The sequence below is a fragment of the Heteronotia binoei genome, chromosome 8, assembly GCF_032191835.1.
Source record: "Heteronotia binoei isolate CCM8104 ecotype False Entrance Well chromosome 8, APGP_CSIRO_Hbin_v1, whole genome shotgun sequence".
Lineage (NCBI taxonomy): Eukaryota > Metazoa > Chordata > Lepidosauria > Squamata > Gekkonidae > Heteronotia > Heteronotia binoei.
In genome coordinates this window covers 28,697,404-28,841,582 of record NC_083230.1, presented here as the reverse complement: position 1 = coordinate 28,841,582, position 144,179 = coordinate 28,697,404, and positions in this window count along the sequence as shown.

The following is a 144,179-nucleotide window of genomic DNA, read 5'->3' as shown; positions in this document are numbered from 1 at the left end:
TTCCATCCCTCTTCTTTCTTCCTCTTTCTTCTTCCCAGAAGCCTCTGCCTTAATAGACCATTTAGTTCAGTACATCAAATCCTTTTCACTGCCTTTCACTCACCAACTCAGTCAAGTTCCACTTCAAAACCCATCAAATTACTCCTGGTTCACCAAGCTCCAAACCGTTCCATGCACGGCTTCTGAAAGTCTTCCTCAGCATCCCATCCATCTCCCTCTCTTCAAAGAAGAAGCAGCCACGTTCCTGCTAAGAACTGCCTCTTCCTCCTTTAATTAATCCAAGATGGTGGCTCTCCTTAAATCTCCCGACTCTGTCCCTCTGCACTTTCCACCGTCCTCTCTGTTTCAGCTCCCTCTCACCACTAGCTCACATACAAATCTGTCTCACCTCCCATCTGTAAAAAAAAATATTATCTTGATGAATGAGAGTGATTGGCCTATATGAAGAAGGCTGAGATTTATCTTTTCCTTCTTTAGCAATAGGTACTATAGTAGTGTAGGACAATGAAGGCGGTAATTCTCCCCTAGTCATAATATGATTACAATTTCTGGTGAAATATGGAACTAAGATCTCATGAAATGATTTATAAAACTCTGCCTGGTAACCATCATTTCCATGGGCTGAGTTAGATTTTAAAACTTTTATTAACTCCACTACTTCCTGCTCTGTTGTAGGTTGATTCAAAAAAAGCTCTATCAGCTTCATAAAAATTAGGTATCAGTTCTGATTGTTAAAAGCTGGTCTACAGTTAACCTATCAATGGAGCGATTGGTGTACAAAGATAAATAGAAGGAGGCAAACAAATTGGCTGTATTTTTTGACTTTGTTAAAGTAGCCCCTTCTAAACTCCTCACAGAATTTATTACTCTGGATCTTTGAATATTTTGAGTTTTCCATTTCAATAGTCTTAGGTTCTCATTGGCTCTCTGCCAGTAATGTAATTAAAAGACAACAGCACTGAGGGTTAACCTCCCTCCCCAATAGCATCAGCACCCGTATCTTTAAAAAATAGTAGCCTCTATGACTGTTGCTAGGCAACCACAATGATATTGTCAGTCTTCCATCAAAGACTTCTGTCAGTAAAAGGCAGGAGGAGGGCAGTGTCCTTTACAGGGCTGTTTTGGCCTATGAGAGAGTACACATTATGGCCAGGCCCACCAGCAAACACTGGGCAACTTGCTACCATGTGACTTACAAGCCCCATCCCAACATTATGAAAGCACAATTTCTTCAGCATTTGGCCACACACCAGCAGAGCTAATGTCAATTCAACAATAGCACCCCCTGTCAGAACTGGACGAACTTCAAGCGAGGCCCAGGACTTCGTTACAAAGTATAGGCGTTTATTGAGAACTACAGTACTGAAGGCACAGAATAACACTGATAACGAAGTTAGCATTGGTTACATTTTTATGTGGTTGTGGCAGCAACAATAAAACGATCTTTCACACGGCCAGAGACAACTGTCTGTTTCCCAGGGTATGTTATCAGCAAGGGAGGATGGAGTCTTGCTGAGATGTCCTGACCGGCCGGCTTCAAAGGGCACCTGCAGATGTTGGCCAGAGGCTATCTGCCACCCTTCAGTGATCACAGTTTGTTTGAAATGCATAGCAGTCTGGTTAGAGGCCGAGCTAGGAGCACATTGAGTTAGTATCTGGTTACAATATGGAGTCAGTTAGGCTAACAGCACATAGGAAAGTTACAAGTTCTGACATACCGCCCCCCCTAAGCTCTTCGCCTTGGGCTTGTGTGGGTACAGTAGGTGGAATTTCTTAAGCAGCTGCGGGGCTGATACATCACTGGCCTTGACCCACTCGTCACAGCTCGGGGGAAAGTACTTCCACCGAATCAGGTAGTACAGTACCCCTCGCCTGACCCTGGAGTCTAGGATCTCCTGCACCTCATGGTGGCTCTGGCCCCTCACTCGAGTAGGAGGTGGCTCTGGAGGGCGAGGGTGCCAGGATGTAGCTCCAGGATCTTTGCGAAGAAGGCTGCAATGAAAAACAGGGTGGATCTTACTTAGTAGCTTGGGCAGTTCCAGTTCTACGGTCACCTCGTTGATCACCCGCTTTATTCTAAAGGGGCCCAAATATTTGTAGGCCAATTTCCGGCAGGCTTGGGGTAGCGGGAGGTTCTTAGTCGACAGGAACACCTTTTCCCCTTCCTTAAATTCCCACTGGGGGGAGTGCTTTCGGTCAAAATGCTGTTTGTACTCCTCCTTGGGCTCCTAGGATTCTGCGAGCGGGAGGTAGAGTCTTGATGAAACAGAATTGTGTCAATGCCACACCATCAATTCCAGCATAAAACCAGAAGTGATGTCACTACACTGGGGATAAACTCTATTAGCGTTTTCCCACAGAGCTTACCTCGGAGCGACATCCCTCTTCACCGCGCAGCGTCTGCGCGGATTTCCCACCAACTGCTCCGCATAACCAGGAAGTGCCGGACCTTTTGCGTTGCAGATGTAAACCGCCAAAAACCAGTTTACGTTAGTGACGCAAAAGCCGCGGCTCTTCCTGGTTATGCGGAGCAGTTGGTGGGAAATCCGCGCAGACGCTGCGCGGTGAAGAGGGATGTCGCTCCGAGGTAAGCTCTGTGGGAAAACGCCCTAGGATTCTTCTGAAACGATATGCCTATTTACAAACAATGAAAGTCTGAAAGTCTATTTACAAACAATGGATATCTGAAAATCTATTTACAAACAATGCCACCTCCTTTTCTCCTCCATTGCCTTATTGAGTGTCAGTGGAGAGACAGAGGCTCCAGGCAGGAGGTTGTCCATTGTAACAGGCAACCTGGCAGCCCTAGGCCAAATTGACTTTGCTTGGGAAGGCATTCCAATTATATTGTACTGTGATTGAAAAGATCCTGTCTTTCATGGTTATCCACAATCAAATATGGCATGGTCCCTGGCTGCCCCAACAAACTACATACAACAGTACTTCCATTTGCATCTGGAACCTGATTCTAAAAACTTATACTATATTATAGTTTTGCTTCTATTCGAAATCATCTTTGATGACTAACAAAAAAAAGTCTTCGGCAGTAGACCCTGATAAGCATTTTTGGCTGTCTCTTGAGCAAACAATAGTTGAACTGAAATAACCTTATTGTCCATCTTAAAACAGTTTGTGCTGTTAAGGTTTCTTCTGCAAGTTGAAAGGGTGTATTTACATCGTTATGTCCTTAGAATGTCTTGAGAAAACTACTAATAGGAAGGTTAACAATTCCAATTTTTGTTTTAATGAGATACTGCTGTCTTGAGAAACCAGTTGAGATAAGGAGTGAAATAACCACAAAATAAATGAGAAAAAGCTTGAGCTGTAACAGAGGAAAATTAAGAAATGCATGCTACTTTTCAAAATATGCAGTTGAAAATACACTGAGAAACATTCAAAGAGAAATGTACCTCCCCCCTCCACTTCTATTTTGACAAAATGGTAATAATAATAAAAGTGACAATAGTTCTGAAAGCAGATCATGGTTACATAAATTATATAGTCAGGTGACTATAAGGTTTATGATGCTAACAACAAGAGAAAAATCTCCATGACGATTGGTTATTTGCCTTCCTTTCAATGATGGGAGCCTTCCTCCCCCAATTTAGGGGAGCTGGGGAAGCTATCTTTAAATGCCTTCCCAATTACTTCAGCCTTCCTCAGCGCGCCTGCTGTGGCAGATATGCTGGGGAAGGCATGGGGGAATCTCCTGCTGTTTTTTTTTTTCCTACCAAAAAAAAAAAAAAAGTCCTGGCTGTAGCACTCAGAGATTGTTCAGCCACTCTGTTGTCCTTTTGACTGGTCTCCTGAGATGGGCATGAATCAGGAAAGTGCAGTTCATTTTGGCTCATGGTGTGCCCAGTTTGTGAACCATGAACCATCACAAATTTTGGGGGGCTAAATGAACTGGTTCAGTTTGTAAGGTCCAGGATGCAGTAGAATGTCCCTCCCTGTGTGATAGAAACACCAAATTCACAGAAGATCTCTGGCTGACTCTCCTCTATATGCCTTCCAAATCTGGTGAGGATTGGACTTTGAGAGTCTAAATTACTCCCCACCGCAAGGGAGGTACCACCAGGAAAGTGATTTCTGGGGAAATGGCAGGCACAGTTCAAGAAGTTTAGGAGTGTATAGAATGGAACCTGTGCAAGCTAGAGGCATCAAACTCCCCTTGATCCTCCTCTACATGTTCTCCAAGTTATGTACATATTGGAGTTAGGGGAGTTATGGCCCCCCAAAAGAAGATGCCCTCAGAAAAGTGCTTTTTGGGGGAATGTCAAAGCACAGATTCTAAAGAATATAGAATGGACACCTGCAAGCTACACATACCAAATGCACAGGGAACGTCACCCCGCTGTTTGCTTCTCTACAATCTCTCCAAGTTGGAAGCAGATTATATTTCTGGGGTCTCAGTCTCTGGAAAAGGTAGTTGCAGTTGCAGGAGTCTATGGAATGTCTCAGGAACAAGCCAGTGACATCAAATTCACAGGGAAACTTCATCTAGGCAGACCCATGAGCCAGACAGTTGAAGCAAGGTAAGCATCCCCCCTACACTTACAGCCAGCCTGCCCCCAAGTCTCCAAAGGCAGGTTCTGAATGACAGAAAGGCAGACATCCACAGAGTTCCAATGGAACTCTTCAAAGTAACTCCATGACAGCTTGGCAGGCACTCTAACCTAATGAGCAAGGGAGGCATGGCCACAACTCTCACAGGGCCCTCCAGGGCTGATACACACAGGTCCAAAGCACACCCCTTAACCACTGTGCCTTCTTCTACTCTGCAAAGGAATGAAAACATGTTAACTGCTGGCAGGTGCACCCCCAAGTCTCTGAAGGCAGGTTCTTAACAGCAGAGAGACAGACATCCCCAGAATTCCAACAGGGGGCCCCCAAAGTAACCCCATGACAGCTTGGCGGACATCCTAGCACATGCAAGGGAAGTGTGTCCACAACTCTCATAGCCCCCTTCCCGGACTGAAACACACAGGTCCAGAGCACACCCAGCAACCATGGGTGTCTGAGTTATGCCCCCCCCCCCCCAGAAGATGCTCCAGAAAAATGCTCTTTGGGGGAATGTCAGGCACAGGCTCAAAAGTGTTTGGGGGGAATTGGGGGGGGGATGTCAGCACTAGCTAAACCCCCACTACTCATCATTTTACTTATTTTATCAAATTTATATTTTGCCCTCCCCTGACGGGCCCAGGGCAGATAACAACAACAAATTAAACAACATAAACATTAAATACCAAAATAAATAACAAAATCATTCATACAATTTACAGTCCTAAAACCAAGTTGTGCATTTCTAATTTCTCTGATGTTCTTGTTTCAGGTATAAAAATCAGTGGGGTTGTTGGTGCTATGGAGTAATAGCTAGCTCCCTTCAACCGTTAAAAGCAAGTTAAGAAAAAGAGGCGCCTCAGAGATTAGTTCCTCTGTAATAAATTAAATAAATAATTCCACCCCCACCCCCCCCATCTCCACCCTCCTCAGGTCCTATACTCAAATTCCACATATTTCTCAAGTCGGAGTTGGCAATTCCCATAGTCATCCTATTACTCCCCATCAACCTCACTGTGATCTGATGACATCACCAGGTGTTCTAAATTATCCAAAAGCTTGTGTTTCAGTTCTAATAAAATGAATGTTTTGACGATGATGATTTGTTTATTTATATTCCGCCCATTCCTCACAGGGGCTCAGAGAGGAGTACAACATAAATAATAAAATCACAACAGCATGGCAATAAAAACCAATTACAATGTTCAGTCCAACAGAATGGTTCAGCAGGACCATATAATAAGCTGGTGTAGCAAGGCAGTACAGCAAAACAATGCAGTAGCATAGTACAGTAGGGGAGGCCAACCGATCTAATAGATAGATGCCCGCCGCCTCACCTGAAAACCTGGCGGAACAGCTCTGTTTTACAGGCCCTATAAAAGGCTAACAAACCAGGTAGGGCCCGAATCTCCATAGGGACCAAGAAAGACTTGGCTCTGGTAGAGGGAAGACAGGCATCTCTTGGGCCGGGGACAGTCAGAAGATCTTGGGAGGCCGAACAAAGCGACCTCTGGGCATATACAGGAAGAGAGGGTCCGCAGGTATTTTTGTCACAGTCCTCATAAGGCGTTGGAAGTCAAAACTAACACCTTGAAATGAATCCAGTGCTCTATAGGTAACCAGTGCAGATGGCGGAGCACTGTCCATATGCTCACCCATACAGGTGATGCAGTCAGCAGGCAAGCTGCCACATTCTGCACTCACTGCAGTTTTTGGATCAGTTTCAAGGGCAAGCCAGTGTAGAGCAAGTTACAGTAATCTGGAAGTGACCATTGCATGGGTCACTGTGGCCAGAACTTGGGGGGGAAGATATGGTGCTAGCTGCCTGATCTGCCATAGATGGAAGAAGGCAGACCCAGCAGCTGCCATGACCTGAGCCTCCATAGAAAGTGAGGCATCCAAGATCATTTCCAAACTCTTCACCTGTTGGGTCGGCACTAAAACAGTGCTGTCCAAGGTTGGAAACTAGGTGCACAAACCCACTCACCCTCGATTCAGGCACAGGATCTCTGTCTTAGTTGGATTTAACTTCAGTTGGCTCTGCTGTAACCTGCTATGGCCTCTAACACCTCAGACAGATGTTCAGGGGCAGAAGATGGTCTGCCATCCATCGACAGAGTTGGGTGTCATCAGCATACTGATGACAACTCAATCCAAAACATCGAGCAGTCTTGGCAAGGGGTGCATATAGATGTTAAATAATATGGGTGAGAGAATAGCTCCCTGCGGCACTCCACATATAAGTAGGTGTTGCAGGGAGGTCTGCTCGGTCAGCATCACCCTTTGTCCCCGCCCCTGGAGGAAGGAGGAAAACCATTCCGGTAATGGTGAGGTGGTGGGTCAATAAATCATAGTCGGCCATGTCAAATGCTGCTGACAGGTCAAGGAGAATCAGCAGCGCTGACCTGCCTTGGTCCAGATGTCTTCTTATGTCATCTGTGAGAGCGACTAGTACCATCTCCATCCCATGGCCTGGGCGAAAACCAGATTGGAATGGGCCCAGGGCGGATGTGTCATCCAGGAAAACCTGTAGCTGCTCTGCCACCGCTTTTTTGTCTACCTTTCCTAGGAACGATAAGTTCGAAACTGGGTGGTAGTTAACTAGAATCGTAGGGTCCAGCGAGGGTTTCTTCAAAAGTAGCAGAATTGCTGCCTCCTATAATTTCTCTGAGAATGTCCTGCTTGTTAGGGACAGGTTAACAATATCATCCAGAGAAGCCCTGATATCATCCTGGCAGGCCTTCACAAGCCAGGATCCTGTCTACATCCTCCAATGTGAGTCGACTGAAGCGGTCCAGTATTGGACCATGCGACGGCCAAGGGGCTTCCAGTTCGTGTACTGTATCAACCATGGCTGGGAGGTCCTGGTGGAGACTCAAGATTTTATCTGCGAAATATGTCACAAAGACCCCAGAACCAATATCCTATTTCCTATCTTTTTGATTGCTCAATGGCAAAGTTGTCAAAGACCAAATCACTAAATAATTGAGCTGGGCGCGACTTCTCAGACTCTATGGAGGCCACGTAGAAATTTTTCTTAGCAGACTTCACAGCCTTCTCATAGACTTTCATAAGCATTCCATAAGAGGTTCTGGACTCTTTATCACAAGCACACCACCACACTCGCTCTAACCATCTAAGCTGTTTTTTCAGCCTTAGCAGGTTCAAGGAGTACCAGGACACTGCCTTGGTACGACAGCGAAGAGGATGCTGGGGGGTGATATCATCAATGGCAGTGGGGAGCCGGGAATACTAGACCTCCACAAGCTCATCTAATGACCCACCAGGGGGCATCGGATCCTGCAAGCCCTCCTGAAACTGCTTTGGTTCTATTTGGCTCTGTGGGCAAGCATAAATTCGCTTGCTGCCTAACCAAGGCTGGAGTTGCAGGTCCAGCCGGACTTTCAAGCATAATGGTCTGACCATAGAACAGTATTTGTTGCTACCAGATTCACCAATATCCCTGCCCTAAAGATCAAATCCAGCATGTGCCTGACTCGGTGTATGGGAGCCCATACAATTTGGCTGAGTCCCAATGTCTCCATGGATGACACCAGGTCCTGAGCCTGCAAGGACACTGTGTCATCAACATGGGCACTGAAATCTCCCAGAACTAAAAGTCTGGGGAAGTCCAAAGCCCAGCTGGATGCCACATCCAGCAGGGCAGTTAGGCTCTCTGGTGGTGCGTTAGGCAGTCTGTACACCACTCAGATCGCCACATTCTCCTTGGCTTCCCACATCAGGCCAGTGTACTCTATGCCAGGGATGTTTGAGTCAGGGAGCGCCCTGAAGAAAAAGAGTCTTGGATGAGCACAGGAACTCCCCCCACTCACCCACTTGTCTGAAACTGGTGAAGGAAGGCAAACCCAGGTGGGGTAAGCTGTTTCAAGGTGACAGTTTCGCCCTCCCATACTCTGGTCTCTGTCATACATGCCAGGTCTACTTGCTGCTCCACGATGAAATCCCGCAGCATAGCAGTCTTATTATTAATGGACCTGGCATTATTCAACACCAGTAAAGGAGATGGGTAATCAACATGCCTTGGGATGGGACATAGATTGGAAGGAGTCCGAGAATTTCCATATCTCCGATTCCCTCCTTGTCTTTGTAACCTATGCCCACCGTCATACCTTCCCTGCCCTATTATTACCGGGATACCCAACCGTAACATGGCCTCCCCAATGCAGCGCTATTCAGCCAAAGGAGTAAAATTGAGTAAAGCCAAGGATGGTGATGGGTATTTAAAATTCTGCAATTCACAATTTCTCCTCTAAAGGACACAAGATGTTTTTGTTAAATACCATAGTGATTGGAAAAAAAATGCATAAATGTTAAAATTAACACTGAAAAACATTTGCAGTAACTGAACTTTGTAAACCTTTTGTGGAATAAGCATTAATTTTTAGGAAAATAAAGTTGTAATGTTATTCTTTAAAAAAAAACCCTTGAGTTTACAAATTATATTGCGTGGGAAGTGTAAATAATATGATCATGATTACCTCACAGTGTGGCACTTTTAGAATCTGCTTTATGTTGTCATTAAACAGTCTGTTTTAAAATACATATTAAGAAGTAAACTACAACCATCCAATATAGTAAAACTAAAAATGTTTTTTTCTAGCCTTCCTCATAGCAAAATCATCCAAAACTTCATCAAAATTTGTTTGTCTAAGTTTGTGACTTTCAATGTACAGAATGTTCAGTGTGGTCAACCTCTCTTGAGACATTGTGGCCCTTAATTCATTTTGAATTCTTCTGAGTCTTGAAAAACTCCTCTCTCCCGAGCAGCTAGTGACCATAAAGCTAAGAAATAGCTGCAAGATTGCTTCCACATTAGGAAAGGCCATCTGATTTTTTTCCTTGTATATATTAAAGGTCTGTATGAGACAGAGAGTGCTCTTCTGTAAGCCTATGACTTTGTCTCACGTACAGGTGAAAGTGCAAAAGTTCATCAGTAAATTTCAGGTCAATATCTTCTGGGTATGCTTCCATCAACAGTTCAACACCTTGCTGAATTTCTTGCTTAGATGCTGTCAGATTAGCAAGAATGGAAAACAATTGTGCAGCATCACTGTACACAGTACTACTTCTTTTTAAATTGGCTTCAAGTGCATCTAATATAAGAATAAATGATTTTATCCTAAACTTATCTCTTGAAGAAAGTTCATCTAAGGCATCAGGGGCACCTCTGTCATTTCTTTGCTGTTCCCTTACTCTTTGTCTCTTTGTTTTGTAGTTAACATTTGGCAAGGTGGTTTTTGCTTGTTTCTCAAGCTCATCAAAACCTTCTCTAATTTTCCTTTAAGAATCCAGATGTGAACTGTACGAACTTGCACAAGAACTCAATAACAGGTCAATTTCTGAAGGGCTTTGCTGACCTTGTGAAAATAACCTAGCACACGGGTCCAAAAATGCAGCATAAACAAAAATTCTTCCATTTTCTGCAAAAGATTGTTAGCTTGAAGCCTGGTCTCCCCCTTCCCATTAACGTCAGAGTACAAATGACTGAGGGCATCAGTGATAGCACTGTAACTTTCTAAAACACTTTATGTGGTTTTTGCATGTGTGTCCCACCTAGTGTCTGACAAATGTTTAGGCGCTTTAGACTGAGGTGGAAAAAATGATTTTAGAACTGTCCATCTCTTTGTGGAGGATGAAAAGAAGGTTTAAATTTAATTGATAATGTCAAAACAGTTCACTGCATCAAAGCAGCAATCCACAGCTGAATGGCCCACCAGATTTAAAGAGTGACCTGGGCATGGAATAAATCTTGCAAATTTGTTTTTTTCAATGATTTTTTGCTGCATATCATTGCACGTACCAGCCATGTCGACAGCGTTGTCATAAGACTGCCCACAGCATTTTCTAAAGTCAGTTTCAAGCTCAGTAGTGAATTAGTTGAACACTAAATCAGCCATGCCTTCTCCTGAGTCGTCTTTTAGCTCAAGGAAAGTTAAAAATCTCTCAGTTGGCAAACCATTTTCAGGTGATACATATCTGATAATTAAAGTCAACTGATCAGCATGTGAAATGTCAGGAGTGGAATCTACTGAAAAGCTGAAATATCCAGCCTTTCTCACATCAGCCAGAATTGCATCCTTAACTTTTTTCTTTGCCATGAGTTGAGAAGTGGCTCAGCTGAAGTAGAAGAAGGTGATTTCTAGAGCTAGAACTGAGCTGCTGGTAAGGTGTTGCTGAGCAAGGCGAGCTTGTTTGCCTGGGGATAATTGCTGAACCCACCCTCTGATGTTGCTCTGGCTGTTGAGTCAGAGGTGGGTGGGGGCTTGAACCTTTAATTTGCAAGGCTTCTCCTTGCTAGAGGCGTGAGCCAAAGGGCAAGAGTCAAAGGGCTCTTGGCCTTTGGATCTTAGTCTGGGGGGGGTCTTGCCTGGGGGTTCTGTAGAAAGGTGGGTACTTACTCACAAGTAGTTTCAAGTGGCAGCTGGTAGTGGAATTTAAAGAGAAGTCAAGATACAGAAAGTTTTGAAATGGTTTGCAGCAGTATGGCTCGTGAGGGAGCAGAAGCAGTGACATGTAAAGACTGTGGGATGTTTGTATCTCTACCTGAGAGTAGCACGATTTACACTTGCAGCAAGTATAAGTTAGTGGCCCTGCTGGAGGAGAAGATACAGGGACTGGAGCCACGATTGTCCACACTGCAGTGTATAACTGAAGGTGAAGATTTTCTTGACAAAATGCATGAGGCAATCTTGAAAGGACAAGAGGACGGAGAGGAAGTGGTATCTCAGCAATTAGAAGAGAACCCAACACAGGAGGAGGGTTCCTGGAAAAATGTAACCCAAAGAGAAAGAAAATCAGGAGATGTTCTGAGCCTCTGCTGCTCAGCAATAGGTTCCAGGATCTCCCCACAGTAACTGATTCTGAACCATTGGAACAAGGGCCACTTCCCCAGCTTCCACGAAGCTTGAAGAAAGTTTCTCAGAATCCTGTGGATAAGAAGCCTGGAGCTTCTGCTCCCCAGTATAGGAAGAGGAAGGTGGTGGTGATTGGAGACTCCTTGCTCAGAGGGGTGGAGCCCAAGTGTGCCGACTGAACTTGTAATCCTGAGAGGTCTGCTGTCTGTCGGGTGCATGCATCCAGCATGTGACAGAAAGGATTGGAAGATTTATCAAGCCCATGGATTACTATCCTTTCTTGCTGATCCACATGGGAACGAATGATACTGCCCATCGTAGCCCTGAACGTATTAGAAAAGACTATGTGGCTCTGGGTCAGAAGCTGAAGGAGTTGGGCACACAGGTTGTGTTCTCATCAGTTCTTCCTGTTGAAGGCCATGGCTTAGGATGAGAAAGAAGAATACTTCAAACAAACGACTGGCTACGTTAATGGTGTCGTCAGTAAAGATTCGGATTTCTGGACCATCAAGATGGTGGTCTTCTTTTGGGAGATGGTTTGCACCTTACGGTGGTAGGGAAAAGGGTGTTTGGTAACAGCCTTGCTAACCTAATAAGGAGGGCTTGAAACTAAATTGTATGGGGGAGTGAGACAATAATTCAAAGCCTCTTATAAAGCCAGAAACTGGGGATAAGAACATTAAGGATTTGCAGAGAGTGGTGTATACACTAGGTAATGTGAACTTGCAGGTTTGTATGGAAACTAAACCCTCAGGATGCTTAAAATGTGGATTCTGATGTCTCTACACTAATGCACAGAGTATGGGAAACAAGCAGGAGGAACTGAAAGTCCTAATAAGGGAAGGAGACTATGACATAATAAGCCTTACTGAAACTTGATGGGAAGACACTCACAACTGGAATATTAGGATTCAGGGGTACAACTTATTTAAAAGGGACAGGCAAATGAGAAAAGGCAGAGATGTATCAGTATATGTGAAGGAGGTATATACTTGTGAGGAGATATGTGAATCTGAACATTTTATCCAGAGACTCAGTTGAGAGTCTCTGGGTAAAAATAAAAGGAGTAAGAAAAAAACAGTGATATTATTGTGGGGGTCTGCTATAGACCACCAAGCCAGGCACAGGACTTCGATGAGATACTCCTACAACAGACTGCAAAGTTTTCCATGAGAAGGTATACAGTGATCATGGGAGATTTCAATTACCTGGACATCTGTTGGAAGTTCAACTCTGTTAAAAATGAAAATTCAAATAGATTCCTGACTTGTCTTGCTGACAACTTCCTTTTCCAGAAAGTGAAGAAGGAAACAAGGGAATCTGCTATCTTGGATTTGATTCTCACCAACAAGGAAGAATTGATTGAAGAAGTGGAAATAGTGGCAGAATTGATTGAAGAAGTGGAAATAGTGGCACCCTGGGCAGTAGTGACCACGTGATTTTGGAATTTACAGTCTTAGGGAAGGGAAAAGCAATATGTAGTCAGGCTTATATGCTGGACCTCAGAAAGGCAAACTTCGATAAACTTAGAACTATGCTGGGTAAAATCCCATGGTCAGAAATATTTAGGAAGAAGAGGGTTCAGGAGGGGTGGGAGTTTCTTAAAAGCAAAATACTGAAAGTGCAATCACAGAAGATTCCTATGAGAAAAAAAAATGGAAAAAGCCTAAAGAAGCCGAGTTGGCTCCATAAACAGGTCTCTAAAGACTTGAGAAATAAAAGACTCCTTTAGGAATTGGAAGGAGGGCCTTATAACCAAGGATGAATATAAACAAATCACCAGTGCTTGTAGAGAAAAAGTTAGGAAAGCTAAAGCTCAGTATGAACTTAGGCTGGCCAAAGATGCTAAAAACAACAAAAAAGGGGTATTTTTCTTATGTTCAGAGTAAGAAAAAGAGCAAAGACATGGTAAGCCCATTGCGAGGGCAGGAAAGTGAAATTGTAATGGGTAATAAAGAGAGGGCGGAACTGCTCAATTCCTACTTTTCCTCAGTCTTCTTTTATGAGGGAAACGGTGCTCAACGTGGCAAAACCAGAACATATAAGGAGGATATGAAGTTCCAACCTAGGATCAGCATAGGGGTAGTACATAACGACCTAGTTTCTTTAAAGGATCCCTTCCCACTGCTGCCTTCCCTGATCCCCAAGGCCTCTCTCTGCCTGTGGGCAATCTGCAGCAAGAACCTTCTGGCCTCTCTGAGGGTTGCAGGATGACTCCCCCCCTCCTCCCTCCCAGGCTGGCTGGAGCATTTATATTTTCTGACTCCGCTCCCTGGCTTTTTCACACTTTTTGGCCATAGAGGCATATGATTTGAAGAAATATCTATTGAGTCTCCACATGGCCTTGACCTGTGGATTTAAGTATCTGCAGATGGGGAGCACAAATGGTTAATAGTAAATAGATAAAGAACATTCTGTTTCTTTGGTATAGTGTGGCATGACCCTGGGCCAACATCATTTCTGCCACACTGCAAACACAGAAATTACAACAAGCATCAGTTGTCCCCTTCTCCCCACCCCAAAGAGGTTTTGACACCTATCTTCCAGAGAAATGGTTTTATTATTATTAAGGATGTCTTTTGAGAACACACAGGGAACAACAAATCATATGAAATGGTTTATGGCAGTGTTCCCAGGAGTGATTTAAAGTGACACTTAATCCCATCTAGTTTATCTATATAGTTACCAAATTCAACATAAGGGAAATATATTAAAGTTTTATAATAATACTTTATGACAAAATACAGTTTAACTAGAAATCTCCACCCTCTAGTTCTGCAGCATAGCCCTTTACTTATCATACAGCTCTGCATTTGGAACCAGTGTTAATCAATGTATTTCCTATCATTTTTAAAAAATAGCTGGAGTAATGTCAACGTGATATAACACTTATACAGAAACATTGATTTTACCAATTAGCGCTACTATGGTGGGGTTCTATATATATGACATAGAACAAAGGTGTCAAATGTCCATCCTGCAGGCCAGAATTGGTCCGCCCAAGGCTTTAATCCCCCCCTCCCCTTCCTGTCCTCACCCTTTGAAGCTTCAAGTCTATCTGGACACAGAGACCTTAATGGGAAATCCATTCCATGTTTTCCATGCAGCTTTGTCTGTGCTGCAATGTATTTTAATGGAGTGGAACTCAGTTTTACTTTTCAGCATTTATATGATCAGTTATAAGCTGCTTCTTGTTGGAGTTGTGCGACCTTCCAAATAGATGCTTTCAGCCAGCATGTCTCTGCTGAATGGACCTTAGAATTGCTGCCTAGTGAGCACTCCAACCTGGAAACACACAGCCAAAGGGGGATATGAGCCTGTTAAGGGAGGGCGGGATATAAATCTGATAAAATAAATACATAAAATAAATATTACACTGAAGAGTCATTGGCAATCTAAGTAGACCTGGACAGGAGGAGAAGCTTGCAATGCCCAGCCATTTCATGTTTTCCTGAGCCCAGAGCATTTTATATTTTTGGTTTCTATTTTTATTTTTTTCTGTGATCCTTGTGCTTTTTCTTGATGTTTTATTTTTAAAATTGCATTGCCACATCCTATTATCCCCCACCTTTCCATTTTAAACAAAATATCACAAGAGTTTTAAGCATGTTTGTATTTTAAGTTAAAAATATATATCTTTAATTGTGTTTCTCTGTATCCTTTATAAAATTTATATCTCCACTATCTGGCATTACATTTTGATATGCATGGCCTGGCCCCACAAAGTCCCATTTATGTCAGATTCGACTCTCATAACAAATGAATTTGTCTCTGGCTTAGAGACTCTATAAATAAACAATTTTGTTTTGTATGAATGCTATTAACTGTTATGAGTATTTTATGAGTTTGACCAGTTTAATTATATTGTGGGATTGTTGCTGCTGTTGTTGTTGATTTGAGTCTATTATGGATGCCTTTGGCATACTGCCTGAACTGCTTTGGTGGAAAAGCAAGTTGTCAATATTTTAAATAAATTCATTGTGGAAGCTTCATTTTATGAGTCAATACTAGAGCATGTGTCCAGCTGAATTCTGATAGCAGAAGCTCCTCACACTCCTGTATGGGACCACTTGGAGGCTGCAGAGTATCATAACTAGGCAGGGGTGAAAATAAGCCAATATAAGTCAGTATTAGAGAAAGTGGCTGAAATCTTCTGCTTTGAGTTTCCTTACGGAAATGGTACCACTGGGAAATTTACAGTGCAACCCTAAGCAGAGTTACGCTTTTCTAAGCCTGCTGATATCAATGGATGTAGAACATGTACCTTGCTTCAGGACTGTATTGTTACTTTCACTCCATTCATTAGACCCACATCATGCATTTTGTGATGACAGAGTTTCCCCCTTCCATATCTTTGGTAGGCTAAATTTGAATTCCAACCACTGATTCACAGTTAGGGTTGCCAGCTCTTGGTTGAGAAATACCTATAGATTTTGGGGATAGAGCCTGGAAAGGGTATGGGCAGGGACATAAAGCACCTTCCAAAGCAGCCATTTTCTCTAGAACTGATCACTTTCATCTAGAGATTGGTAGTAATTCTGGGAGATCTCCAGGCCCCACCTGGAGACTGGCAATCCTATCCACAATCCATGCAACTACATTATCTATTGCTTTAGCCAGTGTTCTTTGGGCATAAATTAAACTATGTTCAATTAAATGGGTGACAGCAAAATCAGAAGGATAATAATGCCCAGGTGCACAGAAACAAGCTGCAAAATGATAGTTGTTGAACAGACTGTATCAGTGACAGATGCAAAGGAGGAGATGAAAAAAATAACTGCCCCAGAAGGGAGTGATAATGTAGTAATCAGTTTTCATAGGCAAATGTAATTGCGATGTTTCAGGTTTATTTGTGGTTATAGATTAAAGCTTTTTTTACTGTTGAAAATGATGGTGCTGATTTTGCTTGCTCTGGAGTATAAATCTAGTCTAAGATGTTAAGGATAATTTTATGAAAGTGTATTTTTATTTATTTACCAGATGTTTAAAGTCACCATGCATTTGAAGGGTCTTGTGGTGACAAGGTAAAAGACAACATAAAAACAAATAACAAACAGAAATATTAACATTAAAATATTAAAATATATGACAATCACTGTACCACTATTAAAACAGCCAAAAGGCATGGTTACCCTCCAAAGGCCAACCTAAACAATTTAGCTTTGCATGCCCTGTAGAAACTAAACAAGTCCAGTGGGGCACAAATGTCATCCGAGAGTGCATTCTACATGGTAGGAGCCACAACTGAGAAGGCCCTTCTGCCGGTGACAGCTAACTTAGCTACGCTGGAACCAGGTAGCTGCAAGAGGTCCCTAGATGATGACTGAAGGGAGTGCAGGGGGTTGTAATGGGAGAGGCAGTCCCATAGGTATGAGGATCCCAGATTTCTGAGTGCTTTAAAGGTTAACACCAACACCTTGAACTGGATCCAGGGACTAATTGGTAGCCCATGCAGCTGAAACAGAATTGGAGTATTATTATTAATAATACTATTATTTATAATTATCAGACTTTTATGTTGCCCTCCCCACAGAGCAGGCTCAGAGCACTTTAAACATTTACACTGAAAAAAACATTAAGACTCGCAGATACACAAATAAATTTCAAATATTATAAAACTAGCAGATAATATCTAAACATGCACACCCATGGCATCACAGTGTAAATCTGAACCCCTGGTGCCAGGGGGGAGAGTGAGAAGGCAGCTAAATAGCTAAAAACTATTTTTTAAAACCCATTGCTGTCTTCAACCATATTCAGGGCTGGCCCTAGGGCGCACAGTGCCCTAGGCAGGCCTGCTGCCCGCCGCCTCGGGCAGGAGAGTGGGAAAGCCAGGGCGAGACAAAGAAGGACGGCGGGGAAGCCGGGGCGAGACCGAGAAGGGCAGTGGGAAAGCTCTTAACCATTTGTGCCAGTGTTAATTACTGTCTTTTGATATTTTTTTCAATATATTTCCTGGTTTATAGCCATTGGGACCATGAACATTTTTTTTGTTTTTCTTGTTCCCTGTTACACAGTTGCCTCTTTGGATAGGTTTCCTGGGGTGGCATCTGGTCTGCTGTCCATTAATACAGGGGTGGCCAACGGTAGCTCTCCAGATGTTTTTTGCCTACAACTCCCAACAGCCCCAACCAGCATGGCCAATGGCTGGGGCTGATGGGAGTTGTAGGCAAAAACATCTGGAGAGCTACCATTGGCCACCCTTGCATTAATAGATAGACCTGGGTGTCATCAGCATACTGAAACTCTGCACCAGCTGGGTGTGAGGGTGTGTATAGATCAGTGGTGGTGAACCTATGGCACGGGTGCCAATGGTGGTACTCAGAGCCTTTTCTGTGGGCATGCATGCTCCCTTAACTCCCCCACACACTAGGCTCAGCTTCCCCCCCCCTCGTGGCCCCCCACCTTCCCTCCCTCCCTGGAGCTGCAATGCAGCCACGTTCTGTGGTCCCCCTCCTCCTCAGAGGTGTGCCGAGCCATGCTGCACCGAAGCTGGACCCTACCTGCTTTGATGCAGCGGGCGTGCCTTCTAACTCTTTGAACCTCACACCGGAGAAGGCTTTGCTCTCCCTCACTTCCAGCTTCAAAGAGTTAGAAGGCGCACTGGCCGCATCGAAGCTGGTAGGGTCCAGTTTTGGCACACCACGGCTCGGTACATCTCTGAGGAGTAGGGGCAGCCATGGAGCGTGGCTGCACTGCAGCTCCAGGGAGGGAGGGAAGGTGGGGGGGGGGGGAGCCAAGCCTCATGCCCTCGTGCCCACATAGAGGGCTCTGAGTAACTTGGTTTGGAGAGGGATTTAAAGAGACAAATGCCTTCTCCAAGCTGGCCAATGGGGTGTTGGGGGCTTTGAGAGCCACACAATAGTTGCGAAAGAACCATCTGTAGCTCCCGAGTCACGGTTTGGCCACCCCTGCTCCAAGTGGTAGCTGGAGGTTGCTGGCTTTTACAACTGATCTCCAAGTGATGGGGGTCAGTTTGCTTGGAGAAAATATCTGCTTTGGAGGGTGGACCCTGTGGCATTATACCCTTCTGAGCATGGGTGTAGAACAGGGTTGCCAACCCCCAGGTGATGACTGGAAACCTCCTGGGATTACAACGAATCTCCAGGCAATAAGAGATCAGTTTTCCTGGAGAAGATGGCTGCTTTGGAAGGTGAACTCTGGAGTCATATCTCATTGAAGCTCCTCTTCTACCCTAACCTTCCCCCAAATCTCTCTAGGTATTTCCCAACCCAAACCTGGCAACCCTAACTGGGCCTCCTTCAGAGAGACAACAGGGCACTCCAACCTTTTTGAGCTCATGGGCACCTTTGGAATTCTGACGTGGGGGGGGGGGGCGGGGTGCAACCACAATGCAGCCCCCAAGCACAACACACAGAGGAAAATTCCTTGCAGATGTTCCTGCAGTTTTAGGGAGTGGGTTAGATGGGATCCATTAGGGCAGGGGTGGCCAAACTTGCTTTAACGTAAGAGCCACTTAGAATAAATGTCAGATGTGTGAGAGCCACCAGACACAAATGTCAAATGTCTGAGGGAAGGAAGGAAAATTGGTGGGGAGGGAGAGAGAGAGGTGGAAAGAAAGCAACTTGAACTTTAAATGCATTCTCCAAGCCACTGGCTAGTGAGAAACTGACTTACTGTTATCTTGTTTGCTTTGCATACCTCTTCCCCTTCCCATGCCTTTGTTTGCTTGCACGCACCTGCTAATGGGCTAGGATGCTATGTTTAAAAGCCTCTGGCTTAGTAACGCATTCTATCAAGATTGTGGCCTTGGAAAGTCAGGAAACAAAACCAAACTTCCAACGGTATGCTTGGGGAAGTAAGAAAGTGTGTGTGTGGGGGGGAGCTTGTTATTGCTTGCTGTGCTAACGCTAAACCTATATTATTGCTGGATCTATGTCTGTATAGTAGATCTAACTCAGACCCTGTCTAAGGTTACACTTACCTGAAATCCTTAATAAATGGACTCTATTGAATTTACATGGACTGTTTATTGAGTTCTCAGGGGGGAAACCTGACAGCTAGTTAGATTTAAGATGCATAAGTAACTGACAGATAAGTGTAGCTAAAATGGGATTAAAACATTTGGGTAAGACCTGTGAATAGCAGAAAGTTAGCATACAAATAAAAGAGTTAACAAACGGATATGAGAACTAAGTTTTAGTCCAGTGGCACCTTTAGCACCAACAAAGTTTAATTCTGGGTTTACGGAAGAACTGAGCAACTTTGCCTGCAGACATGCAGACTTCTTCAGCCACATTAAAACAGACTTCCTTAAGCACTGCATATAGAGGGGGTTAAGTTGCCAGGAAGGGCTAATTGCCAACCCCCAGTCAGAGTAAAGAGGCTGACATCATGTGTTGAGTAAAGCTGGGCAACTTTATTAAACATAACTGAAACCACCGGAACGTCAAAGACTGAAGCTAACAGCAGGACAAGCTCCAGGGTCAACCCAAGACACTTCCTTGTCCTGCAATGGTCGAGCCACCCTGCCCTTGGCCTGAGCCATAGTAGCATGGTTAGAGCCTGACCGCTAGGCCAAAACCCCACCCCTGGTGTAGGTCTCACTTGTCCAAAAGGAGCCACCACCAGTGAAGGCTTCATTATGGTCTGCATTCAGAGCATTGTGCCATACAGCCCATATGCCGCTCCCGCAGACCACCTGCACTCAACTGGTGCTGAGCCCTGGGTGCTCACCTGATAAATTCTGTAGCCCATTCCTCTCCCTGCCAAGTGACCAATCAACATAACAAAAACTACCAGTCTTTAAACTCCCTAGCCTCTTTTTAGCAGTACAAGGTAGGTGAAAAATACTCCTACCCAGGCCAATTTTGGTGAGACTGAAAAAATTCCTACCTGGCCGCTAATAAGGCGACCTGTCAAAGCCTGTACTGCTGCAAGGTGGGTGGGCCGAGAGCCCAAGGCAAACTGCGCCACTCAGGGAGGGTGGGGCCGGGGCTAATATAGTCCCAGCGCTCCACCCCTAGGCAGTTCCCCGGATGCCCGGGAAGGATTGTCAGCTTTACAATCCAATACAGTTCTCCAGTTGCCCGGGAAGGACTGTCAGCCTCGTGATCCTTCTGGGTCGGCAAAGGCAGCCCCCGGCCTGTAGCTGCTGTCAGAAGCTTGGCTGGGAAGGGGCCGGATTAAAGGCAAGATGCATAAGTAACTGAACAATAAGTAAAGCTAAGATTGGATTAATGCAATTAGTAAATTCACACTTAGTGCATTCATGCTAACTCTCAGCTCAGCTTCTAGACTGCATCCCACCAGGAAGTGGGACACCTTAAGAAGAAATGAAGCAGCTATAATAGCTCAAGTGTGCTGCGGCTGCAGAGCTAGCAGAGTACTTTTGAGTCAACATAAGTGTGAATCAGCAAAAGCCATAAGTGGATTGAGTAGTGTTGTTGTAAATCTTGGTTTGTGATAAGAGTGCTCAGATCATCACTTTTCCACGAGAATGTAGGAAACCAAGCTGATGAAAAGCATCAGTTCAGAAAGGATATATGTATTGGGCTGTTCTCTAAGTGTGAACTGAATTCTGAAATGCTTTTAGATGCCAGCAAGGCAAAAATATGATTGTGTTCAATAGGGTGAGTTCATGCAGGGCTGAAGGATGTACAGACAGTGTGTGATAGGCAAGTTTCACCATCTGCTAAAGTTTCTAATGTTTGTATGTGAGTGCTTCCCCCCTCCCATTGTCAAATGCATCTAATGAAAAAAAAAAAACTGGTGGATTGTGTGGAGTAATAATGCTAGTGACATGAGGGTGCTATTTTTTTAAAAAAAAATCTGGGAAAGCTGCAATGGATCTTCCCAGCATATTTAAAAAGTGAATTTCAGACATTCAAAGCTCTGATTCAGTTGGGGGGAAAGGAAGGGAAAAGCACTGGTGAAGAGATTTATTTATTTCATTGCATTTTAACGCTCTCTCCTGTGAAAGCTGCATACAACACAGTAGTTCATACAGGAGTAAAAATTTAAAACTAATAAAACCACAATAAAAAGGTAAAGGTGATGTCACATCATGACGTTTTCGTGGCAGACTTTTTGTTATAGGGTGCCATTGCCTTCCCCAGTCATCTACACTCCCCCCCCCCTCAGCAAGCTGGGTACTCATTTTACCGACCTCAGAAGGATGGAAGGCTGAGTCAACCTGGAGCTGGCTACCTGAACCCAGGTAAACTAAAAAGATGGCATTCAGTATTACAGCAGTGCCACTGCTTAATGGGAAAAGTAGGGGTGAGTGGGAGTGCCAGTAGGATGTAACCATCACTATCCTCAATCAAATGCCTGGTGGAGCATTTCCCCCTCTTTCTTCCAAGAAACTTGTTTGGTGTAGTGGTTAAATGTGCGGACTCTCATCTGGGAGAACCGGGTTTGCTTCCCCACTCCTCCACTTGCAGCTGCTGGAATGGCCTTGGGTCAGCCATAGCTCTCACGGAGGTCGTCCTTGAAAGGGCAGCTTCCGGGAGAGCTCTCTCAGCCCCACCCACCTCACAGGGTGTCTGTTGTGGGAGAAGAAGATAAAGGAAATTGTAAACTGCTCTGAGACTCTGATTCAGAGAGATGGGTGGGGTATAAATCTATGGTCTTCTTCTTCTATAGGATTGCAGCGATTTTCAAGACACTGGGAAATCTGTGATCTCAAGCATGTCTAATTGGCCTTCAGTTAGTAAGAGCTGTTATGTCTGTCTTAGCTTGGTCCGGAAATACCCTAGAATCAACATCTGCTTTGCATTGGTAGCAGCTCTGTGTTCAGTGGCAATAATATATTATTACTGATACATTCCTACTGATACATTCCACATTTAAAGAAGATAAATATTCGGGTGCCTTTTTTGACATATTATTTGACTAAGTTGCGCTTGACATTTTCAAAGGTGCATTCCATAGATGTGTTCATATAATCTTTCCTGTGAGTATTTGTGTTCTGTGGCTGAGGACTTAGCCTGTTGAAGAAACTCCTCCATATACTGGAAACACATTTTGATGATAGAAGAGAGAGAATTCTCTCTGCAGTCTTCCAGCTATGAAAATGCATACGTTGTTAATAAATGAAAACAAAAGAAAAATGAGAGGGATCAGGGAATGTGATATTTATGAAATATTAAGCCTGTTCCTATTAGCAGGTCTCAAATGGCTATTCATTTTAATATTTAGCATTCTCTTGCTGAGATAGTTTGACTGTCTTAAGTCATAGTTTGTTTGTTTCTATTACATTTAGAATAATGTCTGCATAGAAATGAGGTAATGCGTTATTGTCATATTTTGACAGTGTATGTGACAAAGGGAAATGCTAAGATTCATTTTCCCTTCATTATTAAACTTTGATTCTCACCTTTTGGGACCTTTATGGAAATATGTTTTCGTTTGCATTTCTACAAACATCAGAAAATGCTTGCTGTGGAATTGTGAGAGCTGGAAAACATGCTATCCAAGTGAAGTTACACTAGTATTATTTGCATTTTAAAAACTACTTGTCCCAAGAATTAATATCAATGCTAGCAGGCAAACTTGGGGAGGGGGTAGGCTTCACTGACATTTCTGTTGGTTTTCCCTGGGCATGTGGATCACCATGGATCATCAGCATAAGGGACTTGAATTTTTTTTGCCATTCAGATTCTCCTCGCAAAGAGAGACTGGGGGCCTGGGTAAAAGTGGATCAGCATGATGGACGCGGCATCTTCTATCAGTCGCATCTGATTCGCCTATCTTTCTGTTTCCACATGTTGATATTGTGAACCTTTTTGGCCATGTTATTTGCTGGTCTTTCCATCATATTTGTTTCTTTCACAGCATTTTACACTGTTTATGTGATATACACCTAAGATCAACTGTAGTAGTGTAGTGGTTGGAATATTGGACTACAACAGGAAAGGCCAGGTTCTAATATTCACCCTGCCACAGAAGCTTGCTGGGTGATTTGGGCCACTCATTCTCTCCCAACCTATCTCTCAGGAATCTGTTGAGATGATGAAACAGAAGCAAGGAACCCTATGTATGCAGCCATGAAGAAAGATGGGTTAAAATCGCAATAGATAGACTCATGCCCGGCACGTGGGAATAGGTGAGGTAGGCAGTCATCTCAGGTGCCACCTATGGGGCACCGTTGGGCACCCCCTCTCTGCTGCTCTTGGCTTCCCAGGCTGCAAAGCTGGGATGGTGTGCGTGTGCTCTCCAATGAAGGAAGCCAAGCTCAGAGGAGAACACCCCCCGGCTGCTCTGGCCTTAAAGAGGAAAACAGTCAGGCGGAGAGGCTTCTCTGAGCTCGGCTCCCCTCATAAGGGAAGCTGATCTCAGAGGAGAATGCCCCCCCACTCAACTGCTCTGACCTTAAAGGCGAGAGCAGCCAGGCTGGGTGGCTCACCCACAGCCCCTGCTCAGCCTTCTCAGTAGGGTTGCCAAGTCCAATTCAAGAAATATCTGGGGACTTTGGGGGTGGAGCCAGGGGACATTAGGGGTGGAGCCAAGATCAAGGCTGTGACAAGCATAATTGAACTCCAAAGGGAGTTCTGGCCATCACATTTAAAGGGACAGCACACCTTTTCAATGCCTTCCTTCCATAGGAAATAATGAAGGATAGGGGTACCGTCTTTTGGGGCTCATAGAATTGGACCCCCTGGTGCAATCGTTTTGAAACTTGGGGGATATTTTGGGGAGAGGCACTAGATGCTGTACTGAAAATTTGGTGCCCCTAACTCAAAAAACAGCCCCCCCAGAGCCCCAAATACCCGCGAATCAATTCTCTATTATTTTCTATGGGAATAAATTGCCATAGGGAATAATAGTGTGTCCAGCAGACATTTCCCTCCCCTCCCCCCGCTTTCTGATGACCCTGAAGCGGGGGGAGGGCCTCCAAACCGGGGGATCCCCTGCCCCCACCTGGGGATTGGCAACCCTACTTCTCGGGTCTGCCCAAGAAGTCTGAACAGAGGTTGCGGGTGAGCCACGCCAGTGCAGCACAGTCTCAGAGGTACTCGAGACTACTGTGCAGGTGCCAGGAACCCACCCAGCCCTCCTGTCCTGCCTTCCCCATGGGGCCATTTCCTGCCTCAGGCACCCGAGGCTCTAGTGCCAGGCCTGGATAGACTCCCCATTTGCATGCAATTGATTTTAGTTTTTTAAAACATCTAGAATTCCAACTTTCTCCTACATAACCAAGACCCAAGATAACTACAATAAAACCAGCAAAAAGGACACAATTAGTTTTTAAAAGGAGAATTAAAACAACCAGCAGGAAAACTTAGATTTTCAAGACATATACACTAGGTGTACGCATTCAGATTTCTAATCCTAAACCAAGCCCCAAATTTCCTATTTAGTTTTGGATCAGAAATTCCACAATAGGAAAGTAAACACAGAATTTCAAGCACTGTTTTAGACTGGAAATATCTCAATGCACACAGCTATCAGCTTGAGGAACCAAAAGCTCTTCCAAGGAGTTCTTTTATGAGCCATCTAAAATGTCAAGAAAATGCTGGTCATCTCATGTACTCTGACTCAAAAAGCCTGTGAATGGGCAGCAGCAGAATGTACCATTGTGGGGGTCAGATTAACCTTTAGGCATTGCTGTGCTCAGGCTTGTAGCTATGGATGGGGGGGGGCACTCTGGGTGCCCTGTCCCCCACTTTCCACTGAGGCACCCTGATTCAGGCCCTGGAGAAGGCCCCCAAAGTGCGCTCCAACTGGCTCCCACGGCCAGACCCAGAGCCAGTTTGGTGTAGTGGTTAAGTGTGTGGACTCTTATCTGGGAGAACCGGGTTTTATTTTTATTTTGCACTGAGAGGTTTTGAGGTGTTTTAGTTTGCAGTGAAATCTCTGTGGTCCCGGTTTGGTTGACAAATCCCCTGGTGGGGGCAGGGGAGCCCCCTGTTTGGAGACCCTCCCCCCACTTCAGGGTCATCAGAAAGTGTGTGTGTGGGGGGGAGGGAAATGCCTGCTGCACAATCCATTATTCCCTATGGAGACTGATTCCCATAGGGTTTAATGGAGAATTGATCTGCAGGTATCTGGGGCTCTGGGAGGGCTGTCCTTTGAGGTGGAGGCACCAAATTTTTAGCACAGCATCCAGTGCCTCTTCTCAAGATTGAACCTGGGGATCCAATTCTATGAGCCCTCGAAGAATGTGCCCCTATCCTTCATTATTTCCAATGGAGGGAAGGCATTTAAAAAGTGTGCATAGGATTGACAAGTCCTATTCAATAAATGTCTGGGGACTTTGGGGGTGGAGCCAGGAGACTTTGGGGGTGGAGCTAGGAGCAAGGTTGTGACAAGCATAACTGAACCCCAAAGGAAGTTCTGGCCATCACATTTAAAGGGACTGCACACCTTTTAAATGCCTTCCCTCCATTGGAAATAATGAAGGATAGGGGCACCTTCTTTGGGGGCTCACAAAATTGGACCTGTTAGTCCAGTCATTTTGAAACTTGGAGGGATAAGTTTTTCACTGAAATATTAACCTTTGAATTTTTGGTTCCATTCAGCTGTGTACTATCTGGTTCTGTCATTATCTTGGTTTATTCCAGATTGAAAGTAAAGATGTAATAACAAGAATCATGAACATTGGTCAGTACTAATGGCTGTTACTCCTGAAAAAACATAGAAAGGCATTACTCCTGAGGAAGTCTACTGATGAAATGGGCCTGTATCCGGGTGCTCATAGACTTTTTTTGCAATATGGAAATGTTAATATTGGACCTCTTTTACAACATGAAGCATGCCTAATTTACAATATGAAACATGACTTTTTTGCAATATGGAAATGTTAACATTGGACCTCTATTAAAACATGAAGTATGCCTAATTTACAATATGAAATATATGAATGGAAATTTATTATGACATGAAGTTTGTAAATTTTAAAATGTTCAGTATTAAAATATATGAGAGTTTTTAAATGGTTACTATATTCTTTGTTCACCATCACAGTAGTTGTTTAACTTTTATTGTCTGTCCCATTTACTGTGATTCCCTTTTTCCTGTTACATTACCACTGTTGGGGAATTTACATGTAATAGATCTATAATAATGCAATTAGGTATAAATTCATATATATATATATATATATATATATAACATATTTGTAACTTTGTTATGAGTGTTCCAGTTGATTATGGGGTTTCAGCCTAGATGAAACTGTTGTTAATTTGTTAGACTCTTAAGTGAATGTTATACCTTTAAGAATGTTACCTGTAACACACAGCTGCATGGAATTATGAGAATTGGCTTTTAACTTTCAGTCTTGTGCATAGGGCAAATGCCAGTAAATTCTAAGAAGTATTGAATTCCCACTTAAGTGTGCTGGGCTAAAATTGCTGCAAAAAGAAGGGCCTGCTCAACATTAAAATTAAAAAAAATAATTAAAAATATATTAATCATTAAGAAAATAAGAGCATATGGCCATCTAAAGAAAAGCTTGCCTATTATATTTAGAGAGGGTTTCAGGCCAGCAAACTCCAGAAGGCTTTTAGCATCTGGTTGAATGTATCAGTTTGAACTGGCTGTGGCTCCTATATGAAAAATGCCCAGCTTACCTGTGCATCTGTTTCTGCTTCCTGGTTCTTCAAGCTCTCCTCTTCCATCTTTTCGGATATAGATTCTAGTGGGGTCTTCTTGTTCTCCGCTTCTATCTCATCACCGTTACCTGTTCTTGATTGCTTGTGGGGCTTAATGCCTAGGGGTACCTCTATGTTAGAAAATTTCTCCATGGTGCTATGGAGCCGTCAGAACGGTGCCCGGTTTTCCCATTTTTAAAGAGAATCCTGTGCTGACCCCCCCCCCCACCTGCACCCATAGGTGCGCTTGAACAACAGCAACTCTCCTTGCTGTTGCAACAACAGCAACTCTCCTTGCAGTAAAGCAAAACTCTATGGCTTTACTGAGTCCCCAGAGAGTTGTATTGACACGCAACCTGATGTTAAAGGGACACGTTACTGGTATAAGGTTAGCTGTGTTCAGTTTAAATCCATCATTTTATCCATTGGGTATGTCTCCTCTCCAAACTATGTCAGCTTAGAACAGTTGCTTCTCCACTATTCTCTAAATAACGTCTGTGTTGCAAAGCACGCTTTCCCCAAACAATATGAAGCAGGCTACACCAAAATCATAGGCTGACCCCTCTTTCCCCCCCATAGAAAACATCTGGCATTCGTTGGATGGGTGGATCAGGAGATCACTAGCCTCCCATCGGGGACAGTTGCCTCAGTCCCCCATAGGAAACAGCCTGTTTTCATTTTGTGTGTATGTGGGAGGGCAGCTGTCACTTTGGTATGCGGCTTGATGATGAAAGGGTACCCTTATCCACTACTTATATAATATGAATGCCATACAATTTGTTGGTATGTAACAGGAATTTGTTAAGTAGAAGTGAGCGTGTCAGCAGAATCTCATCCATCCGAATTGCTTAAAGGGATTTGTGACCTGATAACACCTAAGTCTGGCCCTGCCAGTGATGGAAATTTGACCTCCAGCTTTCTCTAGTTATATATAATGATTTCTCTAGTTATATATAATGTATTTTGTTTCTTGGGTATGTTGGTAGATTGTGGTGTGGTCTCCTTTAAATGGTTGAGTAACAACAGCTGTGTCCGTCCTTTTTAAAAAAAGCCGTGGGCTCTGGCAGCCCAAGCCGCAAATTAAGATACCTAAATGGGCGTTTGAGAAAGAACTTGGCTGGAGTTTTCAGGTTGTTTTACCAACTGTATCTGTATGTTTTTGTTAAGATCTCTTTGGTTTAGGGTGGTTTTTATCGGTCACTTTTGTTGTTTGCAGTTTGACTTACGAGGAAGCTGCAGGAGCAGCGGAACGCAATCAAATCCGGGGTTTGCGTGAAGGTTAGAATTTGTCCTTCAGAAGTCAACAAACAACGGAGGGACTCCTGCGGAACATTATTTTTGAGTCTTTGTACTCATTTTGGAAAACTCTGTGACTGTGTGGGGTCCTCCTTGGAGTATTGTTTTGAGACTGTTGTTTTCTATTTATACTGTATGAATGTATGCCCACTGTTGTGGGCTGTTCATTTCATTATAATAGAACTTTATATACACCAGTTAAGAGTGTTTGTTTGTGCACAATATTTTGTATTTTTGTATTTTTTTATTTCATATATTGTGCTGCCACTGTTCTTTGACCCATTTGAAGCTGGTTTTAGGCCTGGGTTTGGTACCAAGACCACTTTAGTTGCACTGGTGGATGATCTTTTAAAGTTGAACAGAGGATAATATTCCTTGCTGATGCAGTTGGACATCTCAGCAGCCTTTGACACATTTGACACATTTTAACCACTCCATTCTTCTCCACCAGTTTAAGTATGCAGTTGATAACCCTTAGTTATGTTCATAAGTCCATAACCCTTCAGTGATTTCACTCTTTTCTATCTGACCAGATACAAAGATTCTCCACCAAAAGGTATAGACTTAACTGGATGGAATATATCTTTGTGGAGTGCCACAAGGTTATATGTGTGTGTGTGTATTATATAAAATGGCTGCTGAATAAGATTATCTGGAGCTATGGGGTAGGGTATCAATATGCAGCTGACACTCAGCTCTATATTTCATTCCAGATGTAGATGTCTTGGTTCTAAACCAGTGCTTTGAGACTGTGGTTAGGATGCTAAGGCAGAACAAACTGAAACTGAATTCAGATAAGGCAGAGATAATGTCGATTGGGAAGGCTGGTATTCTAGAGGAACTGAATCCACTTGTCCTAAATGAAGTGATGCTGACTTTTGCAGAGCAGATTAAGAGCTTGGTGTTGCTCATGGACTTTTCCTTGCTTTTTGAAAAGCAGGATGGCATAGTGGCCAGAAGCACCTTCTATCATTTGCATCTGAATTGCCAACTTTCTTGTTACCTAGACAGCTGTTCTGGCCACACTGTTCTGTGCGTCAGCAACCTCACAGTCGGATTACTTTGTGGGGCTGTTCTTGAAGAGAACCCAAAAACTACAACTGGTCCAGAGCACAGCAGTCCAACTATTGTTAGAAACTAGCCACCAGAAAAATGTTGCCCATTTTGAAATAGCTACATTAACTGCCAGTCTGTTTTCAAGGTTAATTTCAAGATGCTGGCTATGACCTTTAAAGGCCTTTATGAACATATGAAGCTGCCTTATACTGAATCAGACCCTTGGTCCATCAAAGTCAGTATTGTCTTCTCAGACTGGCAGCGGCTCTCCAGGGTCTCAAGCTGAGGTTTTTCACACCTATTTGCCTGGACCCTTTTTTGGAGATGCCGGGGATTGAACATGGGACCTTCTGCTTCCCAAGCAGATGCTCTACCACTGAGCCACCGTCCCTCCCTTATGAACAATCTCCTTCCATATGTTCCTGTGCACTAACTATGGTTATCAGTCAGTCATCTGTTTACTATCCCACCACACAGTGGGGTCTATCTGACAGCGACCAGAGTCTGGGACTTTTCCATCATGGCTCTGTTGGCAGGATTTTTAAGGGAGGCTGAATTGGCAAGAATCTTTTAAGGAGAGAAAGATTTGGGGTATTTCATCTTACTTTTGGTTTTAACTGAAAATGTTTCCTAAGAACACCATTCTTAGGAAAGTGGAAAGGTGTAACAAGCAGATCTATTGACCAGGTGACAGACCCCAAAATATATGATGACTAGTTACGGATGACAACTTTGCAAGGTCTTCCAAATGGATCTTGACACAAACCACGTCAAACAAATTCGGGGCTGTCAGGTACTCTTGGACATTTATGGTGCAATCCTAATCAGGTCTACTCAGACTCCCCAAGTTTATTAATTCTTGCTTACTCCAAGGAAAATGTTCTTATGATGGCATCTTGTCAGTGCCAGGACTCAGTTTTGGAATATGTGAAGGGAATTCTTGTGAGCATAATTACACCCACAGAAACAGGTGAGTTACTTCTAGAAAATCTCTGGTCAAATGTTATTTAACTGTTAATCAAATATTTCGTGAGGATAATGGGTAAAGAGCCAACTGCTTTAACTTCCTAGTTAACTGTTGAGATATTATTAGGGACATTGACAGTGCTTTGTTTCTGCTTGTAAAAATCTAAATTGCTTTAGATGACATACTCCAGACAACCCTGAAATGTTTGTTATAGCAAAGTGTCAAGATGCAATTTCCATAACAATGCTTCTATTTTGGGAGGTGTGCGTGTGATGTCCCTCTGTGAGACAGACAGGTTCATTTACTGCAGTGTTTGTTCCATCTCCATTATCTGCAGAATGCCAGGCAAACAGTTCACTGTGTGCTTAGTGTATCCCAAAACCAAGCAAAAGGGCTGTCATGTCTGGAGATATTTGACAGCTCACAGAAATCGCTCAGGGAAAACAGTCTTATAGTAAATAAGGACCATTTGTTGTCCTATAATCAGAAACACTTCCTGCTAATGATTTTTATTCTTCTTAGTTTTGCTAGCTTGTATTCAGATGCCTGGAGATGTTCTAAATTGTACCAATTAAATGTATGTGGCACCTGGTGATTCCAATATGTCCCAGAAAACTCAATCCTAGAATGGCTTCTGATTTCCCTAAGTCATTGTTTGGCTTTCATTCAGCTATGAAATGGAATTGTTTGCAAATGATAGCATCTTATGTTCATGGATTTTTTTCTGACATAGAGACAGAAAACCCCCCAATATTAGTTTAGGGTGCAGATGTTCATATGAAGAAAGCCCTAATATAAAATCAGGATGTACAAGGAATTCAGAGCCTACCTTCATACTGAAACTGTTGTGACAAGCAATCTTACAAGTCAATCAGTCATGCCTCGGCCTGGTTGATCTCTTATCCAATGTCACCTCCTCCGACCCATTGCCTCAAGCTGACAAAAATGTGAGAAAGCATGCTGGAATTGCTGGTTGCAAGTCTACAGGGGAACTTCACAGCTGGAGTCAGTAAATCTCAGAAAACCAATGCTAGAAGGCAACATCAGTGGAAGCCTTGGCCTCTATGCCCTGTCTATTGGCTCATCAGGGCAACAGGTTGGTCACTATCTAAAACTGGATGCTGGACTGGATAGACCACTGGCCTGATTGAACAGGACTCTTTGTATGTTCTTATGACTCTTTGGTGCTTTCCTCTGCCACAACTCTCTGGTACTTTCCACTGAGATTTCTCCCTCACCCCCTTCCTTTCTGCTGGTGGTGGCTCCCTCCCTTCTTTCTGCTGCTGATGGTTCCCATGGTGGCTGAAAGGTGGGAGGGAAGTCCCTTCCCAGGAGATCCCCCCTCTTTCTGCTGGCTGCTGTCTTCTGTAGTCCTTTTCAAGTTTAAAGGGACTGCAGAAGACAGCCCAAAACAGCTGAGTGGCTCAGCCGTTTTTCCAGCTTTCTGCAAACCCCATTTAAAGGGACTGCAGTGCCTTTCAATGGGGTTTGCAGGACAAAGAATCAAACAAACCAGTTTGGTTCATTAATGAGCCATCCAACTCGATTTAATTTGGGGTTCAGTTCATGGGTTGCCACAGACTCTGCATTGAACTGCCTTTTCCCAGTCCATGCCCAACTTTAATTCCCGGTTGGGAAATTCCTAGATAATTGGGGGTGGAGCTTGGGGACCCAGGGTTGGGGAGCAGAAAGATCTCAGGCGGGTATACTGCCATGCTTCAAAGTAGCCATCTCCTCCAGGGGAATTGATCCTTGTCATCTGGAAATCAGTTGTAATTCTGGGACATCTCCAGGCCCAACCTGTAGTAGTGCTGTAGGAGTGATCCGTTTTTGAAGTGATGAGTAGGGAATGTTTCTTCAAGGAAGGGTGAACCAGAAATGGTAACAAATGCTGGTGTAACTGTCAGAGGCTTCCTTTGTACTCACTTTCATGTATTCCAACTTCTTGGTGTTTTTAATCTGTTATAACTGCTGTTTGGAAATAGGAAAGAACTGACATAAAACTGGAAGTCAGGAGTGGGCAGGCGAAGTTACTGAAGTTGGAAATAAGCTAGTGAAGTCGGAAACTGACATGCTTACATGGGACTGAATGAACTGGGACTTTGGTTATTATGTTTGATTGTTAGAGTTTACTGTGATAATTATGAAATATATATAATATTGGGATATGAATTCTATTTTTGGACTGTTTCACTTTTAAGAGAGTTTTGGAATTAGGTTTAATAGTAGCAATTTTTTAGTGTATGATACTTAGGTAATTTTCCACAGTTTTTTTTTTGGGGGGGGGGTAGATTGGCAACCCTGTTTGAACCACAATTTTTAAATGTCTGTCTTAAGTCTTAGTAATGTCAAGGTCTCTTGGCTGTATTTAGTGTTTAGCATAGAATGGAGAAAAAAGGACAAGGATTAAAAATTTAAAAAAACAGGCATCACTTACACAGTGTGATATTTTGATTTCTGCTGGGCCATTTCAACCATCCAGAAATCATCAGTCCTAAGATAAAAACAGAACTGCCTCCAGTTTCCCTGTATTTAATTACCAGTGACTCAAAAATAGTTTTCATTTTCACTGTGTCAATCTTCATTGCTCCCTAGGTTTCAAATGACCAATTAGTGACAAAGCACTCAAGGCACTTCAGTTCTCTTGGTTGAGAGTGTAGCCCAGCTTTCAGTTATGAGTGTTAACAGCCTTATAATTAGATTTCTTTCTACATTTAAGCTGTATCCAGTGAACAATCCCAGAGGTCTAAGACTTAAAGCAGTTATTTTACTGTGACTAGGCCTTTTCAATTAACCATGTCTGTGAACTGCTTTCTGTTGCAGATACATGCTTCGTCTAAGTTCACTTAAAGAAAAGGTGCCATATTTCAATTCATCCATTACATTTGTTTTATTGTGACATAGAGCTTTTTCACACAGCCTAAGTATTCCGGTATAGCAGCTGGCCAGTTACTGAACAGTAACGGGTTTCTGCTGGCATTTCAGACAGACCCGATTCAGTAACTGGCTGCTACCGAAATACTCTCACCTTTTCACACACTCCCGTGGCTGTCCCGGTAGTGAGGCGTGCCTGAGTCGTCACAAACAAAGAGCAGCTTCTTCCACTTTTCAACCCCTCCTTCCGGGTTGAAATCGCTATGGGGTGCTGTGTGAAATGTCCAGTATCTAACCCGGGAGCAGTTTTCGCGCCGTTTTTCGCCCGCCGGCGCGCGCGATCTCCGGCTTTTTTTTTTTTTTAACGTCAGTTTAGATTGATATAGCGATATATCGCTATATCGACCTGTCAAAACAGCACCACCATAGGGATGGCTAGGCTCCGTTGCAATCCCTATGGTGGTGCTGTTTTGACAGGTCGATATAGCGATATATCGATCTAAACTGACGTTCCAAAAAAAAAGAAGCTGGAGATCGCGCGCGCCGGCGGGCGAAAAACGGCGCGAAACCGGCTGGCGCTGGTGGAAGCGAGATAAGAGCGGAACAGTGTGAAATGGCTCGCTTCAATCACGCTTCAATCACGGAACCCAACCGGGGAAAAAAACATGTGTATGAAAACTCCCATCGCTGTCTCGGATTACTGCAAGCGGCACAATACCGACTCCCTTCCGGTTTCCACCGGTAAGTGTGAAAAGGCCCATAGTGTCTTAGTAGCACAGAAACATATATATGCTTATTCTGTTCATAGCAAAATGTGCAAACATAAAAAAAGGATTCCCAGACAGCATGAGAGAAAGAAAATGATGGCTTTGCTGGTTGAATGTAGCATCTTCATCTTTCTATCATCTTTGTCTAGCACTTGTAGCAGTGAAGCCTTTGACACTGACTGAATGAGTTAGGATGGAATGTTTATGAGCATTCCAAGTACTCCAGGGACAAAGCTGTCAAAATGTCTACATCCCAGCTTCTGTGAAAGAATGGAATATTGTCAGTTTGACTGGGATTAAAATCTTACACAGAACCCAGGAATGTGTACTTCTTTACAGAAGAGGCTGATATCTGGGAAGAAGTCCAATCAGAAAAGAAAGGTATGAGGCAGAATCTCAGAGGCAAAAATAGATGGCAGTAATGCAGAAAGGACCATGAGAGTAAGTGAACCTAAGTTTGAAAGAAGATACGGTAAAGAGGGACTGAACAATGGTGGGGCTGATTTTAAAAAAGAGAATAAATTGGATAACCAAGGGAGAGTCATAAGATTTGGAGGACGGATATGTGGGTCATGTAAGGATATGTGGGTCATGTAAGTTTTGTGCAGTTGCAATATTAGGACAAGTATTGAATGAGAAATTTTCCCAACAATGGTTTTTATTGCAACTGAGTGGAAATGGAGCAAATTCACGTATTAAGAGCCTGGCGACTGTGCTGCAGTGGGAATCAGGACAACCCTCATTCCTTTCTTCGTCTTCGTCTTCTTCTTCATCATCGTTGTCATCTTCTTCTTCTTTATTAAATTTATGTATCACCTCATCCTGGCTGACCTTGGGCTCTAGGTGATGTACAACAGTAAAATACAAACAATCCACAATAAAATCAGTTAGCTGAAAAACAATTTCAATCCAATGACATGTGTTATAACTTGCTACCAATCTGCTTTCTAGATTCTGTATCGGGGAAGATTCTGTATCACTGACCTCAAGCAAAAGCCTGGCAGAACAACTCTGCTTTACAGGCCCTATGGAACTGTGGGAGATTCTGCAGGACCCGGGTATCTTCCGGGAAAGTGTTCCACCAGGTTGGGGCCAGGACCGAAAAAGTCCTGGCCCTTGTTGAGGACGGCTGGACCTCTTTAGGGCCAGGGAGCACTAGAATATTGTGACCTATAGACAGGCCCGTAGCCAGAAAATTTTAGTTGGGGGCTGGCCATGGAATAAAATTTTGGATGGAGGGCTCCCCTGCTCTGGTGGCCCCCACTCTCTCTGCCCCCACTTCTCTGGCAGCCCCTGATCTCCCTGCCACTCTTGAGGCCATGCCCCCCTCTGCAGCGCTTCCCCCTCCCTTCCTTCTTCCCACCCAGTGAAGCGCGGCTCCTGGGGCTCTGTCAAGGCCCCCTCCCCCGTTCAATCAACTGATTGGTGGGGAAAGCTGTGGGGAGGCCAGCGCTCCTCTGCCGACCTTCCAGCACTCTCCAGACCTTTAGCACTGGGGTGGCAGCAAAAGGAAGGACCAGCAAGCCCTGGAAAAGCTCCTGCCACCTCTGCTGCTTCCTACCCACTTCCCTCTCCAGATCGCATGGCAGCGGAGAGAGCAGGGCCACGAGAGCTGCGGAGTGTGAGGCTGTGTGATTTATATCCTGCCCTTCCCACAAAGGTGGCTCAGGTCAAAGGTGGGGTTGGATGGAGAGCCCCCCCCCTCGTGGCTATGGATCTGCCTATAGAGCACAATGCGCTTCCAGGGACATAGTGGGGTAGGCAGTCCCGTAGATACATTGGTCCCAGACCTCTTAAGTCCTTAAAGGTTATAACCAGAACCTTGAATCTGACTTGGTACTCAACTGGAAGCCGGTGTAGCTGGTGCAGCTGGTGCAGCACACATAGAATGTGTGCCATCTGTGGCTTTCCATCAGGACTCATGCTGCCCCCTTCTGGACCCGTTGGAGTTTCTGGGTTAAAGTCAAGGGTAGGCCAGCATAGAGTGAGTTACAGTAGTCTAACCTGGAGGTGACCATCACATGGATTACTGTAGCTAGGTCCGAGTGAGGCAGGAGAGGAACCAGTTGCCTAGCTTGGTGTAGATGAAAAAATGCTATTTTAGCAGTAAATGTGACCTGGGCCTCCTTTGAAAGAGAGGCATCCAAGGTCACTCCCAGGCTTTTGAAAGTTGGCACAGGTGTTAATAGACAGTTGACTGCTGGCATCAAGAGCAGGGAATCTGTGGTTTTAAGACATTTACCACCTCTAATAATGTTTGATATGAGGTTTTTGCTATGCTGCTTCTGCCTCCCAGCCAGCAAGTTTAAATTCTAGAGTGTCTTCAAGCAAGTTAGTGTCCTTTCTTCTTCCTGCTTCTTCTTCCCACAATCCTCTACAGCACTGTAAGTTCTGCCTACTTCCTTCTTCGTGCTCCTTCTTCCCACAACCCCTCACAGTACCGTCCATATAACTCAACACGAACAAATGAGTTCAGTTATAATGTGCACGTTGTCCCTTCCCGATCCAGTCAGTAATCCAAATCCACTCTCTTGCACTCCAACTGTCTCTCCGATCTACCTCTAAGTGCTACAAACAACACAAAGTTCCCCTTTCTTCAGGGAAGAGGCAGCCACGTGTTCGCTAAGAACCACCTCTTCCCCCTTTCATTCCACAACAATTCCACAACAATTCCTTCACGTCTCTCTTCATCTCGTCTTTTCCTCCTTCACTCACCGCCTCCACATACTATTTCTCTCTTCTCCCCGCATCATTACTCCATCTCTCCGTTTCTCCGTCTTTATAGCTTTACAACTCTGTCCCCTAAACTCCTTCCATGCTGTCGCTGTCCCACTGCTATTTCCACTAAAACTGTCTATGACTCAGCCGCTTCTCAAAACTTTCTCCTTCCCAAGTCTCACACCGCCATTCATCTGCACCAACCAACTCTCCTCTTCACATTCCTTCACATTCCAATCTTTTCTTCATCATTACAGCTCTCTCCATCTCACCTTCTCTATCCAGTGCACTCCTTCCAATCCGCCTTCACCACTTCGCCTCCAGCACCATCACCATGATTCTTCAACTCTCCAGCTTACCTCCATTCCAGCTTTAGCCCTCCCTTCAGCATTTTTGCATAGATGGTGTATATTTTACTATATTCTTCAGTCCGTTTCCTCTCTTGGGGCTAGTCTGGTTAGATGAAATTCTTGTGTTCTCTATCCTCCAAGCTCCGGAGATCCAGTTGAGTCGCGAAAGTGCTTACCAGCCTCAGCCCGGGACAGATTAGAAATTCGAAAGGGGGGGCCTCCACCTCCCCCCCCCTTATTCCAACTGACTCCCTTAGCTTCAGAGAGCCTTACCGGGGGGGGGGGCTCCCTTGGTAGGGGGACCCCTCTAAGGCTAGTAATCAATGCACTCGCTGAGGAGCCTCAGTTCTGTGCACTGTGTCACTGCGCCATTTTCCAGAAATTACTATGTTGCAATTGGAATTAATTTTTCCCACTTATACAGAGTTTTAGGATGAAGCTCAAGCAACTGATGTCAATGAAGTTCAGGGACCCAAATGTACTACTGAACTGTAGAACTTTTATTTGTTTTTTCTACCAAGGTCAAAGCCTTATGAGTTTATCGCAGCAGTTTAGTTTATTTAGCCCCTTGCTTTTTGTTCCCCATAAATTGACAAACCACCTTAAAAGTTTGTGGAGGTTTGTTCATGGCTGGACTGCAGTTCAAGAACTTCAGTTTACAAATCACAAACTGTCCAAAATATGTTACAAACAAAGATTCGCGAGCTGGTTTGTGCCCATCCTTAGTCAGTAATCTCTATGGCCATGTTGCAAATTATTGTAGTACTTGTAATAAATCAACTGTAATTGCCTTTGGAAAAAAGAGAGACTTGGGCATGAATTGTTAGGCAATTCTTTTTGTAGTACCAGTGAATCTTGTTTTTGAAGAGAGATTTATAAATGGAGTGAACTGGTTAATAGAAAGAGGGCTCAAAATGGACATAATTAGCCCTTTGTGTTCCAATTTACAAGATTAAAAGCCATATTATATTATAGTGCCAAATGTAGCCTAACACTGGAAAGCTGTTTTGCTTTGCTATGGTTTATAGCAGTGTGATTAATGCCAGAATGCATCACATCAGCATTAGGAACACTTACTTATTTGGACACTCACACACAGACATACGCACACACATACTCTTACACACACAGAGAGAATAATAGAATCACAGAGTTGGAAGGGGCCATACAGGCCATCTAGTTCAACCCCCTGCTCAATAGAACATTCCTGACAAGTGTTTGTCCAGCTGCTGCTTAAAGACTGCCAGTGAGGGGGAGCTCACCACCTCCCTAAGTAGCTTCCAGTGTTGACAACTCTTTTTAAAAAAGTAAAGGTGCAAGCACCAGTCATTTCCTACTCGGGGTGATGTCACATCACAACGTTTTTATGGCAGACTTTTTACGGGGTGGTTTGCCATTGCCTTCCCCAGTCATCTACACTCTACCCTCAGTAAGCTGGGTACTCACTTTACCGACCTCAGGATGAAAGGTTGAGTCAACCTTGAGCCAGCTACCTGAACCCAGTTTTTGCCGGGATCAAATTCAGGTTTTTGCTGGGATCAAACTGCAGCACTGCGGCTTACCACTCTGCGCCATGGGGCTCCAAAGTAAGAACATAAGGACATAAGAGAAGCCATGTTGGATCAGGCCAATGGCCCATCCAGTCCAACACTCTGTGTCACACAGTGGCCAATATATGTGTGTGTGTGTGTGTGTGTGTGTGTGTGTGTGTGTGTGTGTATATATATATATATATATATATATATATATATATATATATATATATACACTTCTGCTATTTAAGAAAGAGAAGCTATCACAGAGCAGGCAGTAATCTGCGTAACCCAAAACCCATACATTTTGACATTCCTGAAAAGTATAGGCAACTGATATTTCATGATTCTGGTGTGGAAAAATCCAGACAGAATTCTGGTTTTAGGTGATAGAGATCCTTGAATTAAACAAAGATACCGTCTATGAAGATGGCACCTTTGATAAAGTGCCAAATATGTTTTACCAACAGTACACATGGCATGCCAAGGTGGGTAATTCATATCCACCATGTATTTACATTTTACTTCAAAAAAGGAACATGTGTCAAGCAAGCGGATCTCAAAGTAACCAGTCCGTGAGTTGAAACAAAGTATGGTTTTATTGATAATCCATGTGCTTCTATTGAGCCAAGAATTGGAACTGATACAGAGTAACAGCAGCATGCATACTTAAATGTGGCACATCAAAGGTTTTCTAAACATTGCTACAACTACTAAACACTTCTCTATTCACGTGTGAAAGTTCACACGGTTCCCTTCTTTATCTTTCCCGTGGTTACTCTTCCTGGGTCCAGGCGCTGCCTGGGAAATTGTCCCTGGAGGCTTTATCTTCAAAGGCATATTCTTGCATTTGTTAGTAAAGCAAAGGAGGCACGAAAGGGGCACCAGCTAATTCTCTACTTCGATGTGCTTTGTTTTAGGGTTAGTAGCAGTTACAGTATGGCAGTTATATTCTGATAAACATAGACACTCATAGTAAGATAAAACATTGCTTGACAACATGGACACCTATAATAGAATGTTTGAAATAATGAAGTTATTGATTCCAGATAAAGTGTTGTGGGGGCACAATGCTCTTAATTCGTTGTTCCATTTCACTCAACCCTGTGTGTGGTCTCTATTCGATGGACTGCAGAGGGACCTGGCTTGTCACAAACTAACATTGGCTAATGCACAGGCAGGTCACCTAGAGGTAGAAAAGAGGAAATATGAGGCACTACATTACATGGTTGTCACTTCTGTGCAACAATATGAGCAGGTGGAAGATAAACTTAGTTGCTTAAGAGGTTGGCTAATTTGCAATAAACAATTATATCGGAGTTATTATTGTTGTTGCTAAATAATTGTTGCTTTTACTATTAGGGTTAGATAGTCTTTTGTCATGGCCACTGGGTGTGCACGATGTATTAACATTAAAAAGTTTGACAAATTGTAAATTAATAAAGTTAAAGTATTTAGTTTTATTTAAATGTATATTTCTATGTAGAGTTTAATTTCATTATTGTTTTTCGTTCTTAATAAAGTTCATTGATAACAAAATGGTCACTTTTTGTTGCATGTGAATATGACTTATTTCAATCCTAAAATAACAAGATATTATTAATGGTCATCCACAATTATAAAACATCTATGGGGCTTTACATATTTTTCCATGGGGACTTTTTTCCACGGGGGCTTCTTTCAGTATGAGCTTTTTTCCATGTGGGCTTCTTTCCATGGGGGCATGTTTCTATGGGGGCTTTTTTCCTGTGAGCATTTATGTCCATGGGGTTTTTTCTTTGGGCTTTTCTCCTTTGGGATTCTTTCCGGTTACCACCTTGGACAATGGGACTGCTTTCACATCTGAGGAGTTCCAGGACTTTTGTGCGCAGAACTTGATTCAGCACATCAGGTCTGCACCCTTCCACCTGGTGACAAACAGCCAGGTGGAACGGATGGTGCAAACTACCAAGGAATCCCTCCGCCGCATCATCCACAGGGACTGGGTGACCCACCTCACAGAGTCCTGGGCCAGCATGCCATCCCCTGCACTGCCACGAGCTGCAGCCTGGCTGAACTCCTGATAGGCTGATGGTTGTCCACCCTACTTGACCGGCTACATCTGGACAGAGCTCTGGACTTGCAGGAGCTCTCTGAAGTGCTTCAGGCACCCTGCAAGCTCACTCCCGGGGACCACATGTACGCACAGAACTTTGCAGGTGGCCCAGCCTGGGTTCCTGCCAGGGTTACCAAGGTTCTAGGGACTGTTTCATATTAAGTGAACACGGAAGTTAGTTTCACCCTCCAGTGCCACATCGACTAGCTAAGGTCCCACACTCCCCTGGAGGATTATGCAGTTATTATTGTTGTTGTTGTTAGTTTACTTATATTTTGCCCATTCCCCCATGGGGGTTCAGAATGGAGTTAGCTCCAGCCCAGTCAACCAGCAGGAAGCTCCGTGGCCACGACCAACCAAGCCATCCAGATCCAAGGACACTGTCCCTGTGCCTCCAGCCGAGCCTCCAGCGCCCGAGGAGCCAGCTCTGCTGGCTGAAACACCAGCATCACCAACCATTCCGCTCGCCACTCTGGAGGCCACCATGTCAGACCCAGTGCCCACTGCCACTTCACCCATTCCTGCACCCAGGCGCTCGATGTGAGAGTGAAGCAAGCCGACTCATGGACTATGGACTAAGAACTATGTATGTTAAGGCTTGTGGACCGGGGTGGGGTGGGGGAGGGATGTTATGTATGTGACTTCATGTTTCTTTTTACCAGTAGTTCCTGCCTGGCTCATTGGAGCCTTTAGGATTGAACTTGGGGGACTCAGGAACAATAGACAGTAGGATCCAAATCCCTGCTGTCCTGATCCAATCACAGGCCCCCTGCTGGTTCAAATGATCCAATGGTATTCTAGTGCGGGAACCCAGGTCTGTATAAAGTTGGCCCCATTGGCCCAGTTAGCCAGTTTTCTAGTTCAGCCATTACCTTACTGTATCACTAATAAAGAGCTATGATCACTGCAATGGCGTCTGCTCCATGCATTGAGCCCACTATATTATAGTATCCTTTTCTATAAGTTGACTAGTCTTTTGTTTAGGGATTAGCTGGGAAACCACTTGGCAAGCCAATATGTCAATGGCAGATCATCTCATTTGCTTTTCCTATGACTACCTTGTCTCTGAGAAGCAGAGCTGGATGCTGACCTAACACCTGCTTGGAACTTTGTGGCAACTATGTTCTATTAAATTAGCTATGCTAGAAAAGCAGAGTTTATTGTTTCCTGCTTCCTTCACATGACATATTTTACGGTATATTTGCATGTATAATAAAACAAATCTTTATTTTTTAACCTGCGGTGGATCCTTGTCTCTTACAGATTCAAAAGCTAACCCATGGTTAACGTTTTAGCTTGGAAACTCAGAATTGCAAGCCAACCTTGCAGGGCTGATTTTCTGGAATAATTCCCTGAAAGACTCAGAGTTTTGTTCCTTTACTCTGGAGCTGTTGGAGAAAAGACATAGCATATCTTTAGGTCTTTAAAACTTGTTCTGTCTTGGCCCTGAAACTGGATCTCTGCTCTTCCTGGGCTAGGGAGGATAGAGAATCCATGACAATACCACACAGTGAATTTTGACAAAAATGTCATTGGCATTCACATTTTAGTATGCTTGAATAGTTTATTTATGCAGTGAATCATCTCAATGTCGAATCAAAGACTGTTTCAGGCAGCAACTCTGATTCTCCAGGATTTCTTACATAATTTCCCTCATATTCTCTATGACTAAGTTCAGGTTGTTCTTTGGTAAAAAGAAAGACAGAAAGAAGTCACATTGCTGTCTTTTGTGTTTCAGGTTATGATTGCTTTTTGCCTGTGCAGTCAGCAGACAGAACCTTCTTGATTACCAAAGACAGCCAGGGTCACAGTCAGTTATTAAATATGTGATTTTCAAGCACACCTGAGTTGCAGTTCATTCCTTTTTGTTCCTGAACACCCAAACTTGAAGTAGGAGTAATAGAACAATCTTATAATTCCCATGAAGCATGGCAAGAAGGCACATGGGCAAACTGCTCTCAGATTCAGACAGTTCACCTGCCTTTGACATTAATAGAACCAGGTCAGGCAGCCATAAAGAACACAGAGAAACCTCACATTTGTAAGTCACTATGGAAAATTAACATTTTGTGTATTTAAAATATATGCTGAACAGCAGATGTGGCAGTGATGGCAGCATAGAGAAACCACACAAAAGGACTGAGGGGATGAGTATGTACTCTTTTTGAACAATTCAAAATATGTGACTGTTTGAACACCAGCAAACGTTGGAAAGTGCTGGTTGCAACTTGCAGACAGATTGTTAATTGAACCAGTGAGTGACTGAGTATCTGTAGCCAGCACCACTCATCTCAATTTACAGCAATAGGCTTAAGCAGTATGCACTCCTCTGTGAGGTAGTAGTTAGTGGCTACTTGCATCTAAAAAACACAATAAAAAGTGTTTAAAATGTATGCAGGGATAAGGTAGTTGTTTGTTATTGACTATACAAGTCTATGGTTTGCCCTGGATCTTCTAAATACTTTTTAAAAATCCTAAGAATGTCTCATATTCTGCCTATTTCCCCAAAAGCAGAACATCATAAAAATATTTACTTAAATTAATCAACTAATTTACTTAAATTAATCAGCAAGCTGTTGCTGAAAACAGTTCCATTATTTCTGGAAACTGATCAGAAAAATACCACTTTCAAGAAAGTCCAGTGCCTAACACTAGCTGCTGGAGAAACTTTGTTTATCTTTTCATTTTAAATTCTCTGTCCCGCATTCATTATTCCATAAAACTCAAAGTATTACAAGCTCAAGGAAGTAAAACTCAAATGTTGGTTAAGCGGACTTTTTTTTCTGAAACAGAAAATCTGTAAAAATAAAGCATTGCAAAATAAAATAAAATTAAAAAAAAAAGCCCAAGAGCTTTACCTCAAAATCTTCAAAGCAAATTTGAAAATTTCCTCTATAACTGGAATGACTTTCAAATCAGACATGAAGGATGATATATTTAAAATGTCCACAGAAATATATCTGTCCCTCTTTAAAACTCAGGAAAGATAAAAATGGCTGAATACAGACATCAATACAAAACTCTGTGATAGGCACAGATTCAACATCACCATGCTTGAGAACACAGCTAAAGGCTTTCTAGTTTCAGAAGCCTTTAATCAAACTCTGTTTAACTGTGATGTCCACATACAGACTTTGCTTCTTTCTCAGAAGCTGAGGTTTTAAGGATTAAGCAGTATGTCTGAGTTCAGCCTAAGGTAGATATTTCCATTGATCCCCTTTCCAGTGCAGAGTCTTCCCCATGTTAATCATCACGGTCACCTGTCCCTAAGGAGCAGCATTTCATGGAAATTGGGTATGGGGTTTCTGTTTCACCAATAGTTTAGAACGAACTCTGGTGTGACCAGGTCCCTGTGATTTTAATATCATGGCAAACTGGAGTATGATTCAAGGTTCTTGAAGCCAGAAGGCCATCAGTTTGTTTCTGACATGCCTAGGGAAGAGGGAGGGAAATCCACAAGCACAGTAACAAGCTGTTTAGTGCCTGTCCAAACAAGCAGAGGTTTGTTGTGACATCTGAATGCAGCCACTGCAATAATTAAATACAAATTAACAGTTTCTCTGGCAAGAAGGAAGACTGGATATTGGCCTGCCATAGCTAGTAGACATTCTTCCTTGACTACATCTAACAGCTACTTGGACAATGATCTGAAGATTGTTGCCAGTTTCTGAGAAATTAAATGACATGAGGTCTTTCAATGTTTTACACATAGAGACAGTTGCAAACAATTAGTTGGCACCCTCTCAGCCTAAGATCAGCTTCATGTTTGCGTGTGAGTAATGTTCTGCATGAACACGGCTATGGAAAATGCGATGATGCAATAAAGATTGCTTAGCTTTTTATGACAAGGTGCAAAAACAATATCACTTGGACTTTTCAATTTTGATGTGTTGTGGTAATGTTTTGATGTAATAATGTCTCTGTCTGTTTCAGCATAGGAATCATTCCAAAAGCATTCAATTGGATATGAACTTCAAACTTGCACATAAAACCTGATAGGAGAAAAGCTCTAAAAATAAATAGGCTTCAGTATTGACAGGCTCATAGCCACAGGGGCCTGTGTGGGCACTGCCCCTTGATTTCCAGGGGGCCCTCTGGGGTGCAGCCTGTTCTTTTGTTTTTCTTTTTTTCACCTTGGTTGAGCTGGGGAAGCAGCAGCAGCTGTAACTGGGAGATCTGAGCAGGGCACTGCAGCCACAAAAACAGCAGGCAGAGAGACGGGAGGTGCAGGAGGCAGAGGAAGCTACATGGAATGGACTGGGGAGGGGGGATGGATGGAACTGCTGGATTCAAAATGCTGGGGTGGGGGCTTGCACACAAGGTGAAGTCCCTTCTTGACTCCAAAGTTTTAGGGTTGACTGCCTTGACTTGGCCACTTTCAGAGTCTCCAGCGTTTGCCCCTACCCCAGAAAGCTTTTAAGAAGTGGCAAGCCCTGCAGTGGATGAGGAAGGGAGCCCCCTGACTTTTAAAAAAGCCTTCAACTTTTAAAATCCTGGCTATGGCCCTGAGTATTGGACTTTTGTCTTTCGTGCATATGGAAATTTTAGCAGTCGATCTGTAATGCTTTAAATTAGATAAAGTATCACTTTTATGTAAATGGTTACTAGGACTTTTTGTGACCGATATGCTGCTGTCTTATATTTTATAATAATAATAAGTTTTATTTATCTCTTTTATTTATCTCTTTTGAACAAGATAGATACAAGTGTGAGAATGATTATTCAGTAACTTTGTTTGCTCACCATTTGAACAGACACTTTATTTATTTGTTTATCTATTTATTTATTATGCTTTTTTTTCCTTTACTCCATGTATATCTAACACTTTTTCCAAGGAGCTCACGAGTCTTCTCTCTCTGCCTCTGTTGTACCCTCACAACAACCCTGTGAGGTAGTTTAGGCTGAGAGAGTGTGACTAGCCCAAGGTCATCCGGCAAGCTTTATAACAGAATGGGGATTTGAACCTGAGTGTCCCAGATCCCAGCCCAACTCTTTAAGTACTAAGCTAAGCTGTCTTTATTGCCTCCAGTGTAGAGGCATGGCTTAAGGCTGTGACTAACTGGAACTTTAATGGCCTGCTCTACCTTCTGTCAATTAGCAACTAGTATGAGACAGGAGTGGGGAAGGGAAGGGCCATGGTTCGCTAATACAGCATCTTCTTTGAATACAGGATCCTAGTTTAATCCACTGCTTCACTAGAGGGAAAAATCTTGTATTACATGATACGAAAAACCTCTGCCTGAGACTCTGGAGAGCTTCTGCCAGTCAGAGTAGACAATACTGAGCTTGATAGGCTGATGAAATAACTCAGTGTAAGGCAGTTTCCCATATCCACAGATGTGAGAATGGATGTGCAGTGCAGCTGAAAAGGCCATTGCTGACATATACTGGCAGATTTCTAGACAATGTTCCAGAGCTGAACCTTCATCTTTGTTTTTCTCCTGTATAATTTTTTTAAAACTGACATATTTCAGAGATCTCTGAGAGAGAGCAGAGAAGAAGTGCTACAAGCCCACTTTGAGGTTTGGCTTTCTAAGCAGCTGGGGAAGTTGCTGAGAATTTCTGAGTTTGTGTGACTGTGTGATTGCTGAAAATTCTGAGTTCTTGGTTGCTGGGGAACTGCTGAGTGGGCTGGTTTGAGTGGGCTGAAGGTGATTGTTGCCGATTGATTAGGAGTGGCTGTGTTCCCCACCCTCTTTGCATTATTAAGCTGCGCCTTGCCAAAGGCGTAAAGGGTTATTGGCCTGTGGCTCGTAGCCTGGGGGCTCTGTAAGGACCAGGAACCCAGATCTCTATTTCCTTGGGTTCCCAATAAGGTAAGTAGACCCTCCAGAAGAAGAGCCACATAAACAAACAGGATTTAAAAGGGGACTGTATATTTTTGAAAAAAGCTATCCTGAAGGTAGAATGCCAGCAGGGGGGTGGGGGCTTTCCAGTGTTTTGCACTGAGTGCCACATGTATGACTATCTGCCCACAGGACAGAAGTCTTAGGTGTGTGCTCGGAGCTCCTGGTACTCAGGGAACAAGTTCGTACTCTTGAGGCCGAGGTGACTGACCTGGAGAAGCAGAGACAGTCAGTTAGGCACTCGGAAAAGACTCTTGGGGGCGTACTAGATGAACCCCACTCTGCACATGGCAGCCCCATTGCTGCCAGGGAGCATGAGGGTCGAGAGGGAACAGGGCACCGGGATGAGGATAAGGGGAATGCACCCTCAGTAGGGACCTCTTCTTCAGTTGGTGAGCAGGTATCCTTTCACGCCAAGGAACCATCCCTGGGCAGGGAGAGAGGGGGGGTCTTGGTAGTTGGCGATCGATCCTTAAGCAAGTAGACAGCTTGGTGGCAAAACCACGTACTGACCGTATGGTGACGCCTGCCTTGTGCAAAGGTAGCAGACATTACGCATGTTATAGATAGGCTAATAGACAGTGCTGGGGAGGAGCCACAGGTCGTGGTGCATGTTGGCACCAATGATGTGGGGAAATGCAGTCGTGAGGTCCTGGAGGAAAAATTTAGGCTGCTAGGCAGGAGACTTAAGGCCAGGACCTTCAGGGTAGCCTTCTCAGAAGTGCTACCTGTTCCAGGTGCAGGGCTGGAGAGACAGGCACAAATTAGAAGTCCCAATGACTGGATGAGACGATGGTGTAGGGCGGAAGGGTTTAAATTTGTTAGGCACTGGGATGCTTTCTGGAACAAGCGGGAGCTGTACAAAAGAGACGATTTCCACTTGTCCCCAGATGGAACCAAGCTGCTGGCGCTTAAAATCAAAAAGGTGGCAGAGCAGTTTTTAAACTAAATCTTGGGGGAAAGCCGACAGGAGATTAAATGTCTCTGATTCGGGAGGACTCATCTCAAAGAGATGAAGGGTTAGCTGTCACTTTTCTACCGGGTAATGTATCAGAGTTATCCACTGAGATGGTGACAAACAGTAAGGGCTGCCTGCCAAAGTCTCAAGGCAGCAGGAGAAAGGTTAAGAACATAAGAGAAGCCATGTCAGATCAGGCCAATGGCCCATCCAGTCCAACATTCTGTGTCACACAGCGGCCAAATATATATATATATATATATATATATATATATATATATATATATATATATACACACACACACACACACACACACACACTGTGGCTAATAGCCACTGATGGACCTCTGCTCCATATTTTTATCTAACCTCCTCTTGAAGGTGGCTATGCTTGTGGCCGCCACCACCTCCTGTAGCAGTGAATTCCACATGTTAATCACCCTTTGGGTGAAGAAGTACTTCCTTTTATCCGTTTTAACCTGTCTGCTCAGCAATTTCATCGAATGCCCACGAGTTCTTGTATTGTGAGAAAGGGAGAAAAGTATTTCTTTCTCTACTTTCTCCATCCCATGCATTATCTTGTAAACTTCTATCATGTCACCCCGCAGTCGACGTTTCTCCAAGCTAAAGAGCCCTAAGCGTTTCAACCTTTCTTCATAGGGAAAGTGTTCCAGCCCTTTAATCATTTTAGTTGCCCTTTTCTGGACTTTCTCCAATGCTATAATATCCTTTTTGAGGTGCGGCGACCAGAACTGCACACAGTACTCCAAATGAGACCTAACTTGTGGGCCTAACTTGCCTGGGAAATTATAGATGTTTGTATACAAATGCTAGAAGTGTTCGAAGTAAAACTGGTGAGTTGGAATGTTTAGTGTTGGGGGAAAACAGACACTGTGGGAATTTCAGAAACTTGGTGGAATGAGGAGAATCAGTGGGACATGGTGATTCCTGGATATAAGTTATATCGGAAGTATAGGGAGGGAAGGGTTGGAGGTGGGATGGCTCTGTATGTCAGAGAGGGTCTACAGTCCAGTAAGACTGGGGTCAAAGAATTAGATTCCCTTCTAGAAATGCTTTGGGTTGAAATAGAGGGTCCAAAAGGAAATTTAACTATGGGAGTTTGTTATCGCCCACCAAATCAAAAGATAGAGGACGATTATAATATGAAGGAAGGATTAAAGATAGCAGCTAAATGTAAAAACTGTGCTGTAATAGGTGATTTTAACTACCCGCAGATTGATTGGGTCAATATGTGTTCAGGTTGAGAGAAAGAGATTGAGTTTCTAGGTGCTCTCAATGACTGTGCTATGGAGCAGATGGTCACAGAACCTACCAGGGGTGGGGCGATCCTGGCTTTGGTCCTAAGTAATGCCCAAGACTTGGTGAGAGATGTAAAAGTGATCACGCCACTTGGGAGCAGTGACCATAAAGTTATTGATTTCACCATTTGTATAAATAGGGAGTTGCTCCAAAAGACCAGCACAACCACGTTTAACTTTAAAAGGGGTAAATTCTCTGAGATGAGGAGGCATGTGAAGAGGAAACTGAAAGGAAAGGTAAATAGAGTCAAAACCCTTGGGGAAGCTTAGGAAAGGCACAAACAGGTATAAGAGAAGGCCTGCATGGTTAACAAACAAAGTAATGGAAACTGTAAAAAGTAAGAAGGACTCCTTTAAGCGGTGGAAAGCTAGTCCAAGTGAGATTAATAAAACGGAATACAGACTGTGGCAAATCAAATGCAAGACTGTTATCAGGCAGGCAAAAAGGGACTATGAGGAGCATATTGCAAAAAACATAAAGACCAACAATAAAAATTTCTTCAAATATATTAGAAGCAGGAAACCAGCCAGGGAGGCAGTGGGGCCCTTGGATGACCAAAGGGTCAAAGGATTACTGAAGGAGGATAGGGAAATGGCTGAGAAGCTGAATACATTTTTTTGCCTCCGTCTTCACTGTGGAAGACGAGAAGTGTTTGCCCGCTCCAGAACCACTAAATTTGGAAGGGGTGTTGAAAGACCTGAGTCAGATTGAGGTGACAAGAGAGGAGGTCCTACAACTGACTGACGAATTAAAAATTAATAAGTCGCCAGGTCTGGATAGCATACATCCAAGAGTTCTGAAAGAACTCAAAGTTGAACTTGTGGATCTCCTTACAAAAATATATAATCTTTCATGTAAATCTGCCTCCCTTCCTGAGGACTGGAAGGTAGCAAATGTCACCCTTATCTTTAAAAAGGGTTCCAGAGGAGATCCGGGAAATTACAGGCTGGTCAGTCTGACTTCAATACCGGGAAAGTTGGTAGAAACTATTATCAAGGACAGAATGAGTAGGCCCATTGATGAACACAAGTTATTCAGGAAGACTCAGCATGGGTTCTGTAAGGGAAGATCTTGCCTCACTAACCTGTTACAGTTCTTTGAGGGGGTGAACAAGCATGTGGACAAAGGGGACCCAATAGATGTTGTTTACCTTGACTTCCAGAAAGCTTTTGATAAAGTTCCTCATCAAAGGCTCCTTAGGAAGCTCGAGAGTCACGGAGTAAAAGGACAGGTCCTCTTGTGGATCAAAAACTGGCTAATTAATAGGAAGCAGAGAGTGAGTATAAATGGGCAGTCTTCGCAGTGGAAGACAGTAAGCAGTGGGGTGCCGCAGGGCTCAGTACTGGGTCCCATTCTCTTTAACTTGTTCATTAATGATATGGAGTTGGGAGTAAGCAGTGAAGTGGCCAAGTTTGCAGATGACACTAAATTGTTCAGGGTGGTGAGAACCAGAGAGGATTGTGAGTCACTCCAAAGGGATCTGTTGAGGCTGGGTGAGTGGGCATCAACGTGGCAGATGAGGTTCAAGGTGGACAAGTGCAAAGTAATGCACATTGGGGCCAAGAATCCCAGCTACAAATACAAGTTGATGGATTGTGAACTGGCAGAGACTGACCAAGAGAGAGATCTTGGGGTCGTGGTAGATAACTCACTGAAAATGTTAAGACAGTGTGTGATTGCAATAAAAAAGGTCAACACCATGCTCGGAATTATTAGGAAGGGAATTGAAAACAAATCAGCCAGTATCATAATGCCCCTGTAAAAATCGATGGTGTGGTCTCATTTGGAGTACTATGTGCAATTCTGGTAACCACACATCAAAAAGGATATTATAGCATTGGAAAAAGTGCAGAAAGGGGCAACTAGAATGTTTAAAGGTTTGGAACACTTTCCCTATGAAGAAAGGTTAAAATACTTGGGGCTCTTTTGCTTGGGGAAACGTCGACTGCGGGGTGACGTGATAGAGGTTTACAAGATTATGCATGGGATGAAGAAAGTAGAGAAAGAAGTCCTTTTCTCCCTTTCTCACAATACAAGAACTTGTGGGCATTCAATAAAATTGCTGAGCTGTCAGGTTAGAACAGATAAAAGGAAGTACTTCTTCACCCAAAGGGTGATTAACATGTGGAATTCACTGCCACAGGAGGTGGTGGCGGCTACAAGCATAGCCAGCTTCAAGAGGGGATTGGATAAAAATATGGAGCAGAGATCCATCAGTGGCTATTAGCCACTGTGTGTGTGTGTCTTTGTATTGTGGCCACTGTGTGATACAGAGTGTTGGACTGGATGGGCCATTGGCCTGATCCAACATGGCTTCTCTTATGTTCTCATGAAAAAATATACATTTTCGAGTTTTTCCTAAGTGGCAGATGCTCTGTAAAAATGTTAGTTTTATCAAACTTTTTGAAATGTTTTACTTGGAATTTTGATTGTATATTGGTTTATCTGTTATACATCATCCAGGGCCTTGCCTTGGCCAGGATGGGCATTCAAGCAAGTTCAAATTATTATTTATTATTATTATTATTATTATTAAGAAGAAGAAGAGCGGGAGGAGGGGAGAAGAGAGCCATGGGCTAAATTAAAGCCCTGGCAGGTTGGTTCTGGCCCATGGGTTCTGGTCTGACACCCCTGGTTTAGAGGGGTACACAATACATTTGGCAGCTGAGATATGGGTTGAACAGCTCTGACCATGCAGCCATAAATAGAAATTAATTTGATAATAGTAGCTGCATTTTTATATTATTATTTTTGCTGTTATAAAGATCTATGCCAATATCTGGCTTTACCTAAAAATATTCATAGCTGCTTTGTGATTAATTCACTGCAATTGTTACATAATTGTGTTGAAAAGCACCACAGGAACTGGCTGAGTTAGTATGTCAATTGGGGATGACCATGAATCATTTTGTAGAAAAATAGGTGGTGGAGCTCATCCAAGGATTGTTATGCAGCTGCACATACTATTCAATGGATAAGGAGGTAGAACTCTCAGAAGGAGGAGGTGGATCTCTCAAAGGTTCAGGGGCTGTGCTCCTGTGAGCTCCCACTGAATCTGAGGCCTGGGGATGACTGAGGGTGCAACTCAAAAAATGCTCTGTTTCCACTATGGTTCATAAAGCTTTCATAGGAAATAATTTCAGTCCTTTCATTCATTTTAATGTGGCTGCTTTGGAGGAATGACCAAAGTTACAATCCAAGAAGGCAATCTTCTTTCTCTCCCCGAAGAAGCTGACTACACAATCTGTGGAACATCAGTGACATTTAGACAAATGACTCCATAATGCTGTTAGTAGGGAAAAGAATCTTTTTAAAGAAATTCCATTTTTAAACAGAAAGACAATGACTTGGCATGGTCTCACATACATGGCATTAATGGAAGGAGACTTTATACTCTGCAGACTTGCAAGCAAACAACAGATGGCTCTCTACAATTATCTGTGTGTATATAGAAGTCTAGTTGTACTCTCTTTTGTGATGGCTAGTTCTTACCACTGTATACTGATAGATCAAGATGGATAGTCATGTTTGTCTGTCTGTGATAGCAGAAAAGAGCGAGAGACCAGTAGCACCTTAAAGACTAACAAAATTTGTGGCAGGTATGAGCTTTTGCGACTCACTGCTCACTTCTTCAGATCTGGAAAAGTGAGCAGTGACTCATGAAGGCTCATCATCTGACATAAATTGTGTTAGTCTTTCAGGTGCTAGTGGACTCATGCTCTTTTATAATGGATGCATTTTGCCTGAAATTAACACGAAGACATGTATCAAGAGAATTAATAATGGGAATAATATTGATCAGGAACAGATGAAATAAATTTATTGGCTACATTTTTCAGGATGGTAGAAAGTGCATCCTCAGAACATCATATTATATCTATTATGGAAACGGAAGATATCTATTATGGAAAGGGAAGAGGCAAATTATGCTCTTTTCCACTAAGAGTGTGTCTTTTGTGTGATCTTATGAAGCTGACTTACATCAACCCATAACATAGGTGTGGACAGTTGTCTCTCTCTGGCCCACAGCCGGTGACTTTTCATGATGGCCATAATGTCACCAGGTCACCATTTGTTTGGATTTAATTAGGTGATCCTATAAACTTCACTTGTTATTCTGTTTGACCTTTGCATATGTCAAAACATCTTCATTTATGCTAATTTGGTTTTCACCTCTGTAGAGGCATCTGTCTCTATAAATGAACTGTTAACTTCCATTTCAATGTATCTGAGGAAGTGTGCGCACACACACACAAAAAACTCAATACCTTGAATAAAACTTTGTCATTAAGGTGTCACTGGACTCTAACTTTGTTCTACTGCTTCAGACCAACACAGCTACTCAACTGGATCTATCTTCAAGGAATATTTCAGTTAATGTTACAATGTTAAACTTATTAATATACACTCTTTCCCCACCCCAGCTTGTATTGAAAAGGGTCAAAAAATACCAATAGTACTGGATATCTCTTATAAAGACTTCTCCCCAGAAGTGACCATTCACTTTCCTCTACACTTCATTTCAGAGGTTGAGCCATAAGTCTGTTGTAGCTAATGCAAACAAAAAATCTTTAAGTATAAAGACAAATAACTGTAGTATGACATAATTTTTTCATGAACCAGAATCCACTTCATTAAATGAATAAAATATTTCACTCAGTAGGCTCACGCATACACAGACACATGAATACAAAGAGAAAGCAGGTGGGGTGGTGAGCTATTACAAAGGGAAGTCAGAAAGCCCAGCATTCCCAGATGCAGTTATGTTAAGTTACATTGCAAAATGCCAATGAAAATAAGATCCAATCAACATAATAACCATGGAAATTGAAATTCTACTCCACTGGTTTCTCAGTGTTTCTATTTTTAATGTCTCGTTTGTGTCATTTATTTTGTTGCACAGAAACTGTTTAGTTTGAACAGTGTAAATGACAAAAGGGAATTGTTGGAACATGATTGTAACTGCCACACCAGGAATTATGTAAATAAACACTCTCTCAGTGGCATGGTTGATGTTGTTGTGTTCAGCCTCTGTGACAGTATAGGGTTGAACAGAACCAGGGACAGTGTTGGCACTGGGGTTTGTTGCAGGGGCTAGACCCCAGGTTCCCATCTCCACTGTTGTCCATTGTTGCTGGTGAGCACTTGGTTCAGGGAAGGGGCTATTTCTAAGCAAAGACAGATTTAAATCAATAGCAGATTAAAAACCTGCTGCATTTTAGTCCAAAAGGAAGCAAAATGAATATGCTCAGCTGGCATCCATAGGCAGAGTTCACAGTGCCACACTGAGGGTTGCCACTGCCTGGCTAGCTATGGAAAGTAATTGTCCTCCCTCTGGCTTGTCTATTGTGTTCAACTAACTTCACCTATTTGCCTAATTTGCCTTCCTTGGAGGTTTTTAAACAGAGGCTAGATTGCTGTCAGATGGCCATCTAGCCTCTGTTTAAAAACCTCCAAGGAAAGAGAGCCCACCACCTCCCAAGGAAGCCTGTTCCACTGAGGAACTGCTCTGTCAGGAAGTTCTTCCTGATGTTTACCCAAAAACTCTTTTGAATTAATTTCAACCCATTGGTTCTGGCCCAACCTTCTGAGGCAACAGAAGGTTCGGCCCCTTCCCAGCCGAGCTTGCTTGCAGGCCATAGGCTGGGGGCCGTCTTTGCTCCTCCGGAAGGAGGGAGGGGCAGAAGCATCACCCGACATACGGGTGTTTCGCTGGGCGCGGAGTCGGGGCTATATAAGCCCCGGCTCCCGCCTAGCACGCAGTTGGATTTGGCTCTCTGTGGGAGAGCCTCGTTGCGGGTGCTGCTGCAGGGCTAGGCCTGGGCAGCGTTGGGGGACCTCACGCGCTTGCGGCGGCTGGCTGAGGCGGCGCAGCGAGCTTCTTCTTGGATCAGCTGTTCGTCGGGTGGCGAAGCGCGCTTGCGGCGGCGATCGGAGCGGAGCCTCGGGAACAGCTGTTTGGCGGGGAGGCGTTGCCGGCGAGACGCGCTTGCGGCGGCTGAGTAGCGCGCGAGCGGCCCGTATTCCTCCTCTTTGGGGGGTGGTGAAGGTTGGGGGTGGCCAGGAAGGCGGCGGGAAGCGGCTCCCGTTACAGGGGCTGGGGCTGTGGGCCGCGCATTAGGCGGTCTTTTTTCCCGGGGTTTTTTTCCTCTGGGGGTGGGCCTGCTTACCTGTCGTTATAAATCCCCCCCCCTTTCCCCTGGTTTCCCTTTAACCGAGGATACAAGGCCCGGGGCTTGCGCCTTTAGGAGCCTTCCCCTCTTGACATCTTTTCATTGCCTGTTGGGGGTTGTAAGGCTTAAGGGGCAGTGAAAAGGCTCTGCCTTGTATGCAGTGGACCACTGGTTATTCCTGCCATAGCATTCAAAGTTTAGTGCCTGTCTGGTGCTGGGGGTGGGTAGTTGGGCCACCCCATTTTGTAGAGGCCGCACTTCCTTCCACGGGGGAGGGGTTGGTGTGGAGGGGGCCTCTGATTGGCCGGTTCGCTTCAGCCTTGTTGCATTGCTGGTCACTGGTTGTGCTATGGCTCCCAAAAAGGGACAGGGTAAGTCCAAGGGCAAGCAGCCCGCTCGCCCACCCCGTGGGCGGGGTCAGCAAGGAGCCCCAGTTGAGGATCAGGGCCAGAGCGAGCGGGTTCGCCTTGCCATCATTAATCAATTGGAGGCCCTTGAACAGGAGCGTGTCGCCAGGGGCGCACCCATCTGGGAAGGTCGTCGCCGTGCCACCGGCAGGTCGGCGCGGCTGACTTTTGAAACTGAATTACTCGCACGGCTGTCTGCCTTACAGGGTGGGCAGTCTGAGCCCGAAGCGCCGCTGGAACCTGACCTTGAGGAAGACCCAGGTGAAGGCCCATCAGGCGTGCCATCGGGTGACGGGGCATCTGGAAGTGGCGGGCAGCTGCCTCCTGGAGGCTCGGGTGTTTTCCTTGGTGATGGTGGTAAGCCCATTACTCTGCCTGTTCCGGGTTGGCCTTGGGGCCCCGCCCAGCCGACCCCTCATTTGCCGGGTCCGAGTGGGTTGGGTTGGGGGCCTGGGTGGTTAGGTGCCAGTGAGCAGGCGGGCTCCGCTCAGCCATGGGCTTGGGGTTTTCATGCCCCTGGTTTGCTGTCCAATGTAGTTCCTGCCCCGATTGGTCAACAGGGGGGTGCTGGGGTGCCACCTGCGGCCCCCCCCTCGCTGCCCACACCTGGCTTTTTGCCTTGGGGTGGCCAGCAGGGGGAACAGTTGCTGGGAACATGGCCTGCGACTCAAGGGGGAGGGTGGTTCTACCCCCCGAACCCCTATGCCAGCATCCCCTTTCACGCTTTTCCTTATGGTGATACCTCCCTGCCGTTGGGGGATCATCTGACGTCGACCACGCGGGAGAGAATCCTCCGCGGGGAGTATGTGGACGTTTTTGGTCTCCTGTTTAGAGAGCTCGAAAAGAAAAGTAAGGATGAGCTCGACGACAGGGACAAGGAAAAGCTAAAGCGCAGGAAGATTGACAGATCCTGGGCAAATTGGTTGCCCGGCTTTCTGATTTATGCCGGGGTTATTGCAAGAGCCCAGCCGGCTAGGGCGGCCGCCCTCTTTCAATATGTAGACATAATTTACAGGGCTTATACGGACTTCGTCGGTGCAGCCTGGCTGCAGTACGACGAAGCCTTCCGGATGCGGGCTGCCGTCAATCCGGGAATGCCGTGGGACCAAATAAACCAGCAGCTGTGGTTGCAGCTGATAGCCCCGGCAAGACCAAACGCCGGGGATAGGTCTGACAGCGGCCACCTGGTTCAGAGATCTCAGCAACAGCAGTCCACCCCAGCGGCCCGCGTTCCAGCGGGCCAGCCGGTTCAAACCCGGCTGTTGTGCTGGGAGTTCGCTTCCAAGGGGGCCTGTCCCAGGAAGCCTTGTAAATTCCGTCACGAATGTCCCCTGTGCAGTGGGCCCCATGCATTGTCGGCCTGCAGTAGATCTAAGCCGGGAACGGGCGGTAAGCGCCCCGGAGGCGGCGGCGGCGGTTCACAGCCACCTGGAAAAGGGGCCCAGCCCCATCCGCCTGCCGGCCCTCAATAGGCTTCTGGCCGCATACCCATGCAGGGCGGATGCTAGCTATCTGCAGGATGGTTTTACGCTTGGGTTTCGGATTCCGTACAGGGGGCGTAGGGCCCCCTTTGTAGCTCCCAACCTTAAATCGGTGGTTGGTCTCGAACATGTTGTCCGGGAAAAAATAGCTAAAGAATGCCAGGAGGGCAGGGTCCTCGGACCCTTTGATGTACCGCCGGTGCCAACATTGAGGGTGTCCCCGCTGGGGGTGGTACCCAAGAAGGCACCGGGCGAGTATAGGATTATACATCACTTGTCTTATCCCAGGGGAGCTTCGGTGAACGATGCTATCCCGGAGGAACTTTGCTCCGTGCATTATACTTCCTTTGACCAGGCGGTCAAAGTAGTTCGTGGATGCGGGGTGGGGGCGGAGTTGGCGAAATGCGACATTAAGTCTGCATTTCGACTCTTGCCTGTCCACCCTGATGATTTCGAGTTATTGGGTTTTTCCTTTGAGGGGAAATTCTACATGGACCGGGCTTTGCCAATGGGATGCTCCATTTCGTGTGCAGCGTTCGAGCGATTCAGTTCCTTTTTGGAATGGGCGCTCAGGGTCAGAACGGGGATTAACGACACTGCGCATTACCTTGATGACTACCTTTTTGTAGGCCCAGCAGGATCTGGTCAATGCGGCAGGTTGTTACGCTCCTTTCAGGAGTTAGCCCTTGAGCTTGGCGTGCCGCTTGCACACGAAAAGACCGAGGGCCCCAGCACGGTCCTTATTTTTCTAGGCATTGAGTTGGATACTATCCAGCAGACATCCCGTTTACCGGAGAATAAGGTCTTTGACCTTAGGAGACGGTTGGCCGCCTTGAAGGGGCAGCGTAAAGTTTCCCTTTTAGAATTGCAGCAGGTTGTGGGCCACCTTAACTTTGCCTGCAAAGTGGTGGCCCCAGGCAGGGCCTTTTTGCGACGCTTTTGCGACGCCATGGGCCGGCTGCGCCTCCCCCACCACAGGGTCCGCGTTAATGCTGGAATGAGAGCGGACCTGGAGGTGTGGGAGGAGTTTCTTGAGTCCTTCAACGGAGTTTCCTTTTGGAGGGAGGACCTGAGGATTGAAGCGGAGCTTCAGATTTCCTCGGATGCTTCAGGCGCTAGCGGTTTTGGGGTATATTTTAGGGGCCGTTGGTGTGCCGAGCAATGGCCGGCTGACTGGTTGGACAGCGGGCTCTGTAGAGATCTCACGTTTCTGGAATTTTTCCCCATCTTAGTGGCTGTTTGCCTGTGGGGGGAGCAGCTTGCCAACCATTCAGTCCTGTTCTGGTGCGATAACATGGCCGTAGTACATGTTATCAATTCCTTAACTTCAAAATCGGCGGCGGTCATGAATCTGGTTAGGTTTTTTACCCTGCGTTGCCTCCAGTTGAATGTTTTATTCCTGGCCAGGCACGTGCCGGGGGTATGCAATGGTGTGGCGGATGCTCTGTCTCGCCAACAGATGGAGCGTTTCCGGCAGTTGGCCCCAGAGGCAGATTCATGTCCGGCGGAAATGCCCGCGGAACTCTGGAGGCTTGGGAGCAGGAAGCCGATAGGGCCATTCAGTTGGCGCTAGCACCTAGTACAAGAAGGGCATATGCCAGAGCGACCGCTCAGTTTGGTGAGTTTAGGGGGGCCGCTGCACTCCCGGATTCCTGGCCGATCCCTGTGGAGCACATCATGCAATTTTGCGTGCGCCAGAGGGAAAGAGGCCTGGGGTTAAAAACTATAAGGGGTCAACTGGCAGCGTTGGCCTTTGAAAGCAAGGCCCGCGGCTTCACGGAGCCCACCGGAGACTTTAGGGTTAGGAAGATGCTAGAGGGCTGGGCCCGTGAGCGGGTACGGCAGGTAGATGACAGACAGCCCATATCCCCGTCAGTCCTCCGGGGATTGTTTGGTGGTTGGGCTAGGGTCTGCTCTTCCCCATTCGAGGCGGCGTTATTCCACGCTGCCTCGCTGTTGGCCTTCTTTGGGGCTCTGCGCGTAAGCGAGCTAGTTGTGCAGTCAAAGGCCGACACTTCTGGGAGGGCGCTCCAATCCGGAGATGTAAAAATCACCAATAGTCAGCTGGTTCTGACGATTCGCAGGTCCAAGACTGATCAGAGGCAGAGGGGAACCGTCATCAAGATCGGCATGTGTGCTTCGCAGGAATTGTGTCCGGTCAGGGCCGTTCGCCGTTACGCCCAGCTCAGGGGCGAGGCCCAAGGTCCTTTTCTTAGGCATGACGACGGTTCTCCTCTTACCAAATATCAGTTTTGGTCAGTCACAAGCAAGGCCCTGGTTCGACTGGGTCTTACTGGCGTCAAATTTGGGACGCATTCCTTTCGGATTGGGGCGGCTTCCACAGCTGCTGCTATGGGCTATACGCCTTCTGCCATTCAGCATATCGGCCGATGGCGCTCGGCGGCTTATAAGTCTTATGTACGCCCCCTGGTCACCTAGCCGGTAGGTGGGGGGGGGTTGGTTAATTGTTGGGCATGTTGCTGACTGTTGTTTGTTTTTTCAGGTGCTGTGGCTCGGGGTGAGAGACGGCGGGTTCTCATCTGCGGGCACAGCATGGTTTTTTGGGCTGCCCATTTCTCCAGGCGATCTCCTGTGGGCACCCAGCTGGGTCTCAGTGAATGGGCCACGGTCGAATGGCTGGGTCGTCGGGGTCTGCGCTGGCCCGGCATCATGCCACTCTTGTTCAGGGAACGGCAGGCATTACCTCCACACATTCTGGTCGTTCACTTGGGGGGGGAACGACTTGGGGCTGCTGCGGGGGAAGGCTCTTTCCCAGCAGGCGTTGGCTGACCTACGCGAAATTCGTCGCAGGTGGCCGGGGGTCATATTGGTATGGTCGGCAATTTTGCCGCGCAGGGTGTGGAGGTATGCCATTTCGCCGGGTGGAATCGAGCGGGCCAGACGCAAGGCCAATAGGGCCATTCAGAAGGCCATGGAGGGGGGACTGGGAATATACCTACCTCATCCGGCCATACAGGTCGATCAAGTTGACCTGTATCGGCCAGACGGTGTTCATTTATCTGATTTGGGCAACCGGGCCTTTTTAGACGAAATTCGGCAGGGGGTGCGGTTGGCTCTGGGCCACCCGGTGGGGCGCTAATGCCTAAGCAGAGGCTTGGCATTGGCGGTGGCTGGATTAGGTTTGGCCACAGGGTTTTTCCAGGGGAGCACCTATGGCCTAGCACCTTTGGTGCGGTGGTCTGCAGGAACCGTAGATGGGCTAAACGGCTCAGTACGGTGATGCAGAACACAGGGAGCCTCACCTGGGTGGATCTTTCCATGGGGATCGTTCCAGCCCGGTTGGTGATGGCTGGAGGCCTGGCCGCTCAGTTACAACCCGATTACGGCGGGTTTGTGCTGGGGGCAGGGTGGCTCGCCCTTTGGACAAGGCGGGGTCCAGGTGTTGACCCCAGGGCTTGTCTGGTTTGTTTTTTCTCCCCCTGCCAGGTATATTTGTTAACTTTAATAAAGCGGCCCGGTTTAAAACCCAACAACTGTGTCTGCCTCTTCTTTCCGACTGGGGGGGCAAGGTTCGGCCCCTTCCCAGCCGAGCTTGCTTGCAGGCCATAGGCTGGGGGCCGTCTTTGCTCCTCCGGAAGGAGGGAGGGGCAGAAGCATCACCCGACATACGGGTGTTTCGCTGGGCGCGGAGTCGGGGCTATATAAGCCCCGGCTCCCGCCTAGCACGCAGTTGGATTTGGCTCTCTGCCCGCCCTCCCTTCCCATTGGCAGTACAGGTGTACACCGGTCGCCTTTTGGGGCCAGGTAGGAATTTTTTCACTCCCGCACAATTGGCTCATGCTGGGGGTGTTTTTCGCCTACCTTGTACTGCCTAGTAGGTTAGTTTTTGTTGAGTTTCAGTTTGGTCGCTGGCTGGATTAGGTTTGGCCACAGGGTTTTTCCAGGGGAGCACCTATGGCCTAGCACCTTTGGTGCGGTGGTCTGCAGGAACCGTAGATGGGCTAAACGGCTCAGTACGGTGTTGCAGAACACAGGGAGCCTCACCTGGGTGGATCTTTCCATGGGGATCGTTCCAGCCCGGTTGGTGATGGCTGGAGGCCTGGCCGCTCAGTTACAACCCGATTACGGCGGGTTTGTGCTGGGGGCAGGGTGGCTCGCCCTTTGGACAAGGCGGGGTCCAGGTGTTGACCCCAGGGCTTGTCTGGTTTGTTTTTTCTCCCCCTGCCAGGTATATTTGTTAACTTTAATAAAGCGGCCCGGTTTAAAACCCAACAACTGTGTCTGCCTCTTCTTTCCGACTGGGGGGGCAAAACAATTCCGCATCATCCTCTATATGACATCCCTTCAAGTACTTGAAGATGGTGATACATATCACCTCTCAGTCGTCTCCTCTCCAGGCTAAACATACCCAGCTCCTTCAGTCTTTCCTCATAGGTCTTGGCAGCGGCGTCACTGGGGCGGGGCCAAGGGGGCCATTGGCCCTCCCCCAGAGCATTCTCATTGGCCCCCTCTCCGCCTTGCGCAAGCGTCGACGGCCGCCTCTAGTTGCTGCCCGCCCGGAGCCCGCGCCTGGAGCAGTGAGTCACCCATGGAGTCGGAGGAGAGGGGGATGGTGCTGGGACGCGGCTGAGTCTCTGCTTCAGACCAACACGGCTGCCCACCCGGATCTACCAAGACATGCTTATTTATTTACGAAGCTGCTGGCCTCAAAGCCCACTACCCCCCGGTATTTTTTTCTCCCGCTTTGTATTGCTCGGCAGCTTGGCGTCCCTAGTATCGGATCCAGGTTTTTAAAAGGATCCCACCCCGCCGGGTTTTGCAGCACCCAGCCCCGAAAACAACCATTCTCTCTGCTGAGGGGCGCGCCAAGCAAAGCTGGAGAGAGAGACAGACAGGCAGACGCACGTCGCGGAACAGCAGCCTGTTGCAAAGGAGGGCGCGCAGAACTTGGAACCAAAAGGCGCAGCCAGGGGCTACTTACCCGCCACCGGGTTGCAAGATGCACCTCTCGCGCACTTGGCCCCAGGGTGCAACTCACGCACTTGGCCCCAGGGTGCAACCCACCCTAGTGACGCCTCTGGGTCTTGGTCTCCAGACCCCTCACCATCTTCATTGCCCTCCTCTGTACATGTTCCAGCTTGTCTACATCCTTCTTAAATTGTGGTTCCCAAAACTGAACACAATACTCTAGGTGAGGTCTAACCAGAGAGCAGAGTAATATGATACCATCACTTCACTTGATCTGGACACTATACTTCTGTTGGTACAGCCCAAAATTGCATTTGCCTTTTTAGTCACAGCATCACACTGCTGACTCACATTCACTGTATGGTCCACTAAGACCCCTAGATCATTTTCACACATACTACTGCCTCCTTCAATTTATACCTGTGTGTAGGGCCACACACACATACAAAGCCCATATGTAGGTGTACATGCATCTGTAAAAGTTGGCTCTTCCTATGAAAACTTATGCTTTAATAAAACTATTAGTGTTATCAGGCTTTTTTTTTAAAGCAGGAATGCAGTTCCAGCTGGCTTGGAGTCAGGGGGTGTGGCCTAATATGTAAATAAATAGGAGTTTGGGGGATTGCTTTTAAATGGCTTTCCTCCTTTTCCATGGTTAGGGACAGAGGGTGGTGCTTGGTGAGGAGATCTCCCAGCAATACCCACTTGAATGTGGAGTACTACAGATCCTCTCACCAACATTGTTTAATATCTATGCAGGTCCCCTAGCCTAGCTGTTCTGGGGGGTTGGACTGGGGTGTCAATATGCTGATGACACCCAGTTGTTGGACAGTTGTTGGACACCCCAGAGACTCTGGCTAGGGCATTGGAGGCTGTGGCTGGATGATTGCAACAGAGCTGGTTTAAATTTAATCCAACAAAGATAGAAGTCCTGTACTTAAGCCAGGGGGAGGGGGTAAATCACAAATGAGGCTGCCCACCTTGGATGGCATACCACTTGTGCCAGCCCAGCAGGTAAGGAGTCTGGGCGTAATCCTGGATACCTCACTTACTATGGAGGCTAAGGTCACCACAGTTGCCAGGTCTGCCTTTTATTATCTTTGGCAGATCAGGTAACTTCCTTCCTAGCTCTCCCCCCAAGACTTGGCTACAGTAACCCATGCAATGGTCACTTCCAGGCTTGTTTATTTTTTTTTTTTAAATTAAATGAAGTTTATTGAAAACACATAAAAAAAAAATACATACAACACCACTTAAACCAAACAAGACATATAACAACACAATCCCAGTGACGAGCATACAATAACCCCCACCATTCCACCCACATAAATAAGGAGTTAAACAGGTTCTATCAGATAACAATATCAATGTCTTACCATCATACCAATACTTTCAGCCCAAAGATACAATGGTTCCCAAGATTTCATACATTCTTCCCAGTTACCATCTCTTAATCTTACTGTCAAAATGTCCATTTCGGCAATATCTAATACCTTAACTAAAAATTCTTCCTTATCTGGAATTTGAGGGAGCTTCCAGTACTTCGCATAAAGTATTCTTGCTGCAGTTATCATATGCAACAATAGCTTTTTTTCCCCCCAGGGCAGATTTTCTTTACAAATACTCAAAAGATAAAGTTCTGGGACATGCTTAATCCTTTTCTTACGAAAAACCTTATGAATCCATATATTTACATAAGTCCAAAATTTTTTGGCGAATTCACAACTCCACCAGATATGATAAAGTGTCCCCTTAATTTTTTTACATTTCCAGCATTTGTTGTTGTACCTTGGATTTATTTTAGCTAATCTTTCTGGGGTAATGTACCACCTGTACATCATTTTATATAAATTCTCTTTTAAAACTATTGCTTTAGTCAACCCGATATTATTTTTCCAGATTTTTTCCCACTCCGTTAACTCAATCGTGTAGCCAAAGTCCTGCAACCACCTTACCCAACTTTCTTTAACTACTTCCTTCTGCATCTCATATTTTAAAAGCCACTCGTAAATTTTAGAAATAAGCTTCTGAGGTTCGTAAATTATATTATCAAATTCATTTATCTCTGAGTCTTTCGAGAACCCCCGACCTTTATCTTCCTGGAACATCGATTTAACCTGACACCTCACCCACCAATCCGGAACTATGTTTTCATCGAGTATTAAGTTGTTATCTCTATCTAGTAATGTAGCATAGTTATACGACTTTCCCCAATCATAAATATTCGGGTGTGTAACCGCTTCCACTGGAGATAGCCAAAATGGGGTATATAAATATACTCTCTTTTTGATTTCGATCCAAGCCTTATAAATTGCCTTGCGTATTTCATGTCTTAAAAAGTCACTATTTCTCTGCGGTGGATGGTACCAGATATATGAGTGCCAGCCCTTAATTAATCCAGCACCTTCCAAAACTAAGAGTCTTTTATTATCCAGCAAAAGCCATTCTCTAGCCCAGGCTAGACACGCTGCCTTATAATATAATGTCCAATCCGGTAAGGCCATTCCTCCTCTTAATTTAGCTTCCTGCAGGGCTTTTAGCTTAATCCTTGGCCTTTTACTTTGCCAAATGAAGGCCAAAACTTTTCTGTTAAGTTTTTGTAAAAACGACTTAGGTAGTTCGATTGGGATCATTTGGAATAAAAATAAAATTCTAGGGAGAATGTTCATCTTAACCGTTGCTATCCTTCCTAAAAGAGAGATTTGCAAATCTTTCCATTTTTCCAAGTCTAAATCAATTTCGTTCAGGATCTTCTCATAATTGTCTCTATAAAGGGATTTCACATCATTTGTTAAAAATATACCCAAGTATTTAATTCTCTTTTCATGTTTAAATCCTGTTTTGGTCTCTAGTTGCATTATCTGTTCTATACTCATATTTTTTGTTAAAAACTTTGTTTTTTCTCTATTAACTTTGAATCCCGAGACCTCTCCGAACTGTTGTAGCCTTATTAACAATTTATCAATAGCAAGAATTGGGTCCTCTAGAGTAAACAGTAAATCGTCTGCAAAAGCCTGGATTTTAAATTCTTGTTCTTTTATTTTCAGGCCCCTAATTTCTTCATCCTCTCTTATCTTTTTAATTAAAAGCTCTATTGTCATTACAAAGAGAAGGGGCGACAAAGGACAACCCTGCCTCGTCCCCTGTTCTATCTCAACCGCTTCTGATATATTCCCATTTATATTTATTTTTGCTGTTTGTTTAGAATATATCGCTTCTATACATCTTTTAAAATTCTTGTTACAGCCTATCGCTTCCAGTACTTTACCCAGGAAATTCCAATTAACGTTATCGAACGCTTTTTCTGCGTCGAGGGAAATACCTGCAAATTGCTTTCCTGGGTGTTCTTTATAGTATTCTATAATATTTAAAAAGTATCTTAAATTCCGCTGCATCCTTCTCCCAGGAATAAATCCAGTTTGGTCCTCGTGCACAATACTTGTAACAATTTTCTTAAATCTCTCTGTCAGTATCGTCGCAAAGATTTTGTAATCTGCGTTCAGGAGGGAGATAGGTCTATAATTTTTTATATCTGTTGGGTCCGTCCCTTGTTTATAGATTAAAGAGATTAGTGCTTCCCTCCAAGACATTGGGATTATGGCCGATTGTTGTATTGCCTCTACGACTCTCTTGTATGGAATTAAAAGCAGGTCTTCAAAAGTTCTATACACTTCAACCGGTAGGCCATCCAGCCCCGGTGTCTTATTGGATTTCTGTTTTTTAATTGCCTCGATTACTTCATGAATCGAAATAGGGCTCTCCAAAGTTTCTTGTTGTTCTTTAGATAATTGCTTGATATTGGCGCTTTTAATATATTCCTCTTGTTGCTGTTCAGAGATTTCTTGCTTTCTATAAAGATTTCGATAAAAACTTTGAACAATTTGCCTCATTTGATTTTCCTGTGTAACTTCTAAACCTGCTTTATTTTTTAACGAGCTTATAATTCTTTTGTCTTTCTTAAGCTTGTACGCTAACCATCTACTTGTTTTGTTGGCATTTTCGAAGTAATTTTGCTTGGCCCATTTGAGTTTCTTTTCTAATTCTTCTGTCAACCATAAATTAATTTGATGTTGCGTTGCTTGTATTTTAGCTTTTATCTCTTTAGTGTTTCTAGTCTTTTGTTGTTTTTCATGTCCCTTCATCTCGTCTACCAAATCATTATATAATTTCATTCGCTCTCTATTTCTTTTAGCTGTGTAGCTAATGGCTAACCCTCTAAAAAAAGCTTTAAAGGTATCCCAAATATTTTGTATACTTGTATCCTTCTCTAAATTGCATTGAAAAAATTCCTTTATTTCTTTTTTTGTTCGTTCCAAGAACTTAGTTTCTTTTAATATCTGGAGATTTAGGGTCCATCGGCTATTTCTTGAAGGGTGTTGCAAAATCACCTGCACTGGGTTGTGGTCCGCAAATGTTTTAGGTAAAATATTAGCTTGATTAATTAGAGGGACCAAACCTGTTGACGTCCAACACATATCGATTCTGGACCAGCACCCATATGGATGGGAGTAAAATGTAAACTCTTCTGCTTGGGAGTTTTTAACTCTCCAAATATCAACCAAACTTAACTCTTCTGCCATTCTAAAAAAGGTCTTAGGTAAGGCGCTACGTAGTGAAAGTTTCTTATGTTTGTCAAATTTTTTATCTTTTTTAACGTCAAATACTGCGTTATAGTCTCCTATAATACAGCAATCTTGTACTTGCAGTTCCACTAACTTGCCATGAAGCTCTTTATAAAAATTTTTTTGCTTATCATTAGGGGCATATATGTTCACAATGTAAATTTTTCTTTTGTTAATTGTGGCCTCAATTATTAAAATTCTTCCCAATTCATCTTTGTATATCAATCTGGATTCTATATTTTGCTTGACATATATAGCCACCCCTCTTTTTTTTCCGACATCGCTTGAGTAATATAACTGTCCCAATTTTTTATTCTGCAAAAATTTGATATCATCCTTTTTTATGTGTGTCTCTTGTAGACAAACTAATTGGGCCTTGGTTTTTTGAAGCTGCAAAAAAATCTTTCTTCTTTTTTTGGGTTCATTTAACCCATTTACGTTTACCGATATAATCTGTAATCCCTTCTTGTCTGTCATCCTAGTAACGCCTTACTACCTGATATATGCCCCTGGTCTCTCTTTGTGTGCTGTCTTGTTTTAATTCTTTCTCTTTTAAATTTCTGATTATCCTCTTCCTGCTTCCCAAACGGTCGTGTGGGTGAGAGTTGCTAGCGGTTGCAGCGGGTGAGGCGGTCGGCGGAGCGAGAGGAGCCGAGTCCGAGGCATCGGAGGATCGGAGGCCCGCCTGAGGTGAATTGATTCGTAACAAGGGGCTGAGGCGACGGGGAAGCTGGAAAGAGCGAGGATTAAGTTTCCAGAAGATGTGCTTTGCATAATATTGGAGGACTGCCGAATAGTTTGCCGAGGCTTGTCAGACATTGCAAGAACTAAGACGACGAGGAGCGGTGGAGAACCAACACTGTAAGTTAAGAACGGCAGGAACGAGTGACGGAAGTAAAAGATTAAAGACTCGGGTTCTTTTAGTATTTTTTGGAAAGAGTCCTTTGAATTAATAGCAGGGGAGAGTAGAAAGAAGGAGGATTTGGAGGACTTGGAAAAATAGGGGAAGAGAAAGAGGGAAAAAAAAAAAGAGTCGAAGAGCAAGGGGGAGGAGAAAATTAGAAGACTAGAAGTAGACGTGAGAGTTAACGGCTTGGTGAACTAGACAAGTATGGCGAGGAATGAGAACTGACGTTATTTATAACCAGCATCAGTGTAAAAGAAAAGGAGTTAGAGACTGAATGATTCAAATCTGGAAGGCACTTAGTACATTTCGTAGGCTTCCTGCTGAACTATAAACTATAAACTGAGACTACTGATACATTGCTTAAGACCCAGCTACAGAGAGTGGGAGATGGTCTGTTAGACCCGGCTAAGATTTTATAGCAGATTGGGTCTCATTGGAAAAGGGAGAGAATTGATCTGATTAGAATTGAACTGAGATGTTTGCTAACTGAAATAATAAGAGGGAAAACACAGAAGAAGAAGAAGGGAAAGAAGAAGAAAGAAGGAGAGGAAAACAGACATAATTGTAAACGAATTTAAATTTAATTGTTTAATTTAATTGTTTAATCGTTGGTGTTGTGAACAATGAATTATTGACATATTGATTTATTGAACTATGGATTACCTTGATGCTAGAAAATGAATGGTTGACATTGTTGATATTGCTTTTGCTGATCTCTTAAAATTCTTATGAGTGCCATACCGTACAGAAAACGAACCTTATTGAAGCTTTGGTTGTAGAGGGAGACTTGGCATTAGTAGTAAGTAGTAAATAGGGTCAGACACCAGTCTGAGCTAAAAAAGACTAGGCAGGTGGATATTATTTAATTTGTATTGACTTGTGAATGAGAACTATTTAAAAATGGGAGATAAGGAGAAGAAAGAGAGACAGTTGGAGGCGAAAGTCAAGAAACTGGGGCAAGGTACATCTCCAGGAGGCCCTAAACCTATACCATTAGGAGAGAATCAAGACCCTATAGAGAAACTGCAGGCCTTGATGATGGCAGGTTTTAAACAAAACCAAGAGGCCTTGGCGGAAATGAAAACTGATCTTTTGGGAGAAATTAAAAAGACCAATGAAAAAGTGGATGACTTTCAAAAGCAGCTTCTAGTTAACACCCAACAGTTGCATAGTTTAGCGGCTAAAATGGGAAATCTGGAAGACCAAAGTAAAATTACAGCTGAGACGGTAAGGGAAAATAGGTCAGACTTGACAGAATTGGAGGATAGAGTCATCAGATTAGAGTTAGAAAAGGCTGCATATATACTTCGGCTACAGAATGTTCCGGAAGAGAGGGGGGAGAACTTGGAACAAAAAATTTTGGAAATTTTTAATGTAGAAGGGACGGATCCATTACTGGAAGATTTGAGAGAGATTGATTGGATCAAAAGGGTTTCGACAGCGTATACAAAAAGACATAACTTGCCAAGAGAAGTATTGATCAGGTTTTCCCGAGTGGTGACGTGTGAAAAAATACAACGGAAAACAAGAGAGGACGGATTGATCTGGCAAGGTGTGACTATTAAAGTTTTAAAAGATGTTCCATGGTCAATCCGTCAGAGAAGATTTGAATACAAAAAGCTAACTAACTGGTTAGTAAAGCAGTCAATACAATTTAGGTGGCTGACCCCAGAGGGTATTTTTTTTATCTATCAAAATAAAAGACAAAATATTACAAATTTGACACAAATGGAGGATTTTTGGAATAGTTTTGTTGATCTAAGTGGCCAAAGATCTGATGTAGAAGAGGAACAGGAAGAAGACACTTCCAGGCTTGTTTAATGTAACTTGCTCTACGCAGGCTTTCCCTTGCAGCTGATCTGGAAATTTCAGCTGGTGCAAAATACAGCTGTGTCACCAGTGGGGGCACACATCTAACTGGTGCTGCGTCAATTGCACTGGCTACTGATTGAGCACCAGATCCAATTCAAGGTTTGGATTCTGACCTTTAAAGGCTTGAACGGCCAGGGACCAACTTGCAAGGCCAGGGACCAGGGGCCACCAGGGACAGGGCTACGCTTTTTGGTGCCATAGGCACCAAAGTTGTTTGCTGCTGCCCAGATGTGTGCACTGGGGGGTGGGGCTGTGCTGGCTTCAGCAGCGGTGACATCAGGTCCTTCCTTCCTTGGGGCAATGTCAGTGTCTGGCTGCCCTCCCTGGGAGTAGTCCCACCACATGCCACCTGGAGAAAGTGAGCCAGCAGCCTGGAGGGGGACTCACCTGCCCACCCACCTCCCTCTTGGTTCTCTGCTTCCTAAGTCCAGCCAGTGATTTGGAGGCAGGCTGCAGCCTCTCTGCTGTGCTGGTCCAGTGCATTGCTTCTCCTTCCCATGGCTGGCCTAGTGCCTGTTATGCTGCTGCAGCAGCGGTTGCACCTGGCCTAGTCTGGCCCACACCCCTTCTCCTCTATGGTGGTGCTGTTGGCAGCTCCGCAATGGCACTGCTAGTCACTGACGGTCATTCCCAAGCATCCATGGGGGCATTGGAGAGGGTTCACAGGGTAGACAAAGGCACAGGAACCAATAGGGAAGGTGGGAGGAGATTAAGTGCTGGGCAAGAGGACTGCCCAGTCAAATGTTGGTCTGCACAAAAGAAGAGTGGGCAGCCAGGCACAGTGCTGGCCGATGGTCCAGTGGCATGCAGAGTGGAAAGCACTTGTGGGCAGTGTTCCCTCTAAGCTGAGTTACCATGAGCTAGCTCACAGGTTTTTAGCTTCAAGCTCACACATTTTTGTCCTAGCTCAGGAAGGATCCCCAGAGCACACTAATTTATGCAGTAGCTCACAACTTTAATGCCAGTAGCTCACAAAGTAGAATTTTTGCTCACAAGACTCCTCATCTTAGAGGGAACATTGCTTGTGGGCAATCATGAAGAGGAAGGGTGCCGCACAGGGCTCTCTGCACAGACAGCACTGGCAGTGCCCAGGCTAGGGCACAGCAGGGTGCCCATGATGACCCTAGCTGAGGTGCCTGGCATTGAGGAGAGCCAAGAGAGACTAAAGTGGAATTGAGTGTTCTTGTTATTAGGCAAGAGAGGCAGCTTCAGGGATGGCAACACACACCTTGTAAGTGAAAGCCCTGGGCAGCACCTAACAGGAAACAGCAGGCACCCAAAAGGGTGCCACTGCTTCTGCCAATACTAACCATGCTTGCAATTGGTGTGGAAAGACAAAGCTGAGACACCCAGAGGTGGTTGTGGGCAGCTTCTGCCCTCAGTGGCTCTGAGGCTTAGCCATGAAAGGCTCTGCAGCCTGCTCCATTGGCTGGCAGCTGGCTGGCTGCTTATAAGGAGGGTGAACTGAGGTGGCAGAGACAGCCAGAGGTGGATGGCAGGAGGTTCTCTCACAAGCAGGGCTGGTGTGCTGCTAGAGTAGGGACTCCCACCCCTGCCACCATGAGTCATGTGTAAAAAAAAAGCAAAGGTAGTCGCCTGTGCAAGCACCAGTCATTTTTGACCCTGGGGTGACATTGCTTTCACAACGTTTTCATGACAGACTTTTTGATTTTTAAAAAGTTTTATTGATTTAAACTACAAAACAGAAGCATTGCAGAGGATACATAAAAAGAGGGGGAAAGAGGGGAAAGGGACCTTGCAGAGTGGGAGAAACAGAAACCAGTACAAATATATCAGTTATAATTCCACCTCCCAATATAATACTCAAATCTTCCTACCTACAAGTATAAAAATCTCCTTAAATGTTACCTGGTAAAAGAAGAAAGAAATCACTTTCTTCTTTTACCAGGATAAAAAAAAAAGAATAATTCTTTTAATAAACTAGTAAAGCAATATACAACAAAACAACTCTTCTTAAACACAAAGTAAATATAGCCAGTTAGTTAAAAAAAAATTCTTACAAGACTGTCTCAACCTCAAATTTTACTAATTTAACTTATGCATATAACAAGCACAAATTAGGTTGTTAATTTAGCAAAATCCTTATTGAAGGAAGCACATACAAATCCTTTCTTTGTTCATAGCAAATTACATGAGATACATCAAATACAACTAATTACTTTGTCTATCTCTGTCTAAACCATTTCTCCTGCTAACGTATTTAAAGCAGATCTGTCAAATTACCAAGTCTGTCAAATTCTGCAGCAGTTATGCTATCGGCCTTTTCACCGTTGATCCTATTTTCATATCATTAGAAACAATCTCACTAAATGGGCAAACTGTCAGTATATCTACTACATAGAGAATTACGTTAATTAAACTCATTAACATCACTTTTACAAGATCTCTCTTATTCTTTTAAAGTTTAACATCTGTTCATTATTAATAATTACATGTTTACTTATTCACTAGGAGAAGAAGAAAAAAAAACCAAACAGATTCCAGAGTCCTTCCCAAGGATTAAAAACTTTTATGTTCCTTTAGTTTCTGAATCCAAATTGTATCAGAGGCAGCCCATTTGTCCACAATTTATCTTTTGGTTTCACCTTACACTTCTTAGTCAGAGTTCCTTGTTCAGCCATTCACCAAAGCAGAAGCAAAAAATCTATAATCCTTTTTCCGAATAGCCTTCCAAATCCAAATTTGTTGATTAAAGTGCAGTTTTTCTCTTCTCAACATGGCCTGCCTCCTCAACCACCGCAAAAAGAATTCATTGCCATTTTCCCTTTTCCATTTGTTTTTATTACAGCTTAACTTCCGGTGTAGTTTTGAAAATGCGTAAGAGGAGACCATCTTCTTTTTCCTTTGTTTGTTTCGCATAGTAACAGTTTCCCCTTTTGCTTTCACTGCCACCAATTCACTCTATTTAGTGATGAACCCCTGTAGATTTGCCATTTCATTAGCTGTCGGATCTTCTTCGCTCAAATCATTAGCTGTGAGCATAAAATAATCTTTAAGAAACTGCGTAAATGAAATAAAATCTTCCTTCAAAGATCTGAGATTTGTGCAAATATCTTTTCCATGTGCCATTTCATTAAATGGTGCCATATTAAGACTCAGATTGTGCATTCAAAACTCATAGGTCAGATTGTATTTTTGCTTCTCTCCTGTTAGTCCCTATTTTACAACAGTTTCAACTAAAGTTTTAAGAGGCATTATTTCAGTTACAGTTAGATAATAGAAACAGAACTCTTTTCTGTATATCTCCTTTGTGTTCAGATCGTATCGCAAATTCTTGATAATCTCTGTAATATATATCCAATTAAAGTCCAGGTCAATTTTAATAATTATATTCAAACCAGTTTAAATAGTCAAGACTGCTCATGACATTCTGAGGCCTTTTAAAGTAATCCTTGAGATAATCTTTTGTTGATATGCAGAGTGACCCATCAGGGGGGTAAAGTTAGAAAAAACACCTACTTGTTAAGTAGAGTCATCACTTTAGAAGTGGGAAAATGTTGCTTTAAAGATGTATTGGAGAAAGTGAAAGCAGAAAAGTGATTGGGAGTTCTTCTTTTTCTGCTGATATAGCAGCTTTCATAGCCGCGGAGCTTCAGGACACACAACGAGCACAGAGGGCAGTTGCTGCTGACCCCCTCCCCACCGTGAAGTTCCCATGCCGAAGAGAACACCCTCCAGGCCTTCCCTATAGGAGGATCACTTCTGTGACCCCCTCCAACGACCAGACTCAGAGTTGCCGCAGTGAGAAAATCTGCAGGCAACTCTGAAGCCAAGATGATGGATCCAGGAACTTCACAGCAGACTTTTTACGGGGTGGTTTGCCATAGCCTTCCCCAGTCATCTACACTTTCCCCCAAGCAAGCTGGATACTCATTTTACTGACCTCGGAAGGATGGAAGGCTGAGTCAACCTCGAGCCGGCTACCTGAGCCAGCTTTTGCTGGGATCGAACTCAGGTTGGGGCTCTTCACGAGTCATGTAGGGAGAACCCAATTCGGCATCCCCATGGGCAGGCAACAGCCTTAAGTCACCTAGTGGGCACTTTGGCCCTGGAGACCACCTCTACCCATATGTGCCCCAGAGAACCTTGTGCTTGACTGAACAGCATCTACCGGTTGTCTCTAGCCCAAGGGACATCTATCTAGCCTTGACTAGGGCCAAGGCCTTTTGGACCCCAGCCCTAGCCATTTGGAACAAGTTCCCATGAGAGCAGGACCCTGCAGCATCTATAACCACTCTGCAGAGGCTGTGAGATGGAGCTGGTCCTTCAGGCCTTTGGTTGGGGCTGAGGACGTCCAATGAAGCTGGCCTCCCTTGCTGAAGCTTTTGCATTATTCTTCGACCAATATTAAGAAGATCCCTGTTCTTATATTGTGTTATCTACTTATTTTAAATCTTGTTATATATCTATTAATATATGTATTTTATCTATCTTGATGTGATCTCCCCTGAGCCCATCCACCAGGAGGGTGAAATACAAGCTGAAACAAACAAACAAAGAAACAAAAATCTTCAGGAATTTGACAACCTAGAGCTGGCAACCCTAATCAGATTTGTTCTCAGCGCATTCTCCTTTTGGGAGCCAAAATAGGATAGCAAAGGACCCTTCTCCTGTCTTTTGCTGATATAGCCAAGCTTGGTATGCTGTGATTGCCAAGCAACAAGCACTGAGGACATCTATGGCTTAAAGCTATAGGCGCTCTTTTTATCATTTTCAGATTTTTTAAAGCTGCTCAGGTGTTTTTTTGGGGTTTTATTTTTTAGATTTCAGATTTTTGTAAACCTGGGCCCCTTTGCAGGTTTGTAGAAAGATCTGCCTTGCTTGTTCACAGGGGTGTAGCCAGGATTTTCAAGATCAAGGGGCTTTACAAATTCAGGGAGCACTTGTGAGGTCCCCTGCCCCCCTCTGCCAGTATGTGACAATAACCCCCCCCCCTCCAGGTTCTCTCTGGGGGCCACCATACTCACCTGCCAGCCTCAGTCAAGGCTCCTCTTCCTCCTATGAGCTTGCCTGTTCACAGTCAGTGGATTTAACTATCCAAAGATATCCTGACTGTACTGTTAGAATATAAAATGCAGCAAATGATTCTGAGCTAATAAATGGAAGTTAACACCTTTTTTGGGGATTCTTTTTTTGTATTTGTATGTGTGCACATGTTTGCACATGCCTAGAAGTCATGGCAACTTCTGGTGACCCCTACTGTGGCATGGAGGATGTTCTGCCTCTGCCTCCCACTCCTGCTATTCCTTGGAGGTCTCCCTTTCAAATATTTGCTAGGGTTGACCCTGCTTAGCTCCCGAGTTCCAACAAGATTGGGCTTGCCCAGACTACCCAGGTCAGGGCAGAAGCTTACAAGTTTAAGATATCAGATGATGTGTTAGTGGGATAAAATCAATGGTTAGAATATTGGTTTGTCATTAATAAGGAGTGACTGACAACTGAACATTAGCTTAAATATGGGTTATATGATCACAAGCTTTCCACATTTTCACACCCACTTTCTTTACACCGTTTATTTACTCTTTGCCTTGTGTTGTTTAATTTTATTATTATTATTCATTAATCAAAGCATGGCAGACATCCAGGAAAGCACTCAGGAGCATTTTCTGTTCACCTACTCAATTTCAAAATACAACAATTCATCATTCCCTGAATCCGACTGCTTTGGATTTTTGTGTCACTCAGCCGAAGTAAAGTGGGAAATGACTACTATGGAAGTTTAAGGCTCAAAATTAAATGGCTGGTGGAAAAAAGATGATAGCAAATGTTACGTGCCATGTCTTCCTTTAATTATGGATTTGAAATTCATACAAAAATGAGAATAAAAGTTCAGGACTCAGCTAAATCCAACAAGTATACATTTAAGTACCAGGGAGATAATCTTATCATTCGACTCAGCACTTTGTGCAGTTTGGCATGTGATAGTTCATGAAAGTCATTGACAATTTGGAATGGATTCAAAGGAGAGCCATAAAGATGATAAACACATCCAGGGGCAACAGTACATGAGCCAAAATTGAATGAATCTGGGCACATTTAGCCCAGGGATAGAAGCAGAAAAAGGCAGAGACAAATGCTGAGGAAGTCACTGTATTTTGTGTGTGCCCCTGTGAATGTATGTTTCTGTTCACATTTTGTTTACATAATTGTTAACAACATTTTCTAGCCAAAGGTGGCAAGCAGGAGAATTATTTTATTCTATTACGGTTAATATTCCCACACTACCTGAAAAGATCCATATATAGGGATGGGTATAAAATGCATTTTTGCAATTTGGTTTGTGGTTCATGACTGAACCATGAACTAAACCACAAACCAATAGGTTAGTTTGCAAACTGAACTGGTTCATATTGGTTCGTGACCCTGCTTTCTTTTCCCCACTGCTTTTTGCAGGGATCAGAATGCAGGGGTTTAAATGGCTCCAAACTTGCTCCTCACCTCTCAGCTGTTTTTTTTGTGAAGAGCAGAAAGCTAGGGTTTAAATGGCTTGGAGCTAGAAAGAAGTGAAACTGTTAACAACTATTAATATTTATTCTCTATTTACCATATTTTTTTTAAGTGACAGAAAGAGAATGACAGTTCTACCCTGCCTGCAGAAAAAAGTACAAGAAGCAAATGGTTCAAACTGAAGAATATTGCACACAAAATATCTTCCTCTTTTCTTGAAGAAACCAGGCCAGTGCCGACTTCATGAGAAGAGGGGAATTGGGTTTACTCTGTTTCTCTTCCATCCTGTTTTTTTGCATGCTGCGATTGGTGAGAAGCAAGGCATTGCTCACTCCTGTCACTAGGCTGTCAGATGGGCTAAGACCTAGTTTGTTACAGCAGCACTTCCTATCTTACAGAATACAAAAATAAGTAAAGACTCTGTGAGCAATTTGTGGTTGGACAACATGCCTATCTCATATCTGCTTGAATCACTGCCTCTCTCCTACCTCATACTGCCTCTCACCTACCTCTGACTTCACCAAGGAATTAATTAGAAATGTGAACAGGTGACTGCAGACATTGCAGAAAAAATGGCCATTATGGGCATAGTTCATTCCAATATAAAAGATGGAAGACATTTCATTAGAACAAGTTATACTTCAGATATGAATGGTGTGATTGACTTACATTTCAGCTTTCAAAATGTCTGCGTCTTCTCCAAACATGAAACTCCCAAAATGAGGCTATTATGCTTGTACTTACTCAAGAAGAATTTCCAGTTTCCATTTGGGTTGGGTGGAGGTGTTGATATGTGCTCTGTAAATAATTCCTTTTGTTTTTTAGTTTGTTTTATCATCCAGTTTTATTTTCAGAGTCATTGGCTTGTAGTCTGTATAAGGGCTTTTTTCCTGGAAAAAGAGGTGATGGAACTCTCAACAGGGAAATAAAGGAGAAAGACATAGGTGCCCCTCATGAACTTTTAAACATTTTTTTGAGAATTTTGTTTCTACAAAGAGGTTTCACAACTTGATCCCACTGCATTCCCCAGAAAAAAAAGTCCTGGTCTGTTTTATCATGAAGTAGTCGCCTTTGAGAGCCTCATGTGTGTTGTTGTTGATGGTGGTGGTGGTCTTTCTGAAGTCACTGTCCTTAGCTTTAGCTTAATTACCTAGGTGGGATAAGGGAGAGGGGAGAGAGTTGAGCTGGTAGGCAATAGAAGATTTGCAGTAGGAGACATAGATATATATTTATTATCTTTTTTTTTTTACAATTTTTCCAGTTACTTTGTTGCCTTTTTAAATTACTTGTTTGCTTGCACCTCTATCTGTATTCACAGGCTTCCCCCCCTTTTAATTTTCTGCGTAATTAATTAATTTGTTTGTTTGTAATGTCTAAGAAAAGAGGCTAACATTTGAGGACTTTTCCATGCCATTCTCCAAGCAAAGTAAACTTTTAAAAAATCTATGTTAAAAGTAATAATATATTTCAAGTTCTGCAAAAGAGTATTGAGAGTATTGAGGATCCATTATTCATGGAAGGGAAGGGCAATTTGGCAGGAAGCTGTAATCCTTTAGACTTTGGCGCACTTATTAATGATATACCCCTTCAGATAGTTTTCATGAACCAGAACTCTTTCTGAAGGCTAATGGAGATACCTTTATTTTAAATATATTAGCATCACAAACATATCTGCTGAGACGTTGAAGAAAATTTATGAGAAAACAGGTGCCCTAACAGGCTTCTTGTTCTGGGAGATTTCAATGTCCACATGGATGAACCTGCTGCCTCTATTCAGGCCTCAGAACTGGTGTCTTTAATGGTGGCACCAGGACTCAACCAAGTGGTTTCAGGCTGCACACATCGGGCAGGTCACACATTAGATTTGATCTTTAGTATGGGGTTGAAATGTGGATCTGACCTCAAAAGAAGAGGTGCCATGGTCAGACCACTTGGTTTTGAAGGTCCAGTCAGATATTCCTGCTCCTCCCTGTCTAGGCAGTGAGCTGATTTTTTGCTTGCCTGTGGAGACTGATGGATCCCATATGGTTCCAGAATGCTCTGCGAGATCCACAGCCCTTCTGCATCTCTTTAGATGAGCTGGTAGGAGACTGGAATTCCTGTCTCACTGAAGTTATCAATGAGATTGCATGATGACATCCTCTACAGTCCCATAAGAAATCACCCTCCGGTATACAGAAGAACTCAAGAGAGATGAAACAGGAGCTTTAATGACTAGAGCGAATTTGGTTGCATACTTGTGAAGAAGAAACAAAGACGACGAAGAAGATGATGATACTGGATTTATATCCCACCCTATACTCTGAATCTCAGAGTGGTCACAATCTCCTTTACCTCCCCCCCCCCCCCACAACAGACACCCTGTGAGGTAGGTGGGGCTGAGATAGCTCTTACAGCAAGTGCCCTTTCAAGGACAACTCCTACAAGATCTATGGCTGACCCAAGGCCATTCCAGCAGCTGCAAGTGGAGGAGTGGGGAATCAAACCAGGTTCTCCCAGATAAGAGTTCACACACTTAACCACTGTACCAAACTGGCTTTCAGCATGAACTGAGCATGAACATCTCATAGGATGCTTATGAAATCCTATGAGATAGCGGTGAAGGCTGCAAAGAGGGAGTTCTACTCTGTCTCCATCACATCTGTGGGCTCACACCAGACTCAATTGTTTAGAATAATTCAGTCACCAACATCCCACATGACAAGAGGTTCAAAGAGAGGTAGTAATTCAGCTGTTGGTTCAGAGGTGTTCATGAGCTTTTTCATGGATACCTGTTGCACTGTTGTGACTTACCAGCCAATCTTGATGCAGTTAGTGAACTGGAGGCCTCTTGGCCACCTTTGGGTTCAGTTTGCAACTCTTTCAGATGACTCTCTTCTTCTGACGTTGACAGAGTCCTGAATGCCATCAGGCCGACCACCTGCCTACTTGAACTGTGTCCCTCATGGCTGGTTAAAGGCGGTGATGAGAGGATCAAAGACTTCATGAAGGAAATCATTATCCTGTCCTTGGAGACATGAGTGTTTCCAGAGGGTATCAAGGAAGCAGTGGTTATACTGCTATTAAAGAAACCATCTGTGGATCCTTCCAATCCAGCCAGCTACCATGCAGTCTCAAATTTACCTTTTCTAAGTAAGTTAATCAAGACAGTGGTAGCCAAGCAACTTCAGAGCTTTTTGGAAGACCCATCAGTGCTGGACCCATTCCAGTCTGGCTTCTGCCTGATCATGGGACTGAGATCATCCTGGTCATTCTAATGGACAATCTCTGAATGCAGCTGGATCAAGGCAGGTCAGTGCTGCTGTTATTGCAAGATCTTACAGCAGTGTTTGACACAGATGACTATGGGCTGTTGGCTCACTGCCTCGCTGATGTGGGAATATGCAGGATGGCCTTACAGTGACTCTTCTCCTTTCTTCATGGTTGGGAACAGAGAGTGGCACAAGGGGAGGATGTGTCCACTAGATATCCTCTGGTGTTTGGGGTCTCCCAAGGGGCACTTTTCTCCCTGATGATTTCAACATCAATATGCTCCCCCTTTCCCAGCTGCTATGGAGTTATGGGCTGGGATGTCTTCGATATGTAGATGATACCCAGCTGTACTTGCTGTTATCTGACTGGTCAGCTGCTGTCCCATCAACTTTGGTTGAGGGACTGGAGGCTGTGGTGGGTTGGCTAAGGAAGAGCAGGCTAAAACTGAAATCATCAAAGATGGAGGTTGTGGAGCTGGAGTTGGAGCGCAGATTGCTGACTTTTGACAGGCTGCTGTTGACACCAGCAATAAGCCCAGCAATTGGATCCCTTCCTGTCTCACTCAGATCCAGCTACAGTAATCCATGAGACTATCACCTCCAGGCTAGATTACTGTAATTCACTCTATGCTGGCCTACTCTTGGGTCTGACCTGGAAGCTCCCGCAGGTCCAGAATGAGGCAGCACGAGTCCTAATGGGAATGCCACAGACAGCACACATTCAACCTGTGCTTCAAGTTGAGCACCAAGTGAGCTTCAAGGTTGGGGTTATGACCTTTAAGGCCTTGAGCAGTCTGGGACTGTGTCTAAGGGACCGCCTCCTCTGCTATGTCCCTGAAAGAGCATTGAACTCTTCTGGTAGAAACTTGCTAGTGATCCCTGGCCCTAAAGAGGTCTGGCTGTCCTCAACAAGGGCTAGGACCTTTTCAATCCTGGCCCTGACCTGGTGGAACTCTGTACCAGAGAACATCAAAGCCCTGCGAGATCTATTACAGTTCCACAAGGCCTTTTAGGCAGAGATGTTCCACCAGGCTTTTGGTTAGGACGACGGTTGTCGAGCTGGCACCTTTTTCCGCCATATGGAAATCTGGAACAAAAGAATGTTAATAGGATCCCATGGGGTTTTATAATATATTTTATGGTTTCTTGCCAATGATATGGATTATGATCTTTTGACATAATTTAATATTTATGTATTTATGATATTGCTTAATTTTTATGTTTATTTAATGTTGCTGTAAGGTTTTAATGTTGTAAGCCACCCTGAGCTCGCTTGTGGGATAGGGTAAGGTATAAATTGAAAAATTCAATTCAATTCAATTAAAATTATTTTAGTTAATTGATTTTGTTGGTTTTTATATGACTGCATATATTATCCACTTGCCCAGAGGCTGGCGCTAGCCAGGATGAGGCGATTCATCAAATTGAATTAAGAACAACAACAACCACAACCACTTTAACCACACATGCAATAGATCAGAATTAAGCAACTTTTATTAACAAGGGGAGGGGCATGAGGAGTCTATCAGGGTCAAGTAAACTACCTGGAAACAATGTAAAGAACATAAAAAGAGCCCTGCTGGATCAGATTAGTAGTCCATCTCACACAATGGGCAAGCAGTTATTCTGGAGGGCCCACAAGAGGGCACAGGGGCCAAGGCCTTCCCCTGATGTTGCCTCTCGTCACTGATATTCAGAGGTTTACTCACAGACCCACTTTTCATAAATTTGTTGACTTCACTTTTGAAGCCATCAGAGTTTGAAATGGCCACGAACAGTGAATTCCATACATTTGTTATCTTCCTCCATGGCTTTCTACACTTGCAAAAACCTTATTAATGTCATACATTTATAACAATTTAAATCTGTTAACCTCTTAATTGCCTCAATAAGGTGACCTTTAATTATTATAAAGGATTTTTCAAAAAGTGTTATTTTAATTATTTTATTTTAAATATTTTAAAAAGGGTTCTTATTTCATTTGTGACCAGTGGAGATAATACTGCACACATGGATAGATGCTGCCTTCTGGTTTACTAAAGCAATGCTAAAAGATAAATAATTCTCTCTCTGATTATATATTGCAGGAATAACTAGACTGGTAGCTTCCTACAAGGCTGACTTCTCTGTGAACATGTGGAATTTGTAGAAAAGATTTATGTAGTAACCTTTTTTGGTTAAACTATTTACTATTGGAGATAATTACTTCATTTTTCTTCTACCCTTTTTCCTTACATTTATTAATGTTTCCTCTATAGCGGGATAGAATTTCTTCTTAAAATTATGGCACCATCATGACACTAAGAAGGCATTATCCTAACATTAAGTTTGGTCCTAATGGGTACCAGTCTCCTGCAGAAGTTTACTGGTGCTTTAGTTGTATTCACCTGAGGAAAAGAATGTTCACTGTTTATTGCCTGGATTTGTCACACAGTTCTCATTTTAAAAAAACCCCAAACCTTCCATGGGCCGCACTAATTAGCCAATATCTTTATCCATGTTTAAATTAAAATAATTTATTATTTTACTTTATTTAGAAAATAGAATCTAGATAATGTAGATTCAGCATCATTAGATGAAGGGAAAATATTCTGTTGTGCCTTACACTGAGGAACAGAAAGAAAATAACATAGGATCATCAGTTTCTGGAGAAAGAGGAAACAGGAGAGGGAGTGTATTTGACCCAATAAAGAGTTACAAAAGTATTTTAATTAGGGCACAAAACTGATGATAGTTGGGATGCAGCAACAACATTAATCCCAACACATTTCTTTTTTTGCCAGTTTATATGTGACAGTAAAGTTCGAGGAATGCAATTCTGGACGTGCTACTTGGCTCTAAAAAGGAAACAGAAGAAGGCCAGAAGAACAAAAGAACAACATGGATTGGGGCTATGGAAGGGAATGTTCCCCCTATTCCTTTTCCTTGTTCAGCATTGAACCTACCAGGCTTCTATTACCCTCTTGATGGGGGTGGAGAGGAAAGGCAGATGACCTTTCTCCTCTACAGATAGTCCCCAATCAATATTGGGGTCCCCATGGCTGTTTTTTTTTTTTTTTAAAGTTACTTAACATGCCTGGAGTTTTGACAGAATCCCCGTCATTGTCAGTTGATCTATGATCTGAAAGATGCTACCAGAAAACTCTTATATGGTGCCTTCTTTAGCATTTGCAGAGACTAGAGTAGGATTCTAAGTAAACCTCTTAGTAAAACCTCTATAAATATTGTTACAGCTGGACTGTATAATTTCAAAATGCAAGGCTGAATATTTGAATCATCCATATTTGTGTATCTCTATATACAAAAATGGGAGTTTAGCATTGGCTTGACATGGTAGTTTTGTGTTTGCCTGAAGGTTTTTGCTTTTGTTTTTGATAAGATATCCAGAGACAATAAAACATTATAACTGAATTCTGTCACTGTATGGTCCAGCAATAACTCTGTGATGTAATTTTTCTGATTGTGTATTTCCATGTCAATATGTTTAGAATCAGGTATATGAAAAGTTCATTCCTGGATAAAGAACTGGAACCTATAAACAGATTTTTTTTTAAAAAAAAAAAGAACTCCAACATTATTGATATCTCTATTTGAGTACTTAAACAATGCTGCTGCCACACACACATACACAGACCTTAAGAACTATATATATATAGGCCTCAGATTCAGTGGGAGCTCACAGGAGCACAGCTCCTGAACCTTTCTGAGAGTTCCACTTCCTTGTCCATTGAATAGTATGTGCAGCTGTATAACAATGCTTGGATGAGCTCCACCACCTATTTTTCTACAAAATTACCCCCGTATATGTGTATGTGTGTGTGTATATATATGTGTGTGTGTGTGTGTGATTAAGGAATTCAAATGTGAAATTGTTGATATACTAACCAGTACCTTTTGCTAAAATGGCTCTCCATTCCAGGAGACCAGTAAATATCACACCATTTTTAAAAATGCCCAGGTTGTTGGTCCTTCAGGTTGTTGGTCCTTCAGGGCAGATGGTTGGCTGCTCTGAGAAACATGATGTTGCATTAGATGAACGGATGTTGGCATGATCCAGCAGGGATCATCTTTACTATTCTGACTCAGTAGAAGGTACTGTCTCTTTGTGTGTGTGTGTGTGTGTGTGTGTGTGTGTGTTTCTCCTTCCCCTGCCAAAACAGCAACACATCTTACCTTTGCTTCTTGAGGTTAAAAGTTGAGGTGAAGGAACCAGATGTTCACATTTGTGTGGCTCCTTTATCTCAAATGGTCAAGTGAAGCAGAAAGAACAAGTCAGTGCTGGTCTATGCATTACTGGGATTTGCTTGGGAACAGGAAACCATTTAATATTTAGGGAAATTACTAGATTGTGTTTATTGGCTGAACATTTATAAGCGTTTGAATACAATTTAACCTAAGGTATCCTTGGTGTAAATTACATGTGTGATTTCTATTAATTCCATGTTCTCAGGATTGATAATTTTCTTTGCAGTTGTTATTCTCTGAATGCAATTCAATTTTCAGAGTGCATCATTTTATCTCTCAAATAACAATAACTATTGCCCTGAATACAAACAGGCAGCATTAGATAGAAGTTATCTCTAGTTTAAATGGACCCAGGAGGAAGTTATCCAGACTTCTATATGGGAAAAGCTGCTTTTCTGTTACATATGATAAGATCCTCTCTATTTCATTACAATGCTCATTTGCAGCAAGAACACAGTGCTTTATAATGTTGGTAGCTTAACAGGATTTTTTTTTTTTTAATGTAATTTCACATCAACCTTAACACGTATTCAAAGTGTTTTCAGTCTGTGTGCTGTGCAGGATTTTTGTTACTTTTCTTCAGGGACCTGTAAAAGTAAAGTGGAAATATCAACTTTGTAGAAATATCGTCATTATATCTTTGCAATATAATCAGTATGGGATAGTTCTTACCACATTTTAATGTGGAACAAGCACCACGAGGTGACTGTGCCATGAATATTTCATTTCAAATGTGCCTTCATGTGGTGAAAACTGATACGCACCTTAAAATCTTAATTCTAAAGTACATCCATTGTAGATGAACCATTTCTTACCAACTGACAGGACACTAAGGGTGCATTCACACTACACGAAATAATATGTTCTGCATCGGGATTTTTACAATGTAAGAATAGCAAAAATCTAGTTGCAAAATGCATTATTTAATGTAGTGTGAACACACCCTAAGAGTATTCACACTATAGCACTTGAGAGGTAAGAATCACTTGATGGAGATTTTACCGCATTAACACAAAGGTCGAGATCATGTTTCTCAATTCAGACCAGAAAACCAGTTTTCAACTACCATAGCCAGTGAAGGAAATACTTAAGAATTTTCAACTTTTCAGGCAAATTGAAATCATAGTTAATACATTCTTAACTACAAATCTGAAAAGTCATAGATCTGTCTATGTCAGAAAATTTTATATCTCGGCTACAAAATGTAGTAAGTTCGCTGTTTTAGGCAGAACTTTATTTGTAGAAAAAGTCTAGCAGGAACTCGTTTTCATATTAGGCCATACCCCTGATGTCACCATTGTTTCACACAGGGCTTTTTAGTAGAAAAAGCCCAGCAGGAACTCATTTATATATTAGGCCACATACCCTGACACCAAGCCAGCCGGAACTGCGTTCCTGTGTATTCCTGCTCCAAAAAAGCCCTGATTTTAGGTAACCAACACTGCAATTCTAAACAAAGCTATGACCTTTTAAATCCATTGAAGTCATTGGACCTTGAAGGAAGTATTTCTAGAAGAAGCCTAGAAGGAGGTAATTCTGTAAAAATAACACTGTTACTCTCAGAAAGATAATTGTGCCACACAAGTTTACAAGAAAACAAGCTGTTATTTTATTTAACCTCCATTTAGTAAGTTGCCAGTAGGCAAACTATGCATATACTAACAAGGTCTTTTAGTAACTTTAATAAATTTTACAAAGTAAGGATATGCAGTTCTTTTTAAGAAAGAAAATTAATCTCCTGCATGTTCTGAGGGATCAAAAAATATCTGAAAGAAAATAAATGGTTAATTGTGGAGAGTGGTGTTTTTTTGCTTTGTAAAAATAGGTATTTTTCCGGTTCAGGCATATTGAACACATATTGAATATTGACATGGTATTTGGATTTGGAATTCTTCAGAAATATTGATTTTTTTCCAGCTCAATTACACTCTATCACAAGCTTGTCTAACCTGCGGTCCATGGGCCACATGGGGCCCAGGATGGCTTTGAATGCATCCCAACATAAACGTCTAAACTTTCTTAAAACAGCGCCTGGAACTGTGTGCTACAGCAGCAGTGGATCTTGGTTGCTTTTTCCTCCTGCTTGCTTTCCCCTCCTGCCACCAGAGAAGGCACCAGAACTCACTCAGTGCACGTGTGCTCTTCCTTTGCTCCTGGGTGCTCTCCAGCTCTTCTTTCTTCCTGTTGTGGCCCCTTGGGATCTCCTACCCAGGACAAGGAGCCCTCTAAGCTGTGCTCCAGAGGTATCATGGGCAGCTGTGGGCCCCTCATGTTGGGGAGTAGCATAGCTGGCCTTCCAAGCTCCTGGGCCAGCTTGTGGGGTGGGGTGGAAGTTTTCTCCATCAGGGGGCTGCTGGCTCTCTATGTGAAGGTTGGAGGTGAGGTGTGTGTGGTGGAGCTGGACTTGCTGTCCCCAAAATGGAGATGCTCCACTGCCTTGGGTGGATTCTGTTGCATTCCCCCTCCCTCACTTCACTGCAGGAGTTCCAGAATCCCCTTATACTTCTCTGTAGCAAGGACTGGAAAAGAGACACACAGACACAGGGTTTTTTTCTCCCCCCTAGAAGTCCCAAGAAAGAGAGGTTAAAAAATGTAGAAAAAAACAGCCCTCTTGCTTAAAAACAAAGCAATGACCCCCCCCCTTTTTTTTTTTGCTCCTGACAGTGAGTCTGAGACAGCTTTAAAAGCAAACCTCTGTCAGTGAGAAGCCAGCTTCAACTGGGAAGCAAGGGTGAGTGTGAAAAAGAAAAAAAAATCTGCCCATTCCCTCCCCCCTCCTCTGCTCCAGGCTTCTGTGAGAGGGCATGGAGAGGAAGCAATGATTTCCCTTCCCCCTCTGCTGGAAATTTAGAGGCATGGTTGGGGAACCGAGCAAAACAAACATCTCTTCCAACTCCAGAGGAAGCGTTTTAAACATAGGCAAAGATCTCTAGGAATGTTAGAGCCTTCCAACTTAGGCAGTTTATAAGTGAAATTGAGCAGCGTTTCTTAGCATTTGCTCAAGGTGCCATTTCAGAGTATTGTTTGTCATTTGTTTGCTTGCTTGCTTCCTTCTCTTCCTACCTCTCTACCATCTATTTGCTTTCTCTCTCTCTGCCTGTTCCATAATTTCTGCCAGCCCCTCCTCTGAATCAGTAGTTCTTGTCCTCAGGCTTCATAGTGTTGGGACCTTAATAGTCTTTCATTGATCAGGATAACTGATCATAAACATGCTACATTGAAGTAAAGCCTTATGATTTCATTCACTCATCAATCAGCTTGCCTGTAAACTTCCCAGTGCAGTCCTATGCTGAGTTACAACACTCTAAGCCTGTTGACTTCACTGGACTTCGAAGGCTATAACTCTGATTTGGATTTCACTGTACATGTATTCATATACCAAATGATTTGTTATTTGTGTGCTAAAACTGTTTTCTGTTTGAGGAAGAAAATGAAGGATCGTTGTATTACTTGTTCTCACCATTTTTTTTTTAAAGTAGCAATTTCAAGCTGGTTTCTATATCAGTGATCACATACTTGGAACCTACTCGACAATTTTTTAAAGACCCTCCAAAGGGAGCGGCACATAATTAGAATTATTATGCAAGGGCTTTTCTGCTTATCTGTGATGGCAGATATCATGAAAATTATGCATGGACCTTTTTTTAGCTCATCAGCTATTGTTAGTGTTTGCGTATTTTATGTGCTGCCCAAGACAATTCATCTTCTTCCAATGTGGCTCAGGGAAACCAAAGGATTGAACACCCCTGCTCTCTTGGAACCATTATCGACAATGGCCCCAATAGGATATAATGGATAATCAATCTGGGAGTATCTGAGTGGGATCTTTTTTCGGGGGGGGGGGTCTGTTTTTTTGAGATAGAAGCACCACATTTTCAGCATAGCTGCTGGTGCCTCTACTCAGAAAACTTCCCAAGTTTCAAAATTCTATAAACCCCCAAAGAAGGTGTCTGACCCTACATTTCTTTCAAGGAAAGGGAGAAAAAGTATTAAAGAAAATGCAGTCCCTTTAAATGCCCTTTGCAAGCCATGAGTGAACTCTGAAGGTGTTTAAAGGGCTTGCAATACCTATAAGCACCTTCTCTAAGCCATGAGATCACCTAGAAGATGTTTCAAGGGACTGCAATCCCTTTAAACACCCTTTAACTTCAGCTGTCCAGTGGTCCCAAAAAATCCTGGATATTTTTGGGATATTTGGGGCTCACCTATTTCAGATAGCTGGAAAAAAAAATACTGAAATCTATATCTGGCTGAAAGGCTAGCTGAAAAATATCAATAAGGTATTTTCTGGCTTTTTTTTTTTTGCACAGAAACAGCCAAATACACCCCTAGTTGAGAGGCAGAGAGACTTTTTAATTTGCCCCTCCAGTTGGAATAACGCAAACACCATAGTTTGGGTAAAAACAGGGTCACTTTATTAAACATAACTGAGCGGCAAGGGCAATCTAACCACCAGGGCAACCCAAGGCCCCTGCAAGGGGCGAGCCACCCTGCCCCCGGTATGAGCCATATAGATATGACTTGTACCAGGTCAGTCAGGTCAAAAAACCTCTCCCCCATCACATGCCTCGGTTGCACAGAAGGAGCCAAGTCAGGGGAGGGCTCTCTGTGGTCCACACTCACCGCATTGAGCCATACAGCCCATCTACCACTCCTGCAGACTACCTGCACCTCAACTGGTGCTGCGCCATAGGTACTCACTTGTTAAATTCTATAGCCCCTATCTTCTGCAGCCAAGTGACCAACTAATAATCAGCATAAACTACCTAATTGGCCCAGTCCACTGACAAGCAGTACAAGGTAGGTGAAAAACACCCCAACCCTGGCCAATCGGATGGACGCCAGGCCATCTGCTCAAAATGGTTTGGAGATCTGACTGTGCTTGCAAAAGGGCCTTCTCTTTCATAAGCCCAAGGTCATTTCCACCCAGTGGATAACCAGAATGTGTGGTGGAGGAACCGTCCTCCTTTGGAACAGCAGTGGCAGTAGCCCGGGCCAACAAAGACCCTGGTGCCCCTGCCACGCCACCACAGCCCACTCATTGAGCCCCAATTGGGAACCAACTGGCAACTGTCTGGCCTGGTGAACACCAGGCTGTGCCCGCAGATGTCTTGCCAAGACACAGAACCTAAAAGAAAAAAACAGTTACAACCATGTGACATAACGTGGCCCCCTCTCCCCCAGGGCAAAGCGAACAATGCATAACCCACTGTGCCCCGCTAACCTAGGGGAACACTAGCTAACCTAGGGGAACACTAACAGCCTTATGTAAGAACAGTAGGCTGCGGATCGCCATCAGCCGACCTGCTGGATAGCCAGGCCGGGGTAACCCATGGCCTCTGCTGTAGAGGTGGCTCCAATCCTGAAGGAGTGGATGCCAAACTTAACCCCGCCTAATCCCAGCTTAACCAACGCTTAAGCAGTTATTGTCCAAAATTGGAATTTCATGAGAAGGAAGCCATCCCTATGACAGAAAAGGACCCCTTTCGCATCCCCCTGTATTGCCACATACCTCCGGAGGGCCAGCACTGGGCATAGATCCTTCTCGGTGCAGGTGCCCAGGATAACCACTATACCATTCCTGCACTGGCCAAACTGTCAGCACTACCTGCTTTCCCATAAATTTAACATCGCTGGCTCGCAGTACCAAGTCTGAGCTGTCCCTGCATGACTGAGCTACCAACTCACTAACCCTGAAGGCCCCCAAAATGGCTGTTAAAGAAGCCACATGGAAAAGGGCTATTTCATAATCAGATGAACATTTCTGACAAGACTGCGTGTAGCCCTTTCAGCACAGATGGGGAAATGGGCTGCCTGGTGTCCACTTGCGGTCCCAGTTCCCGGGACCAGCCCTCCAGCATTTTCTTAATCCTAAAATCACCTGTGGCTTCCGAAAGGCCCTGGGCCTTACTAATAGAGGCTAATGCTGCCAACTTTCTGGACTTTACTGCCAGCCCTCTGCTTTTCTCATGTACACAGAACTGCATTAAGTGTGCAACCGGTACAAGCCAGTGATCGGGTAACCCAGCCTCACCCCTAAAAACCTGGAACTGCATGTATGCTCTCCTGGTGCTAGGGGTCAAAGCTAATTGGATTCAGGACCAAAGCTATGAGGCGGCCTGTGGGGGCACAGCCCCCTGACTGCTAGGCAGGGCCCCCTGACTTGGGGCCCCTAACCAGCCTCCAGTGCCTTGGCTGCATCCTTCTCCATTCTGCCGTTGTCATACACCATTGCTTCTGCTTGCTTAGGGGATATGATCATACACAGTTGCTTCTGCTTGCTTAGGGGCTGGAAGAAATCTCTGGGGCCCCAGCAAACAGAAACAACGGGGCACTTTCAACGCCCAGGACTGAAAGTTAAGCTCCACCTTGCTTCTGCTTGCTTAGGGACTGGAAGAAATCTCTGACCCCTCAGCAAGCAGAAACAACGGGGCACTTTCGGAGCCCAGGACTGAAAGTTAAGCTCCACCTTGCTTCTGCTTGCTTAGGGGCTGGAAGAAATCTCTGACCCCTCAGCAAGCAGAAACAACGGGGCACTTTCGGAGCCCAGGACTGAAAGTTAAACTCCCTGTTGCTTCTGCTTGCTTAGGGGCTGGAAGAAATCTCTGACCCCTCAGCAAGCAGAAACAATGGGGCACTTTCAGCACTCAGGACTGAAAGTTAAGCTCCACCTTGCTTCTGCTTGCTTAGGGGCTGGAAGACTTCTCTGACCCCTCAGCAAGCAGAAACAAGGGGGCACTTTTGGAGCCCAGGACTGAAAGTAAAGCTCCCTGTTGCTTCTGCTTGCTAAGGGGCTGGAAGAAATCTCAGATCCCCCAGCAAGCAGAAACAATGGGGCACTTTCAGCACCCAGGACTGACATTGGGCTGATGTTGGGCTAGAGGGCTCCTGCAAGAAGAGGCTGTTCTGGCCCTCAAGTGGGGCGGTAGGGATAGGGGGTGAGCTTGCCTAGCTAGATCATGCTCTAGGTAAGGGCAGGAGACCATGCGGCATGTATCTAAACCTCTGAGTGGCTCCCCACAAGAACTGCTGGAAGAGGGGTGGAAAGGGATCATTTTGGGGCAGCTGCGGGGAGGGGGGAGGCTGTATGGCAGTGAGCTGGCAGCTTTCCTCAGCGGTGGTAGGAGAGAAGGCCATGGAGGTTGGGGCCACTATGTGCCCCCTAAAAAAATCAGCCCCCCCCAATTCTTCAAATCCTGGCTACAGGGCTGATTGGATTGCCCTACTGGCTTCAGCCCTCCAAGCTGCCACAGGTCTGAGGTATCCGCACTGGCCAAGGGTCAACCTCTGAAGTGACCTGGCAAAAATACTCTATCTGTTGGCGAGACAAGGAGTCCGCCACCCCGTTACCCCCCCCCCCCCCGGACATGTACTTCACCAAGAACAACAAATTTAAACATAAACAGCATAGAGTGAAGGCTCTAACCAAACTCATCATGGACACCGATCGGGAAGAGAGGGAGTTAATAACATTGACCACAGCCATGTTATCTCACCAGAAATGCACCACATGGTTGGCTAGCTGCTCCCCCCATAGCCAGAGGGACACCACAATGGAAAAGAACTCCAAAAATGTGAGATCTCAGCATAGACCACTAGCCAACCATTCCCTGGGCCACTCCTCTGCACACCAGTGCCCATGAAAATAAACCCCAAATCCGGTGGAACCAGCTGCATCGGACAAAATTTGGAGGTCGACTTCAATCCTCATATCCTCCCTCCAGGAGGAAACTCCATTGAAGGACTCCAGAAACTCCTCCCAGACCTCCAAATCCCTCCGCTTACCCCTGCTCATCCAGATCCTGCAATGAGGGAGACACCTTAGGAATGCCCTTCCTGGGGCAACAACTTTGCAGGCAAAGTTGTGGTGTCCCACAAGCTGTTGTAGCTCCAACAGAGACACCTTCCGCTACCCCTTCATTGCCACCAGTTTCACCCTAAGATCCTCCACCTTATCTGCAGGCAGCCATGAAGCTTGCTGCAAAGTGTCCAGCTCAATGCCCCAAAATGTTAAAATAGTGTTGGGGCCCTTCATCTTTTTGTGCACCAAAGGGACTCCCAGCTCATTAGCGAAGCTAACAAACACATCACACAATCTGGAACATTTCCCGGAGCCTGGAGGGCCCACAAAAAGAATTCATCCAGGTAATGAACTGTGTCCTCCATATAGTATTTTCCTTCAAATGCAAAACCAAGGAACTCAAAATTGTTGGGCTGAACTGGCAGCAGAAAAAATGCTGACTTGATGTCGCATTTTGCCATCTCTGCCCCTACGCTGCAACGCCGCAACACCTTGATCACCTGGCCATATGAGGTATATCTGACCGAACACAGGTAGTCGGGAATTGCGTTGTTCACCAAACCACCACATGGGTAGGAAAGGTGATGGATCAGGTGGTATTCCTCTGGTGCCTTCTTGGGCACTAATCCCAGTGGGGTTATTCCCAGTAGATTAGGCACCAGGGGGGCATTGAAAGGGCCCATAACTCGACCCTCCAAACACTCCTTGGCTAGCTTTGCCTGCACTGAACACAAATTGGAGGCCATACATGGGGCCCTGAAATTTGGATCCTAAAACCGTAATTGAAACCTTCCAACAAGTAAACCCTATCAGAAAAATTAGGGTAATCCCTCAGCAACTGCCAAAGAACCCTCAGTTGTATGGGGCTGGGTCCCTTTTCCATGAGGCTGAGGGGCATTCCCACCTCCTGAGCACTTGATACCCCCTTTTGGCTTGGCCTTGTTGCAGGCTGAAAAGACATGTGACCCTCCACATAGGGGGCATTCATGTTTGTACTTACACGCCTTCCTGGAACACATGCCTTGAGAAATGTATTCCCAGCACAACAGTCAGGATTGAACCAACAGACCCTCCAGAGCCTGGGCTGCTGCTGAGTTTGCCTGTTTGTGGACAATATGCCCACTGTAGGATCTGTCACCTGCATTAGGCTTAGCTGGTGACATCAACTGCAGCCACAGCTGCCGGTTAATTTGATCCCATGGAAGACCAGGGTTGATCGCAGCCCACATCCGAAAAGCTTCATCATATTTTAACCAAGCCATGCCAACAAAATCCCAGTAAACAGTACCAGAGTACTGGAATAATGGTGCATCCCAAAAAAGCTGCGCCCAGGCTGTCACCCCCTCATAGGTCAGGAAACCCAGCAGCCAATTGGCCCATATCCTGTCTACCTTCCTGCTTTTTAACTTCTCCTTCTCATCCAACTCCTCTTTATCCTTCTTCTCAAGTTCTCTAAAGAGAAGGCTGAATATGTCCATGTACTCGCCCCGTAGTATCTTTTCCCTAGTGGCAGGCGAGAGTTGGTCACCCAAGGGCATGGCTGAATCACCAAAGGAGAGGGACTGAAAAGGGATGCACCCATGTGGAGTTGGCTGGTGACTCTATGTACCCCAATGATAGCCAGGCCACCCTATGGATTGAGACACCTGTGGCTACCACCCTCACGGGAGAACACTAGGTGCTGGCTGTAAAGTGGATGTGCTATGCATGGTACGAGACCACCAGTCGAAGCAGGTGTCTATGTAGGGCCCAAGGCATAACATTGCCCCTGTATATGGAATGATAACGCATTGACTGCCCAAGAAGGGCCTGGCTGACTAGGTTGTGTTCCACACCCCACCTGCCCTAGAACTGTTGATGCCAGCCCAGCCATGGCCACTGGCCCCAGCGACTGTGTCTGACCCCATGGCCCCCAAGGCCATACCATGCAGTGTTGTCTGTGGGGACATACCTTTCCATTCATATGGATTCACAGCCAATGCTACCGATGCACCTGCAGCTGCCTGTCCCAGGTCTGAAACCCCCTGTCTGGGAGACTCTTCTGCAGGCGCTGGTTCTTCACATCTGCCAACAACACTACCTTGGTCCTCTCCAGTGTTGCCCTGATCAGGTCCTCCCTGCAAGGCAGAAAGCCGCACCAGTACCTCTTTTTTGAAGACAAGCTTGCCAGCCTGCCCCTTCCTCTGGCGGGGCCTGAACCCATTGTCCACAGCCCCTGTTCTCCTTTCTCTCTCTAAAGCCCCCAGCTGGGTAATAATGGCCTGCCAGGTCTGAGCCTCTTCCAGCTCCTCAGGTGCAGGTCCTGTTGGTTGTCCCTTCTTCTTGGGATTTTTTGCAGGCTGCTTCCCTTTTGAAAGGGCTTGTCTTTTTTTAGGGGCCATGTAGCCATGTATCGTGGGTCCCCCCAAAAGCCCCCTGAAACAAACATAGTAGGTCCAAAGCCACCCCTAACTGCCACCAAATCAACAGCCTGGTTGGGGGGGGGGCAACACCACCAAACGCCACTCCCACTAACGTCCTCCTTAGGGAGAAGCTGAGCTAAACTCCCCCATCCCGTTTCATTAGCCACCCTGGAGATTCGCACCTGCAGCAAAATTGCCCCAGCTGGTAGGGTGTCAGGCCACCAAAGGAGCCAAACAGGGAGTGGAGGGGGACCTGGGCTGTTAACAGGCCACTGCACTCACCGCCGCACTCACTGTCTGAAATGATATGGTCCCTATGACCCACTTCAGTCAACACTCTGGCTGCAGCATTCTGTATCAACTGTGGCTTCCAGTGTTCAAGGGCAACCCCACATAGACCCCATTGCAGTAATCTAATCTAGATGTTCCCAGGATATGTACCATAGTGGCAAGATATTTTGCCACTAGCTGAAGCTAGTGAAAGGCATGTCTGGCCACTGCTGCTACCTATTTAGCCAACAAGAGACCCAGGTCTGTGATTGTTTCCCCAAGCTATGATGAACCTGTTCCTTTAGGGGGAGTGCAACTCTTGTTGCTTTAGGGGGAGGGCATAATTCATTTTCCAGGTCAGAATTTATGCTTACCAATAGCATCTCTGTTTTTATTAGGATTGAGTTTTAGCTTGTTAATCTTTATCCATTCCAAAACTGCCTCAAAGCACCTATTCATGGTTTCCACAGCCTTCCTAAGATTTGTTGGTAGCATGAGATAGAGTTAACTGTCATCTGCATGCTGGTGGCAGCTCTGCCCATATCTTCAGATGACCTCTCACAGAGGCTTTGCATAGATATTGAAAAGCATGGGGGACAATATGCAACCTTGGGGAACCCTGTAGACTAGAGACCAAAAGGCAGAGCAGCAGTCTCCCAGCACCACTGTCTGAAACCTACCTTCAGGGGAGGATTGGAACCACCTCAGAACACTGCCTCCCAAAAGGCAATCCATAAGGATACAATGATCAATGATATTAAAAGTTGCCATGAGTTCCAGGACAGAGTTCTCCTGTCCATCTCCTGGCACATGTCATCCACCAGGGTAACCAAGGTCGTTTCAGTCCCATAACCACAATGGAATAGATCTAGACAATTTGTTTCATTCAGGAATCTCTGAAGTTGGCCAGCCACCACTTGTTCAAGAACCTTACTCAAGAATGGTATATTTGAGACAAGGTGGTATTCAACTTCCATGTAGGGTGACCATAATGTCTGAAGGCCAGCCAGGGACACTGTGGGGGGGGGGGGGGTGTGCCGGAAACAGGAAGTGACGTCACTTCCGGTGACGTCACTTCCGGTGATGTCATGCCACCACCGGAAACAGGAAGTGGCATCACTTCCTGTGACATCATTTCCCCTGCGTCACCTGCCGGAAACAGGAAGTGACTTCACAGCACTTCCTGTGACGTCCCCAAAAATCCCCCAAATATCACCGCCGGAAACAATTTTGTTCTCAAATCCTGTATATACTTCATCAGTATATGGGATAAGGCACTTTCTCAACTGTGCTGCATAATGCAGCCTATTTATTTTGTCCTGTTGGCTCTGTTGGCTCTATCTGCGCCACCTTCATCACTTTCGGGGTGTGGATCCCCCAGTGGGGTGGTCTCCCGACTCCCTCCGCTGACTGTTTCTGATAGCCCTGCGCCCCCTCTTTCATTTGATATGTGTCCCGTGCGGGTGCCACCCTCCCGCCGGGAGATGCCGCAAAATGAGCCCCCTTGAGGCTTATGGCGGCAGGGCTCGGGGGAAGCGAGCTAGACTGCTGTTCTTTTGAGGGGTTATAGAGTGTTTCGAGCCCGTCCCTGTGGCATCGGTCCCATCGTTGTGGGACCCAGGGGGCCGGCGCAGCGGCACGCCGAAGCAGCCTGTCACTAATAACACCGGTCAAGATGCAGGACAGGAACCTGGAAGTGACCGACAGGCTGCTTCAGCGTGCCGCTGCGCTGGCCCCCTGGGCCCCACAATGATGGGACCGATGCCACAGGGACCTGGAAGATTGAGCTTGGGGACTTGGGAACAATGGGCAGCAGGATTCACATCCCTGCTGTCCTGCTCCAATCACGGGGCCCCTGCTGGTTTGAATGGTCCAATAGCATGCTGGCACGGGAACCTTGTGTGTATATATAGTTGGCCCTGTTGGCCCAGTCTTCAGTCTTTGAGTGCAGCCCTATATTATGCTGTACTAATAGAAGAGCTATGTTCACTATCACCTTGCCTCTTCATTGCGTGGAATCCACTATATTATAGTACCCATCCTTAGTCCTGAGTCAAATTGTTTCCTGCAAGTTCTATAAGTAACATTTCTTGCAGCTAGTGTGTGACTGAGGGGAAAGTGAGTTGAGTGAGGGGAGCCCAAACCCAACTTATTCAAAAATATATTGCGTAGATTGGCCTTGAGATGCCTTGCTGTAGTGTCAATGTTGGATTAGTACTCCAGTCCACACATCTTCCCACACATTATACCATGCTGTAAATATGGAATACTTACAAAGATTCTGAGCATTTGTTCACTGAAGAGATGTTTGTGGATGGAGAGAGAGGCATATGTTCAAAGTGTTGGAGAAATATTGCTGTAAATAAAAGGTTGATATAACAATGCAATTATCTATGTTAAACAAACATTTTAGTATCACACGCTGTTGCCTTTTTGCCAGACAAAATTGAAATTGGATTTTTAATGTTATTAGGCTAAATTTTGACCTTTCATTAATATATGCTTGGAATGTAGGAACTGGATAACCATACATCAGGGGAAAAGATGATTTTTTCCCTCATAAAATGGATCAAAATTCTTAAGTTATTAATGCTGTCCAGAATTCTCATTGAGTACATGATGTAATTTTCAGTTAGCAAAAATTAAAATGAAAGTAAACATCTGGCTGCATTTCAAAAAAATAGGACAGAGTGTTAAAACTGCAGTACTGTAGTTCTAAGCTCTGCTCACGACCTGAGTTCAATCCCCGGTGGAAGCTGGGTTTTCAGGTAGCCGGCTCGAGGTTGACTCAGCCTTCCATCCTTCTGAGGTCGGTAAAATGAGTACCCAGCTTGCTGGGGGAGGGGTGGAAAGTGTAGATGACTGGGAAAGGCAAACCACCCCGTAAAAAGTCTGTGGTGAAAATGTGAAAGCAACGTCACCCCAGAGTCGGAAACGACTGGTGCTTGCACAGGGGACCTTTCCTTTTCCTGTCTGAAGAGGGGCTGTGGCTAAGCGGTAAAACATCTGCTTGGTGTGCAGAAGCTACCAGGTTTAATCCCAGTTTCTTCACTTAAAAGGATTAAATAGGTGATGCAAAAGACCTGAATTTGAGATTCTGGAGAGCCACTGCCAGAGCAGGCATTACTGACCTTGATGGACTGATAGTCTGATTTAGTACTTTTTCATGACTTGACCATTTTTTATTTTCTTTAAAATGGCTAAAGCATGGCTTGGCTTCAGCTTCTATAAACCTACTTACTATGTCTAGCCATCAATTATTGAATCCTGTTGTTGTCAAAAGCATCCAAGGTCACAAAGCCTTTTGTAATCCTTACAACTACCTGTCACACAAGGATTGCCACATGCATTCATGAATGCAGGGTGCTCTATGGAGGAATGGGAAGACAGGAAGGACTCATTCATGGAACATAACTGCAGAGGCAACTAATAGTGCAATACTAAATAGAGTTATGCCCTTCAAAGTCCATTGAACTCTACTTGTGATTGTACTATAGAGCCTCTAACCCCTGCTGTAAAGTGGTTAGGATTAGATGAGCCAGTTGCTGCAGTGGTCTCTCAGCTTTTAAAAGTCAATCCTTTTTTGAGACATGCTGCAGCAATCAGATGGCTGCAGTGACACAGGCATGGACTGCACATACGCAGAGTGGAGTGATCACACTGCTCCTGGGTGTGCATAGCACACCTGGACCAATCACATGGCTGGAAGTTCCTGGTGGCTTTTTAATCCATTCCCAGGCCATCCTAACATAAGGTAAGGGCGAGTGGGCTGCAGGGGACAGATTTGCACACGTGATCATGCATATTAAATTCAGAGGTGGAGATGGCTATGGTGGGCCAAAAAGCCTATCTCATTGCAACCAGTGGTACACACTTTAGGATTTAGGCATTAGCTGGTCTCATAGCAGGTAAATCAAGGCTCTTACTTGAATCAGTTAACACAAGCTCAGGCCCCGAGTAACCACATGCTAAGGGTTAAATTTGAAATGACAGAGCAACCAATACGCCCCTCACGCATACTTACCAATTTCTCACTAGCATTGCTCTACCCCAAGCTTCTGTTTTCCACTGGCACAAGCGATCAATTTCCCACCAGTTGCTCTGTGGGAGCATTTTGACATGGGGCTCCCTTCAGTTCCCCTTGTGGTAATCTTAATCCTTAAAAAACAGCATCACAAAGCCACAAGGGGAACTGAAGGGAGCCTCGCATCACAATGCACCCATGGAGCAACTGGTGGGAAATTGATCACTTGCACCAGGGAAAACAAAAGCCTGGGGGTTAAGTAATGCTAGTGAGAAACTGGTCACTATGTTTAGCATCCTTTGCCAGGGCTGGAAGTGTCTAACTTCCAACTTCAAATGGACCACCAACCCTTTGATCTTTGCAGAGCAGAATGTGCCTTAAACCACATGGACACTCATCTGTGCTTGCAAAGCAGAACTGATGAAAGTAAGCATGAGCTATACATTGCAAAGGAAAGCAAAGCATATCCTTCACATTTACATTCCCAGTTCATTCATTAGCATTAATACACAAAGGCAGCTCCAAATCCAAGCTTGCACAGGTGACATAAAGTGCAGTCCTAAACAGAGATACATTCTTCTATATCAATTGAAGGCCGTGATCTTAGAAGTGTGTGAGTATGCTTAGGACTGCATTGCCATTAATATGGATTAGTGCTTTCTATTCAATTCTAGTTACTATTAGTAGATTAATTACCAAAGCCGTCTGGAACACTTGAGGCTTCTTTTTAATGTATTACATATTGGAGTCAAATCTGAAGCTCTGCCCCAAAACATTTGTTTTCTCCCTCAACCAATTGACTCTTTTGCTGTGCTGCTTTTGATTGTTAACTTTAGGTAAGGACTAGGAAACCTTTTAAAATTACTTGCTACCATAATAGACTTTCAAGAGTTAGTCTTATCCTTTGTCACATTAGAATATTTCCTAGGTATTTTACAGCACAATCCAGAGGGGTGGGGGGGCAGAAAGTCTTTTGGGAACAGACAAATTGCTACGTGGGAGCAGGAGGGTTTGCACCGGTGTACGACAGTGGAGGGAAGTTGCGTGGGTGGGGGGCCGCCCGAGTGCCGCTCCACCTGAGGGCAGTGGCGCCTGAGGGCTGCGCCGAGCATGGGCGGAAGTGAGGTGGAGCGCGGCGTTCAGGTAGAGGAGGGGGTGGAGTTGGGGGCGCAGCCAGGCTTAGGTGGCATCCTGAGCAGTTTGGCCAATGAAACCCCCCCCCCCCGAGAGGTGCAACATTACGCCTGCAAAAACAGCAGCGTGTTCCATAGGCACTCGTTTAAACCAAAAACAAAGGTCACCTCCGCTGCTGCAGAAGCTCGCAAACCCCTTAGGGAGCAGCATGACTGCCTCGCCAACCCCCTCGTGCCTTGGGCTGATGAGCCCCCTCCCCAGCACCCAATTGTGGTCTCCCCCCTCCTAGAAATACTTCCACTCTGGCCTTGCACAACTCAGTTGCTAGGGAGAGGAGCGAGTGGCGAGAATCTCTGCCAGCGAGCTCCTGGCCATACAGACTTAGAGTGAGGGACAGGCAGGCATGTTGGTGATGGGTTTTGCACTGCGTGGTTGCTTTGACAGTATGTTTGACTTGTGAGGGGCTAACTGCTCTTGTTTCCAGGTCTCCACAGGTTCTAAGCTCTTAGAGGCTCTGCATGTGAGTGAGGACTGTCGCCCATGGCTGGGTAAGTTCCACTGTCCCCCCCCCATCCTCCCCCTCCCCTCGCTCTAGACTGCTTGGTGTGCGAGCGTCTCTGGCAGTGGGCTCCGACAGAGGGCATTTGCTGACCCTGCTCCCCTGTGCTACCACCTGCTATGGAGAGCCAGTTTGGTGTAGTGGTTAAGTGTGCGGACTCTTATCTGGCAGAACCGGGTTTGATTCCCCACTCCTCCACTTGCACCTGCTGGAATGGCCTTGGGTCAGCCATAGCTCTGGCAGAAGTTGTCCTTGAAAGGGCAGCTGCTGTGAGAGCCCTCTCCAGCCCCACCCACCTCACAGGGTGTCTGTTGTGGGGGAGAAAGGTAAAGGAGATTGTGAGCCGCTCTGAGACTCTTCGGAGTGGAGGGCGGGATATAAATCCAATATCTTCTTCTTCATCTTCTTCTTCTTCTTCCCTTGGTCTGCCCTCTGCCACGTTCCCAACCCCTGGCAGGGCACGGTGTGTGTGTGTGTGGCAGCTGCCCTGTTGCGGGGAGGTGGGTCAGAGACTGTCCCTTTAAGAGAGCACCCAGCTGAAACGCAGCCTGGTCTTCCAGCCGCCACCCCTGCAGGTGCTCTTGATCTCTGTCTCCATTTTGCAGGTGAGACTCCAACACAGAGGTTTTCACGTGTGTCACTCCACTGCCCCCCACTCCCTCAGCTGTTTCTGCCCACCACTCTGGATGGAGCCCCACCCATGGCGAGGCTGCCCAGCGCGTGCCAGGGAGACTGTTGCACTCTGTTCCGGAAAAATAAAGTCTGAGCTGTGCCCTCTGTTGTCTCTCCTGCTTGCCATCTGCTGCACATTCCCTGGGCAACCCCCCCCCCCGTCAGTGGCCTCTCTGAGGGAATGCCTGGGAGGGTGGGCAGATGGGTTTTTTGGGGGGAAACGGTCTATGAGCCACTACACTGCCCCCCACATGGCTGGACAGGGGAGGGGGAGTGCCACCCCTCAGCCTTCCTGGGTTGACAGCCTACCCGACCCCACAGGGCTGTTGTGTGCAGGGCACTAGGGGCGGGGCTGATGAAGTGGACTCAGAGTTCTGCAGCTGATGCACTCGCACTCTGAGTTCTGCAGCCCCCGGGGGAGGTGTTCCGTGCACATGGCAGGGGGCGTCAGGCAGCACAGGGGGTCTCTGGGTGGGGGGGGTGTCTGCTGCTGGGCTGCTCACTCCCAGACACACATTCCAGCTGATGTCTATGACAGCGAACTCCTGCACTTGGTACTTCCTGCTTGTCTGCCTGCCATTGGCAGAGTCTCTGACAGTGGGAGGGTGTGAGGGGATTGACGGCTTCTCTGTGGTCCCGTGTGGGCCTGTCTCACCCCCACTCCTGCCTCACCACCAAGTCAGGCTTCTCATGCGCGCATGCCCAGTCCCACTCCTGTTCCCTCCCCATGTTGGTGGGACATCTCTCCTTTGCCTTTGACGGTCTGCTCATCATTGGCTCTGTTCTCTGTTTGGGGGCAGGTTGGGGATGGCTATCATCCTCTCTGGGGCCACCTCTCCCCATCCCTGACTGTCATGAGCCGTGGCGCATGCGCCAGGACTGGCCAATGGGAGAGGTGGGCTGGCCCTCCCCTTTGGCTGCCTCCGCCTCCCTTGTGCCTATGCCAGCTGTGTTGCCATGGTGACTGACTCCCTCACAGCAAGCTATGTTTCTCCCCTCCCCACGCTCCAGCATGCCATAGTCCTCTGAAAGTGTACAAGCAGCGCGGCCACTGCCGGCCGCCACTTATGTCTGGATTGGGCTGTTAAATGCTTTACAACAAAATAAATCCAGTTACTTCTTGGTTTGTAGCAATGTGAGGACTAGAATTTTTAAAAAACCGGAAAGCATTGCCATAAAATGACTCTTTCTTACCACCCGTGTTGGGATAGTTTTAATATTCCAAAAGGAAATCACAATTGTTTTTAGCCTTCCAAAAGTATCCATCTCATTTCTAATATATTAAAAATGCTTCTGCAGAAAGTACAAATCAATACCCTGGAACACTCTTAAAATTAGAGCATTATTGTACGAATACTGATTTTCAGTTGTTTTCTTTTTCATAAACTCTCACATAAGATTTTCCTGTTCCTAGTGAAAGTTTCTCCTTTCTTCCCAATAACCCCCTATATTTTATGTTTAAATTACCACCTGCCCAAGATAGTGTAATGACAATTCTTGAAAAAAAATCTTATGAAAAACCCAGTGCCTGCAGTAATTTTGAAAATTGTGGTATACAAGATTATGCATGGGATGGAGAAAGTAGAGAAAGAAATACTTTTCTCCCTTTCTCACAATACAAGAACTCGTGGGCATTCAATGAAATTGCTGAGCAGTCAGGTTAAAACAGATAAAAGGAAGTACTTTTTCATCCAAAGGGTGATTAACATGTGGAATTCACTACCACAGGATGTGATGGTGGCTACAAGCATAGCCAGCTTTAAGAGCGGATTGGATAAAAATATGGAGCAGAGGTCCATCAGTGGCTATTAGCCACAGTATGTGTATATATATATATATATATATATATATATATATATATATATATATATATATATATATATATATATATATATATATATATATATGTGTGTGTGTGTGTGTGTGTGTGTGTGTGTGTGTGTGTATGTATATGTGTTTTTGTGTGTATGTATGTATGTATATGTGTGTGTGTATATATACACACACACATATATTGGCCACTGTGTGACACAGAGTGTTGGACTGGATGGGGTATTGGCCTGATCCAACATGGCTTCTCTTATGTAAAATGTTTCAGGTTAGACTATATACAGAAAGAACATTCAACAAACATAGCAATGATAATTTCATGACCTTAGTACTATGTCCCTCGAGCCCTTGCTGCATGAAGTGGTGCAGCAATATTCATAGAGTTACATTTATGAATTTGGCAGCACTATTACAAAAATAAGATATGTTCTTTCATTCAGCTTCCAATATTGTAGTTTTCAATGTTGGTATGAAATATGCAAACAATGTTGTATTCTGTCATTTTTAATGAAATCCTACATATTCTGTCAGGAACATTTATCAATAATCATGCATTATGATCCACTGATCCCTGCCTCCAGTCTGAAGTGAGCAGTGACTCATGAAAGCTCACACCCTGCCATAAATTTTGTTAGTCTTTAAGATACTACTGGACTCTAGTTTTTTTTTTCTACTGCTACAGACTGATTAACATGGCTTACACATCTTGATCTGCATCCACTGGTCTCCTTTCATGCATGATTAAACTGTTTTCTTATAGCAACCACCTCAACTCAATTTTCAAAGGGATATCATGATAAGAAAATAACCAGTTTACTATTTTTGAACTTAGACTTCCTGCCAACTGGTCTCTGTGTGTCTTTAGTGTCAGTGAAATCAGTTTCTGCGATCATATCTCAAATAGAAGCTGTTGACTGCTCAGGTACAACAAGGAGTTAAAATGCAAATAATTCCATGCTTTTAAATACAGATTTCTCTCTCTAACAATGTAGGGAAATACTGCTCTTTCTGTAGTAAACTAGATTATTTCATTCTAAGACGAGGGGAAAGTAGCTGCAAACTACAACGGCATGGAATTATAGCATAAGTAGCTACTGTGCAGACACAGATGCTCAGCAAAGATTGGGTGTGACAGCAAAGCTGAGCAAAGTCTGAATCTGACTTTTCCCCTTCAAGTTTAATCATGTGAGGCTAGACATTTGTCAGTATTGCCTGTGCTTTGCTAGTTCTTTTCAGTATCTTATTTATATGGCAACAACAACACAAATAAATAAATCAGTTATGTTTGAGAAGACAACAATCATTGTTCCAGAGTTCTTAGGCTATTCAGAACTATCAGCTCATATTCCATGAGGAAATTTGGATCCAGACCCTTCCAAATATTTAGCAATCTAATCAATTTTTAAAAATCTGCTTAATGAAACTGGCTTTTCAGATTAGGGACAGCATTAAGTTTTGCAGGCTTGCCAGGGCTGCATTATGACTTTTGTGGGCCCAAGGTACTTTTGCCTTTGTTGGCTCCTCCCACCATAATAATACCAATATTAAAAATTATTTTATACAACGTCAACAGTTTTTTTTTCTATTTTAGGCAAAAATTAATAGATTTTTGTGGGCCCTACACATTTCTGATGTGAAAAAATTAAAACACTTTCTTAAAAGAAATTACAACTTTTTTGTGGGTCTCTGATAGTATTGGGGGCTCTAGGCACTGTTCCTTCTTTGCCTAATGGATAAGTCAGTCCTGAGATTTGCTGGTTAGATTCATTTATGTTTTGATGTTGCTTCCCCTTTATAGAAATCAAATATATGAATCTTTATTTCCACACCTACCCTGTTTTCCCAAAAATAAGACCTACCCAAAAAATAAGCCCTAGCAGGATTTCTATGCATTTGTTAAATATAAGCCCTACCCCGATAATAAGACCTAGTGATGGGCGTGGCTATGCAGCATATCTGCATAGCCACGCCATGCATTTCGGTGCGGAGCGGTAAGGAAAACTGAAATACCTTTTATCTGGTACAACTTCTTTCTCCGAGCTGTTCGCACTTGCATGGGTGCGCGAGCGGCAACCACATCACTCCTTTCTCCTAGCCGTTTGCGCATGCGCGGGTGCACATGTGGTAACCGCGGTCACAGGCATCCTATTGCGCACGCGCGAACGGCTAGGGGAAAGGAGTTCACGCATCACTAGCACCAGCCCCACTGTATTTGAATAAATGTAGATTGTTGTTTTATACTTAATAAAATAAGACATCCCCTGAAAATAAGCCCTAGTGTGACTTCTTGAGAAAAAATAAATATAAGACAGTGTCTTATTTTCAGGGAAACACGGTATTTCCACTTCTGTGCACTGAATGTTTACCCATGTACCCATTTTCAATGTTATTTATGCATGACTAAATCAGCATTGGAGATTGTAACCTTTCATACATTGTATATATGTATAATGTATAAAGCACTTAAAAATAAGCAGAGATTCTTAAGAAAAACAAATGAATCTCCAACATCTTCAGTAAAATGTGTGTATAGAAACAGTTCACCACAATAGAAAAAAGAAAGAAAAGTATCCTGTTTGTTCATTCCTATTTTAGATGTTTGGCCAAACATTATATAACATGAAGGAATTAAAGTCAATACTGGAAGCATCACTTATTTGATCTAGCAATAAGATGCCAAGACCCTTCTGAATGAGCACTTTATGTCGCTCACTGAACTAAAAAGGAATGCTGGAATTAACGATCTACTGCTATTATGAGGAAGGGAATGTATTTTTCTAAAATTCACTTTTTAAAACATAACCACTGATTTTCCCTTATTCTCCTTTTTGCCATTTTAAGAGAGGAATTTCTCTGTGAAGATAAATCACACTTTTGTAACTTTGGCCCTTGCACTTGTTTTACATTGCACAACATGTGGTGCTCTAGCAAGAATCAGGGGTCATTTTGTAGAAAAATAGGTGGTGGAGCTCATCCATGAATTGTTATGCAGCTGCACTTACTATTCAATGGACAAGGTGAGAAGGAGGAGGGGGAACCCTCAAAAAGTTTCAGGAGTTGTGCTCCTGTGAGCTCCTGCTGAATCTGAAGCCTGAGCAAGATGATAGGAAGGTTTTGGAAGACATTGCCTTCCTCTGAGTCTCTACAGAGTAAAATTCTCAAATTTTGCGGAACCTGCCCCTTGTCTCTTTGAATTTTCCTTTGTCTCAAACTGGAATTGATTTAAAACTGACTGTAAATTCCTAAAAAGAGGGAAAGAAAGGGATTGCTGGATTTCAGGGAGAAACTGGCTAATTAAGAATTAAGAGAATTTCTCTTAACCACCATAGTTGGATCCAGCCAGGTTTTTGTTCAGTTGCAGTCAAGTCCCCTCCTTATCACAAGTCCCATTCCATATAGCTTTTAATGGTCAAAACAGATCCCTTCCTCCCTTTTTCACCAGTGGAAAATTGCTTGGAACAACCCATCTGCCTATACATCTCTTTACATGCACAGAGCTTCGCCTTACTCATAAGAGGGGGGCAGAAAATTTTGGCAGAAGAATTGTATGCATACATTTGCACAAGGAAAATTAAATCACTGGTGCTGTGCTGTATATATCTAATCTTTAACATAGAGCAAAAGCCAGTGAAGTCAATGGCAGTTTTTTATTAATAGCATGAAGAGCCTCAGACACTGACTATTATAGCACAGACATTTGAATCACAGTTTCAGAGTCTGGTTGTATTTTTGAAGGTCAAATATCAATTCTAGGAACCAAACATCAATCCTAAAATCACATTTCCACTCTCAGTAAGTCATTCTGTGCTAAGGGGCTGAGCTGGAATACCTGACCTCCGATTGTACCTTGGCAGATTCTGAGATGGGCATTGAATGTTAAGTTTTATCTCTTAAGAAGGCAGTGAGTAACGGGGATAAAATAGAAAAGCAAACAGAAGAACTAGCTGAAACAAAGAAGCAAGAAAGTAAAATAATAAGAATAATGGAGAAAGCTCCATTACAAAATGAAAATACAAAAATCTCCATACTGGAGAAAAATATGAAAAAGAAGAAAAAATATAAGAAGTGAAATACAAGGCAAAAATGCCTTTAAGGTGAGGGGAATAAAGGTCATTAAGATTTAAGATAAGGATAATTCAAATTCCTGTCTGTTCAAAAGAAATGTGGCTCAATATGTAAACACAATCTTAAATAGTGATGTATTAAATCATATTTGATCACCTGTATATTTCTTTAGACCAACTTGGGAGAAAAAAAATCCACATTAAAAATCCACATAAGGACTGTTATGGCTCCTCTTTGTCTGCCTTCTGAAATGTGAGAATTTTCACCCAGTTCATTCACAAGGACAAAAGAGGGTGTATTCAAAGTGATATGTATACTTCAGTCAGTGTGCATAATGTGACCTTTCTAGAAAACCATGCCCACCTGTCAAAAATTATCTTTGAAAGATAAGATACATGCTGGGTTGTGGTCAGTATGGCCCAGGTGCCCAAATGGGTTTAACATAAAGTGAAAGACAGCAGACAGTTAGCCATGAGTCCAGGGATTTTTGTTTTTTGCCTACTCTAAGGTGTTTCTTGCTTGGTTTGTGATTGCACAGAAACCTGAAATCAGTTAAATGAATGGCAATGGAATTCTAAACAGATTTATAGTACAAACTTTGTTATCTGGCATTTGAGTATCAAAAAAACCCTCAGCTTATTGGCATGTGGGTACCTGAGTTGACTTATGAGGTCAGTGAGTGGGTAGAAAAGGCAGTCATGGCAATGGCTTGAAGCAGCACTGACCCAAGGGCGCATGGCACCCCAGGCAGCCCCCCCTACAGTGCTGCAACACAGCGCTGCACTCCATCACCCCCCCCTCTGAGCACACCTCAGTGCTGTACCCACCCCTTACCTTCCTGTCGCCTCCCCCAGCACGATCAGAGTGCGCTGCACCTGGGCCATACCAGACACAACACAGCACGTATCTTATCTTTCGAAGAACACCCTGGAGGCTTCTCCCCTCTCCTTTCCAGAACCAGAAGGGAGGGGGAGCCAAGCCTACTCCAGCACATTCTTCAAAAGATAAGATACATGCAACATTGCGGCCAGCAGGGCCCAGGAGCGTTGCTCTCTGATTGTGCATGGGGGGGAGGCGATGGGGGAGGTGCAGGGGGAGGCGAAGGGACGAGAAGGGAAGGGAGGGGTGGGGGTGGCAGCAGTGGTGGGTCGGTGGTGGGGGGAAGGCAGCCAAACTAGGCACTTGCCTGGGGCACCAGGAGAGGGGGAGCCCAATTCAGAGTCCCCACTCTCCCTGCTCCCTAGGCAAGCATCTAGTTTGCCTAGTGGGCAAGCTGGCCCTGGCTTGAAGAATGAAATTGCATGGAAAGGCAGCTGGGATATGGGGCAGAGTTAGCAGGATGAAAGATGAGGCAGTGGCAAAGACTGCAATCTCCTAGAAGAGCAAAGCCATGTGGAAGGCACTTAAGAGGTATGCAGGGAGGTATGTGGGAGGCAGGTGTAAGCATGGCTGGGAAGAAGTCTAAAAACACCCACACATTGTGTAAAGCTTGAAGAATAAGCACATTTGCACAGATATACTTTATCTTAGCCAAAAGGTTGAGAAGCCATGAGTGCCAGATAACACGACTTGTGCTGTACACAGTTCAATGAAGTCAATGGGCTTAGAAGGCTGAAACTCTAGCTTGTATTAAGTAATTTTGATTTTGTGCAGTATAATTTATCCTAACATAAGTCAGAACTAGTGCTGGTTGGGATTAAAAATAACAGTAAATTGAGAAGTACCCTGAGGGATTTCCTGTGTTGTCCCCAGTCCATCAGGCACCTGTCAACTGAAAAGGGCAGTAAGTGAGCTATAAACCCAGCTGAGATATATCACCTCAGAGTTAGCATAGCTTTGGGCTGGCAAGAAGATTGAGCCCATTCAGCATCCCTAAATTTAAGAATGTGCTGTATGAATTAGATCAGTATTTTCCATTATCAGGGTTGCGACCCAGTACCGGGCCACAGAAGCCTCCATACCGGGTCACAAGAAAAGCCAAAGCTAGCCTCGCCCTAGCAAAGCCTGAGCTCTGCTCTGCTTCCTTCCTTCCCCTGTCTCTCTGTTGTGCAGAGAAAAGCTAGGCTTGAAGACTGACACAGGCTGCAAAGCCTGAGCTCCATTTGGCTTCCTTCCTTCCCCTGTCTCTCTGTTGTGCAGAGAAAAGCTAGGCTTGATTACTGACACAGGCTACAAAGCCTGAGCTCTGTTTGGCTTCCTTCCTTCCCCCGTCTCTCTGTTGTGCAGAGAAAAGTTAGGCTTGAAGACTGACACAGGCTACAAAGCCTGAGCTCTGTTTGGCTTCCTTCCTTCCTTCATCTCTGTGTTGTGCAGAGAAAAACTAGCCTTGAAGAGTGACACAAGCAAGCTTGGTTGTAGCTTGAGGCAGGGTTCCAGTAGTAGCAGCTGAAGGAAGGGCCTACTAAATGTGTCAGAATATTTTGAGGTAGAGGAGCTACCAGGGCCCAGTGTGGGTGGTACACAGTGCTGACATTCCTGATGGCAATGGCAACAGCACTCCCAACTGCATAGACTGGTCAGTGCGGTTGAGGAAGGGGTGCAGGCAATTGAATATGGGCATTAGGAGTGCTTGCAAGCTGGAGAAGAAAACACAAACAGGTGCATGCAGGTGTGGGGGTGGAAAGAGAGGACCCTGGGAACGTATGAAAAAGTTGCAGACCATCCACTTTCCACCCCCATTTTGGCTCAGCATGAGTTTCAGAGAAATTTTTCTGAAAACAAAGTTACTTCAGAAGAAGAGGTAGGTTTGGGGGAGTGCCCTGGAAGTGACCTCACAGGAAGAGGTGAAGTTTTAGTTCAGTGTGCCTGGAAGTGACATTACTTGGCCCATGACCTGGAAGTGACACCACAGGAAATGACATAATTTTTGTCTCCCAGCTCCACCCCCAAAGTCTTCTGGCTCCACCCCCGAATTTTAGTGGGTCACGAAGGGTAAGTGTAAAAATAACCAGGCCACAAGAAAGAAAAGTTTGGGAAACCCTGAATTAGATGGTAGCTGCTTAGTTTCACTCATTCCACACAACTAGAATGCAGATTTTTTTTCCTGTAAAAAGAACATGAAGCTTTGGACTACCTCTTAGCACCGCTAGAGAAGAGTTAAAGTTGGACCCTCAGCAAATCAAATTAATTCAGTTTAAACTCCCTACTTTGTTCTATGGAGAAAGTTGTGACAAACATTATCAGACCTCCATACAGGCCCCCTTTTGCCATTTTTTTCTACCTGAACCAGCTTTCTAGAGCAGTTTATTTCTGCTCTGGGGGGAAGCAGAAGCAATATGGTGGTCTCAGGATTGGGGAAAAGGCACAGCAGGGGAAAAAATGACTTGTCTCTATGCCACAATTAGGAATGGGGTGGGGCGATCCTGGACTTGGTCCTAAGTAATGCCCAAGACCTGGTGAGAGATGTAAACATGATTGCACCCACTGGGGAACAGCAACCATAATATTATTGATTTCACCATTTTTATAAATAGGGAGTTGCCCAAAAAAGGTCAAACACAACCACCTTTAACTTTAAAAGGGGTAAATTCTCTGAGATGAGAAAGCATGTGAAAAGGAAACTGACAGGAAAGGTAATTAGGGTCAAAACCCTTGGGAAAGCTTGAAAGCTATTTAAAACTACAGTACTAGAAGCTTAGATAAAATATATACTACAAGTAAGGAAAGGCACAAATAAAAGAAAGCCTGCACAGTTAACAAACAAAGTAACAGAAGTTGTTAAAGGTAAGAAGGATTCCTTTAAGCGGTGGAAAGCTAGTCCAAGTGAGGTTAATAAAAGGGAACAAATAACATGCAAGTCTATGATCAGGCAGGCAAAAAGGGATTATGCGGAGCATATTGCAAAAAAACATAAAGACCAACAATAAACATTTCTTCAAATACTTTAGAAGCAAGAACCAGCTAGAGAGGCAGTGGGGCCCTTGGATGACTGTAGTGTATCAGTAACAACATGCGCCCGCGCGGAGGCAACTGGGCTGTCCCAGAAGCCTCCAGTGCAGGGCGCGGAAGCACCCGCCAATCAACAGCTGTGGCGGGTATTTCAACTGGTCAGGATTGGCCAGACCAGCCCAGTAGGCTGCACCGGGAATTGTATATAAGCGGGGCCCGGCCCGCGTGCTCCCTCTCTTGCAACGTGCTCCTAATAAACTATGTTGCCCTACTCTCGTCTCCGTTTCGAGTACGTTACACTGGCGACGAAGGTGGGATACTAGCCTCAGCGGCTACCACGGAGATCTAGGGCAACCACGGGTCCTGACCGCCGCCGCCATGGCCACCCCGAACGGAACCACCGGCTACATCGAGACATTCGACCCCACCAATCCCGAGGGCTGGGAGTCCTATGCGGAGCGGGTGGAATTCTACCTCAGGGCCAACAAGGTCACCGACGCCGGCACGAAGAGGGACGTCCTCCTGAGCGTCTGCGGGCCAGCCACGTTCGAGATCGCCAAGGGTCTCTCGGCTCCCGTCCGCCTCACGGAGAAGTCCTACGAGGAGATCATCAGACTCCTCACCGGTCATTTCTCGCCACAGCCTTCGCGAGTGGCCAGACGGTTCCTGTTCCACAGAAGGGACCAGGCAGTGGGGGAATCGGCCGCCGACTACCTGGCGGCCCTCCGCAAGATCGCCGGGAACTGCAACTTCCCCCAGCTGGAAGACACCCTGGCCGACCGATTCACGTGGGGCCTCCGCGACGAGAGGCTCCAACAGAAGCTCTTCGCCAAAGACGAGCTCACCCTGCAGAGCGCCTTCAGCAAGGCGGTGGCGTTCGAGAGGACCTCCAGGACCTTCCCCAAGGCCCGGACAGAAGCTGCCCACCACGAGGAGCTGGACCACGACGGCCCAGAGGAGGAAGAAGCCCATCAACTGCGCCGCCCAGCCGGGCCACCCAGCAGAGCCGCCCAATGCCCCCGAGCGGCCGAACGACCCCCAGCGACGGAGAGGGTCCCGGCCACCAAGTGCACCAGCTGCGGCGACCCCCACGACAGGCGGGACTGCCGGTACCGGACCTGGGACTGCCGGAGCTGCGGAAAGACGGGCCACATCGCAAGGGCTTGCCGAGCCAAGCCCAATCGCCGTAGGCCGACCACGCATCACGAGTCGGCGGAGTTCCTCTCCACGGACTCCACGTCCCTGCAGGTACTGAACTTGCCCATCCCCACCCCCGACAAAATCAAAATGGCGGTCCTCATCGAAGGGAACCCCTGCCTAATGGAGGTGGACTCGGGTTCCTCCATCTCCATTATAGCGGAGGACACCTTGAGGAAGCTGTGTCCCCCCCAGCGGCTGCAACTAAGGCCGGCGGACTTCATACTCCGGGACTTCCAGAAGAACCCGGTGCAAATCGCGGGGTGGGCGCGGGTGCAAGTCGAACGGGGGTCCTTCCATGGCCTGCTGGACATGCTGGTGGTAAAGCGCCAGCTTGCCACCCTGCTGGGCCTGACATGGTTCAAGCCCCTGGGAATCCGCGTGGAGGGGGTGGAGCAGACCATAGCGCCCAAGGGGTTCGGGGAGATTTGCCAAGAGTTCCCGGACGTGTTCAATGGGTCCCTGGGGAGCTACAAAGGGCCGGCAATTTCTCTACCACTAGACCCCACGGTCAGGCCAATTCGGCTCAAGGCGAGGAGGGTCCCGTTTGCCTTAAAACCGAAAATAGAGGCGGAACTAGACCGCCTCACGGCCCAGGGCGTCCTGGAGCCGGTGGACTACGCCCCCTGGGAGACCCCCATAGTAACCCCTATCAAGCCAAACGGGGACGTGCGAATCTGTGCCGACTATAAGTGCACGATAAACAAGGCACTACAGGATAACCCCTACCCAGTGCCGGTGGTGAGCCATGTCCTGGCTGCTCTAGCGGGGTCTAAGGTCTTTGGGAAGCTGGACCTGGCCCAGGCCTACCAACAGCTCCCAGTAGACGCCAAGACGGCGGAAGCCCAAACTATAGTGACACACCGGGGGGCCTTCCGGGTGAAGAGGCTACAGTTCGGGGTAAGCGTCGCTCCGGGGATTTTCCAGAGTATAATGGACGCTCTCCTTAAAGGGATCCCCGGAGTGCAGCCGTTTTTGACGACGTTTTAATCGCCGCCCCCGGCCCCGAAGAGTTCGGAAATCGCTTGAGAGAGGTGCTCCGCCGGTTCCAGACTGCGGGGCTCAAAGTCAAGAGGGAGAAATGCCTGCTGGGGGTCCCACGGGTGGAGTTCCTGGGGTTCGCCGTAGACGCAGCGGGAATCCACCCAACGGAAGAGAAGACCCGAGCCATTGTGAAAGCGCCAGCCCCCACCTGCAAAGCGGAGCTACAAAGCTTCTTGGGGGTGCTTAACTTTTACCATTCATTTCTCCCCCACAAGGCGGCCCTAGCAGAGCCACTGCACCGCCTTCTGGACAAAAAAGCCCCTTGGGTTTGGGGCAAGCGCCAAGCAGCCGCGTTTCAGGCGGTCAAGGACGTTCTGGTTTCTAATGCGGTGCTCCACCATTTTGACGAGGGCCTCCCCGTCATCCTGGCTTGCGATGCATCGCCATACGGGGTGGGGGCAGTCCTGGGGCACCAACTCCCGGACGGGAGGGAGGTACCGGTCGCATACTACTCCCGCACAATGACACCAGCCGAGCGCAACTACGCGCAAATAGACAAAGAGGCTCTGGCAATCGTGGCGGGGGTCCGCAAGTTCCATGACTACCTGTATGGGCGGAGGTTCACCATAGCGACGGACCACAAGCCCCTCTTAGGTCTGCTGGCCCCCGACCGACAAACCCCCCAAATATTGTCGCAGCGCGTGTTGAGGTGGAACCAATTCCTCAACTCCTACACGTACACACTGGTACACAGGGCTGGCAAGGCCATGGGCCACGCGGACGCACTCAGCCGTTTGCCGCTTCCGGAAACGGGTCCAGACCCCGCCCCCGCACACCAGGTCATGCTAATGGAGAGCCTCCCGGAGCCGCCCCTCCACGCAGCGGAGGTCGCCAAGGCCACTCAGAAACACAAGACACTAGCACGGGTGCTCGACTGGGTGGGGAGGGGCTGGCCGGAGGGGAACATGGGGGAAGAATTCAAACCATATAAGACCAGGAGGGAGGAACTAGCAGCCCACAAGGGGTGCCTGTTATGGGGAAGTAGGGTGGTGATTCCCCCCCCCCGCTGCAAAAGCGTGTCTTAGAATCATTACATGAGACCCATCCCGGCATAGTCCGAATGAAGGCCTTGGCCAGAAGCTACGTCTGGTGGCCGGGAATGGATGGGGAGATAGAGAGCTGGGTCCGACGGTGCCAAACGTGTCAAGAATCGCGGCCCGAGCCTCCCAGCGCCCCCGCCACTAGGTGGGAGTCAACCCGGAAACCATGGTCGAGACTCCACCTTGATTTTGCGGGGCCATTCCAGGGGCAGATCTTTATGATAATAGTGGACGCCTACACCAAGTGGTTGGAGGTCATCCCCGTAGGGTCCACCTCATCCGCCGCCGCCATCAGGGCGCTGCGCAGGGTCTTATGCACACACGGTATCCCGGACACCATAGTGTCAGACAACGGGACCGCGTTCACGTCCGCAGAATTCCAGGCGTTCCTCCATAGATACCTGATTAGGCACATAAGATCTGCCCCCTTCCACCCAGCCACCAACGGCCAGGCGGAGCGGATGGTCCGCACCGTGAAAGAAGCCCTGGGCCGAATCGTGCAGGGGGACTGGGACCACCGATTAGCGGCGTTCCTTTTTGACAATAGGATCACCCCCAACCCGGTCACAGGGGTGAGCCCGGCAGAGCTCCTAATGGGACGCAAGCTGACAACCCGACTGGACAGACTACACCCCGACCGGGCGTCGGACACCCGCGAGAGCCCCGAGGTTCGGGACGCAGTCAGGGGGTTCTTTGCGGGCGACCCAGTTTACGCCCGGAACTATGCAAGGGGACCCGAGTGGGTGGCGGGCCGAGTGCTACGAGTAACCGGGTCCCGCCACTATGATATATCAACCGGGGGGGCCAGGTATTACGGCGGCACATAGACCAGTTGCGCCGCCGCACGCTACCGGAAGAGCCGGCGGACACAGAAGAGGCGTGGTCCGGGGAGGGGCCAACCGAGAGCCGACCGGAGGACGAGGCCCCGACGCCCATCACGCCGACGCAGCGAACACCAGAACAGTCAGAGCCCGAAAGACCCGCGGAACCAGTCCCACCGCCTCCGGCCACACCACGGGTCGCCGACGCACCAACCGCGGAAGCAGCGCCTCCCCCACCGGACCTCCCTAGGCGGTCCACCAGGGAGCGACGACCTCCCGCATATCTCAAGGACTATGTTCCTTAACTAGGGGGGGAGGAGTGTAGTGTATCAGTAACAACATGCGCCCGCGCAGAGGCAACTGGGCTGTCCCAGAAGCCTCCAGTGCAGGGCGCGGAAGCACCCGCCAATCAACAGCTGTGGCGGGTATTTCAACTGGTCAGGATTGGCCAGACCGGCCCAGTAGGCTGCACCGGGAATTGTATATAAGCGGGGCCCGGCCCGCGTGCTCCCTCTCTTGCAACGTGCTCCTAATAAACTATGTTGCCCTACTCTCGTCTCCGTTTCGAGTACGTTACAATGACCAACGGGTGAAAGGGTTACTGAAGGAGGATAGAGAAATGTCTGAGAAGCTGAATGCATTTTTTGCCTCCGTCTTCACTGTGGAAGATAAGTAGTATTTGCCCACTCCAGAACGACTGATTTCAGGAGACCTGTTGAAAGACAAGTCCTCTTGTGGATCAAAAACTGGCTAATTAATAGGAAACAGAGAGTGAGTATAAATGGGCACTTTTCTCAGTGGAGGGTGGTAAGCAGTGGGGTGCCGCAGGGCTCAGTACTGGGTCTGATGTTTTTTAACTTGTTCATTAAAGATTTGGAGTTGGGAGTAAGCAGTGAAGTGGCTAAATTTGCGGATGATTTCACTGTTTCACATGTACCTGGAAGAGCTAATAAGGTTGCTGATGCTCTATCTCGAGTGTATCAATCTGCTGCATGATTTATATCTGTATACTGCTCATTGGTTTGTAATTATGAAAATTTTGAAGTTTGTACCTGTAAGTGTTAAGACATCTGCTGAAAGCTTGCAAGTGGGTTTTATTGGTTGCACTTTTATGTATTTTTATTTGAGTAATTTTAGATAAAGAAAAATTAAGTTCAAACTTTAAAATTTCATCTTAAAGGGGGAGGTGTAGTGCAGTAGCCATGTAAAAATGCTTTTTCTGATGTTAACAGAGGTCAAGCTTTGGCCTGCTTTCTAAAAAATCTAAAGTCTGTGTTTCTTTGCAGAGTCCTGCTCAGTGTTAAAGAATGTGTTTGCTTGCAGAGATATAGAACACCTGCAAGGTTGTTGTAGGAGTATACCAGCTAGATCCATTTTCAATTAACATGTTAGACATTTCTGCCCAGTTATCACCATGTGAACTTAATTATCACTGAAACTGCAGATCAGCCCTAATTAGTTACCATGAGTGCCCATCACTGGTTTTGATTGGTTTTCCGGGATGGAGTTAGATCATCAATTTGGGATGTCATTGGGTTTCCCTAGTTACCCCACGAGGGTCCTTGAGGCATAAAAGTAATTATACACGTGTAACACCTGGTCTAGCCTGTCGGTGCGGACGCTAGCAGAGGGAGCGATGTGATGAGCCCGACACAGAGCTCCAGGGAAGAAATCAGCCAGACACCTGCAGCTAGTGCCAAAGTAGTGTATTTACTGTATATACAATACGTGCTCACTAGTGCAGTCCAATATATTGATCACAGGAACAGAATGCTCCGCCAGCAAGTCAATTCTCAGAAAGGGACCTGTGCATTACACACACAGTTCATTTATAGTCCAGTCAGCCAATCCTGGCAGTCCACTCTCATGCTGACTCAGCAGGTTCCTTCTCTTGTCTTCAGCCGGCTCAAACCAGCCTGCTGATAAGGTCACTGTGACCTAGCATGCCGGCTAGATCACCAGCTGTCATTACAGAGCTGTCAAAGCTGGGTTAAGATAGATTCTTTCACCAACATAGCCTGGAGCCTAGAGCTTGGAGTTTAGAGTATGGTGTGGGTCTTATAATCTGGAGATAAGACTCTCTCCTTCTTGTTGTTATGCTTGAAAACCCCCCTGACTTGACTTCTTTGTCCAACTACCTGGCTACATCTGGACAGTGGACTCTGTTTGCTGGTAATGTCTGGAAAACAATGCCGCGCTAAGTTTAGCTAGTAATAATTTACAATGTCTTTATTTACTTTGGCTCACATATCAAATGCTATTGTTATACTTATTCTTTAAATAAACTTTCTTAATTGTTTTATCTTTTGTTGTTTGCTCTTTGAAGTCACAGCAACTTTGCCAAAACTTACCCATTAGCCTCAGAGTGCCTACTACCATTTTTTTTTGTAAAATTACTTTGGGAACTCCTTGCTGAAAGAGAGAGGCTTGGTTTTCCTTATTTTGTTTTAATTAGGCAGAGGTTTGATCGGATGAACATGTGGAGCAGAGGTCCATCAGTGGCTATTAGCCACAGCTTATTGTTGGAACTCTCTGTCTGGGGCAAGTGATGCTCTGTATTCTTGGTGCTTGGGAGGAGCAACAGTGTGAGGGTTTCTAGTGTCCTGGTCCCACTGATGGACCTCCTGATGGTACCTGGTTTTTTTGGCCACTGTGTGACACAGAGTGTTGGACTGGATGGGCCATTGGCTTGATCCAACATGGCTTCTCTTACGTTCTTATTCTTTCTTCTGGGCTCCGTTGTTTCCCTTTGAGAATTTTACTGAACTCTTAAGATTTGACAAACTTTCTAATATTCCCCCATACATACAAAATAGGAAAATAACCAAAACATATAAAGCAGACGGATGGAAATCTTCATCATGCCACTTTGGCTACATAGGAGAAAGCAATTAAAGACGTATGATGGGCGTAAAGTTTTATTATAAAATTTATAGTTCAAGAAGTATTTTAAGGTAGGTGCTTAGCTGATATAATTTAGTACACCTTCCGGTGATATCAGAATGTGTGACATATGCAAATGAGTTGTGATAATGAGCTCCAGTACCTCTTTTTCTACAAAATGATCCCTGCTGCTTGGCATAATAATTGGGTGGCATTAAATCAGGGAACTTTTCAGAAATCCCACAGTATTTTGCATAATGATTTAATGTAGAGATGGTCAACCTTTTTTTGCTGCTGAGGATGCTGGTCACTGTTAACTTAGAATTCTTATGTTTAAAAGCCTTCAGTTTAAAAAAAATGAATTAAAAATCAGGTTATGGATAAACCAGGTTTGGCACAGGAGATGCTAGTTTACTTTCTCCTGATGTTTAAAAAGAAAAGTTTAAAAGAGAATGTTTCCGAGAGGGGATTAAGATCTGAGTTGTTCTGCTGAGGACATGGGGAGTTTAAAGTGTTTCTTTGCAATGTTTCCCAATTAAATTCTCCCTCAACTGCTATTTGCCCTGTAGGGGGGGAAACATACAGTTACTACATGGGATGGGGAAACCAGAAAATGGTATGAACTAATGGTTACCTCCTCTTCTCTCCCTTCAGTTGTTTCAGCCCTCGTTGCAGCTGCTTTTTTTTTTTTAAACCCTGTAGGAGATGCAGTACTGTAAAACATATGCTTTGTCCCTGAAATGTAAAGATGCTTTTAAGAAATATTACCAATTATGCAGCATCTGAAGGAGAAGCAGTGTTAGGCAGTGGTTAGAATGCTGGACTAGGATCATGGAGACTTAGCTAAACTGGTTCATACAGGAATCCTCAGGGATGACTTCCATTTTGTAGTAGTAAATTCTAGGGATGGCCACAAATTAGGTGATGAGCCAAAATTTGAATGGAGCTTTGCCCAGTTTTTGGCTCAGAAGCTGAGGTTTGTCACCGAAGTGTCCGCCAAACAAATCTTTGAGATTTTGGATGTGGCTCGGAGTGGCTTGGAAAATTCATTTACAAAGTCTGGCATGAAGATGCTAGGTAATGGTAGGGGTGGTAAAGTTTTCCAGCCTTGGAAATAGGAATAGAGCCCCTCAAAGCTTAATAGGTAATGCTGCCTGCCGAAAACAGACTTCCCTTCCCATTGCTAACAATGGGAAGAGATGATGTGTAGAAGAGTCAAAAGAGCATACATTCCCTTTGTTGGTGGGATGTAGTGGTTTGGGACAAAGTGGGTGTACTAGTGCATGAAAGAGCTTTGTTGCTGGGCATGGTGGTAGGGGATTGTTAGCGAGCCTACTCAGTCAGGGGCTTAGCTTTGTCCTGGGTTCCTCTGTGTCACACTTCAGTTCTTGTTTGTTTGTTGGTTTGGTGCAAATGGAGGGAAAATCAGGATTGAATTCCTCTTTCACAAAAGGGATGTACTAAAAGGAATGACAGGATTGCCCATTGCAAATGATGGGAGAGGCTTGAAGGTCCATTGGAGATAGTGGGAGCCAAGGATGCCTATTGACTTGCGTGGGCTCCATTGAAAATGCATTACAGCACAAAAACAGAAAATGTGGAATTTTCTGGACTCCAGGTGGGGACACCTCCCATGTGAGCCAATTTGGGGTTTGCTGGTCTCTGCCCATCTCTAGTAAATCCCAAACTGGTAACTCCTTTAAACTGGAGTACTGGTCAGGACCCATGGTTTGGGGTTGGATGGATCCTGTCTCCCTCCCTGGCTATTTTTCTGACCTGAAATGATGGTGAGGTGTCTTTATTTGTGTGTATATTCCCTTCGATGCTGTTTAAGTTGGGAAAATGGCATGGGGGAGAAGGCAGGAGCCCTCCTCCACACATTCTGCTGTGGTCCCTACCATACTTGAGCTCCTGCAGCACAGTTTGAAGAGTTTATTGCTGGGATCTCACTACTCCAAAAGGGAGAGTGTCCTTGGGGATGCTCATACTGTCTAGTTTGGGCCTCAAGTGCAAATCGCACTCTACCATGGGAGCACACTGGGTGTACTTGAGCCAGTCACACACTTTGGTCCAAACCTACGTCACATGATCATTGTGAGGATAAAATGGAGGAGAGGAGAATGATGCAAGCTGCATTGGGTCCCCATAACAGAGAAAAGCAGGATATATGTGCTATAAATGTACATTTCCCAGTATTTTCATAGTTGCAAATATTCATATTTTTAACTTTTTTTTAGACTTTTAAATATCCTGATATAATGAGTACAGGGTCATAAACTATTATTTCTCTATAGCCATTTTTTCCCCTCAGGATAAAGTAAACTTTCCCCAGTATTACTATATATAAAGGTAAAGGTAGTCCCCTGTGCAAGCACCAGTCATTTCCGACTCTGGGGTGACGTCGCATCATGATGTTTTCACAGCAGACTTTTTACAGGGTGGTTTCCAATCGCCTTCTCCAGTCATTTTTTTTTTAATTTTTTTATTATTATTTCAAGTATAGTCAGTCTGAACAGTTACAACAATAATGATGCATCGTATCCATGTAATAAGCACCATTCAACAAAACTGTTACCATAGACCTAAATCATTTACTTGTTTAGGAATGTCTCCAACTTCAATTAGATATTCTAAGATAGGTAACCACACTGAAGTGAAATTGGTTTGAACATTGCAGTTTTCTAAATATTTGATGTTATCAGTAACTTTAGCTAACATGTACATATCCCACAATTTCCCATGCAACTGTGCTAGTGCTAGTGGTGTTTTATTCTTCCAATGTTTAGCAATTATAAATTTTGCTGCATAAAGTAACAAAGAGCCTCTTTCTAATGTTGCAGTAGTATATTGATGAGATGCCCATTGATGCAAGAAAAGATGGTCTGGTGTTAATGTCGTATGTATTTGGGTAATTGCTTTTATTTGTGTCACAACCAGAGTTCAGAAGTCTTTAATAACTGGGCAAGAAAAAACGGGGTGGTTTGCCATTGCCTTTCCCAGTCATCTACACTTTCCCCCCAGCAAGTTGGGTACTCATTTTACTGACCTTGGAAGGATGGAAGGCTGAGTCAACCTAGAGCCGGCTACTTGAACCCAGCTTCCACTGGAATCGAAGTTAGGGCTGAGTCAACCTAGAGCCGGCTACCTGAACCCATCTTCCACTGGAATCGAAGTTAGGTCGTGAACAGAGCTTAGGACTGCAGTACTGCAGCTTTACCACTCTGCGCCACAGGGTTCTTACTATATATATATATATATACCCGCAATATGCATTGACCTTTCTACATTTCTAATATGCATATGTACACATACCTGTGACCATGTCTCACTGGAGAGGCTCATCTCCACAAACACTTTGTTGTATGGTTTGATTGCATCCCTTCATTGAAACAAACATGGACACCAAGGAATATTTAAATATTACCTTTCAGCTAATTTTAATTGTCAGTATCTTTCATACAGGAAGAAAGGAAGGTCATTTGTTTTTTAAGTAATAGAAAGAACACCAACATGAATTAAACATGTGGTTATTTTTCTATATAAGGGAAAATCAAATTACGGTTGGCAATTTCAGATTTAATATCATGAAGTAGTGTTACTCCAGATTATGAGAGCTTTGATTTTTTTTAAAAAAAACCCCAAAACAATCCTTACATAAATAGAATATTGACTTCCTGTCACTGCTTGTGTGACACGGGTTTTGCATAATCTAAATACTGAAGCGCATCCATAGGGGATAGATAAAGAGTCTGTGTTCAGGCACTAGCGAAATCTATTAGGGCAAGAGGATGACAGTTGCTTAGACATATTATCTCAGAACCTCATACTGTATTTCAAATTGCCTGAAATCCCGAGGGCAATCTCAAACTGAAAGAACATGAACTAAGGTTAGAGATCACTCCTTCATTGACAGGTGCACTACAGAATTAGAAATGAGATATCACAGTCTAAAGGGCATGGCTTCATTATTGATTGCACCAGGATAATTCATCCTTTCTCCCCAAAATCCGGCCCAGAACACACAATCCAGGAATTCTGCATACATTATAGAACACAATTTACCAAGCAATGTCAGATCTGTGATGCAAAATATTAGCATTCAGTGGACCTCCTTAGCAACTGAGCCTCATTCATGGAAAATGAATATATGTTGATAAACTACAAGACAGAAGTTATGTAATTAGGTATATGTGGAAAGGCTGTCACTTGGGTGATTGGCTGTGTAGCCATACAATCAAAGCCAAACAGTTCAGATCCTGAAAAAACTCAGCAATAATTTTTGACCTAAAATATCATTTCAAATGCCTTGGTTGTACAGCAGGTCTTGAAATATTCTTCCATGACCTGTGGGCTGTGTGCTCTCAGCTCAGTAAGGAACACACAGTTGAAGTCCAAGTGAGGAAGAGAAAAAACTAATGTTTGTTACAATAAAAAGAGAGAACCAGTGCAAAGCAACAAATTCCCAGTTAACCAGGGAGTTCTCTGCCCAAAACAGGAAGAACACAGAAATTTACATCCCAAATGACATAAAGACAGGTAGAAACACAAAAGTTACATAATTGGTTAACAAGTATCAAACCCCATGTGAGTTGGCATTCTTCCATTGGTTGCCCCTAACTGGGGTGGTCTTACATCCATTTGCAAGTGTTTCCATGACAAGGAACACAGAGATCTTCCACCTGTTGTTAAGGACAATAAAGATACTTCATATGTAAACAGGAGGAAAGACATACACAGAGAAGTGTGAAATATTCCAAGGCCCATACTGGATATTCTGGTGCCCACAATATATACATAAAAACCAAGCAAAAGAGCCCCCCCCCCCCCCGTCCAGAAGGTCACCATAAATCTCCCAAACATAGCGAACTGATGTATCAAAGAGATGGAATCCTCTTTCATTCTTATGCTCCTTCATTAACGCCTCCATTTTCATAGCCAGGAGGCCTTTAGCAATCCATTATCTTAGCAATGACACTACCCAGAGCCCTTCTCCAACAGAGGCAATCAAATAAGAGAAGCATGTGGAGTGTGTGATTATGCTTACAAAGTATCAAGGAGAGGTAGGGTTGCCAGGTCCAATTCAAGAAATATTAGGGGACTTTGGAGGTGGAGCCAGGAGACATTGGAGGGGAGCTAGGATCAAGGTTGTGACAAGCATAATTGAACTCTGAATGAAGTTCTGGCCATCACATTTAAAGGGACCACATACCTTTTAAATGCCTTCCCTCCATTGGAAATAATGAAGAATTGGGGCACCTTCTTTTGGGGCTCATAGAATCGGACTCCCTGGTCCAATCCTTTTGAAACTGGAGGGCATTTTTGGGAGAGGCACTGGATGATATGCTATAAATTTGGTGCCTCTGTCTTAAAAAGCAGCCCCCCCACTCCAAGAGCCCCAGATACCTGCAGATCAATTTTCCATTATACTCTATGGGAATCAGTCTCCATAGGGAATAATGGAGTACCCAGCAGACATTTCCTTCCCCCCACCCTCCGCTTTCTGATAACCCTGAAACAGGGGGAGGGCCTCCAAATTGGGGATCCCCTGCCTCTACCTGGAATTTAGAAGACTAAGTGAAAACTGTGTTTGGAGAATTATAGTTATACTACTGGTTACTGTTACTCAGAAGTATCATCATAGGCTTTATAACATAATTATTACTCACAATATTGAAGTAACACAGTGTACAATTACTTCTTTGCGAACATACAAACAATGGCTCTGTAGACTCTTCAAAATTTCATACAAACATATACACACAAAGTCCACTGACACAGGAATGATAATTTGCACACAATTAATTAATGGCATTAATTAAGTGCCAGAGTTTCTTATCCAGAAAAATGCAATATGTAACAGTTTTCCGGTAAAAATACATGTGTTTCGATGGTGATTCTCTTCATCCAACAAAAGCTAATTTTTCTGGAACGAAATAAATTCCTAATTTGCCTAATGGAAGGGCTGGCTCTGCATACACTCCTGAACCTCCTCAAGCTACACCTGTAGTTTATGCAGAAAGAGCTTTCCAAGGGCACTTTTTTTTGGGGGGGGGGGGGGCACAACTTGCAACCTGTAAGTCCAATTCTCACCAAACTTGGAGAGCTCATAGAGCAGAGTCAGCCAGAAGTTCCCTGTGAGTTTGGTGACTCTGTCTTGCTGAAGGGGCATTCTACCATGTCATGAACATTGTGAACTGAACCAATTTATTTGGCATCTAAAGGTGCATGACAGTTCATAATTCACAAATGAGATGTGCCATGAACCATGAACAGAACTGTATTTTCCCAGGATGTCAATGACAGCAGAGATGTAAGTACATTCTGATATCCACTTGGATGTGAAACTGATTTGTACCAGACCTTTGTGATTCGATAGTAATATGCAGGGCTTTTTTGTAGCAGGCACTCCTTTGTGTATTAGGCCACACACCCCTGGTGTAGCCAATCCTCCAAGAGCTTACAGAGCTCTTAGTGCAGTGCCTACTGTAAACTCCAGGAGGATCGGCTACATCAAAGGGGTGTGGCCTAATATGCAAAGGAGTTCCTGCTACAAAAAAAGACCTGCTAATATGGAAACCATTTTGATTGAGGAATAGGGTACAAATGTTTGAAATATATAAAAGAACACACATGTATGGCTTCTAACTTAAGAACAATGAACATGAGCTTAACTGAACTTGTGTTTAGAAGGATTCAAATTGGTGAACCTTCTGTCTTTCCTAGATACATACCTCAGTGTCAGAAGCCTGTTTGATCATGATCAGGGCTTTTTTGAGCCCACCAGAGCTGTGCTCTGGCTAGGTTGCCCAGGGCTCCAGCTCCATCAGAGGAAGGCAGCCATTTTATGCCCTGAAAAAAGTCACTCTGGAATTTCTCACAGCATTGCTGTGAGGTGAGGAAAACTTACTATGTACAGCCCAGGGGTTTCACAGAAGGTGGAACTTACTGTGGGTTGACATCAGATGTAGCACTGTGAGGTCAGTGTGGCACCATCATTGCTGTTCCCACTGCCCATCACTTTGCAATGTGGTCACTGTTTGGACTTTTCCCCCAGGGCTTTCTGTTTGACATGGCCTGATCTCCAGCCCTTCATCTGGCATGAGGTACTAGCTGGGCTGGTGAAGGGGGCCCCCTGTATAATCAATTAATACCCCCATAATAATGAATACAATGAATAAGAGCATGCTTTGCCTTTAAACTAAAGTGTCTGATGTAACTTTCCGTTGGAGCGCTGATCACCGTCTAGGTGGGTGTGCACTTAAGCTGGCTGATTAGATAAGGTAACGGCCTCCTAAAGGCGTCTTGCTGTAATAGATAAAGTAAAGGAATGATGTAATCGAATATTACCAGAAAGAACTCCGCAGAGGCCGGAACGTTGAAAGCAGATAAGCCTGTTTGCCTGCTTGCTTGCTATAAAACTGTGTGCACTTTGAATGATTTTAACTCAGTTCTTTTGGGCTGCCATGCCTGGCTGAGCTCTGCTTTGATACCAAAGTAAAACCTCGCTTCACACCAGAAATTCAGTGCCAACCTTGTTATTTTTCTGCTACACTGGGCCAGGAGAGGCTGTGGGAATGTGGCAAGGAGGAGAAGCTCAGTGGGAGAGGAGAGGGGAGATCAGAGCTGTCCTGGTTTCCTTCCATTCTCCTCTGAAAACTTGGATCTTCAGCTCTCTTTTAGAGAAGCTGCAGCCCTGCAGGGAATGTAGCAAGGAGGAGAGGCTGGGAGCGGGGGAGAGGAGAAGGGAAATTGGAGGGGTCAGTGCTTCCTCCCACCCTCCTCCAAAAAGAACTTCAGCCAATCTGCTCTCCAGCTTTTCTTTTGAAGAAGCTGTGGCCCTGTGGGGAACATTGCAAGGAGGAGAAGCGGGGGTGGGGGGAGGAGAGGGGAGATCGGAGGGGCCAGTGCTTCCTCCCACCCTCTACCAAAAAGATCATTAGCCAATCTGCTCACTGGCTCTTCTTTTGGAGAAGCTGTGGCCCTGTGGGGAACATGGCAGGGAGGCGAGGCCAGGGGGAAAGGAGAGGGGAGATCAAAGTGGCTGGGGCTTCCTCTCGCCCTCCTCCAAAAAGGAAGCAGGGACTATTTGGTCAGGATCCAAAGAGTACATGAGCAGAAAGCACTTTTGCAATTATGGAGACTGGGGAGATTTCCGCTGTGCCCCAGTTTTATCTCATGTGCCATATCACTCATGTTCCAGACTGTTTTTCATCCACAGGAGTAACTTTGTTGGGGGCACAAGGGATGAGAAAAGTCCTATTGTATATACAGGACCCCATGCATTGGATTTCAGAATATAACAACTGGCCACATTATGAACACAGGTCCATTTGCTTATTATCTACTTTGTATATTGTTAAAATAGTGTGTGTGTGTGTGTGTGTGTGTGTGTGTGAGAGAGAGAGAGAGACAGACAGTAAGACAGATTGTATGCACATGTGTACATGATTGCCTGTATGCACACAGTAACCTTATCAGTGCTGACAGTCTCAGCTGTAAGATTTACTGTGCTGATTTTACATTGTGTGTTTTATTACATGCTTACTGGGAATTCAGTGCTTATGAAAGCCATTGATGCTGTTGCAATGCAAGCTGAAGTTCTTTCTGATTGCAAAACAGATATGACAGGATGAATCAGGGCTATTTTCTTTTTCTCTGTGTTGAAACACTCCAAAACTGTTTTAAAGAGATTTTCCTGGGATATCAAAAAGTCCAGCTTCAAGGCTATTCATTTATTTTCTTGCCTTTCAATGGAGTTGCTGCAAAAAGTCCCACTTACAGTGATACTTTTTGTTCGTTTGTTTGTTTTTTACTCCCAGACATATTGCTTAGAAGGGGCTGCATTGAAATTGGTTGAACAGGCATTTGGGGTTTCACCAATTCATTCAGAAAGTAGACAGTTCCCCAAGATTTGAAATTATTGCCACAGTCACACTTTGAAGAAAGTTGAGTTCAAATATGTTCTTGAAGCAAGCATCTGTTCCTGTATAGGGACCTCCAAAGCAATATTCCCTCTAAACTGTGGAGTCTTGTAATCAAAATTTCCACTTTGTGAGCTACTGGTATTAAAGTTGTGAGCTACTGCATAAATTGGTTTGCTCTACAGCTTTACTTTTCATCCACCATTCCCAGCAGGAATTGTAATTACAGAAGGCTTGGTTAAGTGTCAGTGGGCAAATCAGTCTACTGAGTCACTGATGCTAGTGGCACTTGCCAAGCTTTGGGCCACATAAGAGTGCAATTGGTTTGCAGTAGTACCACTTGTTGAAATACATTCTTGCTCCCCAGATTGCATGATTAAAGTTTGGAAGGGATTATCCTTGTAGGGTACATGATTGACGTAAACAGGGCTTTTTTTTTTTCCTTTCTGCCAGAGTAGAAAATGGAAGACTTTGATAAACATAAGAAGAAACCCATCTATATGAACTTGGAGGTGTATCCTGGTATCAAACGTACACTTGTGTGGAAGAAAACTTACATGCTGGTGGGTAACTGGGTGCTTCTTCCACTAACCTTGTTACTACAGGTCAGGGACAAAACCTTAAAGTCTCTTTTAATGAGCATTAGGACATAAGAGCTCTACTGGATCAGACCAGCAAGGGTCCATCTAGTTCAGCCACATCTGCTTTTCTCAGTGGATTTTCCTGCCATACATAGTTGGAAATCACCTGCTGCCAATTGTCCCAGATACCAAAGTGTTTGTCAACAGTCACCATCTGGAGAAGAAGAGGTGCTCAGAGGTAAAATGGATTTCTTTTTTCAGCTTTTAGACCTTTTTTGGGCACATATCTTGGCAGATGTGGCTGGACTAGATGGACCCTTGCTGGTCTGATCCAGTAGAGCTCTTATGTCCTAATGCTCATTAAAAGAGACTTTAAGGTTTTGTCCCTGACCTGTGACTTGACAGTAAGTGTTTAGTGAAGCAGATAATGCAAAATGCAATGTAGTAACAAGGTTAGTGAAAGAAGCACCCAGTTACCCACCAGCATGTAAGTTTTCTTCCACACAAGTGTACATTGAAACAATGATGACGTTCCTTCCTTCCTTCTGTAGAGTAAGTCCAAGACTTAAATGAGTGTTGTTTCATAGATCTTGGGGATATCTTCTGGACCAGGCTTTGGGCCTCCAGAAAGCAGTCGACAACACTGGAAGATAGAAGCAATCTGTGTTCTGTCAACCTAATTAACTGTCCACAAGCTATACAGTGCAACTCACTAATGAGATGTCAAAATGGGAAATTTATGTTTCTGAACAGACAAAATTAACTTGGCAAAATGCCCTTTTTTTTGAGGTGGATCAAAGTTTCAAAATGTGAATTAAAGTTTAAAGTTCCCTAATGTTGCTTATAACCCATAATATTTTAATATTAGCTAAGAAATCTGTTGCTTATAGTTTAGATTCTGTGAAAGTTCATGAAATAATACTTTTGAGCATTATGGATTAAAAGAAGTTATAATTCAAGCAAAGAGTCTGAATAAGCAGACAACAGAAGAGGCTGTGCTAGTTAATATGATTTATTAACACTCAAATGTGGAATAGCTTTCCTCTACTGTATGTTTTATCACAAGGCTTCTAAATGTTTAGTACTGTGTTATATTGAATTGTTAGAGAATTATTATATTTAGCTAAGGAAATGCATGAAGTTTAAGCAGTTTGATCATTTAATCCACCAGACTCTATGCTGGTAGCAAGGAATTAAAAACCTGTTGCAATCAGCATTATTATTTTTAACAAGCAAAGGTAAACCTTATTATTGGAAAGTATCTTCAGTCAATTAGACTGGGATCAGAGCCAAGAGATAGCTAACTAAGAGACTTCTAATAGAAAAGATGTTTTGATATTTATGATTCCTATCTAAAACCTTTGAAACAGGTGAAAGTAAATCAAATTTTGAAGGCTAATTAAAATAGTAATTAGAACATCAGAAATGATTTCTATACAAAGAGGGCCCTCAAGTGGTTAAGAAGAAAAATGTTTTATTTACAGTTTTTGCAGAAAATATAAACTTAAATATCTTGAAAAATCAGATAAAAGCTTCCTGATCAATTAGAAAATAAACAAAAATATGTATTCAAGAGAGAAAAATGTTCTTTCAGTATATGCTATTCTGAAGCTGAAAAGTCCATATAAAAGTTAAATTTTTCTAAGAATTGGCTGATGTGGTATTATCAATTATTTTCATATATTTTGTAAGAATGCTTAATAAACAAGTGATCTATATGTCTTTATGTATATAGAAGCAAGATTATACAATATAAAGTTAAGTTTTGCTTGTGATATGAATTTAAGGTTGTAGGTACATGAGAGATGGAAAGTCTGTGAAAGTAGCCAACTGAAGGAAACAGGAAGGTCAGTGTCTAGAAAGGTGTTACATTTTATTTTTAATGAGGAAGTCTTGACAACACACCTGTGGATGAAAAGTTCAGTAAAGTTGAAAATAAACAAGGAACATCTTGTTTGTTAAATGTAAGATTAATGAATGTTAGAGACAAAGAAAATGTAAGAGCACATGTGTGATGATGTCAGATTAATGATGTAAAGGGCTGAAATGATCAAGAGTATAAAAGTTTGAACACAACTGGAGCTCAGTGAACAATTGAGCTGTAACTTTGGCTGTATGTTGTTCCTTATTCGAATAAAACTTCTGTTACCTCTTTTTGCTGTCTGGATTTTGTCTCACTGTGTGACTTTAACTGGCTAGCCACACAAGTCAAAGAACCTTGATGCCTTCCTTCCTTTTGAATTTTGAATGCAAAATTGATTTACAGGAATTGAATAGTGTTGACATGAGGAGAATATTGCATTCAACTAATGCCCGTATAAATATTTTAAATCACATTGACACTGAAATGAGACATATAGTAATCAGAAAGGTTATTAAATCAAAGAATAAAATCTCACTGATAATAGATAAATCCAGGGGCGGAATTCTAGCAGGAGCTCCTTTGCATATTAGGCCACACACCCCTCATGTAGACAATCCTCCAAGAGCTTACAAGGCTCTTTTTTGTAAGTTCTTGGAGGATTGGCTACATCAGCAGGGTGTGGCCTAATATGCAAAAAAGCTCCTGCTAGAATTCCACCCCTGGATACATCTACTACTGTGAGTCAGAAATCTGTACTGATAGTGTACATTTGCACATATATTAAGGAAATAGGCATGCAAACCCCTGCAAATCTATTCATTGCCTTGTTAGAACTGGAAGACGTAACAGCAAATGGAATCTTCAGCAGTCTGATGTCTCAGCTTGAGTCACTAAGGTTCACTGAAGACTTCTTTAAGGGAAATTTAGTTTTGTTGACATGTGATGGCAGTGTAGTGATGCTGGCATTTTGAAACTTCTCAAAGATAAATTCTCTGCCACTGTTCTATGGCATTGTGCCAGCCATTGGGAGTTATCAGTACATGATATTGTGAAAGATGTTTCTGGCGTCAAAAGATTTAGGAATTTTTTGGACAAATTCTATGTTATGTATTATGCCTCTCCAAAAAATGCAAGGGAGCTCAATTCACATGTGGCTGTGCTGGAGATGGAGGTTTTAAAAATTGGAAGGGTTCTTTCCACCAAATGGGTTGCATCCAGCTACAGAATTGTTCGGGCTGCTTGGGCTGTCTGGCAGAATTATGAAGCCTTAATGCTTCATTTTGAAAAAGGCAGATCACAACATGAAAGAGGTGGGAAGAAAAGAGCACATATGAAAGTCTTTGTAATAAAACTACATTGGTTGAATTTATTTTGGATCTTGGATTATTTTATGATGCTTTGGAAGAACTGTCAGAACTGAGTTTAGATTTGCAGGAGAGAAATATTGATATGTACATGGCCCACTGCAAGACTGAGTGCCTTCTTGATGTTTGTAGGGTGAGAAGCAATGTTCCATGTACTTATTACAAGACAGCACTAGAGGCGGCAGAAATTCTGCAATCTAATGGTGTCCCATTGCATAGAAAAAATACAGCTGATGACCCACCATCTTCCCAGTTTGACTTAAAATTTCTCTTCAGAAAAGGCTACTTTCAGAAGATGTAAACCTGTCAAAGTGTGCAAGAGTCCTGGATTCTAAGACCTGGCTAACAAACTTTAGTGACAACTCTCTCTTTGGAGAAGAAGAAATATGGGCATTGGCAGGAAGATTTTGGCTCAGTGAAAGAGAAACCATTAGAGCCTTCAGGGATCATCTGAAATTGAGAGAAGGAATGCCCAAGGAACTGACTCAGATTCAGTGCACTCTCAATACAATAGCAGTTTCCTCTAGTGAGTGTGAAAAGGGATTTTCCCAGGTGAACCTGATTACCACCCCTGAAAGGTCCTCCTTGTTGATCAAAACACTGCAGAATTCATTATTTATAAGAATTGTCAGACCTCCTTTAACAGCCTTCAACTCAACATACTTTGTAAGAAAGTGGTTGATTCAAGGTCATTGTTCTGCCTTGTTGACCCAAAGCAAGGCCCAAAAAAGAACAGAGGCAACTGGTGACCTGTCACCATTTTGGAAACTTTTGGTGGGATTGTCTTTATCAGATGATTGAGACTGTTAGATAATCCATTTTAGCAGGGCTCTTTTTCTAGCAGGAGCTCCTCTGCATATTAGGCCACGCCCCCCTGATGTAGCCAATCCTCCTGGAGCTGATAGTAGACCCTGGAATAAGAGCCCTCTAGGCTCTTGGAGGATTGGCTACATCCGGGGGGCATGGCCTAATACGCAGAGGAGCTTCTGCTAGAAAAAGACCCCTGCATCTTAGATTTAAAGATTTATCTCTCCATTTCAGTATAGTTTTCTAAGTTCTAGAGTGTTTATTGAGACATTTGCTTATGTTACTGTTGCTTTTAAATAAAGATAATATTAAGTATTAAAAGTATGGAAACTTTTTTTAACAATACTGTTCTTATTGATTTTGACAACACAAGGTAAACAGTAGAATAAGAAGCAAAAAACATTTCAGGGAAGAATTTTAACAATTGGGTTGGAAACTGCTTCAAAGCGAAGGTAAATGTGCTGTTTGTTTACTGGAGTGACTATAGTGTCTTTACTCTCTCCAGAACTTCCAGCATCAGTCACCAAAAACTTTATGAGGTGGGCATGGCAGGATGACTGCACTTCCAGTGACATCAGGGTGTGTGGACTTATATGCTAATTGTCAAGATCCTTTGCCATGATTCTTTTACTTCTGTAACATGCCATATTATTCCTGTGATATCTTAAGCTAGCTTGCTCTGTTATCTTGTCTCTCATGTATCGAAACTAAGAATGTGCCCAGTTTTAGAAGTTGGCTCAAGCTGGCTGTCAAGGTCATGATTACCTAGTGGTGAAAGTACTTGTTATTACAAATCATTTGTTTTCCTTTTACTGTGAGAACCAATTGTCTTTGCAAGAGTGCACTTTCAGTAACTCAAATTCTGTGGGACCCCGGTAACAGTCCTACCTACTCTATGTGACACCTATAGCCATCTTTAGTTCTGACACTTCCCTGAAAGTGTCTGTATTTTGTCTGTCAAATAAAGGTCTTATCCAAGATTTCAGGTTTTCACGGCTGGTAATATCATTAGGGTTTGTAGAATCTGCGTCCTCAGAGCGCCTGCTCCGGCTGCAACGCCACTGAGGATGTTCCCTGCAGCTGAGAACAAAATGTCTGGAAGAAAAACTTTCTCCAGTAGAACACGGCACTTGAGCCCGAAAGATTCTACAAACCCTAAAGGTCTTATCCTTATAACCTGGAGACTGTCTTTCATTGAGGACAGTCAGAGAGCTGACACTAACGAGCTCCTGTCAGGGTGTGTGGCCTCATATGCTAATGAGCTCCTACTGGGCTTTTTCTTAAAAAAAAAAAAAAAAAGTCCTGATCATGACCATGCAACAACATTGTTTAATTTGGCTTCCAAGTAGGAAAGCTGGTGATAAAGATACAGATGGACAATATTTTAGGGAAGGATTAAGCTACTCATTTTTTGCTTCTTTTCATGTCCGCAAATGTTTGAATAACTCTCCAGAATTCCGTCCCTTTTCCAAAAATCCAAATCTGGATGATTCTTTAACACCAATATGATTCTTTTTGGTTTTGGCAGCTCTTTTAAAGCTTTTCAAAAAGCTTTTTAAAAGCTATTTAACATGATGTTTTTTTTAAACAAACACACAAAAAATTCTTTCTGCTTCCTCGGAAATAGATTTTGGATTATTCCTCTTCTCATGCAATACTTCTACTCAGATTAACACTCTGGCCATTTGAATTCCAAATTTACCTCTTGTTTTGTCAACCAAATACATCGCTGTTAACTAAAGAAGAGACCCAAAAATTGAGAAACTGTGTCTTGTGTATACCACTGCTGATTAATTTCACAAATATCTCACAAAGTACTTTATTAACTGCCTCTAAGTGTTTTCCTTTCTCAGCTCATTTTTTGCCAGATTATGTAATAGGATATGGTGGTCTGGCTGACTGAACAGGAAATAAGGCAACTGACAAATCTCCATTGACTGCATGACAATAATATTTTGCTTACAATCAACATTACGTGAATTGAAATGGATGGATAAACTGTTCACCAGTAATCAACTCAGAATAACCAAAGGCAGACAGACAATTGTGGAACAGGCCAGGCAAACCACTGCAATCTGTCTCAATGAGTGTTCATATGAAACCAGCTGGTAATTTGCAGTGACTTCTCACATCTTCCCATCACTCAAGCGGTGCTCCGTCAATAGTGTAATTTCATGGCTTGAATTACTGAGCTGCGTGGGGGCGGCTCTCATTCAACTCCTGAGAATATATTGACCTTTTCCACTGGTTTAAACCAGTTGTGCCCCTGTTGATGTTTAATTTACATACCCATGCAATTGAAATGTATAGGGTAAAATTTACTTCAGTGAGAGTTTTTCCTGACTAAGGACTACAGAAGTTTGCCTTAAACTTTTTATTTGGCTTTCATTGTTGTTTCAAAGCAAAGCAACCCAGCTCTCATTGTTTCACCTCAAAATTGATGTAAGGAAATGTAAATAATTATCCGTCACCTAGTAACTCTAGGACTGAATGTGGTATGTTCACTTCCTAATACATGTTTGGTGCTTTTGATAAATAAAAAAAATTAAAAAATACTTAGGAAGTCAACACAGTAAAGTTCATTTTCTCCTATAATTTATATTTTATATTGCTCCTCGTTACCATTCTCACCCACAAACTGTAAGAAATAAAAGAACAGATATTGCAGAAGCACCAAACATGTATTAGGGAGTGAACATACCACATTCAGTCCTAGAGTTACTCGGCTGTTACCGAGAACGCTCTGGCTCTAGTGCTGGTCAATCAAGCTTCTTTCGGTCCAGGGATCTTAAGGAGATTTTGAGACCCTGAACGTAGTGCTCTCTGGGGTACATATGGGAAGAGGCGATCCTGAAGGTAGACAGGTCCCAGGCCATATAGGGCTTTAAGAAGAAGAAGATATTGGATTTATATCCCGCCCTTCACTCCGAAGAGTCTCAGAGCGGCTCACAATCTCCTTTACCTTCCTCCCCCACAGCAGACACCCTGTGAGGTGGATGGGGCTGGAGAGGGCTCTTACAGCAGCTGCCCTTTCAAGGACAACCTCTGCCAGAGCTATGGCTGACCCAAGGCCATGCTAGCAGTTGCAAGTGGAGGAGTGGGGAATCAAACCCGGTTCTCCCAGATAAGAGTCCGCACGCTTAACCACTACACCAAACTGGCTCTCCAGTTTAAAGGTTATAACCAGCACCTTGAAGAGAATCCAGAACACCACAAGCAACCAGTGTAATCCTATAGGTTTATTAAAACAATTGTTATTCCATTATGAAGTAATTTTTCTATTCACACACAAAAAATGGGTGTGGTAAAGTTTACCACCTGGCTATCAGAACTTTAATTCAGCAGAACCTTCTATCCTTGGCAGTCCCCAACAATATACCTTCTAAAACTGAGTGCAAATCAGTAACCCATCAGCTCAGTCTCTTACTAACATTGACAGATTTCTTTTTGTATCTGGGTGTAAGAAGGGAGGTTAGTGCTTTCTTTATCAAGGTCTTTGCTGTTTATTTGCAGATGCTTTCTCTGTCTGCAAACAGCTGCATTTCTGGTTGCAAAACAGAAGCGACACAATTCCCATCACATTCCAGAAATGGCTATGCATTCACATACATAATCTCTCCAACGCAGGGAAGAGAAATATACATTGAGGCTCTATCTGCACATTACAAAGTCCTTGAGTTTACTGCGGAACAACATAAGGACTTTGCATCATACGTGTGAGTTTTATGCCTCCCAGACACACGCCAACCTTTTCTGTTTGTGACCAAAGCAGGCAGGAAGAAGCAGCTTTACCCACCCTCCCCATTTTCAAATATGCAAAAAGCCCTGTGAAACCACTATTGGCTCTGTTGTAAAAAATCATGATCCTTAACTGGCTACAATGGAGCCAATAGTTAGTCCACAGGGTGGTTTCATAAAAGCAGGAGCTGTGCTGTGGTTGCATACAGAAAAGGGACGGTGGCTCAGTGGTAGAGCATCTGCTTGGTAAGCAGAAGGTCCCAGGTTCAATCCCCAGCATCTCCAACTAAAAAGGGTCCAGGCAAGTAGGCATGAAAAACCTCAGCTAGAGACCCTGGAGAGCCGCTGCCAGTCTGAGTAGACAATACTGACTTTTATGGACCGAGGGTCTGATTCAGTATAAGGCAGCTTCATATGTTCAATAGCTGGTGATTATCTGGGAAGCATGAAACTTCCATTGCTGGTATGATGCCAAGTTTGTGTTGTTCCCAACAAATATAATGTGTAAATGGACACTGAGTTGCCAAAGTTGCCTTTGTTCTGGAACTGAGGAAATCATACAGCACTATGGAGCTGCCAGAGGATCATGACTCGCTGGAGGTCTTGATCCCCAGTAGGAGATCCACTACTATTTACCAGGAAAGTGCTTAACCACCACCCAAAGTAGCTTTAGGATACATTCCCCTGCCTGTTGACATGAGACTCAGTCCTATTGAACTCCAAGGGACTTCTTCTTTAACACAGGTTTTATTGTCACATTGGCTGTGCCCTCCCTGGCTTGATTTCTTTCCTCTTCCATTTGTGGTTGCAGTTTCTGCTTCCCTCCCTCCAATTAGTTTTTCTGGCATTGAAGAGGTCCTTTGTTCCATTTGCAAATTAGCTACTTTAGCTGCTACAGTATAAACCGGTTTATATTGCCAATTAATCGGCGGCATGGGGCTGTCCAGTTATTGAAACTGTGACAGAGGAATGTGCTGGGTTTTTTTTTTTCTGTTTGTCTGAGCTTTTCTACTCCCATTTTTGTTGCAGGAGTTCTTGATTTGTTAGTTTCTTTTAATTACTGCAATGACACTTTCACACCGTGTATGTTACTCTCCATTCACATACAAGCATACAGTGCAAAAGCAGCACTGAAAAACTAATTTGAATGGAGAAAATATGGTGTGAGGAGGCAAACTGGCATGAAAGAATGGGTCCCTGACCTACCGTGGGCTCCAATTTGTGAACTAGGAGCCCCATGGCACAGAGTGATAAACTGCGATGCTGCAGTCCTAACTCTGCACATGACCTGAGTTTCATCCTGGTGGAAGCTGGGTTCAGGTAGCCAGCTCAAGGTTGACTCAGCTTTCCATCCTTCTGAGGTTGGTAAAATGAGTACCCAGCTTGCTGGGGGTAAAGTGTAGATGACTGGGGAAGGCAATGGCAAACAACCCCATAAAAAGATGTGACGTTACCCCATGGGTCAGTAACGACCCAGTGCTTGCACAGGGGACTACCTTTACCTTTTACCCATTTGTGCCCTTTGAGGTGGGATGGCTTGCTGAGCCATGCATCGCCTTCCACAGCATGCTGGTCCTGTGTTGCCTGCTCAGTCATTCAGCAGCTTTCCTCTATGGCCAGCCAATAGCAGGGCTGGCTAGGTTTGCTGGATGGGAAGACCTGAAGGGGTCAGTATTCAATCTGATCCACCTGCCCAGCATATATAAAGCTTCTGGGACATGTGAGGGGCCACATTTACCCTCAGAGGTTTTTTTCCCACCCAACCCTCCCTTGCTTTGTAATGTATGGTTGTAATGTATGGTTCACTGTTACTTGTTTGAGTGGTTTTGTTCCTGCTTTCTTTTGTTGTCACATCTTGGTAGGCACTTTTGTCATTGGACTGGATCCATTTGGGCTTGAGTGACCATTGTCCCAGTTGGGGGTCTCATGAAGGGGCCCTGGGGCCAAGATTTATGGAGACATGTCCAGGTCAGGGATTCCCGAGGTCTTTTCACCTCCAAGTGGCAGAAGGATCATACATTTGCTTGCACCCAAGTGTTCTTACTTGCCTGCCATTCCAGATTCTTTTCCCTCAGCAGGAGAGCTGAGCGATGTGGTTTCCATTGAGCATCAGGCAGATCAATCAATGTCTTAGATCCATCATCTTAGGCCAAGTCAAACCAAACCTCTACAGCTGTAATCAACAGAGTTGTGGCCTATTGGTGTTTCCTTTGGTTTTGGCCTGGTGTCTGGCTACCAATTCACAGGTAGGGCTGAAAAGAGTTTGATTCACATAAGGAAAATTTTAACTGAAATGGGGATTTTTGGCTGGAATTGAAGCTTCTTACACCATGAAGAGCTCTAATTTAAAATCCAGTAACTGTCTGTTATTAATGCTGTGGATAGAGGGATCATAGAATCATAGAATCATAGAGTTGGAAGGTACCTCTAGGGTCATCTAGTCCAACCCCCTGCACAATGCAGGAAACTCACAAACACCTCCCCCAAAATTCACAGGATCTTCATTGCTGTCAGATGGCCATCTAGCCTCTGTTTAGAAACCTCCAAGGAAGGAGAGCCCACTACCTCCTGAGAAAGCCTGTTCCACTGAGGAATCGTTCTAACGGTCAGGAAGTTCTTACTAATGTTGAACTGGAAACTCTTTTGATTTAATTTCAGCCCATTGGTTCTGGTCCTACCTTCCGGGGCCACAGAAAACAATTCCACAGCATCCTCTAGATGACAGCCCTTCAAGTACTTGAAGATGGTGATCATATCACCTCTCAGCCACCTCATTTCCAGGCTAAACATCCCCAGCTCCTTCAACCTTTCCTCATAGGACTTGGTCTCCAGACCCCCCATCTTCTTCGTCGCCCTCCTCTGGACCCGTTCCAACTTGTCTATATCCTTCTTAAATTCAGTTGGCTCTTGAAAATCTAGGCACAAATCCCTCAACTGTAAAGCTCAGTTTGCAACTTTGAGATGTCTTCATCTCTCTGCTAATCTAACTCACAAGTTTGGAACATGGCTGAAGCACTGCTGCTAGCTTTTTGGAGGAAAGGTGGAATAGAAAAGTAATAAAATAACAGCACTTTGAGTTGAATAGATCTCACATTATTTAGGCTTACTGAGTAGGGATTTTTAGTGTCTGGAAGACAAAAGAAACATTTATGGAGCACCTACAGTTGTTGGAGAAAAGATTATATAGATGCTGCACTGTCACCTTCCAGCTGTGAGTCAAAAGCCAAAGAGGAAGATTTTCTTCCTTTAAATAGTTCTGATTTCCTGGGAAAGAAAAATAATTTGTCAAGTGGCAAATGATTAGTGTTTTTCTAGTCTGTAAATGATAAAGAAGGATAACCCTGATGTTTCATCATGAATGGCTTTATAATGGTGGTGCATTTCTACTGAGTTAATGTGGCAGAAGTTTGGCACTATGTAAACTCTCTTTGTCAGGTTCCTACAGAGTACAGCCAACTTGTTGTGAATGGAATAGCTACACTTCACTGTTTAATTCAGAGCATTAGCATAGCTTGGGAAGTGGGTCATTTCTTGAGTAATTCATTCATTGAATCTACAGTTTCGTTTCTTTTCTTTGCAGGTAATCAGAAGGTGACATACTGAATGGAAGTGCAATAACTAAAGGCAGGAGTGCAAAGATTGTACAAAAAGGTACTGTGATGTGAAGGCTACTGCTGTCTTTCATCTATAGCAGCTTTCTATAAGTACACAGGATATTTACTTCTACACACAATGTGGTGTCTAAACCTTTTGCTTCACTCCTCCCCTCCCCTTACACTCGTAGCACAAACAACTGGCTGAATCAAGTTGATTGCGCTTTGTGAAGATCCTACCACATGTTCTTCTAATCCCGGAGTACAGGGGTCATGAGAAAGGAAGAGTTAGTATGGCTAAGCTATTGCTATGCTAGCTGACACTGGATGAAATGCCCTATTTTCTTCCTTTGATAGTATTTTGAAGGTATGTTTCTATTTAAAATAGTTATACCCAGCTCTCAGATTCAGTGGGAGCTCACAGGAGCACAGCTCCTGAACCTTTCTGAGAGTTCCACCTCCTCCTTCTGAGAGTTCCACCTCCTTGACCATTAACTGTATGTGCAGCTGCATAGCAATCCCTGGATGAGCTCCACCACCTATTTTTCTGCAAAATGACCCCCGGTTATACCCTAACTTATCTTATTATACTCAAGGTGGCCAACAAAGCAGCAAGTTGCAAACACATAAGGTGGGATCACATGAGAGATTTGATCTACCCTAGCCACCCCTCCCCTCTGGATCAAACAGGCACAATCACATGCACAAATCTGCCCCGCCCCCACCCCCCAAAAAATGTCCTACCCATCGTTACATTGTCATAGGATGGGCTGGGAATGGAACAAATAGCTACTTAGTGCTTCCTGATAGCAAACTTGTTGTGTATATGGACTCTTGCTTATGTCTTTACCACTGTTCCTGCCTGGCTTATTGGAGCATTTAGGACTGAGCTTGGGGACTCAGGAACAATGGGCAGTAGGATCCAAATCCCTGCTGCCCTGGTCCAATCACGGGCCCCAGCTGGTTCAAATGACCCAATGGCATCCTAGCGCGGGGACCCTGAACTGTATATAGCTGGCCCCATTGGCCCAGTTTGCCAGTCTATAGTCTATACATTACCTTGCTGTAACTAATAAAAAGAGCTATGAACACTGCAACCATATCTCCTCTCTGAATGCAACCCACTATATTATAGTGGCAACCAAGGTGGGATCCTGCTGAGCAAGCCCTGGAACTTGGCACCACGCATCACTGCTCCCACACTGCCAGTCCCACGCATTGCATCGCCACACCGGATGACATGGCTACCACTCCAGGAACGCTGCCCGAGTTTGATGCAACTCATCCCGAACTATGGGAATCATGGGTCAAACGACTCAAGTATTACCTCATGGCCCAGAAGATCGGAAACTGGAACAAGGACCAGGAGATGAAAAAAGGCTATCTTGCTGAGTACCTGCAGCATCACCACCCTGACACTAGCTGAGAGCCTGGTCACGCCATCAACACTTGAATAATCATCCTACAAGTTGCCTGCCACTTCCATCGGGGGACCCTGACTTTGATCTGGAATACCAGATCATGCTTTTTGAGTCCCTCCTGGACCACTTCATGCATGTGAAAGACTTTGCCCACCTATCCACCAAGGACCAGATCCTCTCCTGAGTTTTGAACTGGGTGTAGAGAAGATGGCCCACCAATTAGGTGGGCCCGGATTTTACAACTTATGCATCCCACTGGGACAAACTTTCCATCCACAAGGGGTGCCTCTTGTGGGGTTGCAGAGTGGTCGTACTCCCACGTTGCGTCAGCGAGACCTAACAGCGCTGCACGAGACTCATCCAGGGGTGTTGAGAACGAAGGCACTCACCCATAGCTATGTATGGTGGCCCAGGATTGATGACAAGTCCTGGGTTGCCTGCTGCCAACTTGCCAGGAGACCCAAACAGCACCCCCCTGGTCCTGGTACAGCACTGAGAGTCCACCCAAAACTCCTGGCCCCACCTACATTTGGACTTTGCGGGGCCCTTTCAGGGTCAGGTTTTCTTCTTAATAGTGGACTTCCACTCTAAGCGGCTGGAAGTAGTCCCCATTGTGTCTACTTCCTCCTGGGCCGCCATCAGCACCCTCCACAGGACCTTTGCAAACATGGCCTGCTGGACACCCTCATTTCCGACAACGAGACTGCTTTTACATCTGGGGAGTTCCAGGACTTCTGCACAAGGAACCTAAAAAGCCACATCAGGCCCGCACCCTTCCACCCAGCTACCATCAGTCAGGCTGAATGGATGGTGCGGACAACTAAGGAATCCCTCTGCCACATCATACCGGGGGACTGGGAGGCCCGCCTTGCAGAGTTCCTCCTGGGCCAGCATGCCATTCCATGCACCGCTATGGGCCGCAGCCCAGCGGAACTTCTCATGGGCTGACGGCTGTCCACCTTCCTAGACCAGCTACACCCAGACAGAGCCTTGGACTTACAGGCACTTCCTGAGGTGCTCTGGCCACCCTGTGGGTTCACTCAGGGGGAACCGGTGCATGTGCAGAACTTTGTGGGAGGCCTGGCTTGGGTCCCTGCCAGGGTTACTAAGGTGTTAGGGGTGGTTTTGTATGAGGTGAAAACAGAAGGCAGTTTCACCCTTAGGTGCCACATAGACCAGCTGCAGTCGTGCACCCTTCTGGAGGAAGAGGTTGCCAGCTATAGCCCCATTGACCAGCCAGAGGTTCCACCACTGCAACCAACCGAGCCAACCAGATCCGAGGTTCCAGCTTCTGCTTCTCCAGCTGAGCCAATGCCCACCGAAGATTCCTCTATGCAGGCTGAAACACAAGCTCTGCTTGCCCTGCTGCTCACTGCATCAGCGATCTGGGGTTTGGGGCAAACCCCTACCATGATGACACCTACCCCAGCCCCCAGACGTTCAGCGCAGGAGCACCGCAAACCTGCTTGTCTCCGGAACTATGTTTGTTGAGGCTTGCAGACAAGGAGGGATGTTATGTATATGGACTCTTGCTAATGTCTTTACCAGTGTTCCTGCCTGGCTCATTGGAGCCTTTAGGACTGAGCTTGTGGACTCAGGAACAATGGGTAGTGGGATTGAAATCCCTGTTGCCCTGGTCCAATCACAGACCTCTGGCTGGTTCAAATGACCCAATGGTATCCTAGTGTGGGAACCCTGAACTGTATATAGTTGGCCCTGTTGACCCAGTTTGCCAGTCTATAGTCTACACATTACCTTTCTGTAACTAATAAAAAGAGCTATGATCACTGCAACCACATCTCCTCTCTGCATGGAACCCACTATATTATAAAACTGCTGAAGAACATGTGTGGCATGTTTCCATATGAACAGCCAGGGTGCACCATGCATGTGCCCCCCATGCACAAGAGCAGTGTGAATGCTGCTCTAAGCACGTGCACAGCCCGTGCCTATTGTGGGTGCAGTGTGATTGTCCTGGTGCGTCTTTTCCTGCAGTGACTTTTTCAAAGTGAAGAGACTGCTGGGGCAAATTCTGAGTGTGATCACACCCTTAGAAAAGTGATAGTCCATCAAAAGATAAAACAACACACAGGATGAACATGCATAATGAGGTCATATCTGTCAAAACAGGTTATCATCCACCAAATAATCTCTGAAATAAAAACCATTTCACACACCTTCCTGAATGCAGAAAATGAAGATGCCGTCTGCACCCACTCTGGAAAGTCATTCCAAAGGTAGAAGCTCTCAGTCTGACTGTTGCAAGACCAAAAAATCCTAAGAGAGGGAACTACAAGAGCCTTGCTGGCAGTACTGATTGGCTTGAATACAAAATGTGTTGTGTTTGATCCTCTGTAAATTTCCATTTATGGAATGGAGGTCATTCTTGACAATTCTCAGAGGGAGAATTTCAGTGACTTAAATCTCTTCCATCGGTGAAAATTTTGTGTGGGAACCAACGCATTTTAGATACAGTGATCTTCCTGATATTTTGTAATTGAAATTTGGTTCATGACCTTCATTGTGCAGGCCATGTTATAGAAATCAGACAGCTTTTGTGATATTGTGGAAACATTATGTATAATGCTGAACACCTACAGCAAAACAGTCAAAATTATGCTGAACTAAATGTTGAACTTTTTCACTTACTGTCCCAATATTAAAATATTTTCATGTTTGAACAAAGATATTGCAAATTTATCCTATGTCTTCCTTTTTAATGACTGTGGCAGATGTTTCCTGACTGAATCTATGCCAGAAATAATTATATCTCTGATTGCAGAATTAATACTCTCTTCTTTTATTGAGGGGGAAAATCTGTCACATGTTGTGCCTGCAGATTGTCATACTAGACTACAAGGGTGTAAAAATTACCAAGTAATTCCAATTTCACACAAATGAACAATCTTCCATTCACGTTATTAAAATAGCTATCTTGCTCAGACTCGCCAATCTGGAACAAATAGAGCTACCCACATTAAAAAAAAATTTCTAAAATAACCTGCGCAATTTAGGATTTAGTATCAAAAATCTAAAGCATTGTATAAGCATAGTATCAAACATAGCGTAATCCAACAATGGAACTGTGATTTATTTAAGTAGAGAAATAGACACAGTCATAAAGCCACTGACAGCACAACCCCTCAATTTTTGTAGAGCATGCCCAGTTTTTTTTGAATATTAAAAAGAAAGTCATACTTCAAAAGAAAGAATACCTGCCGAATGTCAGTGTGCAATATACATTCCGATTTATATAACAAATAATTTCCAAGACTATAATAATGAGATTCCATGTATTACGACAGGATGCTTCACATCTTCCGTTGCTTGCCTTTTCTTTGATTAAGGATGAAGCAATGCAGTTGGGGATAATAATATAAATTGTGAAAGTCTTTACACCTAAATATTTCAAAGTTAGTAATAATATATTGGGAGGAAATATCTCTCAGCAGTACTGATAAGGAGAAACCTAGCAGGTTGGCAGTGTCTCTCACACTATCCCTTCCCAGAATGTTTTGCCTCCCCTCTCTCTCTCTCTCGGCTTGGCTTCGCGAACGAAGATTTAAGAAGGGTGCAATAGTCCACGTTTGCTGCAGGCTCGCTGGTGGCTGACAAGACCAATGTGGGACAGGCAGGTCCGGCCACAGCGGCTGCAGGGAAAAGTCTGATTTAGGGTTGGTCCTGTAGCAGTGCGATTCTTCCTCAATCTCCTTTTGTCCTCAAGACCAGCTATGCGTGTGTTCTCAAAGGAAGAGACAGCCTGGTGGATGGTGTGCCTCCATGCTTTGCGATCTGAGGCTAGGTCAGACCACTGGTGATGGTTGATGTGACAGGTGCTAAGGGATTTCTTCAAGGAGTCCTTGTACCTCTTCTTCGGTGCCCCTCTATTTCGATGGCCGGTGGAGAGTTCGCCATACAGGGCAATCTTGGGAAGGCGGTGGTTTTCCATCCTAGAAATATGCCCTGCCCAGCGCAGCTGCGTCTTCAACAGCAGTGCCTCGATGCTGGTAACCTCTGCCCGCTTGAGGACTTCAGTGTTGGTCACAAAGTCACTCCAGTGGATGTTGAGGATGGTGCGAAGGCAGCGCTGATGATTTTTGCCTCCACCATCTAGGAAAAACACAAGGTAATATAATGAAGTCGGTGGTGGTGGTGGTGGTGGTGTGTGTGTGTGTGTGTGTGTATTGAGGGGTGGGGCAAAAACAATATTTTTCCCCAGAGTGCCTTGTAGCTGCGACTGGAGCCTGATGTGATTCCTTAAAAAAAGACTTGTGATATTTTGGGCATGAAAGATAGTTGGTATTTTGGACCTTGAAGTACACTAACCATATCTCATTCTTTCTTGTGTATGAAGTTGCAGTATTACATCTCTAAGTTACCTTCCTTTGATAGCTTCTGTAATGTTATCATTTCCTTGAAAACACAACAAATATAAAATTGCCTTCTTTTTGTCAATTCAGAACCAATTGGTAATTGAAACTGTTGCAAAATTTTTGTATCTAGCATCTAGGAGGTGCTCAACGTATTTGCAAATTGCCTATTGATAGATGGACTGGTTCCTTGTCAGGTTGGATATTATGCCAATAAAGGTTATTGAAAACTGAAGTGGCTAGAGCTCTGTGCTCACATTTTAAGCCTCCTTGTCTATATTTTAATATTGTTCCTAATTCTGATATGCCATGTTTTTGGCGGAATCCTTTGTTGACTGTAGTTTCAAATTATGCTTCATGAAAGATCTAGCCACTGTACGAATTACAAGACAGGAATCTTTACTGTGCCTAGTATATTCATGGAACTACTGGCATTGGCATATCCTAGTTCCTCTTGGGATTCTCAAATTTATATAACATTTTTCCTTCATAAAACACTATTCAATTGGTTGTGGTATTTGCAGATATGTGCATCTAAAAGATGTTCACTGTTTTGAAGCCTGTACATGAGAACAAATGCACATTTGACACACTAGTATGTTGGATACTGAGCTCATAAAGCTGAAGCCCTTTGACTCCCTTTGCAGTGCTTCAAACACAATTGTACCCTGCTGTACTTGGGAATGTTAGTTCAATGATAACATCAATAATGGTTCCTAATGGCATAGATGACTGCTAGTTTGATTGGGGAAATTTTGACAAAT